Source organism: Mirounga leonina, unplaced genomic scaffold (assembly GCF_011800145.1).
Source record: "Mirounga leonina isolate KUSES-001 unplaced genomic scaffold, KU_Mleo_1.0 Mir_454, whole genome shotgun sequence".
In the NCBI taxonomy this organism is placed as follows: domain Eukaryota; kingdom Metazoa; phylum Chordata; class Mammalia; order Carnivora; family Phocidae; genus Mirounga; species Mirounga leonina.
The window spans coordinates 15,382,413-15,499,483 of record NW_023270763.1 but is presented as its reverse complement, the minus strand read 5'-3'; the positions used below and the strand labels follow the sequence as shown (position 1 = coordinate 15,499,483).

General features: G+C 42.7%; 2 protein-coding genes, 1 long non-coding RNA gene and 1 other non-coding gene across 5 annotated transcripts; 1 reads left to right on the top strand and 3 right to left on the bottom strand.

Moving 5' to 3' along the window:
• Nucleotides 1-1,189: 1,189 nt before the first annotated feature.
• Nucleotides 1,190-3,853, bottom strand: LOC117999539. Its single transcript, XR_004676285.1, has 3 exons — nucleotides 3,471-3,853; nucleotides 2,623-2,691; nucleotides 1,190-1,740 (listed from the first exon to the last, which is right to left on the bottom strand). It is a non-coding gene; the product is annotated as an uncharacterized LOC117999539 (long non-coding RNA).
• A 17,579-nt stretch (nucleotides 3,854-21,432) lies between these two features.
• Nucleotides 21,433-83,002, top strand: VKORC1L1 (vitamin K epoxide reductase complex subunit 1 like 1). Its single transcript, XM_034988746.1, has 3 exons — nucleotides 21,433-21,662; nucleotides 75,115-75,224; nucleotides 79,147-83,002. The coding sequence occupies exons 1-3, from the start codon at nucleotides 21,469-21,471 to the stop codon at nucleotides 79,371-79,373; spliced, it is 531 nt and encodes a 176-aa protein (XP_034844637.1). The 5' UTR covers nucleotides 21,433-21,468; the 3' UTR covers nucleotides 79,374-83,002.
• Nucleotides 83,003-84,606: 1,604 nt separating this feature from the next.
• GUSB (glucuronidase beta) lies at nucleotides 84,607-97,508 on the bottom strand. Of its 2 annotated transcripts, XM_034988744.1 has the most exons (12): nucleotides 97,245-97,508; nucleotides 95,568-95,753; nucleotides 95,072-95,253; nucleotides 94,749-94,891; nucleotides 94,137-94,324; nucleotides 93,608-93,760; nucleotides 93,295-93,473; nucleotides 93,049-93,195; nucleotides 90,872-90,956; nucleotides 89,118-89,294; nucleotides 86,683-86,818; nucleotides 84,607-85,044 (listed from the first exon to the last, which is right to left on the bottom strand). In XM_034988744.1, the coding sequence occupies exons 1-12, from the start codon at nucleotides 97,443-97,445 to the stop codon at nucleotides 84,875-84,877; spliced, it is 1,947 nt and encodes a 648-aa protein (XP_034844635.1). In that variant the 5' UTR covers nucleotides 97,446-97,508; the 3' UTR covers nucleotides 84,607-84,874. The 2 variants fall into 2 exon arrangements, with proteins under 2 accessions (XP_034844635.1, XP_034844636.1); XM_034988745.1 differs by lacking the exons at nucleotides 94,749-94,891; nucleotides 95,072-95,253; nucleotides 97,245-97,508 and having other exon boundaries at nucleotides 95,568-95,634.
• Nucleotides 97,509-112,754: 15,246 nt separating this feature from the next.
• Nucleotides 112,755-112,861, bottom strand: LOC117999691. The gene has a single exon (XR_004676305.1). It is a non-coding gene; the product is annotated as a U6 spliceosomal RNA (small nuclear RNA).
• Between the last annotated feature and the right edge of the window lie 4,210 nt (nucleotides 112,862-117,071).

The following is a 117,071-nucleotide window of genomic DNA, read 5'->3' as shown; positions in this document are numbered from 1 at the left end:
TTCCTTCCTTCCTTCCTTCCTTCCTTCCTTCCTTCCTTCCTTCCTTCCCTCCCTCCTTCCTTCCTTCCCTCCCCCTTCTTTCCCTCCCCCCAACGACTTCCTTCCCCCTTCCCTCCTTCCTTCCCCCCTCTTCCTTCCCTCCCTCCCTCCTTCCCTCCTTCCCCCCGACTTCCCTCCCTCCCTCCTTTCTTCCCTCCCTCCCATTTTCTTTCCATTCTAGCTTTATTGCTTTCTGATAACCTGAATTGTCTTTTGAGACTAGAGTTGACTTTTACAAATAGCCATTTGAGCTAGGTCTTGTGAATAAGTGAGTGGTCAAGCATGAGGCCACAACCTTGGCTACAGCAGTTTCCCAGAGAGCATGCCGTGAACTCTGAAGTGCTGCCTGCCAGTCATGAGGCCACAGTTCACATTTCTTGCCAAATTCAGAATTCCATATGAAAAATATCCCTAATGTCAAAAGAATAAAGCACTAGGGCCTTCTCTTTTGTTTGATCTGTTTATTTTCTTGGATCTGGAATTTTTATTTTTATTTTATTTATTTATTTATTTTAAAAGATTTTATTTATTTATTTGACAGAGAGAGACACAGTGAGAGAGGGAACACAACCAGGGGGAGTGGGAGAGGGAGAAGCAGGCTTACCACAGAGCAGGGAGCCCGATGTGGGGCTCGATCCCAGGACCTCGGGGACCATGACCCGAGCCGAAGACAGATGCTTAACGACTAAGCCACCCAGGCGCCCCGGATCTGGAATTTTTAACTGCTGACTTTCGTTTTGGTAATACTAGATACTCCTGCTACGTTTTTTCTTTAAAACTTGCTGATTCGCCCAGCTGCTTAGAGAGATCTTTTGTGTTTTATGTGTCAAAATATGTAAACTAATAGTTGCAGAAACATTCTACATGTTTCAGGTTACTTTAAAAATTAGACCCCCCCCAAAAAAAATTTTTTTTTTAAAGATTTTTATTTATTTATCTGACCGATAGAGAGACAGTGAGAGAGGAAACACAAGCAGGAGGAGTGGGAGAGGGAGAAGCAGGCTTTCCGCTGAGCAGGGAGCCCGACATGGGGCTCGATCCCAGGACCCTGGGACCATGACCTGAGCTGAAGGCAGACGCTTAACGACTGAGCCACCCAGGCGCCCCCCAAAAAAATTTTTTTAAGTAGGATCCACACCCAGTGTGGAGCCCAATGCAGGGTTTAAACTCACAACCCTGAGATCAAGACCTGAGCTGAGAGTGAGAATTGGACACTTCACTGTGAGCCACCCATGAACCCCTAGACCAAATCTTTAGTTACAATTTACTTTACAGCTTTCATCAAAGCAGTTGACCATCATTTAAAGAGAATTGAATCTTTTGACCTTTCCACCATTCTCACAGGTTATAGGGTGCCTGCATGGTCATGGATGAATGTTACAAGCAGGTGGTTTCTAGCCCAAGTATAACAAGGACACCATTTCTAACCATATCATTGTGCAGATGTAGAATGATAAGCTACATGGCAGGGAGCTATATCAGGAATTCAGGCAGCATGTGGATGGCTACTAGCGATTTACAGGGCCTTTTCATTTCAATCAGAAAATTTTACATTTCCGTGGTTCTGACCCTCTCCTTACCTTCAATATACATCTATTGCAGGCAGCTTCTGACAAGGTTCCCAGTAATTTTGCCTCTTGGTTTTCACTCCTTCACATAATGCCTTCCTCTTAAGTGTGGGTTGGACCTGGTGACTTGCTTCTAAGGAATGGAATGCACAAAGGTGATGGGCTATCACTTCCATGACTAGGTCACAAAAGATTGGGACTTCCATCTCACTAGCACGCTGACAGCCTCTCTTGATTTTTCTGCTTGCTCATTCTGATAAAGCAAGCTGCCATATGGATGGCAAGGAACTAAGGGTAGCCTCCTGAATAGAGGCCCTTAGTCCAACAACCAGTGAGGAAGTGAACCTGCCAAAACCGCGTAAGGGAGCTTTGAGGCAGATCCTTCTGTAGTCAAGCCTTCAGATAAGACTGCAGCCTCGCCTGACGACTAGATGCAGCCTCGTAAAAACCCTGAGAAAGGGACACAGCTAGGATGTGGATTTCTGGAAGCCTGGACTCCCAGCTGAGAGAAACTGGGAGGTGATAAGTATTGTCGCTTTAAGGCATGAAGATTCTAAGGTTGGGGGTAATTTGTTGTGTAGCAGTAAATAGCCAACACATCATCCAAGATGGTCAAGAATCCTCACTCTCTTAACATTGTTTCCTCTTCCACAACTCCTTCTTGCGTGTTGAGTGTTTCATTTACAGATTTAATTTTATGGAAATTTGCTATTAAAGGGGCTGGACTCAGTCATTTCATAAGTTCCCCTCAGCTGTAAATTTCAGAGTCAAATTCTTTGCTCCCCTCCAAAAAAGAATCATTCACTTTTTCATCCTCATGAAAGAAGAAGGGCGATTGGCCACAGTTGCGGGCATAAGAACTAACTGGCTGGGCAGAGGGCTGCTGGTGTGAGCTGTTTCGGGAGCAGGGCATGCTGCTTGACCCCTGCAAGCTCCTCTCCCCTCCCCCTCCGGGGAAGCTCAGGGTCCTCACCGCCAGCCTCCCACCTGGGCGGGCTCCCACTCAAACGCTTACCATTTGTTGTTATTGTGGTTCCTGTCTTGTAGCATTACTAGAGACGTATCTGTGATGCCTTTCTTGTTTCTTTTGAAAGAACATTTGAACTTAGAGTTAAAATGGGCCCGAATCCTCCCTTCTGTTCTTTTTTTTTTGAGGGCACTGAGACAGAGACAGGTTAAGTGGCGGCCAAACCCTGGATTTCCTTCCTTCAGATGAATGGTAGGGCATCCTTAACCCTGAAGTAGCTCCACTGGGGAATGAACTTTAGGCCTCCTAAGCTTAGGAAGATGGCATTGCCACCACACTCCCTGGATGGACCGACTTGGACATTTCCATGCTTCTGCCTAAATTCTCCTGGGGAGGGGCGCCTGGTGGCTCAGCCCTTAAGCATCTGCCTTCGGCTCAGGTCATGACCCCAGGGTCCTGGGATCGAGCCCCACATCGGGCTCCCTGCTCGGCGGGGAGCCTGCTTCTCCCTCTCCCACTCCCCCTGCTTGTGTTCCCTCTCTCGCTGTGTCTCTCTCTGTCAAATAAATAAAATCTTAAAAAAAAAAAAAAACAGAAAAGAGGCAGTAAAAATTCAAATATAAGTATATATATATTCAAATTTAGTATATATATATTCAAATTTATCAACTTAAACAATTATATACATAGGGTGTTACATGTAAACTTCATAGTAACCACAAAGCAAAAAGTTATGGTAAGTAAATACACAGAAGGAAATGAGAAAATAATCTAAATATAACACTAAAAAAAGTTATAAACCACAAGGGAAGAGAGCAAGAGAAAAAGAAAGGAATAGAGAGGAACTACAAAAAAATAGCCAGAAAACAATTAACAAAGTGAAAATAATTACATACTTGTTAATAATTACTTTAAATGTAAGTGAACTAAATTGTCCAATCAAACGACATCACGTGGGGTGCCTGGGTGGCTCAGTCGTTAAGCGTCTGCCTTCAGCTCAGGTCATGATCCCAGGGTCCCGGGATCGAGCCCCACATCGGGCTCCCTGCTCCACGGGAAGCCTGCTTCTCCCTCTCCTGCTCCCCCTGCTTGTGTTCCCTCTCTCGCTGTGTCTCTCTCGGTCAAAGAAATAGTGGAGTTCATTGGGGGTGAGGTGATGGCCGTGGGAAGCACTGGTAACTTGGCTTTGGGGAAATTAAAGAATTAGGGGGAGAGTGGGCAGTGAATGCCAAGTGTCTGGCTGCATAAGAATCCGAAGAAATAAACAAGTCAGGCAAGAAAAAAAAAAAATTCCAATGCCCTGGGGTGCCTGCGTAGCGCAATTGGTTAAGCGTTGGACTCTTGGTTTCGGCTCAGGTCATGATCTCAGGGTCATGAGATCGAGCCCCACGTGAGGCTCCATGCTCAGCACGGAATCTGCCTAAGACGGTTTCTCTCTCTCCCTCTCCCCCTCCTCACCCTCTAAAATAAATCTTAAAAAAAAAAAAAAAATTCCAGGGGCACCTGGGTGGCTCAGTTGTTAAGCATCTGTCTTCGGCTCGGGTCATGATACTAGGGTTCTGGGATCGAGCCCCACATTGGGCTCCCTGCTCAGTGGGAAGACTGCTTCTCCCTCTCCCACTCCCCCAGCTTGTGTTCCCTCTCTTGCTGTCTCTCTCTGTCAAATAAAGAAATAAAATCTTAAAAAAAAAAAAAATTCTCCAGGGGAGTTCCAAAGTGATGCTGTTGGCTTTAAACTCTTCCCTCTTTCCTTTTCTTCTTCTTTTTTTTTTATTCTTATGTTAATCCCCATACATTACATCTTTCCTTTTCTTCTATTTTCCTTCTTTTCTGTCCCTTTCTCCCTCTCTTCAAACCTTCCTATATCACCTGCTATAGGCAAAGGCATTAAAAGAGGTTTTTTTCTTTTTTCTTTTTTGCTTTTACAAAAACCAGATTGATATATCTCAATTAAAAATGTGAACAAACCACACATTCCAGAATTCTTTCTTTCTCAGCCCCAGGCATTCTAAGGAGGCTTGATCTGGAGGTTACAGTCCGTAGCCAGAGCCTGGTTGATGGGTTCTCTAGTGTATTGTGGAGGTTGTTGTGGAGTAACGGATTTCCTGGGGCTGCATCAGCCTGCGGATAGATGGAGGGTCACGTTGATAGTCATGAATATCCCAGCTGTCTCTGGGTCTTACCGTCACCTACTGTCATAGGATCATCCTTGCACCATTAAGGGGAGTCTCCTAGGGTGTCTTCCTGGTACTCCTGAGAATTGGCAGGTTTGCTACCCCAGGGCATCCCCCAGTGCCGCCCCCCCTCCTTGGCTGATGTCCACAGCCCCTTGGTAGGCCTGACCCCTGCTGGGCTAGCGGCATATCCTTGTAGACACTTGCGTCCCTGCTGAGAGCACAGTGCTCTGAAGCTTCTGGAGTTAAAAAATGTTTAAAAGTGCTAGTATTGGTCAAAGCCTTATGGGCAAGCAACACAATCAACTCAGGCTAATTAGTTTTTTTAAGACTTATTTTTATTTATTTGAGAGAGAGAAGAGAATTTTTATTTATCTGAGAAGAGCAGAGGGAGAGAGAATCCTCAGGCAGACTCCCAGCTAAGCGTGGAGCCCGACTTGGGGCTTGAGGCTGGATCCCAGGACCCTGAGATCATGACCTGAACTGAAATCAAGAGTCGGCCGCTTAACTGACTGTGCCACCCAGGCACCCCAACTTGGGCTAATTTAAAAAGAAAAGGAACTTCTTATTACAACAATATTGGATATTGGATAGTTTTCAAAATTCCTGAATGGCCAGGGAAAACATGATAGCAACAAAGGTCCAGGTCCTATCTGGGGGCTCTTACGGTGAAGAAAGCCGTCTCCATGATGCCCTGGCAGGACACCTGGCCTGTCCCCACTGACACTAGGACCCTGTCACTGTCCTCTCCAGAAGACACTAGATGGAGATGCGTCTACTCTCCCTGACACAGGCCGGTGGGTCTCCCCATACCCCACCTCCAGCAAAGCTGGGAAAAGCAAGTGTCTAGTGTTTTCAGCTCTTTCAGTGGGAGGTGAGCTCTGCCTCCTTAGGTGGGACATTGCCCAGGGTAGGAGCAGTTTAGATCCTGGGTACCTGGGATCTCCCACTGCCCCACCTGACACTCCAGCCTTCTCTGAGCCACAAGGCATTTGTGCACCAAGGTGCATGGTGTGGACCCCAGCGCCCATGGGAACATTTGTGAGAACTGCTCCTTCAGCCTGAGCTGCGGCCCCTCCTCACCTCCTCCAAAACCCCTGCTTAAATCTGTTCCTGGAGCAGCCTCCTCACCCAGCCAGGGTAACAGTTTGCCCACCGTACTGGATGTCAAGGAAATCATGGACACTCTTTCCTAGATACATGGAGCATTTCCGCTATTTTCTGCACAAGCAAGTGGTTGAGGGGGTCCCAGTTGGTCTGACAGAGTATCCTAAGAGGCAGTGGTGGTACTTAAACGTGTCCCGTGTCTGGGCCTAAATGGCTCCCTTCCTCCCAAGTATCCATCTGCATCTACTGACTTACATAGGGGGGGCCCTGGGGAAAAATCAACTTCAACCTTGTTCACAATTTAGAGCTCTATGAATTTGTAGGAAGGATTTGTTGGGACCAGTGGAAGCAGACCTACAGAAATTATCAAATTCCTAATGGCACTTGGTGTGATAGCCAGATGTTTAAGTGGGGCCAGGCTAAAGAGGAAAGAGCAGGTGGACCTAGGAAACAGCCTTGGGTCTGATGTCAGAAACCATCCGAGGAGTGTTTTTGTTCCAGGGAGAGCGACCATGTCTGTCAGTTAAGAAAACAGTTTTACTACTCTCCATCAGTTTGGGGCCCAAATAATAGTGTCCCAGCCTCCCCAGGTGAGCTTAGTACTGAGGGAGGGAGTTGTTTGTTTATTTGATTCTGTTATTTGCTTTTCATGGACATTCGTGGCTGGGGGAATCAGCAGGCATTTGCCCCTCAGGGAGAGGGAGAAGCAGACGCCCCGCCGAGCAGGGAGCCTGGCATGGGGCTCAGTCCCAGGACCCTGGGATCCTGACCTGAGCCGAAATCAAGAGTCTGTGGCTTAACTGACTGAGCCACCCAGGCGCCCCCTCACAACCCTATTAAGTAGATATTGTTATCATCTTCCTTCTACAACTCAGCCTTGGACAGGGCATGTGGCAGATTGCATTGTCCAAAGATGGCGACCACAGCAATATCTCCTAACCCACATGTTATTCTGCAATGTGACTTGGGTCCTCCTACCATTGAAACATGGGGTCTGTTCCCCTCCACCTGAATCCAAGCAGACTTCTGAATCTCTTGTAACCTATAGAATGCGGCAGAAATGAGGCAGTGTGACTTCCAAGGGTCAGAAAGGAGATGCACTTTCCACCTTGTTTACAGAGATACTTACCCTGCAGCTTTGAGCTGTCATGGGGCCACCATGCTATGAGGAAGCTCAAAGTAACCCACACGCAGTGACCACATAGAGAGGTCCCGAAACTACATGAAGAGGGAGGGAGAGACACCCACCCAGCGAGCCCCAGCTGCTCCATTCCCTGCTGTTCCAGTTCCAACCACTGTCTGATTGCAACCACATGAAAAAGCCCTTCTGAAACCACAGACACCATGAGAAATAATAAAATGATTATTGCTGGGGCGCCTGGGTGGCTCAGTCGGTTAAGCGACTGCCTTCGGCTCAGGTCATGATCCTGGAGTCCCAGGATCGAGTCCCGCATCGGGCTCCCTGCTCGGCAGGGAGTCTGCTTCTCCCTCTGACCCTCCTCCCTCTCGTGCTCTCTGTCTCTCATTCTCTCTGTCTCAAATAAATAAATAAAATCTTTTAAAAAAATGATTATTGCTGCTTTAAACCATTAAGTTTTGGGATAATTTGTAATACAGAACAGATAAGTAACAACTTGCCTGTGGCTTGTAAGTGGTGAGGCTGAAATTTGAGCTGTCAGTCTGGCGAACAAAAAGACAACACATACATACACGAAAGCACTTGTTTTTAGATCTCCAGATATACCTGGGGAGGGAAACTGATTCTTGCATAACCATCTGGTGTTCAAAATTCACAAGATCCAGTTATAACTTTATTGTGACCTTATTTGTACCTACAAGTTGATGAGGGCTGAGATATTCAAATTACATAGGAAAGTCAGAGCTTTTTTTAACAAAATACGATTGGCTTCTCTCTAGCATGTGAATGACAAGAGTCAAAACTGCTTCTCTGGGGCGCCTGAGTGGCTCAGTCGGTTGGATGCGGACTCTAAGGTCATGATCTCAGGGTCGTGGGATCCATGCTCAGCAGAGGAGTCTGGGGATTTTCTCTCTTTTCCTCTCCCTCTGCCCCTCCCCTCGCCCCCTCCTCCGCGTACTCGCTGGCGCCTGTGCGTGCTTTCTCTCTCAAATAAATAAATAAATCTTAAAAAAAAAAAACCAATGCTTCTCAAAGACTCACCCTAGAGGCGAGGGGCTGGTTAAAAAATGCAGATTCCCAAGTGCCACCTGAATCTCTGAATCTGAATCTCTTAAAGGTAGTACTCAGAATCTGAATTTTTAGCAACTCTCCAGGGATTGGTTTTTTTTTTTTTTTTTTAAGATTTTATTTATTTGACAGAGAGAGACACAGCGAGAGAGGGAACACAAGCAGGGGGAGCGGGAGAGGGAGAAGCAGGCTTCCCGCAGAGCAGGGAGCCCTATGCGGGGCTCGATCCCAGGACCCTGAGATCACGACCTGAGCTGAAGGCAGACGCTTAACGACTGAGTCACCCAGGCGCCCCTCTCCAGGGATTCTTAAGCAACATCAGAATTTGAAAACAACTGCTCTATGACCAATATCATTTAACCTAGAGAATATTCCAGGTGGGGCTTACTAATCACCCTCCCCAGGAAAATCAGGCACTCACCAACCCTTCAATCGATGTTATTGCCTGAATTTGCCTGATCATAAGGATCACCTGGAGGCTTGGCAAAAATACGCATTCCCAGGCTGCTGCTCTGCTGTGAATCCGGTAAGAAGCGACGCCCAGGAATCTGCATTTTACATTAGGTTGTTAAATGTTCTTTAAGTAACTACACAATTCGACGTGTTTCATGTAGTTATTGGAATACATATCCGTTCAATTTGGGATAGCATTTACCCAATATGATAATCTTCATCTTCAAATAGCAGTTTATTTTAAGCCATTGCTTTTGGAAAAACTTAAGTTCACAGAATGCTGCATTTTTCTTTTCTCCATAGAGACCAAGATAACAATAGTCAAAATTTATTGAGCACCTACGATGTGCCAGGCACCATGTATTTAACCCTCCTCAAACCCTCTGAGGCAGGTGCGCACGTCCCCATTTTACAGTGGAGGGAGGTTAAGTACCTTTTAAGATTTTATTTATTTATTCATAAGAGACAGAGAGAGAGAGAGGCAGACTCTCTGCTGAGCAGGGAGCCTGATGCGGGACTCGATCCCAGGACCCTGGGATCATGACCTGAGCCGAAGGCAGACGGTTAACCATCTGAGCCACCCAGGCACCTGAGATGTATTTCTAATATAAAAGAGGTTTATCTTGTGCTGTGTGTGACTCCTGGCCAAAAGGTTGTCGGAAGAGGCCTCGTTCCTTCTAAAAAACAAGGGAAGATCACCAACAAAATTATTAAAGACAATAAAGCCTTTTGTTAATGATTTTCGAGTTTTTATTCTTGGGCTACCTGTGAATTGTTGAGGAGGTCATAGGGTATCTTGGGAAGTCTCTAATTAGGAAGTTTTAAACAAAATGGTAAAATTTCATAGGAGTTGCGTTTGAAGACAACTGCTTTTTTTTTTTTTTAAGAAACTCTCCATGTTTTTTTTTTTTTAAGATTTTATTTACTTATTTGTCAGAGAGAGAGAGAGCACAAGCAGAGGGAGAAGCAGGCTTCCTGCTGAGCGGGGAGCCCGATGCGGGACTCGATCCCGGGACTCCAGGATCATGACCTGAGCCGAAGGCAGTCGTTTAACCAACTGAGCCACCCAGGCGCCCTGAAGACAACTGCTTTTAACACATGATGCCACTAGGAATTCAGCATCTTGGCAGGGGTTTATTTATTATGTGTTTTGCTTTAAACAGAAAGCATACACATTGATTAGCTTGAAAGTGTCCTTGTCCTCATAGAGTGAGGGAAGTGCATGCAAGAAAAGAAAGTGTGGGGTGCAGGGACAGCTGGGTACAGCCGTCATATGTCTTTGCTGCTGGCTGGGATATGGACTGTGGGCAAATTGACTCACCTCTTTAGGGCATATGAGCCTCCTCAGAGACTCTCAGAAATCCTTAGGGAGAGAACCCTATGAAACCAGGGCTTGCTGCCGTCACACAGATTGAATATTCTTGGTGATAGAATGTGGGAGAATGCAGAGACATTTAGGTAGCCCAGCAGGATGAAAAATGGTCTGGAAATGGCCATGAAGACAGAAAGATGCCCCAGCCAACCTCCCGCTGGGACTATGGGGAAAACATTGATTAGGTCACAGCAGGTCTCCAGCGAGAGACTAGGTTTGGTAAGTAAGAGAACTGGAGAACTAGAAGGAAAAGAGTGTGTTTCAGTTACTCTTGCTGCATAATGTATAACCCCTTAGCTTCAGAGGCTTAAAAAACAATCTTTTTTTTTTTTTCTTCTTCTTCTTTCATGGTTCTGGGAGTTGACGATTCAGCTAGGTGGTTTTCGCTTGGGTTCCTCATGCTGTTGCTGTGATTGGGGCTGGAGTTACCGCAAAGCCTTCTTCAGTCCCATGTCTGGTGACTAATGTTGGCTGCAGAGGAGACCTGGGGCTGTTGGCTGGGAGATCTAAACGCAGAGGCCTGGGCTTCCTCACAGCATGGCGGCTGGGTTCAGAGAGCAAACATCCCAAGAAGACCCTGAGGAAGGAGTATCACCTTTTATGATCTAGCCTCAGAAGGTACAGAGGGTCACTTCTGCCACAGTCACAGACCCTCTTGGACTCAAAGGAACATAGACCCCACCCTGACCAGAGCAGGGTCAACATCACCATGAAGAAGAACATGTGGCATGGGGGATCTCGTTGCAGCCATCTTAGAAAATGCAGTCTGGGGCGCCTGGGTGGCTCAGTTCGTTAAGCGACTGCCTTCGGCTCAGGTCATGATCCTGGAGTCCCGGGATCGAGTCCCGCATCGGGCTCCCTGCTCGGCGGGGAGCCTGCTTCTCCCTCTGACCCTCCCCCCTCTCATGTGCTCTCTGACTCTCTCAAATAAATAAATAAAATCTTTAAAAAAAAAAAAAAAAAAAGAAAATGCAGTCTGCCATAAAGCGTAAGTACAAAATGCAGAGTATTGGAACTTAAGAATTCAGAAATCTAACCATTCAAAAGGATCACAAGGGCCACTCCTATGGGCAGTTTACATGGAATCAAAGTAAAGGTCATCAGACATGAGGAAGATATGGGATGATGAGTCAGGGGAATTGCATGGCCATCACATGGCCACTGACATCCTCAGGAAAGCTGAGGACTTGAGAGAAGTATGGTGAAGGCAGAGAGGGCAAACACTATTGTAAAAGCTTCTGAGTTTTGCCTTTGGTTCTGGGGGTGGTAAAAAAAAGTAATCCCTGTGGGGAGGACTTCTCTTATTAGATCATAGCACAGGAGCTAAGAACATGGAAGCCAGACTGCTGGCACTTGAATCCCAGTTCTACAGCTTATTAGCTATGTGATGTTTGGCCTCTCTGAGCCTCGGTTTCCCAATCTGTAAACCATAGAAAACAATAGTTCCTACATCAACAGTTGTTGCCAGGATTAAATGAGTTAATACAGGTAAAGAACTTACAACAGGAGGACAGGGATATGAGGCCTGGTGGGGGAGGTCACAGGCTTCAGAGTTCCTATTGGAGCTCTGGGACCAAGCTTAGGCTATCAGTCAGGATACCTGTGCTGGAGTCGATGGATCTTGGGAGGAAGGGACCTCCATGAAGACCTATCCAAGGGTCCTCAGGCTGCCCCAGCGTGGTATGTAAGATGGCCGTGTGCAGATGAAATCTCAGCAGACTTCAGGATTTAACCCTGGGTTCAGCCTACTGCAGACCACAGGGAAATAACTCTTTTCACCTTGACGCAGACTCAGACACAAGACCTTGGAACTTAGTTAACTGATAGAGTAGAATAGAAGGGGAGAGGCAGTGAACAATCCACTAGGAACAAGCAGAGCATCCAGGTTAAATTGAGAGGTGGTTTCCCAGAGGGAAGCCACATAGGTGGAAAGAGGAAGGGCACTTGAATCAGACAGGCCTGGGTCCTAATTGAAGTTCTACCTCTTTTCTTTTTTTTTTTTTTCAACTCCAGTTAGATAGCATACAGTATAGTATGAGTTTCAGGTGTACAGCATAGTGATTCAACACTTCCATACAACACCTGGTGTGAAGCTCTACCTCTTAAGTAATTGGGCAACTTACTTAATCCTCTGAGACTTACTGGGGATAATGATACTTACCCTATACAGATCTTAGGAAGTTTAATTATGTCATATCAAGGGGCTGACACAGTGTCCAGCACTTAGATGTGTGCTCAGCCTCTTCACCTGGTGGGTCAGCAGGTCATCTGTATACATAGGATGTGTACTGGTCCACTCCTCATCAGTATTTAAAAATGAGCATTTCCTCTGTACTGATAGTTATGAAATGATATCAGAATCCACTATCCCTTGAGGAACTGGAGGGTGTTATGCTGAGCGAAATAAGTCAATCAGAGAAAGACATGTATCATATGACCTCACTGATATGAGGAATTCTTAATCTCAGGAAACAAACTGAGGGTTGCTGGAGTGGTGGGGGCTGGGAGGGATGGGGTGGCTGGGTGATAGACACTGGGGAGGGTATGTGCTATGGTGAGCACTGTGAATTGTGCAAGAACGTTGAATCACAGACCTGTACCTCTGAAACAAATAATGCAATATATATTAAAAAAAAAAAAAAAAGAAGATAGCAGGAGGGGAAGAATGAAGGGGGGGAAATCAGAGGGGGAGATAAACCATGAGAGACGATGGACTCTGAAAAACAAACTGAGGGTTCTAGAAGGGAGGTGGGTGGGAGGATGGATTAGCCTGGTGATGGGTATTAAAGAGGGCACGTTCTGCATGGAGCACGGGGTGTTATACGAAAACAATGGATCGTGGAACACCACATCAAAAACTAATGATGTAATGTATGGTGATTAACATAACAATTAAAAAAAGAAAAAAAAAGAATCCACTATCCCTTGAATGAGAAACTGACACGTCCATCCTCTCAATAGGACATTTACTTTGAGTGGTATTTTCCTGAAGGGCCCTGGGAGACCTGGGCTTTCACAGATTCTGCTGTAGAAAGATATCTGACCAGCTGCTTCCAATACTGACCTACTATATCCTTGCTGTGAACTTCCCCGAACAAAAAATGTAGAGTAGAGCATTCTAACTCAGCAAAGGAGGTTTGGGGTCATGAACGAGCTTATGGAAACATTTTTGGATGGTAGATTAAGCCAACACAGAAAATACAAAAATACTAATACGGAAATATTGGATAAAACGTTCTCAGAAGGGGCACCTGGGTGGCTCAGCCATTGGGCGTCTGCCTTTGGCTCAGGTCATGATCCCGGGGTCCTGGGATCGAGCCCCGCGTTGGGCTCCCCACTCGGAGGAGAGCCTGCTTCTCCCTCTCCTTCTGCTGCTCCCCGTGCTTGTGCTCACTCTCTCTCTCTCTCTGTCAAAGAAATTTTAAAAAAAAGTTCTCAGAAAAAAAACTTCATCACACAGCCAAGCTTAGCAGAAGAAAGGCACATCTCTAGGTGTTGATGAAAGATAGACCTTAAAACCAGCACAGGGAGTGGAGAGGCAGGGGATTGTAGTGGCAGTGGTCCGGGGGGGATGTCGCCGTGGATGTTGGCCCCAGAAGCCAAGGTGATGAGCTACAGCAGAGATCCCTGCCGGACCGAATGAAAGGGAATGGGGAGAGAGTCTTTGGGAGCACAGACTGGGAGGTTTCCTGAATGAGGTAGCATTCAAGCAGGTCTCATTCATTCATTCACCCATTCACCAAGTACTGCGCCAGGTACTTGGAATAGAGAAGACCCAGCCACTGGCCTCATGGAATTTGCAGTTAGTGGAGACAGGCGTTAAGTGAGCAATTTACAATGCAGAAGCTCTTTATGCACACTTTTTAAACAGCTTTATTGAGATATAATTCACATACCATAAAAAAACACCCTTGTAAAGTGGTTTTAGTATATTCATATAGGTATGCTTCCACCACTGCTATCGAATTCCAGAACATTAAAATACCCCGCAAAAGAAACTGAATGCCCATTAGCAGTCCCTCCACATTTTCCTTCACCCCAGCCCCTGGTTACCACAAACCTGCTTTCTCTCTCTAGGGGTTTGCCTATTCTGGACATTTCATTTAAAAGGAATCATACAATATAGTATAGCTTTTTATGTCTTCTTTACTAAGTATGTTTTCAAAGTCCATCCATGTTGTAGCATGTGTCAGTATTTAGTATTTCTGTGGCCGAATAGTAATATTCCATGGTAGGCATATACTACATTCTGTTTACTGAACATTCCTTGGCCATAGGAATAATGCTCCCGTGAACAGTCCTGTATAAGTTTGTGTGTGGACACATGTTTTCAGTTCTTTCAGATATATACCTGGAAGTGGAAATGCTGGGTCATATGGTAATTCTGTGCTTAACATTTTGAGGAATTGCCAAATTGTTTTCCAAGTGACTGCACCATTTTACATTCCCCACCAGCAATGTATGAAGTTTCCATCTGTGCATAAATTTTGACGTTTACATTCTTGAATTGGAAATCAATCTCCCAGAGTTGTGCCCACTAGCGGAAGACCTTGGTTCCCTGTTGGTACTGTAGAAAGGCTGATGAACAGCTTTGCCTGTCTGGGAGCAGAGGGGCTTCTTCTCTACAACAACAGGGGCTCTCCTCTATGAGCCCCCGACAGGGACACCCTCACCTAGCTTCTCCCACAATGTAAGCTCTGTGAGGCAAGGGCCGTTGCTTGTCTTCTCCACTATGGCTCCAACTCTTGCAGTTGTTCCTGCACATAGTAGGTGCTCAATAAATATTTGTGGAATAAATGAATGGATTAGCCTCCTCTTTTGTCTGTGCAGTCACCTCTTTCTGCTTCTGGGAATAGCACTTTTTTGTTCTTTGGGAGGACTGCTCCTTCGTAGAATCTTCTATGGGTGTGTGGGGCTGCCATCTTCAGCACTCTTTCTAGCTACAGGACCTAAGGCTGGTCAACCTGGAATTCTTCATCAGGATTTTAAAAATTGGTTGAAGGGATGATAGGCAGTTCCTTTCTGGTAGGAGAAAACAAAGATGCAAGATGGAGGAAGTACAGTGGTTACTTTTGCTTCTGAATGCACAAAGCTGTCCTGAGAGGACAAAATCAACACACAGAGGTGGGAGATGGGCAGAGAAAGTCCTGATGGGGTTTGAGTCCCTGGCCTGGTGAACTGGGTGTGTGTTACCAGACTCCTCACTATTACAGATTTTATTTATTTATTTGATAGAGAGATAGAGAGAACCAGAGAACACAAGGAGGGGTGGATGGCAAAGGGAGAGGGAGAAGTAGGCTCCTTGCTGAGTAGAGCCCCATGCAGGGCTTGACTCCAGGCCCCGGGGATCATGACCTGAGCAGAAGGCAGACGCTTAACTGACTGAGCCACCCAGGCGCCCCAGAGTTCTCACTATTACAACAGAGGTGGGAAAGCCTTCCAGAAGAAAGAGATATGTAAGCTGTGAATAGGTAGAAGTTTGAAATCTCCAAGGTGAGAGGTAGTGGAATGTATGTGAGGAATTCAAAGTCTCTTCTATTGTTCAGCAAAAAAAAACACCACCAAGAGAGGGAAAAGGAAAGACACAGTGTGGGAGAAGATATCTGCAATACACATATTGACAAAGGATTTGTATCCAGAATATATAAAGAACTTCTATAATCCAATAAGACAGTCTATATTGCCAAGGGTTGGTGAGGATGTAGAGTATAAGGAAATCTCATACACTGCTAATGGGAGTTTAAATTGGTATAACCACTTTGGAAAGCTGTGGGGTAGTATGGTGGCCCTGGTGGTACCATGCTTAGGTCTTCCTTCAAGACAGCCACCTGCAAGGGGGCCAGTCAGCCAATAGCCCCCAGCTGCCATGCCTTTGGATCCACCGCGGTGTTCATGCTGACGCCATGCCTTTTCCAGGCTGCCCCAAAGCAGTGACTGTGAGTGGCAGAGGTACTAGTTCCAGGCCATCCTGCCTTGCAGACAGCTCCTGTGATGGACGGTCTGTATGCTGGCTGAGACTGCAGGGCTTTCCCAGTGGTCAGACCTGCACTGTGGTCTGGAGGTCCCCCGTGGCCACTCTTGCTCCCTCTCTCCTTTATCCTTGGCAGACACTGCCCTCCCTTGCACATCTAATCCTACCTTGGCATCTGCTTTGTGGAAGACCTGAACTGACAGAGGCAGTATGTACTAACAGTGTCTGACTCTAATCCCACTCCTGGATGTATTCCCAGTAGAAATGAGTGCTTATGTCCACCAAAAGATGTTTGCAGGGTGTTCATAGCAACTTAATTCATAACAGCTAAAACAGGGTCAATGTCTATCAACAGTGGAGAGAATGGATAGATAAAATTGTGGTTATGGAGAGGAACAAGACAGGGATGCTCACCATTGTTATTTAACATAGTACTGGAAATCTTAGCCTAAGCAATCAGACAACAAAAAGAAATAAAAGGCATCTAAATCTGCAAGGGAGAAGTCAAACTTTCACTATTTGCAGACAACATGATACTCTATTTAGAAAACCCGAGGGACTCCACCAAAAAATTGCTAGAACTAATATATGAGTTCAGCAAAGTCGCAGGATATAAAATCAACATAACAGAAATCTGTTGCATTCCTGTACACGAACAATGAAGCAGCAGAAAAAGGAATCAAGGAATCAGGATTAATCCCATTTACAATTGCACCTAAAATAATAACATACCTAGGAATAAACCTAATCAAAGATGGTAAAAGAACTGTACTCTGAACATTTATGAAAGAAATTGAGGAAGACACAAAGAAATGGAAAAACGTTCATGCTCATGGATTGGAAGAACAAACATCGTTAAAATGTCTATACTACCCAAAGGAATCTACACATTTAATGCAATTCCTATCAAAATACCACCAGCATTTTTCACAGAGCTACAACAAACAATCCTAAAATTTGTATGGAACCAGAAAAGACCCCCAAATAGTCAAAGCAATCCTGAAAAAGAAAAGCAAGCTGGAAGCATCACAATTCCAGACTTCAAGCTATACTACAAAGCTGTAGTCATCAAGAGAGTATGGTACTGGCATAAAAACCGACACATAGAACGATGGAACAAAATAGAAAACCCCGAAATGGATCCATGGCTATATGGTGAATTAATCTTTGACAAAGCAGGAAGGAATACCCAATGGAAGAAAGACAGTCTTTTCAACAAATGATGCTGGGAAAACTGGACAGCAACGTGCAGAAGAATGAAACTGGACCATTTTCTTACACCATACACAAAAATAAATTCAAAATGGATTAAATACCTAAATGTGAGGCCTGAAACCATAAAATCCTAGAGAAGAACACAGGCAGCAACTTCTTTGATGTTGGCCCTAGCAACCTTTTACTAGACATGTCTGTAGAGGCAAAGGAAACAAAAGCAAAAATGAACTGTGGGGACTTCTTCAAGATAAAAAACTTCTGCACAGTGAAGGAAACAAACAAAACTAAAAGGCAGCCTCCAGAATGGGAGAAGATATTTGCAAATGACGTCTCTGATAAAGGGCTGATATCCAAAATCTAGAAAGAACTTAACCAAACTCAACACCCAAAAAACAAATAATCCCGTCAAGAAATGGGCAGAAGGGCGCCTGGGTGGCTCAGTTGGTTAAGCGACTGCCTTTGGCTCAGGTCATGATCCTGGAGTCCCTGGATCAAGTCCCGCATCGGGCTCCCTGCTCGGCAGGGAGTCTGCTTCTCCCTCTGACCCTTCCCCTCTCATGCTCTCTGTCTCTCATTCTCTCTCTCGCAAATAAAAAAAAAATAATAAAAAAATAAAAAAATAATAAATGGGCAGAAGACGTGAACAGATATTTTTTTCAAAGAAGACATACAGATGGCCAATAGACACGTGAAAAGATGCTCAATATCACTCATCATCAGGGAACTACAAATCAAAACCACAATGAGATACCACCTCACACCAGTCGGAATGGCTAAAATTAACAACTCAGGAAACAACAGATGTTGGCGAGGATGTGGAGAAAGGGGAACCCTCTTACACTGTTGGTGGGAATGCAAACTGGTTGTAGCCACTCTGGAGAACAGTATGGAGGTTCCTCAAAAAGTTAAAGATAGAACTACCGTATGATACAGCAATTGCATTACTAGGTATTTACCCAAAGGATACAAAAATACTGATTCAAAGGGACAGACACATGCACCCTGATGTTTATAGCAGCATTATCACAGTAGCCAAATTATGGGAAGAGCCCAAATGTTCATCAACTGATGAATGGATGAAGAAGATGTAGTGCGTACACACACACACACACACACACACACACACACACACAATGGAGTATTATTCAGCAATTAAGAAGAATGAAATATTGCCATTTGCAATGACGTGGATGGAATTAGAGTGTGTTATACTAAGCGAAATAAGTCAGTAAGAGACACCATATGATTTCACACTATGCGGAATTTAAGAAACAAAACAGATGAACATATGGGACGAGGTAAAAAAAAAAAAAAGAGGAGAGAGGGAGGCAAACCATACGAGACTCTTAACTACAGAGAACAAATTGAGGGTTGATGGAGGGAGGTGGTGCGGGGATGGGCTAATTGGATGACGGATATTAAGGAGGGTACTTGTTATGATGAACACTGGGTGTTATATATAAGTGATGAATCACTACATTCTATTCTTGAAACCAGTATTACACTATATGTTAACTAACTAGAATTTAAATAAAAATTTGAAACAAAAAAATAAGATATAAAGTAAAATAGGGGTTATTCATATAATGAACTATAACACAGCAATGAAAAATAACAATAGCTATGTACAATAGCATGGATAGACCTCACAGACATAATGATGAGTGAAAGAAGCCAGATGATCAATGGATCTCACCAAGTCAGGAAAGGAATATAGAAGGAGGGGGGTTGCAGGAGAATGACTTCACTCAGATTTATGGAAACCACTAGAGAGTTAAGAGTGGTGATCTTTCTGAGGACTGTGGTAGGCAGCCTGTAAGATAACTCCCAGTAATCCTCTCTCCTGGTTTCCGTGCTTTTGTGCAGTGCGGATTGGACCTAGAGACTAGCATCTTTTTTCCCCCTCCAGCTTTATTAAGAAATAATTGGCATATAACACTGTATAAGTTTAAAGTATACAACATGTGATTTGATATACATATGTATTGTTAGATGACTACCACAATAAGGTCCGTTAACACATTCATCACCTCATGTAATTACCTTTTGTATGTGTATGTGGTGAGAATGTTTAAGATTTATTCTCCTAGCAACTTTCAAGCATATAATACAGTATTATTAGCTACATTCACCATGCTGTAACTTCGACCCCCAGAACTTATTCATCTTATAATTGGACGTTTGTACCCTTTGACCAACATCTTCCCATTTCCCCCACCCTCCAGCCTCTGCCAGTCACCAATCTACTATCTGTTTCTGAGTTTGGCTTTTTTAGACTCCACATACAAGTGAGATTGTAGAGTATTTGTCTTTCTTGGTCTGACTTATTTCACTTACAGTAATGTCCTCAAGATTCATCAATGTTGTCTCAAATGATAGGATTTCCTTCAGTTTTATGGCTGAATAATATTCCATTGTATGTACAATACCACATTTTCTTTATCCATTCATCCTTTTTTTTTTTTTTAAAGATTTATTTATTTGAGAGAGAGAGAGCAGGGGCAGGGGCAGAGGGAGAGAAACTTCAAGCAGACTCCCCACTGAGCACAGAGCCTGCTGGGGGGCTCGATGGTCCCGGGGCTCTACCGTGCAGGGGCTCCACCATGGCCATATGATCCCCATTGAGTGGGACCCTGTCACATGGCTTGGTCCCACAGCCCATGAGATCATGACTTGAGCTGAAACCAAGAGCCACCCGGGTGCCCCTTTATCCATTCATCCTTGATGGACACTTAGGTGTGGACCAGCTTCTAAGTAATAGAGTAAGTAAAAGTGATTGGCTGTCTATTCTGAGATTAGATTACAACAAAAACTGTGACTTCTATTTCCCTTTCTTATTCCTTGCCCTAGGGGAAGATAGCAGTTTCTTATGGAGAGGTACAAGTGGCTGGAACTAATGAAGGACCTGAGGCCTGCCAATGGCGTTTGAGTGAGCTTGAAAGGATTCTCCTGCCTTGAGATGCTTGCAGCCCTGGCTGAGTTGAGTGCAGCTTTGTGAGAGACCCTGAGCCAGAGGACCCAGCAAAATGGCACCCACATCCCTGACACACAGAAATTGTGAGAAAATAAGGGATTTTTGTTTTAAGCTGCTAAAATTGGGGTATCTGTTACCCAACAATAGATAATACAAGGAGATTGCTTATTACTCAAAATCACTATATAAAGCTCCTGAAATCTGAGAGCTGCAACCAGGGAAAAGCTGGCCATCTCCAGGAATGGTGTGTTTCTTTCTTCTCAGAGATGGTGACAATCACACACCAGGAACCTCAGAGCCAAATTTATGGTTCAATTTTAATAATTATGCAAGACCCTATGACCTGCTTATCTGTGTTCTTACTCCTGTTGTTTCCTTTTATTCTGACTGGTCTTTTTCTTTGTCCTGGTTTTTCAGTTCATTTTTACATTTTTCTATATTACATTAATTATGTCAAGCCATCTCAAGTTCACCTTACAGAGAAGCAAGGCATTCATAAATATTTTTTGTTTTTTTCATAAATAATTTAAAAAATATATTTAAGTTCGCACTTGTTGAGCTCGGAGGTGCTTGGATGTTGTGCTGGGGAATATCAGGTAATGGAAACATGGTTCTGGAGCTCTGGGCATTGGCCAGGGTTAATTTGGATTGGGTCAAAAAATATCAAATGTTGGGCGCCTGGGTGGCTCAGTCGGTTAATGACTGCCTTCGGCTCAGGTCATGATCCTGGAGTCCCGGGATCGAGTCCCACATCGGGCTCCCTGCTCAGCAGGGAGTCTGCTCCTCCCTCTCATGCTCTCTGTCTCTCATTCTCTCTCTTGCAAATAAATAAAATCTTAAAAAAAAAAAAAATTAAAAAAAAATATCAAATGTTAATGACAAAAAAGTAAAGTACGATGGCAATTGATCACCATCTCCCAGGGGGAGGGGCCAAGGGCTTACTCGGTCACACGGGGTGGTATCTTTCAAATTTATTATTCATTGCACCCTATCCCCTAAGGCCCTCAGGCCCCGCCCCACCCGCCCCGCCCAGAGCCCCGCCCCTCTTTCCTATGACCACGCCCCTCCCCTCGGTCCCGCCCGCTGCGCGCGCCGCGCCGCCTCTGTCTCCGCCTGCCGGCCCGGCCTCCCGACGGTTGCGCGCTCCGCCCCCTCCCTCCGCGCCCGCGCGCGCCTTCCCCGCCCCGCCGGGCTCTCTCCTTTCGGGGCGGTTGGGCCGCGCGCCTGTGGGGGCGGGGCCCAGAGGAGGCGGTAGAACCAATGGGGCGCGGCGGCGGCGGCGGCGGTGGCGGCGGCGGCGGAGGCGGTGGCGGTGGCGGCGGCGGCTGGGTCGGGCCCCGACGGGCGGCGGCGGCTGAGGTGGAGGCGGAGGGAGGCGGCGGCGGCGGCGAAGGAGGCGGCGGCGGCGGCGGAGGGGGGAAGATGGCGGCGCCCGTCCTGTTGAGAGTGTCGGTGCCGCGGTGGGAGCGGGTGGCCCGGTATGCAGTGTGCGCCGCCGGGATCCTGCTCTCCATCTACGCCTACCACGTGGAGCGGGAGAAGGAGCGGGACCCCGAGCACCGGGCCCTCTGCGACCTGGGGCCCTGGGTGAAGTGCTCCGCCGCCCTTGCCTCCAGGTAGCCCGGCTGGGGGGAGCGGGCCGGGAGCGGCCGAGCTGGGTGAGGGCGGAGGCTGGGGGTGGGGAGCGCGCGGCGGGAGCTCGGGCCTGGGGGGTCGGCAGGGACCGGGCCGCGGAGGGACCGACGGCGCTGCGAGCCTGGCCGGGGCTGGGGGCGGCGGCCGGGGGGGCTCCGGCCCGAGTGCAGGCCGCCGGGGTGGAGGTGGCGGGGCCGCGAGACCGGCGAGGAGGGATGAGGTGGCAGAGTGCAGCCGGGAGGCCGGAGCGGACCGGCAGCAGTTGGGCAGGCTGGGGCCGGGCTGCGAAGGAGCGAGAGGGGCTCGCCGGTGGTGGGTCCCGGCCGACTTGACAGATTTCCTGGTTCTCGCCGGGGGAGGCGGGTCGGGAGTGTGGGACCCTGCCCCAGGGAGCGGTGAGGTCACTGCCCATCCCTCGTCCGGGCTCGCTGCAGCCGGAGGCTGTGCGGCCGGCGTGGACTCGGGGGTTTGCATTTCCCACTGTCTTCCCGGTGCTAGGACAGGTGTTTCTGTGGTCAGGCCTCTTTGTACTCTGTAGCGCTAATGAGAATTTGCAGACTTCTTGAGAGGGTGACATTTGCAGGCAAACACGAATTTGACCCTACTCTGGAAGAAGGTACCAGCACTTAATATATCTGATTTCTTGGATTTCCCCCTTGTATATTTCAGTGTGCCGGAGAGGGGGAATTGGCCAGACTTTGGGTCTAGTTTAAGCTTCATTTGCCTAAAATAGGAGTATGTCAAGTGTAGTGATAATGTTTGGGGCATTAGACTGACTTTTAAACCTTGTTGATTAGTATAATGGAGAGAAGATTAAAAATACACACCTAAGTGGAGGGATTGGTTTGTTTTACTGATAGCTTTAGGTTTTTAAAAATGTTGTAGTGATTTATCTGTTACATTCTATTTGCTGCACTAGGTTTTCCTAGGCAAGTTTCTTTGGGAAAAAAAAAAAGGAATTTATATCTTAAAGTGACTGCCTTTTTAAAAAAAATTATTGAGGAGAGTTCATTAAAAGTAGCAAAAGTGAAAGAAATGACTTCAAAATTGATAGGTTACAATTTTTATAGAGACATACTATGCTTAATATTTCACATTTCTTAACAGTGGTTATATTTGAGCAGTTTCTTCCCCTCCTGTTGATCTGTAAATTGCTAGGTAGACTGTAATGTATAGCTCACTAGTTTATTTTGACCTACATATTGGTGATTACATGAACAAGCAAGTATTGGAGTTTGTCTTGTTACTATTTACAAACTTCAGGCTGCCAATCTTTTCCACTTAGACAGCTCTATCTCATTTGCCCTTAAACCAAAATCCTGTTGCTTAAGTGGGAAAATAGTCATCATTATCGCTACATTAAACACAATATGTTTAAAATGTAGGTATTAGTTAACAGTTAAAATATATCAATGTGACAAAAAGCTCACATTTTTGGTTGAGCATATTTTGAACCAAGTCAATAGACTTTAATAGATTCAGCATCCCTTTGAGAACCAAAGTGTATTTTATGCAAACATTTTTATGTTTATTTCACTTCCATTGGAAAGGACTTTTATGCTTAAAAGTATCTTGTACCCGAAGTTAGTTTAATAAATACATAGTGAAAAGACTATCCAGCGGTATATTACAAGTAATTTTTTTAAAAAGGAAATAAAAAACTAAAAACAATTAAATAAAAAAGGAAATAAAAATAACTTTTGATACTAGATTAGTATGGAATTTAGGCAGAATTATTACAATTTTAGATTTGCAAACGTTATAGTCTATAATAAATTTAACTGGACCTTTTAACTTGTGGGCGTGGAAAGAATGCTTTATGTTATCCAAATTGTATGGTTATGTTTTTAAAATTGACTTGCCTTTAAAAAGGAGTGTTTTTGAACCATGCAATAAGTATAGACTATAAATATTTTCAGTTACATATCCTATAAGATCCAGGTTTTTGTGCTCTTTTTAAAATTTTTAATAAAGTACCATAAAATAATATAAATGACATCAAGTAGAATTAAAACTATATATAAGTGTACTAAGTATGTACTATGTAAGACTAAAAATAACTGGATCTCTTTATAGTTTTAAATGTGAATATAATATGTCGTGACGGGAACTAATGTTTAATTGTGTAGCTGTGTACATAAAATATTTTAAAATCGACGCTCGCTAAAGGAGGATAGGTAAGAAATAGGACATGGCTAACAAAAAGAGTAAATCGCTTATTTGCCATAAACAATAAAATTCTTCTCAAGAAATTTATTCAGTTTGATTAGCTTGTTTATAAACTACTTGCAAAGCTACGTGTGTATATACCATACATATGTCTATGTGTGTGTATATATATATATGAACGTATTTAACGGAAGTACATAAATTTGGAAATTAAAGTGGCTTCAGTCTGATTAAAAAATCAATTGTTTTTTAAGTATGTAGAATAAACATCATTAAAAGTTTTTATTTTGTCAGAGTGGCTTTAAATAAAATCAGATTATTGGAGACCTCAACTAATTCTTTTTATTTGACCTAAGTATTGATTGCTACTTAGCAGAAGTATTAAAAAATGTGACTATCTTAGGAAAAGAAAGTCTGAGCCCAGGTTAGAGTGAGTAGAATTGCAGATAAAGGATGAGAAAAGTTACTCAATGAAAAGAATCCTGAGGAAAGTCCCCCCAGAACCCACAGTTAACTCACATGACTTTGGATTGCTAAAACTCACTTTATTCTCATTTCTCAATCCTTAGTGTCTTGATCCAAATAGAATAGAGATTAATGAGAGAATCTTGAGGGTGTGTGTGTGTGTGAAGTCCTCTAGTATTTTGGGAGGCATCATTGTCTAAGGGAGTAGTTCCCAGACGTTGGATTTCTTTTCTTTTTAAAGATTTTATTTTTACGTAATCTCTACACCCAATGTGGGTCTTGAACTCACAACCCTGAAATGAAGAGTTGCATGCTCCACTGACTGAGCCAGCCAGGTGCCCCCAGACTTTGGATTTCAAAAATGATTCCCAAATTGGGAGGGTGCAGTGGAGTTGCCAGTTTTGTTTTGTTCTGTTTTGCCAGGTACAGCCAATAAAAACAGCAACAGTAACCCACATCACTTGCTACTTCCACCATCATTTCATTTATAAAAAGGATATTTTAACTCAAATAATTTGAAAGGAGAATTTCAGAGTAAAAGCCTTTAAATTGAATCTTTTAGCTTTATTAAAAGGTTTGCTTTCTTCTCCTTATTTTTCCTCATTTTTATATAAATCAGTAAATAGTCTGGTGCAAACCTGCACCAGCCTCCCAGCCAATAGTAAAAGGAGAAAGATTAAGTAACCCTGCCTGGTGCAGAGCTCAGATCCAAAGATTCTGGCAGGGGGACTCCTAGCTCTGCTACTTGTTAGACTCTGGCCTCAAGCTAGTCACTTATCTTCATGGAGCCTCAGTTGCTTCTTGTGTTAAATGGGGCTATTAAAGCCTACTTTGCCAGATGAATGGTGGGATTAGTGATGATATAAGGAATACATATCTGGTCAATTATAGCTATTATCATTGATTGGAGGTGTTACCTTTTTTTGCAGTATCTGATAATAAATGCCTTTAAGTCGTATAAGTTGTTTTAGGTATAGTCATTTATATGTATTTTAGATGTAAATTGTTTTAGCATGCTTTATTGCTCCTCCAGGTCGTAGTATGAAGACTTCAAATCCATTTAAAACAATTTCAGGGATGCCTGGGTGGCTCAGTTGGTTAAGCGACTACCTGCAGCTCAGGTCATGATCCCAAGGTCCTGGGATGGAGCCCCACATAGGGCTCCCTGCTCGGTGGGGAGCCTGCTTCTCCCTCTGCCTGTTCTGACTGCTCTGCCTGTCGCTCCCCCTGCATGGGCTCTCTCTCTCCCTCTCTCTCTTGACAAATAAATGAATAAATAAAATCTTTAAAAAAAATTTTCAGAAGTGTGGCGAGAGGGGCGCCTGGGTGGCTCAGTCGTTAGGCGTCTGCCTTTGGCTCAGGTCATGATCTCAGGGTCCTGGGATCGAGCCCCGCATCGGGCTCCCTGCTCCGCGGGAAGCCTGCTTCTCCCTCTCCCACTCCCCCTGCTTGTGTTCCCTCTCTCGCTGTCTCTCTCTCTCTGTTAAATAAATAAATAAAATCTTATAAATAAATAAATAAATTATGGTACTTAAAAAAAAAAGATGGCGAGAAAGCAGTATAATGTACAGAATATTCTTTATAGGTATTTTCTGCAAGTTACATTGGACCCCCTTCTAAAAGGGTTTTTATGTCAAGAATAGTACAAGTGATCTTTAAGGATTAATAGGCTTGACAATTCTACAGTTTTAAAACTGTAAAATAGTATTTGAAAACCATCAATTCCTCAAAAAATTGCCTTCTTTTGCAAAATGTTGAACTAGTACCTCTCTCACATCTTAAAAAAAGTAGTAGTGCCATCTGCTTACTACCCCTTTCGTTGAGATCTTTTTTTTTTTTTTTTAAGTAAGCTCTACTGCTCAGCATGGGGCTTGAACCTGAGATCAAGAGTCATATGCTTCATATGCTCTACTGAGTGAGCCATCCAGGCACCCTGAGATCTTACGTTTTTAGAATAGAACTTAGAAATCTTTGCTGCTCCTTGCTTTGTCCATCTAGACTCAGAGGTTAAACAACTTGCCCAAGGTAACACAGTTAGTGGCAGGCTGGGACTAGAAACCTGGCTTTGTTTAAGGACTGGCCCCCTACATTTTTTTCAGTTGAATTCTTATATAGATAATGCATTTGCCTGTTTCACATTTGAAGATACTAACGCATACATGGCGAATAATCTTTTTCATACCCCTTCACCCAGACATGCAGTTCTCCCTCTCCATAAGCAGCTGTGAAACTTTCCAGAGCTATTTTATGAGTATGCAAGCATAAATATGACCATATTATTCTTCCCATTTTTAAACATAAAATTATATTACGTATTCTGATCTATACCCTACTTTTTTTTTTTTTAAGGTTTTATTTATTTATTGGACAGAGAGAGCGAGCACAAGCAGGGGGAGCAGCAGGCAGAGGGAGAGGGAGAAGCAGGCTCCCCGCGGAGCAGGGAGCCCGATGTGGGGCTCGATCCCTGGACCCTGGGATCATGACCCGAGCCGAAGGCAGACACTTAACCAACTGAGCCACCCAAGTGCCCCTATACCCTACTTTTTGCTAGCAGTCTTTCATCACCACATATTTTTAAGCGCTTACATTCGTATTTGGTGCAATGTTAATAACTGCTAGTATGTAAAAGAAAATGTGTTCCAGTAGTTAGTTTTGACTAACAAATAAAATATTGGTTCTTATGTTGCTATTGTTTATTGGTATGGAAATTTCAGATGCAGTATGAACTTAGAGTATAAGAGGAAAGAAGATATCACAAAGAGTAACTGGACTGCTATAGTGTTAGAGATAACTGTTAATACTTAAGATAATGCTCACTGTGTGCAAAGCAGTGTTCTAAATGCTTATTTAATTCTCTTAACAGTCCTCTGAGGTGCTTTTATCACCATCTTACAGATGAGAAAACTGAGGCACACAGAATATAAATGAAACTTGATTTAGATAATACAGTGGCAGAGGCCTGATTCTAACCCAAGCAATCTGTCTCAAGAGTCCGAGTTCTTTACTACTACTTTGAATTCCATTTAGATCTAATATTGATCAAATGATACCCAAATCAGCCAAGTTTTTTAAAACTATGCAAACATTGGTGCCTTTTTTTTTTTACATCTGTATGCCATTTATTTTTTTTTTTTTACATCTGTATGCCAAAAAATGCCTAGAGTTTGCATTATAGCTTTTACTTGTTTGTAGCAATTTTGGGGGGAAAGCAAGGACACTACTATGAAGGCGCAGTATTCAAGAAATAAGTTTCTGGAATGTTTGCCTTGTAAACCTAAACTTATGACGATAAGGCATTTGTCACACCTAGTTAGTGAACAGGTATGCAGTGGGGTGAGCTATCAGGAAGACTTAACAGAATTGCCAAGGGAAGGAAGATAAAGGGCATCTAGGCACCTGGGGTGGGGAGGGGAAAAAGTTCGTTTGAATTTGTACTAGGGTGGGGAAGCTCTTTCTGAGAGAGGTGTTGAGTCATGGATCTACTGTACAAAGAATCAGGAGAACTGGGCCTGGGGTGTGGTGCTGGCTAAATCACCACACAGAAGTAGGAATTTAAGGGGCGCCTGGGTGGCTCAGTCGTTGGGCGTCTGCCTTCGGCTCAGGTCATGATCCCAGGGTCCTGGGATCGAGCCCCGCATCGGGCTCCCTGCTCTGTGGGAGGCCTGCTTCTCCCTCTCCCACTCCCCCTACTTGTGTTCCCTCTCTCACTGTGTGTGTCTCTTTCTGTCAAATAAATAAATAAAATCTTAAAAAAAAAAAAAAAGAAAGAAGTAGGAATTTAAAAGGGATTCATTTCCATGATGATTTGGAAGACTCCGGAACAGCATGAGGAAAGGCAGAAGACGGTGGCTATTTGGGGAGAATAGCAAGTGGTCATATTTGAATGCAACACAGACCCACCTGCATTGGGAAAGGACTGGAATCTAGAGCTTTTCCAGAAAAATGCAAAACCAGGCATTCTTGTAAACCACATGTTCTTGTAAACATGGACAAGACTTAAAAGCACTGAGCCTTGGGTTTCTCTTCTATATAGTATTTGTACTCAGATGCACTAGACTGGTATTAGATTATCAGTTTTCAAAATTTGTTCCCCCAATCCCTAGTTGTGTGGCAGTGCAGCAGGGATTTCATAAGCATTTGATTCACATTTTAACATGTTAAACTTTAAAACATTCATAAACATTTATATAAACTCAAATGCATAACATGCTAAATTTTAACACAGTAGAGACCACTGATTTACACTGCCAGGTTATCTCAAAGGAGTTATGCCAGGTGAAAAAAAAGTTCCAGTCTTAAAAGTTTATGTACTGTATGATTGCATTTATATAGCATTTTTGAATAACAAAATTATAGCGATGGAGAACAGATTAGTAGTTGCCAGGGAGTTCAGAATGGGGGAAAGGGTGGTTTGGTTAAGGAAGATAGCATGAAGGAGCCTTGTGGGGAAGGAACAGTTCTGTATTTCAGTTGGGGTTACAGGAAGCTACAAATGTGGTAAAATTGCATAGAAACATACATGTAAAACTGGTGAAATCTGGTAAACTCTAGATTGTACCAAGGTTAGTTTCCTGGTTGTGGTATTATACTATAGTTATGCGAGGTATTACCTTTTTTTTTTTTTTTTAAAGATTTTATTTATTTATTCATGAGAGACAGAGGCAGAGGGAGAAGCAGGCTCCCCATGGAGCAGGGAGCCCGATGCGGGACTCGATCCCAGGACCCTGGGATCATGACCTGAGCCGAAGGCAGACGCTTAACCGACTGAGCCACCCAGGCGTCCCGAGATACTACCTTTGAGGAGGTTTGGCGAAGTGTGCTAGGGACCATCCTGTGCATGTTTTGCAAATTCCTGTGATTTATAGTTATTTTAAGATAAAAAAGAAAAGGAAAAAAATCAATGTATTTAGAATATTTGAGGGAAAATAAGCAAAAGGAAAAAGTTAAAATTACCCATAATGCCAACACTCAGGATAAAAATCCTTATCATAGAGTTTCTTGCTTTCTTTGTGTTTATACTTGAATTTTTAATTCTGTTGATTAGGATTATAACTTTATCTTCGTATTTTAAAAATTCAGGCCAGTGCTTGTTTGCTCATGTAAAATTATGTCAGCAAACTCACTAATATAGAACTCTCATTGTATTATGCTATAACGTGACTGCCTTATGCATAATGTACTGATGTCATGATTATTATATATTTTAAGATTTATTATTAGAGATTTAACTTAGAAATGTTCTTCTACTTAGACTTTTGGACAGGTATAATAAAATCCTTAGATAGCATTTATTATTAGCATTATTTAGACCTTTATGAATTTGTATTATGAAACTGTCATCTCATTGTTTTGCTTCGCATTTTCCCCAAACATAAACAAGTTTTAGTGGTTTTTCACACTGCTATTAATTGTTTGCATTTCTTCTCTTGAGTCTTGCCTGTATACATCTTAGAATTTTTTATGTTGATTAGACAGATGCCTTACATATTTAAAGGCTATGGATATTTTATCATTTGTTATTAATATTTTTGCCGTTTTAGTTCACTTTCATTAATTTTTATAGTACATAGGTTTTTTGAAAATGTATGAAAAATTATTTTTCTTGGGGCGCCTGGGTGGCTCAGTCGTTAAGCGTCTGCCTTCGGCTCAGGTTATGATCTCAGGGTCCTGGGATCGAGCCCCGCATCGGGCTCCCTGCTCCGCGGGAAGCCTGCCTCTCCCTCTCCCACTCCGCCTGCTTGTGTTCCCTCTCTCGCCGTCTCTCTCTCTGTCAAATAAATAAAATCTAAAAAAAAAAAAAAAAAATTATTTTTCTTTGTAATTTTTTCCCATAGGTTTTGAGTTTAGAAGGGCATGTCTCATTCTGATATCAGATGAATGGGTATTTATGATTTCTTTTAGTTTTGAAAAAAAATTCCTTAATCATGTAGAGTGTAGCTTACAGGTTAGATGAATCTGTAACCTAATTTTTGTATAGACATATGTTAAATGTTCACTTAAATTTCTTCTGGTAATTGCCTGTTTATACCTTTGCCCATTTATTTCTCTTCTAGGATGTCTTTTTTTTTTCTTACTGGTTAGCGGAAGTTCTTCAGGTATCATAGTAATTTTTTGTTATATGTATTACATATATTTTCTCCTTGTTTCTCATTTATCTTTTAATTTCATTAATGGTATCTTTACTCAATAGAAGTTTAAACTTTTTTATGTGGTCCCATGTTTGATTTCTTGGTAGCTTTTGGGTTTTGTTTTTTTGTTTTTGTTTTTCTTTCTTTAATCTTGTTTAGCAAAATCGCGAGCATCCCAAGATTTGTTTTTTTTAACCTTCATGTATTTTGTTTGAATTTTTTTCCTATTTAGCTCCTTTAGTTTGAGTGGAATTTACTTTGTGTGGTGTGAGGGAGGGATCAAACTTTTTTCTAAATTGATAGGCTTTTGCCTAACTCCATGTATTAACTTGACCATATTTGAAATGCCACAAGAATTTCCTTATATACATAGGGCCTCTTTCTGGATTCTCACTTCGGGTCCAGTGATATGTTGTCTGTGCTTCCACTCATTTCCATTACTACAGTCCCTCTCTCCCCTATGGCTTTAAATAGTAAGTTTGATACCTGATAGGGCAGATATGCTCATTTTAAAACATTTCTTGGCTATTCTCATGCATTTACTGTTTCAGGTGAATTTTAGAATTTATTTTGATGAGCTCTAAAAAACAATCCCAATGAGACTTTGAATAGAATTGTACTGAATTTATAGATGAACTTGGGAAAGAGTCAACCTTTACTCAAATCTTCCCATCAAGGAACAAACATATCTATTTATTGTGGAGTTGCTAATCTGTTACGATTTTAACCTAGATGCCCATTGTAGTTTTGTTTTATATGTGATTAATGTGGTGCTAGAAATTGAGAAATGTTATGATGGTATTCTGGACAGGGATCCCAGTAACAGAATTCTCTCCAGTCTACAGCCACTATTTTCAAGTCTATAGGGCCCCTGAGGGGGAAAAAAAAAATTGTATTAGATATTTGTACTTGCAAATGAAAAACTAAGATACTTTGCTTTTTTTTTTTTTGTATTTTAATTCTATTTGGCTACTTTATTTATTTATTTATTTATTTATTTATTTTTATTCTTATGTTAATCCCCATACATTACATCATTAGTTTTAGATGTAGTGTTCCATGATTCATTGTTTGTGCATAACACCCAGTGCTCCATGCAGAATGTGCCCTCCTCAATACCCATTACCAGGCTAACCCATCCTCCCACCCCCCTCCCCTCTAGAACCCTCAGTTTGTTTTTCAGAGTCCATCGTCTCTCATGGTTCGGATACTTTGCATTTTATTCTTAACTAGGACTTGGGCACCAAACTTCCAAGACAAAAGACTGGAATAAGTCCAGCTGGATTCATGTGGAAATGCCTTTTTTTTCCAATCCAGTTGAGCTTAAATTGTTTCCAACTAAAACAGGCTGTGAGTTGGACCCCTTTCATCTCCTCAGTTCTCAAACAGCTAGATTTTTCCCATGTGGTGTGAGCAAAGCCTGCTCTATCTAACTCATTCCTATCAGTGCTCGGGGCCACGTAACCAGAGAGCACATTTGCTTTGGTTGACTGCTGATCTGGCCTTGGCCACATGCCTTAGGCCTTCTCTGCCCAAGTAGTAGGTTTGACCCTGGCTCTCACTGAAGAAGAGAAAGCCCTCTTGAGGGCCTCTCATACCACTTCAGTCACATGGAAGAAGCAGAAGAGTGAACCCGTATTCTTGTGCTGACCTTTTAATGGTGATTCTGTCCAGTAACTCACAGACCCACTCAGGGCTTGCAAATCTGTCCTCTTCCTGAGAGTCAGGGAGAAAGAACAGTGAGAGGGGCCTCAATTCCTCACTTCCAAAAGTAACACACAAACTTTCAGCCATTCTCAGAAGCATTGGTTTTTCTTTTGGGTTGTTGCTTGTCTCAAATCAACCAGAAAGAGGTGGAGTAAAAACTGGCTTGCTAAGTATTGCACATAACTCATATCCTTTCTTAACTATGCATCAACCTGCAGTGGGTGACATTACTCAGGAGATGTTCTCTTCCCATGCTTAATGGTTCATGACAGGTTCTTGATTTTCCTCCTACCACTTAGTTTCTTTTCAGCTTTCTTTACTGGTTTCTCCTGTACCTGCCCATTAAATGTGGACATACCAGGCATCAGCCCTGCACCCTCTTGTCAGTCTTCCTTCCCTAAACAGTCACGGCCATGTCCATGGCTTCACTCACGGATGAACCTAAAGTTTGTCTCTCTAGCCAGGAAATTTATGACACCAGCCTCAAAATTTCTCTCTCTCCTTTGAACTCTAAATCTGCCTATCTAATTGCCTGCTGGACATCTCTACTTGGATGTCTCCAAAGTACTATAAATTTAACATGTCCACGATTTAATTAATGTTCTTCCCCTGAAAATGCTCTCTTTCTGATCCCAGGGAAAGGCAGCACCACCCAAGCAGTTGTTGTGCAAGTCAGAAACCTGGGAGTTGTCTTTGGTTGTTTCTCTACCCTCCCCCTCCCCCACCAAATCAAATCAGCCACCAGGTCCAATTGCTTTTTTAACCTTTTTTGTTCTGATTTGTAGCATAGATATGGAAGAGTCATTGAGCTGTGCATCTTTTTTGATGTAATAATCACAAAGCATAAGCCTTGTAACCAACATTCAGGTCATTAGACGATTGCCAGCACTTCAGAAAGCCTTCCTTTAACTCCCTCCTTATAAAATATACTCTTCCTCCTTTTCAAAATTAACTAACTTCTGTCCTGACTTTTATGATAATCACTTTCTTACTTTTCTACCTAAGGTTGTATCTAAACTTGGTAGTTTAGTTTTCCCTGCTTTTTGAACTTTATAAACAGGACCATTTAGTTTGTATTCTTTATTCCAGCTGCTTTCATTCAACATTATCTTGCGAGATTCATCCATGTTTTATGGAGCTATAGCTTGCTTCATTGCTGAGTATTCTATTATACAAGTATGTCACAGTTAACTTACTCATTATTCATGCTTTTTTTGAATGGACATTTAAATTGTTTTCACTTTGCAGCAATTATGAATAATGCTGCTATGAACATTTTTGTGTATTTCAATTTTAATATATATATATTTTTAAAGATTCTGTTTATTTGAGAGAGTGAGAGAGAGGGCATGAGCAGGGGGGGAAGGGAGAAGCAGGCTCCCCAGTGAGCCGGGAGCCTGGGACATGGGGCTCAATCCCAGGACCCTGGGATCATGACCTGAGCTGAAGGCAAACACTTAACCGTCTGAGCCACCCAGGTGCACTTCTGTATTTTCAATATTAGTTGGTAATGCCAGACTGTTTTCCAGAGTGATTGCAATAATTTCGATCCCTGCCAACAATGTATGAGATTTCCTATTATTCTACCTGTTTGCCAAGCCTTGGGATTGTCAGTCTGTTAAATTTTATTAACCATTCTGGTATATATGTAATGGATTTTTGTGGGTAGTTGAGGTGTATTTCATATATAATAAAATGCAAAAATTTTAAATGTACAGCTTGAAAATATTTTCACATATATGCATGTGCCACTACTCAGATGAACATTCCCATCACCCCAGGAAGTTCTCTCGTGCTCATTTTCAGTCAGAAGCTGTTATTCTGACAATCCTGTTTTGACTTCTGTCACTATAAATTTGCTTTGCCTATTCTCGAACTTGATGTAAATGGACTCATAACAGTATGCACTCTCTTGTGTCTGGCTTCTTTTGCCCAGTGTAATAATGTTTTTTGCCGTTCATCCAAGTTGTTGGTTTTATCAGTTATTCTCTTTTTATCACTTCGTGCCATTGTATGATTTTACACGCACGCACACACACACATACACATGCTCATTTCTCTGGCGTATATATTGAAGAGTGGATTTTTGGGTCATAGGGTAGGTGTTTAATTTTATTAGAAACCATAGAACAGTTTCCCAAAGTGGTGGTTCTATTTAACACTCCTATTTGGTTTTAATTTGCATTTCCCTGATTACTAATGGGATTGAGCAGCCTTTTATATGTTTATTGACCATTTGGATTATCTTCTCTTTGAAAGGCTCATTAAAGTCTCATTGAAATCTTTTGCCCATTTTTCTGCCTGGTGTTCATCTTTTGTCTTACTCATTTTAAGATGTTTTGAGATACATCTGTATATGTGTATATATGTACATGTATATGTATGTATATATATGTATAAGATATGTATATACATGTATATGTTTTCAGATAATCTGTATTGCAGATATCCTCTTCCACTCTGTGGCTTGCCTTGCCTTTTCATTTTCTTAAAGGTGTCTTTTGATTAACAGAAGTTATTAATTTTAACATGGTCAACCTTTATAATCATAGCTTTTTGTATTCTGGTGTTGAAGATATTCTGCATGAAAATATTTTCTGTTTTTCACATTTAGATCAACAATCTAAGTGGAATTTTTTTTAATGGTCTGAGTTGGGGTCAATTTAATTTTTTTCCTATAGGACTATCCAGTTATTATTGTGGCACCAATTTAAGATCATTCTCCCTTGCTCTGTATGTAGAGTTATTTTTCCATAAATCAGCTGATTGTGTACAAGAGGATCTGTCTGGGCTCTTCTATTCCATTCTTTTATTTGTTTGTCTTTGTGCCAGGGTACCACTATCTTAACAGCAGTTCTCCTGGGACCAGGTGGGTCCCTTTCAGTTCTCCTGGGACCAGGTGGGTCCAGACCTTTTTAGAGGGTCATTGAGGTCAAAACTATTTTCATAGTAATAATAAGATGTTATTTGCCTTATTTACTCTCATTCCCTCACAGTTGTACAGTAGGTTTTCTAGAGGTTACATGACATGTGGTATTGAGACAGATTGAATACAAATGCAGGAATGAGAATCCAACCATCTCCTGTTAAGCCAGATATTAAGATTTACAGAAATGTAAAACACTGCCTTTCTTTTCACTAAATTTTTATGTTTTGGAGAACAGTTATTTTTCATAAGGAATTTCTGTTAATATATAATCAGTTTCTTGTTATTTTTTTCAAATTTTTATTTAAACTCTAGTTAACATACAGTGTTAATTTTAAGTGAACAAATATTTCACAATTATATTTTAACTTCAAATGTGATAAATAGATAAAAATCACAAAAGCTACAGCTCTTTGGAGTGTCAACTTTGAGAATTACTGCGTAGTTTTACAAATCCTGATAACCAGTAGATAATAAGTCTTGGTTATTTTTGGCCCCTTGCACTTGCATATATATTTTAGAATCAGCTTGTAAGGTTCCACAGGAATACTTGGTAGGATTTTGATTGGAATTGGCATTGAATAAGTTTAGCGAGAGGTTTTGCACAATTTCCTAACAATTTTTAAAGAAAAAAAAAAAAGTCTACATAGAAGTACATTAAAAAAAAACATTTAACAGGAAAACAAAGGATATCTCTGAAAAACGTGAAACTTTAACATGGGACATAAAATAATTGAATAAATGCTGAAACATAACTTGTTCCTGGATAGGATAACTCTCACATTGGAAAGATGTCAGTATCCCCTCTAAATTTTTGTATTGCATATTGCTAGATAAATTTTTGCATTTCGTCATTTGTAAAATTGAGATATGCCTTAAAATTGAGGATACCTTCCCGGGGTGCCTGGGTGGCTTAGTCGGTTAAACATCTGACTCTTGATTTTGGCTCAGGTTATGATCTCATGGTCTTGGGATAGAATCCCAAGTCTGTTTGGGATTCTCTCTCCTCTCCCTCGGCCCTTAGTCTGGCTTGCATGCATGCGCTCTCTCTCTGTCTCTCTCTCTCTCAAATAAATAAATATTTAAAACAACAACAAAAAATTGAAGATACCTTCCAGTCACTTCTGGCCATGTAGTAGTGGTGAAGAAGTTTTATTTATGAACATCTTAACAAATTTATTGTATTTATTTTACTTATTTTCCTTTCATTAAAAGCACAACTCGTATGTGATATAAAGACGAAACAGTCTGTAAGCCTAAGAGAGCTATTTTAATAGACCTAAAAGAAAAATCCTCAATCTCAAGGCAGCATTCTATCAGGGCTGCAGTGTCCCTTTTTTTAGTGCTACATAAAATTGTACAGCTTACATTGAAGGTATTTTGGAGTTGATAAAACATAATTTGTGAATTCAGTGCAGTCCCAGTTAATATTTCCACAGGCTTTTCAAAATGTGATTTTAAAGTTTATATGAAAGAACAAAAGTGGAATTTTTCATAAAAAATATGAAAATCAATATTCATGAAGGGAGGATTACTGCGGTTAAAGTCAGTGTTAAAGCTAAAGTAATTAAGAGCAGCAGAACAGACAGGTTATCCCTGGAACAGAGTGACATAACCTGATTTGTAGAAATGTCATAGGTAATAAAGATGAAAACAGTGAATTCTTCAGTAAGTAGTATTGGGTCAACTGAGTTAGCCATTTGAGAAAAAAAGAAAGGTAGCTTGTCATCTCACACACACACAAAAGAAAACTTTTACTGAGATACAATTCAGAGATAGGAAAATACACATTTTAAGGGACCAATAATGCATTTTTATATAAGTACCTAGATCAAGATAATAGACTATCTCTGGCACCCCCCAAATTTCCTTTATATGCCTCTCAGTCAGTACCAACCCCCTCACTGGTAGTCCCTTTTCTGACTTCTACCCATAGATTAGTTTTGCCTGTTTTTGATCTCCAAGTAAATCAAATCATATAGTAAGTCTTCTTTTGCTCAACATTATGTCTATGAGATTTATTTATGTTGCATGTAGCAGTTCTTTTTTTTATTGTTATGTAGTATTGTATTAATATGCCATGCTTTATTCAACTGCTAGAAATTTTGGTTGTTTACTTTTTTTTTGGCTAAAATGAATAAAACTGCTTAGAACATTCTTGTATGTGTTTGATGGGTGTTAAGTACTCATTTGTTATTGGGATTGAGTAGAACTACTGGGTCCTAGGATATATGCGTTTAATTTTAGTATATATTGCCAGACAGTTTTCCAGAGTAAGTGTACTGGGTTACACTCGTACCAGCAACATAAGAGAGTTCCGATTGCTCTAAGTTTTACAAAATCCCAGAAACCATAAAGAAATTTGATGAATTTGCATAAAGACAGAAAAAAACTATGCATTGCAAAAACTAGCGTAAACAAAGTTGGAACTCCAAAGATAAACTGGGAAAAAATATTTGCCATGCATCATGTTCAAGGAGCTAATTTCCTTAAAACAAACAAACAAAAAACCAGTAATCCTTTTAAATAAATACAGGAAAGACCAACATGTTGCTCAATAGATGAATAGGCACAGGACATTCAATGACAGTTGAAAATAAACACTAATAGTTCTTAAATAGGACCTTTCAGTCATAATAAGAGCAAATTGGAACTATATTGAAAGCGTTTTTAATATATTAGATTGGCAAAGATCAAAAGTTTTTATTAACTTGGCTAAGATGTAGAGAAATAATGACTTCCATAGAATAATGGTAGGATTCTAAACTCTGGAGAGCAGTTTGATAATATCCATTAAAATTAAGAATGTATGTACCTCAAGTGGTAAGGATAAATTGTGATGTGTTTATACAATCAGAGAAAAAGAATGAATGAATGAGAATTTACACACAAAATAAATGAAATCTTTAAAAAGGGGGGAGGGTGCCTGGGTGGCTCAGATGGTTAAGCGTCCAACTCTTGGTTTCAGCTCAGGTCTCATGAGACTGAGCCCTGTGTCGGGCTCTGCGCTGAGCATAGAGCTTGCTTGAGATTCTACCTCTCTCTCTCTCTCTCTGCAGCCCCCACATAATAAATTAATTAACTAATTAATTAAATCTTAAAAAAAAAAAGAATTTACACACAAAAATAAATGGATTCTTACAACCATAATGGTGAGTGAAAGAGCCGGCACAAAGATACAAAGTTTGAAAACACAAAATTAATCTATTAATCTATTGTGTTAGAGGTCAGGATAGTGTTACCTCACTGAAAAGGAGCACAAGATGAGCTTTTGGGGGCTTGTGGTGTTCTATATCTTAATGTGGGTCCTGGTTACACAGTTGTATTTATGTTGGGAAGATTCATTAAGCTGTAAACTGAGGATTTGTGTACTTTTCTGAATATATGCTATAATTCAATAAAAAATTTTAAATAAATAAAAATAGCGTGTATACACGTAGTCATAAGGAATGCACACACCCTTTGTTTAGCAGTTCTTTCCTATGCTTATAAACACACACAGACATGTACACACACTCTTATATGTAGGGGTTAAACAGTATGAAGTCATTCATTTCTGTCCTTGTAATAACAAAAGTTTGGACAAAACCTAATTACCTGTCAGTGGGAAACTGGTAAGATAACTAATGGTATTGTTATATAGTGAATTATTAGCAGCTCTTTAAAGGAAGAAGGGAGTTCTTTGTGAACTAATTTAGAAACATCTCTTAAGATATCTTAAATAAAAAGGGCAAGCAGGGTGCATGAATGATATATGTAGTATGCTCATACAGTTGACCCTTGAACAACATGGGGACTAGGGGCACTGACTACCTGTGTAGTCCAATCTGCATTTTTTAAAATTGAAGTATAGCTGACATGCAGTGTTATATTTCAGTTGTACAACATTATGAATCCACAGTCTGTCACCATACGTTACTGCAATATTATTGACTATATTCCTTATGCTATACTTTTCATCCCTGTGACTTACTTTATAACTGAAAGTTTGTAACCTCTTAATTCCCTTCACCTATTTCACCCATCCCCTCACCCCCCCCCCCGCCCCCCCGGCAACCACAAGTTTGTTCTCCATTTGTGAGAATTGTTCTGTTTTTGTTTGTTCATTTGTTTTGTTTTTTAGAGTCTACATATAAATGAAATCATTTGGTGTTTGTCTTTTTCTGACTGATTTCACTTGGCATGATACCCTCTAGCTCCATCCATGTTGTCGCTAATGGCAAGATTTCATTCTTTTTTATGGCCAAGTCATACTCCAATGTGTATGTTTACCACATCTTCTTTATCCATCCATCCATGGACATTTAAGTTGCTTCCATTTCTTGGGGATTGTAAATAATACTGCAGTAAATGGGGGTGCATATATCTTTGCAAATTAGTGTTTTCATTTGGGCAAATACCTAGCAGTGGAATGGAATTATTAGATCGTACATTATTTATAGTTTTTTGAGGAACTCCATACTGTTTTCTGTAGTGGCTGCACTAATTTACTTTCCCACCATCGGTGCATGAGGGTTCCCTTTTCTCCAAATCCTTGGCAGCACTTGTTATTCCTTGTCCTTTTGATACTAGCCATTCTGACTAGTATTGGATCATTGTGGTTTTGATTTGCATCCCCCCGTGTGTAACTCTTTACTCCCCCAAAACTTAGCTGCTAATAGCCTACATTGACTGGAAGCCTTACTGATAACAAAGTCATTTAACATATATTTTGTATATTATATGTGTTCTATACTGTATTCTTAGAATAAAGTAAGCTAGAGAGAGGATGTACAAAAGGAAGAGAAAATACATTTACAGTACTGTATTTGTCAAAAAAAATTTGCGTATAACTAGACCCACAAAGTTCAAACCTGTGTTGTTCAAGAATCAACTGTATTTCTGTGTGGGTATATTTTTAAAGTCATTTAAATAAAAAATATATAAATAGAGTATTTTTGGAATGATAGAAAAATATATTAAGGGGCGCCTAGATGGCTCAGTCCATTAAGCGTCTTCCTTTGGCTCAGGTGGATCCCAACATCTGGCTCCCTGCTTAGCAGGGAGTTGGCTTCTCCCTCTTTCTCTGCCCCTTCCCCCCTTTGTGCTCTCTATCTTGCTCTCATAAATAAATAAAATCTTTTTAAAAAAGGAAAAATATATTAATGCTGGCTCTCTCTGAGGAGAAATTGGTGGCTGAGGGACAAAATGAGAGATACTTTGGGGCGCCTGGGTGGCTCAGTCGTTAAGCGTCTGCCTTCGGCTCAGGTCATGATGCCAGGGTCCTGGGATCGAGCCCCGTGCCCCGCGGGAAGCCTGCTTCTCCCTCTCCCACTCCCCCTGCTTGTGTTCCCTCTCTCGCTGTCTCTCTGCCAGATAGATAAATAAAATCTTAAAAAAAAAAATGAGACATACTTTCTCTGTATACTATTACACACTCTTAAAAATCTTTTCATAGTGGCAAAAAGGACATAACAGAATTCACCATATTAAGCACTTTAAGTGTATAATTCAGTAATGTTAAGTTTATTCACATCATTGTGTAAACCAATGTCCAAAACTTTTTCATGCCCATTAAACAGCTCCTTATTTCTTCTTCCCCTTTACCCTGGCAGTCACCATTCTAAATTGTGTTTCTATGAATTTGACTACTCCAGATACCTCATAAAAGTGGAGTCATACGGGGGGGCCTGGGTGGCTCAGTCAGTTATGCATCTGCCTTCGGCTCAGGTCATGATCTCAGGGTCCTGGGATCGAGCCCCAAATTGAGCTCTCTACTCAGCGGTGAGTCTGCTTCTCCCTCTGTGATCTCTCTCTCTCTAAAATAAATAAATAAAATCTTAAAAAAAAAAAGTGGAGTCATACAATATTCATATGTATCATATGTATTTTTGTGACTGGCTTATTTCACTTAGCATAATGTCAAGGCTCATCCATAGTATTTTGTGATCTTTGAATTCTGTTCCTTGTTCATTTATTGCTTTTTTTTTTTTTAAGATTTTATTTATTTATTTGACAGAGAGAGACACAGTGAGAGAGGGAACACAAGCAGAGGGAGTGGAGGAGGAAGAAGCAGGCTCCCTGCTGAGCAGGGAGCCCGATGCGGGGCTCGATCCCAGGACCCTGGGATCATGACCTGAGTTGAAGGCAGACGCTTAATGACTGAGCCACCCAGGCGCCCCGATTTATTACTTTTTTTTTTATTCTTATGTTAATCCCCATACATTAACATCATTAGTTTTAGATGAAGTGTTCCATGATTCATTGTTTGTGCATAACACCCAGTGCTCCATGCAGAATGTGCCCCCCTCAATACCCACCACCAGGCTAACCCATCCTCCCACCCCCCTCCCCTCTAGAACCCTCAGTTTGTTTTTCGATTTATTACTTATTTTTAAAAGAGCATTAAAATAAAAAGGTTATAACCTTATCATTCGGAGCTGGTTAATTATACAGTAAAAAGTTGGTAGTGTGTATTATTCACGTCAACCAATATTTAATGCCAGTTTTAGCAGCAAAATGTCTTTATGCCAAAGTGCCATTTGAAGATTTATTTTACTACATGTTTCTCCTCGTTTTCACGTATAGGTGCCAGTCAGAATGGAGGGTCATTAAGTCCCCAGCTTCTTGACTCTCAGCCTGCTCAGTCGTTTTTCCCCTGGGCTTTCTGTCCGACTTTGGCCCTCCTCAAAGTCAGCCTCTTTACCCCATGCACAGTCTGGTTCTATGCCAAGGGCATTGCTTCCTCTTTGCAGATTTCTCCCATATGTCTGACCTGGGAGTGGGGGTTTCATTCTCTAGCTATTCAGTGCTGCTTGAGATCATTATTCTATAACTTTCTGCAGTAATATTGTTTCCCATGAATTGAAACTCATTGTTTCCATTAGGGTTGTTGACTGGACAGCGGAATAAGTTGATTGACTCTGAAATTTATGAGAGGACTTTGTACCATTAAATAGAATAGAACAGAGAGGGCAGGCAGGTCTAGGTTGAAAATATGTGACTGGTCTTTGAATATATTGGTTTGAGATGCTGGCCTATTCACTAGCTGAAGCTGTGAGCTGGAAGTGGGGATTTAGAAAAATTTCTCATTATAAATTAGTGTATGCCTGTATATGTGTAGAAAATACAGAAAAGTATATAGAAGGAAAAAATCCATAAAACAGATAACCATTCTTAACATTTTAATTGAGTTAACTTCTGGGTTTGTTTGTTTGTTTTGGTTATATGTTATGAAAGTACCTATATAAACTCACATTTTATTATTTATTTACTTATTTATTTTAAAGATTTTAATAATTTAGAGAGAGAGAGAGTGTGCAAGTGAGGGGAGGGGCATCTGGAGAGGGAAGCAGACTCTGTGCTGAGCATGGAGCCTGATGTGGGGCTTGATCTCATGACCCCGAGATCATGACCTGAGCCAAAATCAAGAGTTGGCCACTTAACCGGCTGAACCATCCAGGTTCCCTAAACTCTCACATTTTAAAATGGAGTTGAGATTTTACATTTTGTGTTCTCTTTTTTCTTTGTATTCTATTTATGAATGAAAAAGTCCAAGGCCGGTTACATATGATGCTTCTGTTGTGTTAAGAGTCAGTAGCAAAAGAGGTCATTAATGTAATTGTAGGGCTTGTTGAAATCACACATGGTGAAATCCTGCACAGATGGAGAAGAAAACGTGGCAAGGACAGTACTTTGAAAGCTTGCCTATATTTGAGGATTCAAGGCTAAGAAATCATAGAGAAATATGAGAATGAAGAGTTTAGTGTCAAACTAAGAGTGGAACAAATTCCAAGAGAATAAGGAGTAGTTAACATTGTTAGATATTAAAAAAGAGAGAACAAGATGAATACTTTGGATAGGAAATTGTGAAATCACTGGTTGACTTACAAAATATATTCTGTTGAACAATGATGGAATAACAGGGACTGAATTTACCTTGCTACCTTAAACAACTAGAAAATTAGTATATGAAATAACAATTTAGAGACATTGGATAATAGGCAACACAGGACTGTGATCAATGAAAGAAGAAAATGAACCTACAGAGCTCAGTGGTTACCCCAGTTTCTTGTCTGGAGGTGGTTTTCAGGCTGCAGAGCAAAGCGGGGAACCCAAATAGAGCCGAGTGGTTTCATTAAGAAGATAGAGATGGGGGCTTGAGGGGGCAAAGACAGCTATAATTTGTGGGGCACAATGTAAGAGAAGTTGCACAGAGAACTCGAGATATGCAGGTGTGTACCCTTGAGCCTGGTTGAGTACTGATCTTCACATGCATGAGAGGAAGAAACCACCTGAAGCCAGAGAAAGAACTCTACTGGAAAATAGGCTGGAACTCACACAAGGTTAGGAATCATCTGTGTTCTCCCTAGCCAGAGTATAGACAGGACATCAAAAAGGCATTGCCTTGGTAATAGAGCTAAGTTAGCCCTAATGTAAAGGCTACTCTGGATCTGACCTAAGAAAGCATAAAAGCAAACCTGATGATTCCAAGAAACTTAATTGTATGCCAGAACAAAATCATGCACTATTTAAGGGAATATAGCAAAATCCAGCACCCCAAACATAAAATTCACAATGTCTCTGGCATCCAGTTAAAAAATTACCAGGCATGCAAAGAACCAGGAAAATATGACCTATAATTAGAAAATAATCTGAAAAATAAAAAAAAGGAAATAGACCCAGAGATGATGGAATTAACAAATAAGTTCATTAAAGCAGCTCTTTTAATATGTTCAGGCAGGTAGAGGAAATGGTTAACATAATGGAGAGAGAAATGGAAGATATAAAAAAGACCTCGGGGTGCCTGGGTGACTCAGTCGGTTAAGCGTCTGCCTTCTGCTCAGGCCTGGGATTTGAGCCCCTCATCGGGTTCCCTGCTCAGTGGAGAGTCTGCTTCTCCTTCTCCCTCTGCCTCTCTGCTTGTGCCCTCTCTCAAATAAATAAATAAAATCTTAAAAAAAAAAGACCTCCATATAACTTTCAGAGATGGAAATGAAGTGAAAAATATACTCAAGGGATTAGCAGATGAGGCACAGCAAGCAGCTCAGTGAACTTGAAGATGTAACAATAGAAACTCCAAAATGCGAGAGAAGAGGTGAGGAAAATTAATAGATCATCAATGTCTAGAACAGAGACAGTAGTCAGGAACAAGAACAGTCGAACATATGTATTGGAACCCAGAAAAGAGGGAGAGAGGAGAACAAAAGACATTTTTAAGAATAATGACCAGAAAATTTCCAAATTTGATGAAAATTGCAAACCCACAGATTCAAGAAGCACAACAAATCCCAAGGAGAATTTACATATAAAGAAAACTGTATCAAGATACATCATAATCAAATTGCTGACCACCAGTGATAGAGCAAAATCTCAAAAGCAGGCAGAGAAAAAAGACACATGATGTAGAGTAACAAGAATGTCAGCAGATTTATCAGAAATACAGCAAATCAAAAGACAATGGAGAGACATCTTTAAAGTGCTTAAAAAAAAAAAAAACTGTCAGCCTAGTATTCTTTATCTTGGAAAATACTTTCCAGAAATGGGAGTGAAATAAAGACTTTTTGAACAAACTCATGCTGAGGGCATGAGTCGCCAGCAGACCTATACAACAAGAATTGTTAAAGGAAGTTATTCAGGCAAAAGGAAGATTATTTAAAATGGATATCTGGATCTTTACAAAGGATTGAAAAGTACTGGAAGTGGTAAATGTGGGGGTAGATATAAAGACATTTATATTTATTTCCAATCCATTATGGACTGATATGTTTACAAAATGAATTATTAAAAAATAAATGAAAACACATGCTAAATACAAGCTCAAGTAGTTTATTCAAATGACAAAAATCACATTTTAATATAATCAGTAAAATAATATGAAGAATTATAAAAACTATGCATGTATAGTCAATTACTATGGTAATTTCTCTATTACACTCTTAACTTTAGGTTATTTTGTAATCGTATCTAAGAAGTAGTGGGGCGCCTCACTCCCTCAGGCAGTGGAGCATGTGACTCTTGATCTCGGGTTTGTGAGTTCAAGCCTCACATTGGGTGTAGAGATTACTTTAAAAAAAAAAATAAAGTTATGAAATAGCAATTGGGTATTTTAAACACCTAACTTAACACCTTGACAAAACATTGTCTTATCAATATTTAGAGTTTTAATGTGACAAATGAGCTTACGTCTTGCTTATTAATTTATCTAGGTTGGATTGAAGACAGCACTACTTTCAGATGATGACATTATAGTTAAACTTGCTATGCTTTGATTTAATAATACTGTAGAGAAAATGTTGAGTTATATTGGTGGGATTCTAGAAGAGATTTTTTTTTTTAAATAGTAATCTTATTTATTTTTTAAAGATTTTATTTATTTTTGGGGGGGTGCTTAGCACTTTTTTTTTTTTAAGATTTTATTTATTTATTTGACAGAGACACAGCAAGAGAGGGAATACAAGGAGGGGGAGTGGGAGAGGGAGAAGCAGGCTTCCCATGGAGCAGGGAGCCCGATATGGGGCTCGATCCCAGGACCCTGAGATCATGACCTGAGCCAAAGGCAGACGCTTAACGACTGAGCCACCCAGGCGTCCCAAAGATTTTATTTATTTATTTGACAGAGAGAGAGATAGCGAGAGCAGGAACACAAGCAGGAGGAGTGGGAGAGGGAGAAGCAGGCTACCCGCCGGGCAGGGAGCCTGATGTGGGGCTCAATGTGGGGCTCGATCCCAGGACCCTGGGATCATGACCTGAGCCAAAGGCAGATGCCTAACGACTCAGCCACCCAAGCGCCCCTAGAAGAAGAGATCTTAAAAGCAGTTTCATCAAGCTCAGGATATTCATTTAGAATTTAACCAAAAAGAAGTGGTGCCATAGTCCCAAATGTATCCTTTATCTTTCAACGGTGGCCAATTCCAACAGTTTAAGCTGTAAGTGGTTAAGTTATCTTTAAATGAAAGAATTGGATTCAGTTCTATTACATTTCCTATCTGTGGATCTCATTTGGGTGGAAAATTAAATTTGAAGGAGTTCTTTTTTTTTTTTTTAATTTTTTTAAAGATTTTATTTATTTATTTGAGAGAGAGAGAATGAGAGACAGAGAGCATGAGAGGGAGGAGGGTCAGAGGGAGAAGCAGACTCCCTGCCGAGCAGGGAGCCCGAAGCCGGACTCGATCCCGGGACTCCAGGATCATGACCTGAGCCGAAGGCAGTCACTCAACCAACTGAGCCACCCAGGCGCCCAAAGGAGTTCTATTACATTTATAAATTATATGGTGATAACTGTAGAAACTGTTCTTCCAAGAGAACTTTTGTTTTCCCCCTTAATCTTACCTGCCATTGAAAAACATGTTGCATTTCCATTCTTAATGCCTTAAGAGCATTAAAAGTACTGAAGATAATACACAACTTGGTTATCTAATTCACATCTTTGAAAAGTTGGAACCAAACTTGTTTTTTATCTCACAGAAACACTAAGAGTTTGTTTGTAATTTCAGCTTCCCCTCAGGAGCCATTGTTTTAGCATTGACATTGTTTTAACATTAATCCATTAGTAATCATTTATAAGGTATGGCTTTATTGTTACATAATAAAGAGAATAACCTTTAATTCTTTAACATTTATATTTTCATGATTTTTATTAGGATACTAAACATGCTATTGAGTTCAACTGACTTTTTGAAACACGATTTTGTCAATGAAAGAAGCTATGTGTTGATTTACTTTCCGATGCTCCTTCATCTGGGAAATTACTCCAGAACGTTTTGTTGACAGTGTAATTCTTCATAGTTGTATCCAGTTCAGAGCTGATTGTGTTTGCTAGCTATAAAACTGAGAAGAATTCTTTGTTTATATCACTCTCATATTCAAATAACATATTTGCAATATCTGTGCACTTGTCCAGGTTCAATGAAAAATACTTTGCAAGTATGGTTTTGTAAATTGGTTCTTCCAGATCATGAGTTTCTAAATGTGGTCAGCTGTGCTAGCTTTGGAAAGTCCAGGTTTACCCAGTACTTCTAAGCAAGTATTTTTGATGTAGTTATTCTCTTGCTTCTTAACAATTGTATTTACCATTTTAGTATTAGCGGTACAAAATGCTAAGATCGGAAGCCTGTAAAACAAACATTTATGGATGAAATACTGCATATCTTTTTGTTAGCCGTTTAAATTCAGTGTTCTTTCAAATAATTCTTTTGGTTTTGAACTTATTTTTGTTTGCATTTTGTATATAAATACTCCTGAAATTTAGATGGTTTTGTTGCTCCATTAACCAGTATATTCTACAGTTAATATACTGTGATGTTAGCACTTCCCTATCAATTATGGCTACAAAAATGAACTCATTATTCAAGGGATCATACTCTTGAGTGAAAGTAGGCCTCTGTTAGTCTTCACCTGTTCAGAATCCATCACATCCTTCATCCTCATTTGGTTTACTCCTTCTGGTGCATTCAGAAAAGGTGTGTCTTCCCCGCTAAAAAGATGCTGAAAAATCCACTGAAGCTTGTTTGTCCACATGTAAATTAGGTTAAAATAATATAAATTTCATTTCTCTAATTTAGCGAATTATGTTAAGTTATAAAATAATAAGCAGGGTTGATTAAGATGAAAACGTTCATAAAACTAACTAGGTATAAAAATGAATAAGCCGGTGCGTTTCCTCAGCTTTTTGTACACCTTTAGGTAGCTGACACGATAACCTTAAAATACCACATGTAACTTGATTCTGTGCCATACGCAACTCAACACATGAGTTTGACAGCAGTTGGATCTATGTTCTGTTCAAAAAAGACAAATCCACTGATGCACTTTGATGTCATGGCGGTGTCACACTTCTGTGACAGTTTCTAAGTGCTTACCTTCAGTTTCTGAACTGATCTCAACATGGATCTATAGGAGAGCTCATAGACCGTGACTGGTTTGTGGTCCACGCTTTGAATGTCAGATGATTGTACCACCCCCAATAAAGCTGTAGGCTTTATATGCACTAGGACTTAAGTCTGTAGGAAATAACCAGTTTCACTGCATCTTTTAAAAGGATTTGATACCTATTATATGACACAACAGAGCACGTTACACACTGTTGAGTTATAATTACATAATAAGATAATACTAAGGTAAAAAATGCCTGTTAGAGACAAGAAATACCATAACTTATATTTAATCATCATTACATTTTACTTTTCAAATATTTGACAATGCATTCACGAAACAATGTGCAGGCGTTTAGTTTTAACTGAAATTTCAGAATATTTAAAGTGTTCTTAAATGTTTGTGAGGTGTGAATTTGCTGATGCAACTTACTAGTGATTGTGGAGGTGTAGAGCATTGTTTCTTCTTCAGGAAGCCATCAGAAGCCACATACCATGTGGTATAACTTGTGACTCTTTCCAGTCCACAAGTATCCCCGTGTTTCTGAACTGGCTCCACTGGGTACTTGATCTATGAGAATAGCCCAACATTTTATTATGAAAATTTTCAAACACACAGAAAAGTTCAAAAAATTTTATAGAGTGCCTGTATATCCACCACCGAGATTCTACCATTCACGTTTTACTTTACAGACATTATTACATGACTATACAAATATCCACCTCTCTATCCAGCCGTCACTGAAAAAAAACCCTGAGTACTTTAGCATGCGTATCATTAACTAGAGTTCATTATGTGTTTACAGTTTGTTTTCTTTTGAGCTAAAATACACATACGCTGCAACACACAGATAGTAAGAGTATGTTCTCTGATTTTGACAAATGCATACACCTTTGTAAGCCAAAACTCTGTGAAGATACAGGGGACATTTGACCATGTGGAGATATTTTTGGCTATCCCAACTGGGTTTGGTAAGGGTAGGGCAGTACTGACATCTAGTGGGTAGAGTCTGGTCACAATTCTTTGTCAGTAGTGCCGCTTCTGAGAAATCCTGATGTAGAACATTGCTATAACCTCAGGAAGCTCATGCTGCCTCTTGCCAGTCGATCCCCCAACCTTCCAGAGGGTATCCATTGCTGTGATTTTTTTTTCTACTATAGTTTTGCTTGTTCTACTGTATCATGTAAATTGGATCAAACATTATGTACTTCAAGGCAGTCTTGCCTAATAAAGGAAACATTACATATAACTCTTCAGGGAAGGCAAAATTTTTCCCATTAATTATAAAAGAAATCTCTTGTAAGGTGACACATAAAGGACACAGATATATAGACAATGTTTTCAGCAACATTACTATAGCAAACAAAGTAAAGGAGTTCATAGGACTGTTTCCTTTAGAAATTACCAAGATGTGGGGCACCTGGGTGGCTCAGTTGGTTAAGCGGCTGACTCTTGATTTTGGCTCAGGCCATGATCTCAGGGTCCTGGTATCGAGCCCCGAGTCAGGCTCCGTGCTCAACGTGGAGTCTGCTTGAGATTCTCTCTTCCACCACCCCTACCCCCACTTGCATGTGCTCTCTCTCTCAAATGAATAAATAAAAATCTTAAAAAAAAAAAAAGAAATTACCAAGATGTAATACCAACATGAAACTCAGTGCAAGCAATTCTACATACAAGAGATAATATTGTTCAAAGGCATAGATTTCTTATGGTCCAGGTTGATGTCCAGTTAATACCCATCAAAATGAATGGTTGGAATGATCTTCAAACACTCAACAAAGGGTACTTTTCTCCCCCAGGATTTGATAAGATATGTACAGCATCCATTTCAAGGTGTATATAGAGGGCAGGTAACATGGTGCCAACTAAGAAATCTACCAACTTTGGAGAACAAATAAGAGGAAACTGAGGAAACTTGCCTTCCCTTAATGTTGGCTATGCATTTTTTGCCGTTGGAGGTGCTATTTGAGAAGATTCTTCTTTAAAAACCAAAACGAACATAGTTGTGGTTTCACTCCAACTGAAGTTCAAGTCCCCAAAGTTCAACAACACTTTCTCATCTGTCATAGCTCGGATGGCTAACAGTTATATGTTTATTAGTCATTGATAGATGAATTGATGCATTTGTCAAAGGTCACTTGGTGATGTCATTCAATCTCATGATTTTAAATACCACCCATATGCTGACAACTCTCAAATTTTTATCTCTAGCTTAAACCGAAAACTCATAATCCAATTGCCTACCTGACATCTCCACTTGGGAGGTTTAAATGATGTGTCCAAAACTGAATGCCCCCTGAATTCTCTGTCTCCCTGAAGCCTTCTCTTTCCCAGCTCAGAAAATAACTTTTGGGGACGCCTGGGTGGCTCAGATGGTTAAGCATCTGCCTTCGGCTCAGGTCACGATCCCAGGGTCCTGGGATCGAGTCCCGCATCGGGCTCCCTGCTAGGCGGGAAGCCTGCTTCTCCCTCTGCCGCTGCCTCTCTCTATCTCTCTCTCTGACTCTCATGAATAAATAAATAAAATTAAAAAAAAGAAAAGAACTTTTGTTTTCAGCTGCTCAGGTTGAAACCTTGGCATCATCTTAGACTATTTTCTTGTCTCTCTTACAGCATCCAATTTGTGAGCAAGTCCTTCGTGGCTCTACCTTCAAAAAATTTATGCTGGGTCTAACCATTTCTCACCACCTCCACTTCTGTCATCTGGTCCAAGCCACCATAATCTTTTTCTGGGATTACTGCAGTAGTCTCATAACTGGACTCCTGATTTCCACCTTTCTCTCTCACAGACTGTTTTCAACACTACAGCCAGAGTGATCCTTTGTAAAATATAAACAGTGGCCACACCCACAAATTATCTCCCTATTTCGTTCCAAGTAAAAGCCAAAGTCCTAATAATGGCCTGAACACCCGGTATGATCTGCTGAGACCCTTGCCCTGATGTTTTTTGACTTTGTCTCCCATTGCTCTCCCCTTCCTGGATATGCTTACTTTGTTCCATCCATGCTTTCTGATTGTTCTTCAAACCTGGTTGGCTTTTCTTTTTTAAAGATTTTATTTATTTATTTGACAGAGAGATACACAGCGAGAGAAGGAATACAAGCAGGGGGAGTGGGAGAGGGAGAAGCAGGCTTCCCGCTGAGCAGGGAGCCCGATGGGGGCTCGATCCCAGGACCCTGGGATCACGACCTGAGCCGAAGGCAGATGCCTAATGACTGAGCCACCCAGGTGCCCCAAAACCTGGTTTGTTTTCTTACCTCAGTAAAGCCTTCCCTGACCACTTGACTTTAAATTTTAAATGTAAAGTTTAAGTTGCAGTTTTTCAGTTTTACACTCACCTTTCCCTGCTTCGTTTGTCCCCATCTGACATAGTATATATTTTGTTTGCTTGTCTCTCCTTCCATGAGAATGTAAACTCCATGAGGGTGTAGAATTTTGTCTGTTTTGCCTATTGTATTCTGAGCACCTAAAACCGGCACATGGTGGGCACTCAATATTTGTTGAATAAATGATTATCAAGTCCCTACCCTACCACATGCTGTGCACTGTACTAGCCTGTGGGTAGACACAGTGAGTGATCCCTCTCCTCATGGAACATAGACTTGTACGGGAGACACAGAAATAACACAGAAACAAAGAAAAGCTCTCAAGAAAGGAGCTTGGTTGTTTGAGAGTAAAAAATGTAGGAAGCTGACAGGAGCGGTGGGGAGGCTCTTCCTGGTCAAGGGTCAAAAGCTGGGCTCTGAAAAATGTTAAGTACCTTCTATGAGTGGTGTGCCATTTTTCATTGAAATTTTTTCTCTTATTTAAATTAAAGATGGGACTTTCTAGGAATTGATTCCATTTATGGATGTTTGATTTCTGCCATTATACTTGTTTCTATTTCATTGACTGTTTGTATTTATTTCTTTTACTTTGGGGAGGTAATTTAATTTGCTATTATTTCTCTAACTTGTTGAGATTGATACGTAGATCACTAATGCATGTGTTTATGGTTAGAAATTCCTTCTACACATAGTGTTAGCTAAATCCCACAAGTATTGATAGCAGTATTTTTAACAGATATCTTAATAGACCTTTCACATGGTTAGTTGTTTTTTTTTTTTTAAGATTTTGTTTATTTATTTGACACAGAGAGAGAGATAGCGAGAGCAGGAACACAAGCAGGGGGAGTGGGAGGGGGAGAAGCAGGCTTCCTGCTGAGCAGGGAGACCGATGCGGGGCTCGATCCCAGCACCCTGGGATCATGACCTGAGCCAAAGGCAGACGCTTAATGACTGAGCCACCCAGGCGCCCCACATGGTTAATTTAATTACTGATATATTTGGATTTAAAAATAACATCTCACAACTTCTGTTTCTCCCACTATTTCTGTGTTCATTTTTCTTTCTCTCCTTGGATTAATCAAACAATTGTGGTTTTTGGTTTGGGGAGGGGTTTTTTTTGGCTAGTCTGTGTATTGAAACCTCCATTAAAAACCCAGAAGGACTGGGTTTGGAGAGCTGTTGGGGCTTGCAACTGGCCTCAGAAGTTGGGGGTGGAGGTAGTCTTGTAGGCCTGAGCCCTTAACCTATGGAATCTGATGTTATCTCCAGGTAGATAGTGATGGTATTGAGTTGAATTCTGAGCTTGCTGGTGTCCAAGAATTGCTTGGTTTGGTGGGGGATGGGAAGCCCCCTGCCCCACATTGGAATTGGGAATACCAACATCAAAAAGAACTGCCCATTCTTTTAAGTCATGGTTCATCACTAGCTTAATTGCCAAATTTAGAAGGTACTTTTTACTTTGTATTTCACTAATCTTTTCCTCGGGATTTGATATTGAATACTGTTTTCTTTCTTAAATTCTCTCTCATTCACTCCTCTTCTGCTCCCTCCTGGTTCTCCTACTACTCTAGCCAGTTTTCAGTCACCCCCATGGATTCCTTCTCTATAAACTTTTTTTCTTAAAACTCTCCCTGAGCCATCTTATTCATGGCTGTGGTTTTTAGAACCACTCTGCTAAATCCACATTTTAGACCCGTTTATAAATTTTTAGATTTTTATTTTGGGCTGCTTATTAAAACATAACTATCTGTGTGGCTCAGAGATATGTGTAAACTCAGTATGTCAAAGCAACTCGGTCATCCACTGTTCTGCCTCTCGTGGGGCCTCATGAATGGCCTCCCCATTTACCTAGTCATTGTCCCTTCATAATTCAGGTACCAAATCTGTTGATTTTTCTTCCTGAATTTCTTTTGAATCCATCTTTTGTGCTCTTAGTCCTAGTTCAGCATTTCACCTGAACTATTGAGTATTCTCCTAACTGGTCTTACTCTTTCAGTTCTGACCTCCTTGAGCAATCTCTGATATTTACAAATACCACAGTTACTTGTCAACCCTCAGGCAGAAGTAAGCTCTCTCCACTTAGATACATACGTGCTTTACACTATTACTTAGTGTTTCTATTTTCCCTGTTCCTTAAAGAGGAAGTTTCTTGGCGGTAGACACTGATTCATGTATTCTTATGGCCAACTTCACAATTCCTATCCACTGCTTCAAACGCCACCAGCTTGGCGCATGGGTATTTGATAAAATTTGAGAAAGTGTATTTTAGATTTCCAGGCTTTTATGCATGTGTTTATCTCTACATCCTCAGGAAACCCTAAGGAAATTAAAATAAAGGAATAAAATAATTTTATAAAGCCACAAGGGCAGAAAGAACAGGAAAGTAGACACAGCTGTAAGAACACTAGCAGCTAAGCATCTTCCTCCCTGTCCTTACCTCTAGCAGTAGGGGACTGGTGGCTGTTTTCTTCTATAGATTTTTTTTGTTTTCCTAGAAAAAATATGTATAGATACTGACATTCAGGGACCCTTGATGATATGATTAGCTCTTTGCCTAATTGTCTACCTATGATAACATTTAATGTTGACAAAACCACATCTAGTAATCGAAAACCCATTCTGCTTTTTGAATTTAATTAATTTAAACTTACATACAGTGAAGTTCACTATTTGGTTTACAGATTGTTGAGTTTAAACAGATGTATACAGCCAGGTAGCCACCAATCCTATCAGCATCAGAAGAGTTCCCCTTTGTGATCAGCCTTCCTCCATCCCTAAAACCTGGCAGGCATTTATCTATTCTGTCTTCGTACTTTTGCCTTTTACAGAATATCATTTAAATGAATTTTATAGGATCCAGTCTTTGAGTCTGGCTTTGTTAACTTATTATAATGTATTTGCAGTTTCATCCATGTTGTTGCATATATCAATAGTCTTTTCATTTTACTATTGAGTGATATTCCATTGTATGTACCAGTTTGTTCATCCATTTACCTGTTGAAGGACAATTGAGTTGTTTCTAATTTCTGTCAATGACAAATAAAGTTACTGTAAACATTTGCAAACAGATTTTTGAGTGAGTGTAAGTGTTCATTTCTCATGGATAAACAGGTGGGATTGCTGGGTCATATAACACATGTATGTTTAACTCATAAGATACTGATCATTTGTTTTCCAAAATAGCTGTACCATTTTGCATGAGCATCAACAATGTATGAATTCCAGTTGCTTAGCATCCTCAGCAGCATTTAGATGTGTATGTTTGGTCTTGTTATATTATGTTTATTTGCCATTTTGGTAGGTATGTAGTTGTATGTCATTGGATTTTTAATTTGCATTTCTCTAATTACTGAGCATCTCTCCAGTTACTTATGTACCATCTCTATATATCTGGTGGTGTGCTCATTTAAATCATTTGCTTTGTCTTTTTTAATTGAGTTTTGTTTTCTTATGCTAGAGTTTTTAGTGATTTTATGTATTCTGGATAAAAGTTCTTTACCTGATATGTAATTTTCAAGTATTTTCTCCCAATCTCTAGCTTATCTTTTCATTTTCTTAACAATTTCTTCACATAGCAAATATTTTAAGTTTTGAAGTCCACTTCTCTATTGTGAATCGTGTTTGAGGTATGAGGTATGGGTCAAGTTCTTTCTTTTTTTTGCATACCCATGTTTAATTATTCCAACACCATTTGTTGAAGACGTTTTTCTTCATTAAGTTGTTTTTGTACTTTTGTTCAAAACATCACTTGTGTCTGAGCTCTGTATTCTACTCTGTTGATCTGTGGTCTGTCCTTTTGCAGTGAGTACTGTAGCTCTAGAATATCTCTTTTCCACCTATTTTATTGATTTAGTAAGATTTATTTATTTATCAGAGAGAGAGCAAGTGGAGAGGAGGGGCAGAAGAAGAGAGAAACTCAAGCGGACTCCACGCTGATCAGGGAGCCTGATGCAGGGCTCCATCTCATGACCCTGAAATCATGATGTGAGCCAAAACCAAGAGTCAGACGCTTAACCGACTGTGCCACCCAGGCGTCCCATAAAATATCTTGTAATTAGTGTGTATTTTGCAGCTATATTCTTTTTCAAAAATGCTTTGGCTTTTCTAGTTCCTTTACTTTTCTGTATAAATTTTTGTCACTATCTACGAAAATATCCTACTGGTATTTTGATTAGAATTGCATTGAATGAGGGACACTTGGGTGGCTCAGTTAAGCATCTGCCCTTGGCTCAGGTCATGATCCCAGGGTCCTGGGATCGAGTCTGGCATGGGGCTTCTTGCTCAGTGAGGAGCCTGCTTCTCCCTCTGCCTGCCGCTCTCCCTGCTTGTGCTCACTCTTCCTCTCTCTCTCTCTCTCTTTCTTTCTCCTTCTCTATGACAAATAAATAAATAAAATCTTTTTTTTAAAAAAAGAATTGCATTGAATGAATCTATAGATCAGTCTGAGGAGAATTAATATCGTATCCATATTGAATCTTCCAGTCTATGATCACAGTATCCTTCTCCATCTATGTAGGTCTTGACTAATTTTATCAGTGTTTCATAATTTTCAGCATACAGATACTACATTATTTTGTTATATTTATATCTATGTATTTTCTCTCTTTGTGTGTGTCTACATTATATAAATCATGCTCCAAAATTTTTATTTCCAATAACTCATTGTGAGTATATGGAAATACAGGTGATTTTTATGTATTGACCTTGTGTTGTGTGACCTTATAAATTCACTTACTTGTTAATTCTAGCTTTTTTTGTAGATTTCTTGTATGGAAATAAATGAAGACCACCTAAATGAGAATAAGTAGGGCATCAGCCACCATTACTTGCATTTGGCACAGACTCAAAAGGGAATCTAAAAGGAGACTATAAAAGCTTTTTAATGAAAAAAGGGAAGGCTTCAGGTTGTCCTAATTGGAAGTTGTTGGCATGGGGAAGCTGGAAGCTGGCCTGACTAGAAGTGGGGCATCCTATGTGAATGGTTAAGGGAGCTTATTTAGTTTTCTCTTGTTGGTCCTAAATTGGAATTGAGGGCAAAAATTAGGGAAGCTGGCAGTTATTGATCAAGTCCTGGCTGTTTGGAACCAATCGATCACTACAGAAGTTGTGGTTTGGCTTCCTGAGCTAGTTGCTACAGAGGTTGTAGGTCAGCTTTGTTTTTGTATATCAACTGGCTCTTGTCTCTTTGTATATCTATCCTCTCACTTAGGATTCTATGTAGAAAATCATGTGGCCTGCAGATAGAATTTTATGTCTTCTTTTCTAATCTGCATGACTTTGGTTGATTTTCTTCCCTTATTGTACTGGCTAGGACTTCTGTACAGTGTTGAATAGGAGTGGTGAGAGCAGACATCTTTGCTTTTGTTCCTGATTGAGAGAGAAAGAACTTAAGGTCTTTCCTTGTTGAATGTGATGTTAGCTGTAGGTTTTTTTGTAGATAACCTTTATCAGATCAAAGAAAATCCCTTCTCTAACTAGTTTGCTGAGCATTTCCAAAATCATCAATGGATGGTGTATTTTAGCAAATGCATTATCTGCATCTGTTGAGATCATCATGTAGTTTTTCTTCTTTTGTCTGTTAATATGATGAATCACATTGATAGATTTTTGAACCAGCCTTGCATTTTCAGAATTAATCCCATTTGGTCATGATACATTATCCCTTATATATATTGCTGGATTTGATTTATAATATTTTGTTGAGAATTTTTGTGTCTGTTTCCATGAGTGATTCTGGTCTGTGGTGTTTTTCTTGTTTCTTTTTGTTTTTGTTTGTCTTGTAATGTTTTTGTCTGGTTTTGATGTCAGGGTAATGCTTGCCTTAAAAATTAATTGAATTGAGAAGTGTTATTCTATTTTGTTTTCCAGAAGCGATTGTGTAGGATTGATATTATTCCTTCCTTCTATATTTGGTAGAATTTGCCAACGAAACCATCTAGACCTGGAGTTTTTGTTTGGGGGAAAGAAAGTTTTAGTATTTGTGAATTTCAAAGTATTGAACTATTTGTAAGTTGTCAAATTTATGTGCATAGAGTTGTTTGTAGTATTCTCTTATCCTTTTAATGTCTATACCTGTCTGTAATGATATCCTCTCTTCCATATCTGATATTGATACTTTGTGTATTCTCTCTCTCTTTTTCCCTTTGTCAACTGTAGCTAGTGGTTTATCAGGTTTTTTTAATCAGAGAATCAGCTTTTGATTTCATTTACTTTTCTTGTTTTTCTGTTTTCAATTTCATTGATTTTTTGCTCTAATCTTAGTTTTTTCCCTTTCTTCTTTTAATCCTATAAATTTCCCTCTAAGCACTACTTTAGCTGGATACCACTACTTTTGATATGTTCTATTTTCATTTGTTCCAAAGTATTTTCTAATTTCCTTGAGACTTCTTCAATCTGTGGATTTTTTTTTTTTTAGAAGTGTGTTAATTTCCAAATAATTGGGAGAATTTTTCAGGTATCTTTCTATACTGATTTCTACTCTAATTCCCGTTATGGTCAGAGGATATACTTTGTATGGATTCAATTATTTTAAATATGCTAAGGTTTGTTTATAACATATTTGTTTATAATTTGGTTATCTTGGTGAATGTTCTATGTGTATTTGAAAAGAACATGTATTCTGTTATTGTTGGGTGGAGTGTTCTGTAAATGTCAGATCAGGTTGCTTGATTGTTCTATTTAGATCGTCTATATCCTTTCTGATTTTCTGTTTGTTCAATCAATTACTGAGAGATTTGTTGAAGTCTCTAATTATGGATTTATTTATCTCATTATAATTCTGTCACTGTTTGCTTCATTTATTTTGGAGTTCTCTTATTAGATGCTTATACATTTAGGATTGTTTTGTCATCTTGGTTAAGTGACCCTTTTAACATTATATAATGTCTCTTTTTATATCCTGATAAATTCCCTTGTTCTGAAGACTACTTTTTCTTATGTTAATACAGCCGCTCTAGTTTTTTGGGGTTTTTTTTTTCCCTTATGGTAAAATATACATAACACAAACTTTAACATTTTAACCATTTTCTAGCTTTCTTTTGATTAGTGTTTGTATGGTGTATCTTTTTTCATCTCTTTAGTTTTAACCTGTGTTACATTTAAGTGGTTTTCATGTAGGCAGCATATACTTCATCCTTTTTTGTTCTTAAGTTCACTTTGACAATGTCTGTCTTTTAATTTGGGAGGGGATGATTTTTTATTGAGGTATAACTGACATATAATATATTAGTTTTGGGTGTACAACATAATGATCTGTCTTTTAATTGATGTGTTCAGACACTTTTAATACTTAAAATACTTAATACTTTTAATGGAATTATTGATATGTTTAAATTTAGGTCTACCATTTTTTTTGTTTTCTGTTTGTACTCTCTCCATTTTGCTCATCCATTCCCCATTTCATATCTTCTTTTGGATATCTGGATGATTTTGTATTTCATTTTAACTTATCTATAGACTCTGTTTATATCTCTTTGAATTTTTAAATTTGAATTTTTTTAGGGGTTCTAAAGATTATGATATACATACATAACCTTTCATATTCTATTTGGATTTTGTATTTAATAACTTCAAGGAGAATGTGGAAATTTTACTACTGTAAAGGTCACTTCATCCTCCCATTTCTGTTACAATTGTCATGTGTGTTTTAACTACATATGTTGAAAATCCCCACTCAACAATGTTATAACATTTGCTTTTAACAGTCTTACGTATTTTAAAGAACTGAAGAGGAGACAAATAGTCTATTATATTTACCCAGATATATACCATTTCTCCTCTCCCCTTCTTCATTTCTGAAGTACCATGTTTCGTTCTGGTATCATTGTCCTTCAGTGTAAAGAACTGTGTTCAGCATTTCTCTTACTACAAGTGTATGGTTAATAAGTTCTTCTAGTTTTCCTGCTTCTGAAATGTCTTTTAGTTATCCTTAATCCCTAAAAGATATTCTTGCTGCATATAGAATTTTTGGTTGATAGTTGTTTTTGTTTCAGCACCTTAAAGATGCTTCATTGTCAGGGGTGCCTGGCTGGGTCAGTTGGTGGAGTTTGTGACTCTTGATCTTGGGGTTGTGAGTTCAAGCCCCATGTTGGGTGTAGAGATTACTTAAAAATAAAATCTTTAGGGGCACCTGGGTGTCTCAGTTGCTTTTTTTTTTTTTTTTTAAGATCTTATTTATTTATTTGACAGAGACACAGCGAGACAGGGAACACAAACAGGGGGAGTGGGAGAGAGAGAAGCAGGCTTCCCGCAGAGCGGGGAGCCCGATGTGGGGCTCGATCCCAGAATCCTGGGATCATGACCTGAGCCGAAGGCAGATGCTTAACGACTGAGCCACCCAGGCACCCCAGTGTCTCAGTTGCTTAAGCATCCAACGCTTGGTCTCAGCTCAGGTCTTGATCTCTGGGTGTGAATTCAAGCCCTGCATTGGGCTCTGTACTGGGCATTGAGTCTACTTAGGGGAAAAACAAGAAATCTTAAAAAAAAATAAAAAGATGAAAGATGCTTCAGTGTCTTCTGACCTCCATGCTTGCTTGCTTGCTTGCTTGCTTCCTTCCTTTTTTTTTTTTTAAGATTTTTATTTATTTGTTTGTCAGAGAGAGAAAGCACAAGCAGGGGGAGCTGCAGGCAGAGGGAGAGTCCCGCTGAGCAAGGAGCCCAATGCGGGGCTTGATCCCAGAACCCTGGGATCATGACCTGAGCTGAAGGCAGACACTTAACATGGTACTTCAGAAATGAAGAAGGGGAGAAGAGAAATGGTATATATCTGGGTAAATATAAGAGACTATTTGTCTCCTCTTCAGTTCCTCTTCAGACTGAGCCCCCCAGGCATCCCCGGCCTCCATGGCTTCTAATGAAAAATCAGCTCCATATGAGTTATTGTTCCCTTATAGGTAATGTATTGTTTTTCTCTGCATGCTTTGAGGAGTTTTTTCCACCCATCTTTGGTTTTTAGCGTTTATGGTGTGTCTGGGTCTGATGTCCTTTGAATTTATCAACTCTTTCATGTTCACTGAGTTTTTCAAATATATAAATGTTCGTATTTGGCTAAATTTGTGGAGTTTTTACCATTATTTCTTTACTTTGTGTGTGTGTGTGTGTGTGTGCCTCAGTCTCTTCTAGACTCCCATGACATGAGTGTTAGACCCTTTAATACAAGTTCCTAAGTCTCTGTTCATTAAAAAAAATTTTTTTCTCCAATAAAAGGCTCTTCATATTGGATAATTTCTATTAATGAACTCTTTCATATTTTATTAGTTAACCTTTCATGTTCTATTTAGATCTTCAAAGAGAATGTGGAAATTTTACAACTATAAAGGTCCCTTTACCTTCCCATTTCTGTTAAAATTGTCACATGTTTTAACTACATATGTTGAAAATGTATAATATAATATATAATATATAGTATATATAATATACAATTCATATTTCATTGAGTCTTCCTTTGCCCCTCTGTTTTGCTGTTGACTTCATCTGGATTTTTAACATCAGGTATTGTAATGTCTTGTTCTGTAATTTCCATTTTGTTCCTTTTTTATGGTTATTCTTTCTCTGCTGAGAACTTTTATCTTTCCAGTCCTTTCTGATTACCTTCACCTTATGGAACATAGATGTAAATGTTTTAAATCTTATACTGGTAATATCTATGTCATTTTAGGATTGACATCTGTTAATTATTTTTTCCCCTTGAGAGTCACTTTCTTTGGTTCTTTGTATGTTATGTAATTTTGGAGTGTATTTTCAATGTATTTTGAATATTATGCTGTCAGAGTTTGGGTCCTGTTAAAAATCTTCTGGAGAATGTTCATTTTTGTTTTGGCAGTTAACTCAGAGTAAGACTGCAGGTTCTGTCTCTTCCATTATAGGTGATGGTTTGTTTCAGTGTCATCCTGTTTGAGTTTGCCTTCACATGCCACACTCGGTAGTTAGTCTGCAACTGGAGTGGTGGTTTATACTGTAGTTTAGTTCTCAAAGACTTTGCTATGCTTCTTTGAATCTCTTCCATGCATGTGCAGCTCAGGAATAAATTTGGGACTTGTGTTGGTTCCTACTCAGAATTAGGGGTTCCTTCTTTGGCTTGCTCCTTGCTGTGATTTTCTTCCTAATCTCTGGCTCCCAGTGGCCCCTTTCCCAGTTCCTCTTGATTAGAAGACAGGTTTTTCACAGAGTTTTAGCACCTCCTTACTGTCATATAGTTCCATGTGACTGAATTCACCCTCAGGGAAAAGCCATGAGAGAAGAGAGAAAAATTATAGGAGTCCTCCCACATGCTTAAGACCACAGGGGCCCCTTTTCTTACTTCTTCCACGTAAAGAGAGGTTTTCTCCCAGAGTTTGAGGTTACATTTAGGCAAGGCCAGGAGAGAAAAATTAAATGTGAAAACCACAACTATGGTAACTCCTACATTCTCCAGCTCACATGGGTCCCTTTTACTCATCTTCTGGCCAGAAAGTGGGGCTTTTTAGATTATCTCTTCCTACTGGGTAATTCCACAACTTAACAACACAACTCTTGGTTCAAAAGCAGAAGATAAAGGAGGAAAAAGGCTCAGAAAACTCCATTGTACTGGTTTTTATTCAAGTTTTGACCTTTCTCCCCTATCCAGCTGCTATTTTTATTTTTTGGGTCCTTCAGTGGTTGCTTTTTGTGTTCTGTTCAATTTTTAGTTGTAATCAGTGGGAGAGAGAGAGAGGGGCTGGAGTGGCCATATTCTATTTCGTCTAGGGCTAGAATTGGCATTCATATTTTCAGTGCCTTGGTCGTGCAAATAAATAGACAGTGAAGGATCCTCAGACATTTGAGAAAAGTTTCCAATATGAGAGACAAACAGATATAGATACACACCAGGGAACGCAGAAGAAACAAAATGAAGCTGCTAGAAGTAACCCTAAAATAAACATCGATGGTTGCATCTCCTTAGATCTAAGAAAAGAGTGGTTATCCTTAAAGTAAGATGTGTTTATGTAAAAGGAACAATCATAAGATAGGAGAGAATGCTTAGAAATTCAGTATATGGTAGCAGTAAGTTTAATAAATGAATTTAATAGAAGACTTGGAAGAGTACATCATGCTAATCTCCAAGAAAATGGAACAAAAGGTAAAAGAGATGGAAAATAGAAGAAAGAAGAAAAGGGTAAAAAAAAAAAAAAGGAAAGGTTCAGTTTAAGAGTTTAAGAAGTCCAACATTTGGCTAAGTCGTAATACATGAAAATTTTCTGGTATTGAAAAACATGAATTTCTACATTGAAAGGGCCCACTACGGACCCTTCACAACGAATAACTTAAGACCTATATACCAAGGCATCCTTTGTGAAATTTTAGACCACTAGGATTAAAAAGAATGGCTAAAATGAACAGCTCAGGAAACAACGGGTGTTGGCAAGGATGCAGAGAAAGGGGAACCCTCTTACACTGTTGGTGGGAATGGAAGCTGGTGCAGCCACTCGGGAAAACAGTATGGAGGTTCCTCAGAAAGTTAAAATTTGAACTACCCTATGACCCAGAAATTACACTACTAGGTATTTATCCTGTGGATACAAAAATAGTGATTGGAAGGGGTACATGCATCCTAATGCTTATAGCAGCAATGTCCACAATAGCCAAAATATGGAAGGAGCCCAGATGTCTATCGGTAGACGAATGGATAAAGAAGATGTGGTATACACACACACACACACACACACAGGAATATTACTCAGCCATCAAAAAGAATGAACTCTTGCCATTTGCAGTGATGTGGATGGAACTAGAGGGAATTATGCTAAGTGAAATAAGTCAGTCAGAGAAAAACAAATACCATCTGATTTCACTCATGTGGAATTTAAGAAACAAAGCTCATAAACATAAGGGAAGGAAAAAAATAAGATAAAAACAGAGAGGGAGGCAAACCATAAGAGACACTTAACTATAGGTAACAAAACTGAGGGTTGCGTGGTGGGTGGAGGGATGGGGTAATTGGGTGAGGGGCATAAGGAGGGCACCCGATGTAATGAGCACTGGGTGTTATATTCAACTAATAAATCACTAAATTCTACCCCTGAAACTAATAACACACTATATGTTGACTAACTTCAGTATAAATAAAATCTAAAAATATTTTTTTAAAAAGTTTCTTAAAGCCTCATAAAGGAACAAAAACAGGTCATATTCAAGGGTCAGAGTGGCATCAGATTTTTCAAGGACAATGACTTTAAAAATTCTGAGGGGAAATTATTTTTAATTTATAATTACATACCCCCAAAACTACCAACCCAGTGTGATGGTAGAAGAAAGATTTTTCGACTCAATATTCCTAGAAATGTTACCTCCAGTCTGTATTTTCTCAAGGAAGCTATTAGAAGATTGTTTCACCAAAACCAAGTGATTAACCAAGGGGAAAAGGAAGATACTAAATCTAAGAAACAACGTTTGGTATAGAGAAGAGATTGGAAATCAGGATGACAGCTGTGCAGTTGGCCCAGACCATGGTTTGGACTGTATTTCTCTGTGACCTGCTGCATCCAATGATCCAAACTGAAAATGGTAAAGAATTTGTGTAAAAAGAAATTTCTGGGTAAATACCAAAGAAACCACAAAAATGAGTTGAAAGTGCTTGCTTCTGAGGAAGATGACTCCAAGATCAGAGAACTGCGAGTTTTTGTCCTAAGTGTTGTAGTAATATCCGGCTTTGAAAAATGTATAACTTTGATACAATTTAGAATCATGAAAACAAAAAAATATTATTAAATTGAGTATACAGGTCTTAACACGAGGTTCCTCAGAAATTTTTATAATTGTAATCACAAGTATTTTTTTAACACACAGCATTACCAGATACCATGCTAGGCCCCAATACAAGTATTATTCCACTTATGTGCACTTTCCAGGATCCATTTTTCCCTTTTTTTTTTTTTTAAGATTTTATTTATTTATTTGACAGAGAGAGAGAGCGAGAGCAGGAACACAAGGAGGGGGAGTGGGAGAGGGAGAAGCAGGCTTTCCGCCAAGCAGGGAGCTGGATGCGGGGCTCGATCCCAGGACCCTGGGATCATGACCTGAGCCGAAGGCAGACGCTTAATGACTGAGCCACCCAGGCGCCCCCTCATTTTTCCTTTTAAGTGGTTATGACCCTTTGGGGTTCTTGAGCTGACGTGAAAAAATAGACCTTTCAGCATGAAAAATTTTTAAGTTTTATTTAACATCTACTGTCCACAGTGGCCTGAGAATGAGGCCCTTTCCTGGTACGAGCTGGTCATTTCCACAAAAGGAACTTTGACAAAGATTTTATAAATCCAAACATTAACTTCTTTGTTTCTATGATTTTTATGTCCATTGTTATTTAACTTTACCATCTGGATCAATGTACATATTTATATGGTAATTTTTTTCTCTGAAAAGTTCTTACTAAATTGATGATGTATCATAATCCATGAATTTAGAATGACCCATTCCTACACTTATCCCTTGTTAGGCAGGTAGCAAACTTACCTGATTGATCAGTTTACAAGAAGGAACTGAGCATCTGTGGATCAGACCCTTCTGGATTCCTTCTTTGGGATTTATCTACCTGAACAAAGATGCATACAAGACTAAATTTAAAAAAAAATCGTGGTTAAAAAAACCCTACATAATATAAAATTTACCATCTTAACCATTTTTAGTGTATAGTTCAGGACTGTTAAATGTTAAATATGTTAAATACCAAAGAAAAAAGCAATTGATTTCCAATATATAAATAAGCAAGTAAATAAAGGTAATGAGAAGTTTAAACTTGTGAACGTATTTTTCTATTTAAGTTTGTAAAAGTGTGTTTACCATATTTGTTCTGTTGTAGCTATTACTAAAGAAGACATTTCAGGGGCTGATGCTCGAGGTATAAATAAACATAAAATTGTGCACAACCTTTTGCACAACAATACAATAGTTTTTAAGATGCTTATGCTACTTACTCAAGTCACTTTTCTCTTTTTAGTTCATCCTATGGAAATAATGTAATTGCGGACCGGCGCTTTGCACAATATATTCATTTAGTGTTGTATAATCATGTGAAGTAGAAATAGCCTGATGTTCACCAACAGTGATATATGCCATTAATTATAGTATGTCTGTAAAATAGAAAACAAAATGTTTAAGATCAAATGTAAAATGTTTTAATAAAGCATGCCAATGTTTGTGGAAGAAAAAAGCAGCTTTATATAAAGGCATGCTATATCCAAACCATTGGGCCTAGTAGATACAATGCTAGAGAGCAGAATGTCTTGTGTATATGTGTCTACTTTTTTTTGACGTTAAGCCACTACATAATTTTTTCCTTTTCTTTCTTTTTAAAATTTAAATTCAATTAACCAACATACTGTACATCATTAGTTTCAGATGTAGTGTTCAATAATTCATCAGTTGCGTATAACACCCAGTGCTCATTACATCACGTGCCCTCCTGAATGCCCGTCACCCAGTTACCCCGCCCCTCACCCATCTCCCCTCCAACAACCCTCAGTTTGTTTCCTAGAGTTAAGAGTCTCTCATGGTTTGTCTCCCACTCTGATTTCTTCCCACTTAGTTTTTCCTCCTTTCCCCTGTGATCCTCCACACGATTTCTTATATTCCACATATGAGTGAAATTATATGGTAATTATCTTTCTCTGATTGACTTATTTTGCTCAGCATAATTCCCTCCAGTTCCATCCACATCAATGTGAATGGCAAGATTTCATCCTTTTTGATGGCTGAGTAATATCTCATTGTGTGTGTGTGTGTGTGTGTATACCACATCTTTTTTTTTTTTTTAAAGATTTTATTTATTTATTTGAGAGAGAATGAGAGACAGAGAGCACGAGAGGGAAGAGGGTCAGAGGGAGAAGCAGACCCCCTGCTGAGCAGGGAGCCCAATGCGGGACTCGATCCTGGGACTCCAGGATCACGACCTGAGCTGAAGGCAGTCGCTTAACCAACTGAGCCACCCAGCCCCTATGCCACATCTTCTTTATCCAGTCATCTGTTGATGGACATCTGAAGCCACTACATAGTTATTCTTAACAGAATTATTTCCCACAGCAGTGCTATGAATTGAGTACCTAATCATCTCCATTTTACAAATGAGGGGATTCAGAGTCCAAGGTTAAGTGACTTATCCAAAGTCACACAGCCTATTAATAACAGAACCAAGTTTGTCTGACTACAGAGCCCACACTCCTAGCACGGGGGCTCTGGGTATCTGTCAGGAAGCTGGTCCACAATGGGTAGACCTTTCCTTTGTGGAAATTACATACTTAGTATTTTTCTTGAACATGCCAAACATTTTGTCATATCTGGTTCATAATGCACCCAACCACCTTTGGAAACCAACTGAATTTTTATTTCTGTTTGTTGCAGCTTATTTAGATTGGTTTGTTTATTTGTTTTCGGTAAAATGAACTTCTCAGAGTTTTATAACAGTGTAGTTTAAAATGTTTAAATAGATTTTTTATCCCAATAGGCCATTACAAAATGCTCATACAATCTAAAATGAGAAAATTATTGAGGCTCCTGGGTGGCTTAGTCAGTTAAGCGTCTGACTTGATTTTGGCTCAGGTCATGATCTCAGGGTCCTGGGATTGAGCCCCCTGTTGGCCACTCTGCTCAGCGGGGAGTCTGCTTGTCTCCCACTCCCTCTGCCCCTCCCCCGGCTAGCATGTGCACTCTCTCCCCCTCTCTTTCAAATAAATAAATAAATCTTTAAAAGTTTTAAAAAAAATAAAATTAGAAAATTATAGGCAAAATATATGTCATAGATATTCCTTTCACTTACACTTGAATTAAAATTTTTTTTTTAAAGATCGTATTTATTTATTTGACAGAGACACAGCGAGAGAGGGAACACAAGCAGGGGGAGTGGGGGAGGGAGAAGCAGTTTCCGCGGAGCAGGGAGCCCAACACAGGGCTCGATCCCAGGACCCTGGGATCATGACCCGAGCCGAAGGCAGACGCTTAATGACTGGGCCACCCAGGCGCCCCTTGAATTTAAATTTTTTAAAAAAAGAAAAGGAAAGAATTGTATAGAAGCAAGTAGCCAGATCTTAAATATTTAACAGATCTTAAATATTTGTAAGTGAAAGGAATATCTGTAAGTGGTAGGTATAAGCCAGCATCTCAACAAATTCTCAGAGTAAGGAAAATATCAGGGAAGCTCATATTGTTATTTACTTCCTTTCTTTATTAATTTTGTATTCCTGAATGTTTTAGTCATTATATTAGGGCCTTGTAGATATTCCATGAGCAAAGAAATTGCAGTAAAATTTAAATCTGGTTGAGGGGGAGAGAGTGGAGTTGGAAAGACATTAAGGTTTGTCATTAATTTAAATGTGATTGATGAACTTGATATAGCATCTTTTTTTGCTGCTGTCATAAAAATAATATATTGGTCATTAAAGAAAATTTACAAAATACAACAACGTAGAAGGGGAAAAAAGTACCCTTATTAAACTCTTCCTCACCATTCAGAAACAGTTGATATTTGTGGTATTTATAGTCTTCCTTAAAACAATTTTTTTTTTTAAGATTTTATTTATTTGTCAGAGAGAGAGAGAGCACAAGCAGGGGGAGCAGCAGAGAGCACAGGCAGAGGGAGAAGCAGGCTCCCCGCTGAGCGAGGGGCCCAATGTGGGACTGGATCCCAGGACCTGGGATCATGACCTGAAGACAGACCCTTAACCGACTGAGCCACCCAGACGTCCCCACAAATCTTTAACTGAGGTGAAATTTGTTCAAAATTAGCCATTTTATTTTTATTTTTTTATTTATTTGAGAGAGAGAGAGAGCGAGCGAGTGAGCACATGAGAGAGGGGAGGGTCAGAGGGAGAGGCAGACTCCTTGCCAAGCAGGGAGCCCGATGCGGGACTCGATCCAGGGACTCCAGGATCATGACCTGAGCCGGAGGCAGTCGCTTAACCAACTGAGCCACCCAGGCACCCCAAAATTAGCCATTTTAAAGTGGACATTCAGCCTGTCGAGTACACTTAAAGTGTTGTGCAGCCATCACTTCCACCTAGTTCCAAAGCATTTTTAAAAAAATTTTTTTAAAGATTCATTTATTTATTTTTTAGAGAAAGCATGAGTGGGGGGAAGGGTCAAGGAAGAGGGAGAGAAGCAGACTCTCTACTGGGCATGGAGCCAGATGCGGGGCTCCATCCCAGGACCCTGAGGTCATGACCTGAGCCGAAATCAAGAGTTGGACGCTTAACTGACTGAGCCACCCAGGCGCCCCTCAAACCATTTTCATTACCCACAAAGGAGATACTGTACGCATTAAGCCGTCGCTCCTCACTGCTCCCTCCCTAATCCCTGGCAACCACTAACCGATTTTCTGTCCCTGTGGATTTGCCTATTCTGGACATGCCATGAAAGTGGACTGATACAACATGTGACTTTCTGTGTCTGGCTTATTCCACTTACTAGCATAATGTTTTTGAGGTTCAGCCACATTGTAGCATGTATCAGTGCTTCATTCCTTTTTATGGCTGAATAATATTCTACTGTACGAATATACCATGTTTGTCTATCCATCAGTTGATGGACATTGAATTGTCTCCACCTTTTGGCTGTTGTGACTAATGCTATGAACAAGTACTTGTACTTGCTTGAATACCTGTCTTCAGATCTTTGGAATGTATACCTAGGAATGGAATTGCTGGCTTATCTGGTAATTCTATGTTTAACTTTTTGAGGAACCGCCAAATTGCTTTCCACAGTGGCTGCACCATTTTACCCACCAGCAATGTACAAGGATTCCAATATCTCCATATCCTCACTGACATTTATTATTTTCCATTTTTTTAATGTTATGGCCATGAAATCTTTTAAACATATATAACTATAATGCATATTATTTGATTATTTCTTTTAAGGTTCCCCCTACTTTATCCCACCCCAATTTTTAAAAATTTTGTCTGAACTGTGATATATTTTATTGGGAAATTGGTCAAAAGCAGTGATTTTCAAACTACTTGATCTCAAGACTCCTTTATACTTCAATAATTATTGAGAACCCCAAGTTGATTTTATTTATGTGTGTTATATCTTTGGTATTTACTATATTAGAAATTAAAAACTGAGAAATTACTTAAATGTGTTCATTCATTTAAAAATAATAGTAAACCCCATTACATGTTAACAAAATATTTTTATAAAAAATAACTTTTCCCAAACACACACACATGCACACACACACACACGAGAGAAATGAATGGTCTTGTTTCTCTCACCACAAATCTCTTTAATGTCTGCTCAAATTGAAGACCGTTGGATTCTCATATCAACCCCTGCATTTCAGTCTATGGCACTATTACATGTCTCTCATGTAGCCAACTTCCTTACACACTTAGGAGGGAATGAGTGAAAGAGGCAAATAATGTCTTAGATTTATCCTCAGGGACCTAGGAGACCAGAGTTGGAACATTGTTGACTTTCACATTTGTTGTTTCTGGCAAAAATAGGAGTGTTTAGAAACCTTTGAATGATTTCTCATTCATAGCATAGGGAAGTGGTGCTGGTTGTTTATGCCCCCAAATACTAAATATTCAAGGAAGTTATTATTTGGGTCAAAGATGAACCAACCAAAGCAGTCTACACATTTAATGCAATCCCTATTAAAATACCCAGAGCATTTTTCACAGAAATAGAACAGACCATTCTAGGGGCGCCTGGGTGGCTCAGTCAGTTTAGTGCCCTGACTTTTGGTTTCAGCTTAGGTCATGATCTCAGGGTCATGAGAATCCACCTCCATGTTAGGCTCCGAGTTCAGCAGGGAATCTGCTTGGGATTCTCCCTCTCCCTCTCCCTCTGCCCTACCCCACCTCCCCTGTTTGCACTCTCTCTCAACTAAATAAATAAATCTTTTTAAAAAAAAATCCTAAAATTTGTATGGAACCACAGAAGACCCCGAATAGCCAAAGCAATCTTGAAAAAGAAAAAACTGGAGGCATCACAATTCCAGACTTCAAGTTATATTACAAAGCTGTAATAACCAAAACAGTATGGCACTAGATTAGACACATAGATCAATGGGACAGAATAGAAAACCCAGAAATAAGCCCACAATTACACGGTCAGTCTTCCACAAAGGAAGAAAGAATATAAAATGGGGAAAAGTTTCATCAAGAAATGGTGTTGGGAACACGGGACAGCTACCTGCAAAAGAATGAAACTGGACCACTTTCTAACACCATACACAAAAGTCCATTCAAAATGGGTTAAAGACCCAAATGTGACACCTGAAACCAAAACCTTAGAAGAGAACACAGGCAATAATTTCTCTGACATTGGCTGTGGCAACGTTTTTCTAGATATGTTTTCTGAGGCAAGGGAAATAAAAGCAAAAAATAAACTATTGGGACTTCATCAAAATAAAAAGCTTCTGCACAGCAAAGGAGTCAACAAAACTAAAAGGCAACCTACAGAATGAGAAGATATTTGCAAGTTATCTATCCAATAAATAGTTAGTATCCAAAATATATAAAGAACTTGGAAAATTCAACACCCAAGGAACAAATAATCCAATTAAAAACTGGGCATGAAGAGACATTTCTCCAAAGAAGACATACAGATGGCCAACAGGTACATGAGGATGCTCATCATCAGTCATCAGGGGAATGCAAATCAAAACTACAACGAGAGATCACCTCACACCTGTCAGAATGGCTAAAACAAAAAACAAGAAACAACAACTTTGGGTGAGGGTGTGGGGGAAAAGGAACCTCTTGCACTGTTGGTGGGAATGCAAACTGGTGCAGCCACTCTGGAAAACAGTATGGAGGTTCCTCAAAAAGTTAAAAATAGAACTACCCTGGGGCACGTGGGTGGCTCAGTAGGTTGAGCATCCGACTCTTGGTTTCAGCTCAGGTTATGATCCCGGGGTCCTGGGATCAAGCCTTGCATCAGGCTCCACGCTCAGGACAGAGTCTGCGTTCTCTGCTTCTCCCCCCACTCACGCAAGTGTGCACTCTGTCTCTCTCTCAAATTTTAAAATTTATTTTGAGAGAGAGCATGAGCAGGGTTGGGGCAGAGAGAGAAGCAGACTCCCCGCTGAGCATGGAGCCTGATGCAGGGCTTAATCCCAGGACCCCAGGATCATGACCTGACCAAAGGCAGATGCTTTACTGACTGAGCCACTCAGGCACCCCTAAAAATCTTTTTAAAAAGATTAAAAAAAAAAAAAAAAGAACTACCCTATGATCCAGCAGTCGCACTACTGGGTATTTACCCAAAGAATACAAAAATACAAAAACTTTGGGTAAATACCCAGTAGTGGGATTGCTGAATCATAGTACCTCGCTAGCCAGGTACTTGATGCTTGTGGTGAAGGAGAGTGTGGACTGATGAGAAGGAGCTAACAATTTAACTGGGGAGATGGAAGCACTCTATATGGAGTGTTTGTTTGATTGTTTATGAAAGTTACTTAAACTCTCCTTTCACACTATTGGGTAAGTATCCCAGAATTAGTGTCCCAGGACTACTCAGATGGATCCAGGATTACTCAGGTGTTCCATTCACCAAAATTACAGAAAAGTTAAGATTTGTGCATTAAATGTGTGTAAATTTTGCCTTAAAAAATAACAAAATAGGGGCACCTGGGTGGCTCAGTCGCTAAGTGTCTGCCTTTGGCTCAGGTCATGATCCCAGGGTCCTGGGATCGAGCCCCACATCGGGCTCCCTGCTCTGCGGGGAAGCCTGCCTCTCCCTCTCCCACTCCCCCTGCTTGTGTTCCCTCTCTCACTGTGTTTCTCTCTGTCAAATAAATAAAATCTTTAAAAAAAAAAAGTAACAAAATAATCCTTGAGTGGTGAGTGGGTAGAGGTGGAAATGAAGCAAGAAAGTTGCGATTTCGAAGCTGGGTGATAGTACATGAGGTTATTACACTGTTCTGTTAACTTTGTGTATATACATTTAAAGCTCTCCACAATGTTTTTTGTTGTTATTGTTTTTTGTTTGTTTGTTTGTTTGTTTTTTGGGCAGCAAAGCAAGGTTTATTGACCGCTAGCAAAGTGATAGTACAAAGCTCCCAAGGACGGAGGGGTCCCAAAGGGGTTGCCTCACGTTTTTTTAAAGCAACATTCTAGTGTACCATACTAGAAAGTCATAAGATACTAGTATTCAGAAATCACCCCTGAAACTAATAATACACTATATGTTAAGAAATCAAGAAATAGCCAAGTAAGCATATTATTTAAAAATGTGGAATTAATGGGCACCAGGGTGGCTCAGTCGGTTAAGTGTCTGCCTTCAGCTCAGGTCATGATCCCAGGGTCCTGGGATCGAGCCCCGCGTCGGGCTCCCTGCTCCGCGGGGAGCCTGCTTCTCCCTCTCCCACTCCCCCTGTTTGTGTTTCCTCTCTCGCTGTGTCTCTCTCTGTCAAATAAATAAATAAAATCTTTAAAAATATAAAAAAATAAAATGTGGAATTAAATAGGGAAAAAAGGTTAAAAGATAGCATAATGGTTGTCTCTGGGGGGTCAGAACTGTGTGTGGAGAGGGCTGAAGCACGGGACGTCTATTTTGTAAGACTGTCGATATTATTTGATTTTTAAACCTTATGCATGTATTACTTAGATAAAACGGTATTTTCTGTGGATTTCTGCATTGTTTTCAAGGAAAATATCAACATAATCCTGTGTGAATAATTAGACACAGACTAGTGCTTGGAATATATAAAAATTCTTTTTGCCCATGATGATTTTGGCAGTATGCCCAATTACTTCCATTGCCAAAGGTGGTGATTTACATTTGAATTCCTACTTCAGATGAGCAGGGCTAAGAAGTTTGATTGCATATAGTTTCTTCCTGTGTGCTCCTGCCCTCCTGCAGTTTGTTTTTTACACAATAGTTAAGAGTGATCATAAATAAGCTTATATTACTCGCCTATTTAAAAGCCACTGAATGTCTTCCCATTGCCATTAGAATAAAATTCAAGCTCTTTATCATGGCCTACAAAAGGCCATAAATGCTATAAACGACTGGGTGTTTGCCATTCTTCCCTAATCACTGTGTCAGCCTTGATGGCCTTCTTGCACACTCATCGCTCATTCCTGCCTCAGGGCCTTTGTACTTGCAATTCCTCAAGAGATTGGCTGCTTTTCATCATTCAGGATTTAATTCAAAATGTCGTTCCTGAAAAAGGCCATCTCTGACCATCTAGCTAGACTAGCTCCCTCCACCCCTTCTCCTTCTAGAGCAATAGTAAAGTGTGGTCCTCAGACCAGAAGCATGAGCTGGGAGCATTTGGTTTGGTTTGGCTTGGTTTGGAAATGCAGAGTCTTAGGTCCTACCACAGACCTGCTAAAGGAAAACCTGGATTTTAATGAGACCCCAAGATGATTGTGTGCATTTTTAAATTTTCAGAAGCTCTGGTCTAGAATGACTCTGCCCTCACCTTTCCTGCTTATCTGTTAATAGTTTCATCCATTTCTGAAAGTAACTTTGTCATTTGTTTACATGTTCACTGCTTCTCCTCCCTAAATTGAATAAAATCTCCACAAGGGGCACCACATTTTCCGATTTGTTCACTCCTGTATCCCAGCACTTGACCCATTATCTGCACTTAGAACGTGCACAATTATTTGATGTGTAAAAGAATGCACAAATCTGATGGAGATTATTTTGTGTTCCTCAAAGTGTATAACTCTGTACAATAAAAATCTTCAGGACTCTCACTCGCTTGTAAAATCGGGGTTACTCTTCCCTCTCAATATCATTATGAAGAGGTTTCACTCTTTCTTGGACACTGCTATTAAACTCGTGTGACAAATAAAGAATCACTTATTTATCCTTGTTTTCAAGTAGTTTGTTTTCCAAACCAAAGTTTAGGTTTTATTGAGTGCTTCACTACGGACTTAAAACCATGACTGGTGTTTTCTTTCTTATTTTTGAAAAGCATTCTCATTCAGAGTTAAAGTTATTTTCAAAGGTTTTCATCCAAAGTAAATGTTAGTTTGATATTTGAGTCAAATTTTATTAAATCTGAAATAATCTTTTTTAAAAATAGGAAAATAAGATCCTGAAAATGTTAAGTGCAGAATTTGAAGTTAAACTGCAAATAAAAACTGATGGAGCAAATTGTGTATCAGTTTTTTACTCTTGAGGTATGATTCTAGGAAGGACCTATAGTTTCTGATATTGTTCTGTGTTTAAAAATATGTTCCTAAGATATGTTTCCTATTGCATATCCTGGTGAAATTTGTCAGGAAGCAACATTTCAGTCCACATACTTTGTGATTTTATTTATTTACTTACTTAGTTACTTATTTGTGTGTGTGAGAGAGCGTGAGCAGGCGGAGGCGACTCTGTGCTGAGTGGGGAGCAGGACGCAGGGCTTGATCCCATGACCCATGAGATCATGACCTGAGCCGAAACCAGGAGTCATATGCTTCACCGACTGAGCCACCCAGGTGCCCCTCACTCCACACACTCTGAATGAAGAAATAAGGCAGCTTAAGTCAGTGGCTTTCAGCTGGGGGAGATTTTGCCCCCTGGGGACATTTGGCAATGGCTGGAGACATTCTCGCTTGTCACAACTGGTTGGGGAATACCACTCGCATCTAGTGGGTAGAGCCCAGGGATACTGCTAACACCCTGTAATGCACTGAACAGCCCCCAACTCAAAGAATTCTTTAGCTCAAAATGTCAGTGGTGCTCCTGGGAAGGGACTGACTTAAGTTGAGAGAGCCCTTCCTCTGCAAATACTAATGCCATCAGAAAAAGAATACTTTGATCCTATCTTTTGGACAAGAGAATATATAGAAACAGGCAACTTGGAGATTTAGCTGGGTATATTGGCATGGCATTCTCAGACAATTTTACATTTTTAAAAATAGAAAGACTCAAAATGGGGTTACTGGTTTTCCTTATTTTACAGATGGGGTCGAGGATTTGGTCTTTTGGGTTCCATTTTTGGAAAGGATGGTGTATTAAACCAGCCAAACAGTGTCTTTGGACTTATATTTTATATACTACAGTTATTACTTGGTAAGTATTTATACGGCAATACCAAAATAAGTTTGTTTTGTTATATTCCCTTTAGTACTTTGTGTCTTTGCCCTGAAATGTCTTTATAGTAAATAAAAGCATGTTAATGATAGAACCACTAGTTTGTGGCACATTTTTCTGTTGTGAAAATTTGGTTCACTGAGATTTTGATGATGCTAATGCTGAATTTGGTATCTGTTGGTGTTTAATCAGGGATAGCAGCGTCCCATAGTGTCCAGAAAAACCAGTCCTGTTCAGGGAACTTACTATTCCAGTCTTCCCCAGAAAAATTTTTTCCTTATTAATTTATATACTCTAGGGTTACTTAAACGTATTATGCCCTGAGAGACTATTAACAGCAAGCAGTGCGTGTAATTCCATCACCTTTACACACCTGTGTCCATTTTCTTCTGCTCTTTTCACTTAACTTTATGTGAATTCTTTCATGTTGTTTCCTCTTGTCGGTGTTCTGTTATTGTTGATATCAAGGTTTCAAGTTTTTGTGTTCTAAATAACACTGCAGTGATCAATTTTGTTTACAGTGCCCTTCACACACACCTCCCTCTTTGGATTAGTTCTGCAAAATAAATTTCCAAACACTGGGTGAATGAGCCAAAACACATAAATTTTTTTAATGGACTTTAATACGTATTACCAAACTACTTTCCCCTCAATCGTCCGGCTTCCCTAAAGCTTCACCCATCTTCATACTTTAAAAGTGTTTTCTGTAAAATTTCTAATTTAATAGTTACAAATCCCCATCATTTTATTTTAATTTTCCTGCGTTGTCCCTTTTGTCGTTGGGATCCTGATAATAGTCCATTTTCGTATTTGTTACATTTTACCCATTCTTTATCCTTTTTTATGTTAGTTTGGTGAATTTTGATTGTACAGAAGTTTTTTTATACTTTATTAGAGTTAAATCCAGCCATTTCTGACCTTTGGTTTCCATTGTTAATATTTTACCCCATTACCTACCAGCTCTTCTGTGCTCTTCTGCCTAGCTGAAGTTGATTTGTTATGAGGTAAATTGTGAATCTAAATTTTTCTAAATACTCCTATCAGGTGTACCCAGTTCCATATCCTGTAGAAATACAAAAATATGCACCAGGATATTCATAGCAGTATAGTTTAAAATAGCAAAAAATTGGAAGTAGCTTAGCAAAACATAATGGTTGAATAAATTAGGTTACATCCATATTAGAAGATCTTCTGGAAAGATCAAGACGTAATTTGGTGAAAAAAGCAAATTGTAGTATAATAGGTATTAGAGAAGTATTTAAATACAAATATGCATTTACGTATATATGTATGCATGTATATGTATGTATGTATGTATATGTATATTATGTAGTACATATATGTATACATACATATACATGTGTGTGTGTGTATATATGTAAATGCATAGAAAAGGGTCCAGTGGTTGGGGGCCAGGGGGTCAGACTTTTATTTTTTATTCCATTTATTTGTTCTGTTTGGATTTCTAAAGAAGAATATAATGTATTAGCCGCAATTAAAATAGCCTAAGAAACGCTTTTGACTATGTTAATTTTTAGAGATAGAGATGGAACAGATTTCCATTTATAATATTTAATTTGTGAATTTCCTTATATAGAGATTTTAAATGGTGTGTATCCTGTGTATTTTTTCTGTGCACATTTTGTGTGTCCACATGAGGCATTTTCAATGTCGGGAGGCACATGGAAGGCGGCACACGTGAACTCATCTCACACAGTTTGCCAGAGCACATCGCTTCACTGCCTTATAAGTAGTTTGAGATGCAGCACTTTTAATTTTTCCATAGGTAATGCTTTCACGAGTTCAAGAGTAACAAAATATAAAATGCTATCCAGCAGAAAGCCTGCCCTGCCCTTTGCCCCCCTCTGCCCACTTCCTGCTGCCGTTCGTCCCCAGCTGGTAGCTGTGTGTTGCAGGACTTTCCTTAGGCAAGTACAAGAAAGTCCAAGCCTGTCCTCTTCATCGTCCTCCTTTTTAAAATACAAAAGGCAGATGCTGTACACACTGTCCTACATACTCTTTTTTCTTTTTTGCTCCACTAACTCATCGTGGGGATATTTCCATAGCAGTCCATTGTCTTCATTCTTCTTCACAGCTGCAGAATGTTCCACTGCTTGATCGAACCCTCGTTTATTTAGTCACAGCACCTTGTAAATCCCACTGGGAATTGCACCCCCAGCCACCAGCCCCATTACATCAGGACAGGTTGGGTGCAAGAGTAATAGCCGGGATTTATGGAGCATTCGAAGGGCTTTATACCTATTAGCTCACTCACTCATTCATTCATTCATTCATTTATTAAGTAAGCTCTAGGCCCGACGTGGGGCTTGAACTCACGACCCTGAGATCCAGAGTCACGCGTTGTGCTGGCTGAGCCAGCCGGGTGCCCCACCTGGTAGCTCTTTTAATTCACACATCAGTATTAGGAGGGAAAAATGATTATAATCTCAAGGAAAAGAGTGGCATGGAGAAAGTAAATAACTTGTCCATATCATTTTTTTTTTAAGATTTTTTATTTATTTATTTGAGAGAGAGAATGAGATAGCATGAGAGGGGGGAGGGTCAGAGAGAGAGGCAGACTCCCCGCCGAGCAGGGAGCCCGATGTGGGACTCGATCCCGGGACTCCAGGATCATGACCTAAGCCGAAGGCAGTCGCTTAACCAACTGAGCCACCCAGGCGCCCTGTCCATATCATTTTGAAACCAACTCTCTTAGTCAAATTCACGTGACAGCATTAATTTTTGAAGGCGTAGATATTTAGGACAGGGCCAGCCAGAAGACCGTTCAGGATGTTACCTACGAGTGAGCGCGGCTGGTCCAGTCTTCATGCGCACGAGCAGGTGGCCGGTCGGATTTGCCCGTCCCCGGCACAAGGAATTCAGCGGTATGGCAGCCTTGAGGAGCCTTAGGAACGGTCATACGCTAGAATGACCGGTCCTGGGAGCAAGTCCGGCCTTTGTGGCCCGACTGTAGCCCACAGGCAGCTTCTTGTCAACAGGCAGTGGGGATTTCAGCTCCTTAATTAACGTCTTCAAACCTCCCGCCACCGATTATTTTTTCCTGTTTCTGTTCTCCTTGTCCATTAGTTGTTGGAAGGGAGGGTAGTTTAACAGGCTCTGCTGTCTCCTCTGTCCTTGAGAGTAAGAGCACGTGTTCTCCCGACTGTCGGCTGCAGGAAATTACATAACCGTACATGTGACAATGTCAGCATCCCAGAGCCCCGGTGTAGCGCACAGAACGGCCTCTCTTCTTGACCTGCTTTGACCCACATGGGGCCCAACTGGCCAAACGTGGTTTCCGTTACCTTCCCGGGTGAGCCCTTCCTGAAATGTTTATTGCAAGTTTTTTCCTTCTTCAGCAGCATATTGGTACAATCATCTTTGTATGATTTTTGGAAAGTTTGACCTAAGCATTGTGGATTTTTGAAAAATCTGACTAAACAAAAGGCAGATTTTACTGCCCACAGATGGGGAGCCTGCGGTGAAAAGGCCAGGGGAAGTGCGGCCTGCTTGGGAGAGAAGGCTCTGGGCCTCACGTTCCTTTCTCCATTGGGAGCGATGAGGCTGTCGATTTTCCAGATGAGCTTCACGCAGGATGTGGTTGTAAGACTGCGTATTTTCTTTGCGTGACTTAACTAAGTAAGGCTAGTTTATGGTGTAAGTAATATTTCACCTAGAGTACTGACAAATCAAAAACACTGCAGCTGGTATTCTGTGTGCAAAGTCAACCTGCATAATCTTAACAAAACAGGCCAGTCGTTTTTGGTCCCAGATTTCATCCCGTGTGTCAGCACAGTCAGCGGTCCAGCACCGCGCCGAATCACAGAATGCTAGCGTTTCCCTCAGAGACTCTGTCTCCGTTGTCGAGGCCTGACTGAGCCGGTGTCTCTTTCTCTTGCAGGCATGACAGCAAGCGCAGTTGCAGCTTTAATCCTCATGACATCCTCCATCGTGTCTGTGGTCGGGTCTCTGTACCTGGCCTACATTCTGTACTTTGTGCTGAAGGAGTTTTGCATCATCTGCGTCATCACATATGTGCTGAACTTCATTCTTCTTATCATCAACTACAAACGACTAGTTTACTTGAATGAGGCCTGGAAACGGCAGCTGCAGCCTAAGCAGGACTGACAGCCGGACGAACTCTGAACTGACAGTCGGAAAGTCCCCTTTTCCATTAAGTTTATTTTGCAGCAGTTTTTTGTTTGTTTGTTTGTTTTTTAATTCTTTACAACAGACACTTTCCCTAAGAATCTTAAACTGATTTTTTAAAATCCTGTAAATTAGAAGGGGCCCTAGCTATTTTCTGTGTCAATCTTCATTTTAAATATGGCTACAAAAAAAAAAAAAAGAAAAAAGGATATGCCGAGCCAATCAAAGACAAGCTTTAACTTTACTTTGAAGATGTTTCTGAAATAATAAAATGTAGCCCTAGCCCCCTGCCCTTGATTGTAAAGTGAGCAACCATTGCTAGTAATTCTCTAATGTGTATAAATTCAATTTCAGGTATAACAAATGTGATCATGACATGAAAATATTTTAGAATAGATACTGTATTAAATATTGCCATGTTTACAATATGTAATATGTTTTTAGCCGATGGATTTAAACATATAGATTCAACTAGAATCCATTTATGTGATATTTGTAAATAAAGGTAGACCTATTGGATCCATCCCTGCAGAACTTACTGTACAGTTTAGTTCAAGTGTAGCAATGAAGAATTGTCAGCCCAATGTTGACTGAGGAAATAGTGAAAGTAGTAAGTACAGAGCATCTTGTGAAAAGAACTGACAGCTGTGGGTTCAATACTGACAGCAAAAATAATAGGGTAGTTGGTTCCCTTTCATCTCCTTCCTCGGAAAGGAAGAAACTAAATTTGGACATTCAAGTCAAGCTTGCGTCTAGTCATAAAACTGGATCGATTACAACCTTACAAAATGTGTCATGTGACCAGACCTTCACGTCCAATGCCTTCAGGACACCAAAGATGGGGAAATGGCTTAGATTTCTTTGGAGAAAAGCTGGAAACATTAATATGGCATTTTTAGGTAAAGTCTCTTACAGTAGCTGAATTTTCATGCAGATATTTTTCCTTAACATGGGTGCCAGTCAGACCAAACAGTATGAGGACCTTGAAATAACCAGTATAAGCCCAGTTGCTCCAGAGTAGGATTGCTCTTGGGTAGCTCCGTAGTATCTCCTGTTTCATTCTGCACTAATTGGATGTCTAGTTTAATTGCTGTAGAGTCAGTATGAGATTTGTAAATTTTAGGGCTGACACGCTGCTCAGCTTGCTCCATCAGGAGTGGTGCAGGTAGAAATATCTGAAGGTGAAGTACTCTAACGGTGTCGCTGCTCTTTCTAGAAAACTACGCAAATGCCCAGGTTTTAAAGGTGATGTGAATAAACCCAAATGAAATTGCGACAGTATGTTTCCATGGTTAATACCTTCTATCAGAATGTTAAAAGTGCCTTCTGTCTTAAACCTCAAACCAAATATTTTGTGTGTTGAACTTGGGCAGAAGTGTCCTTCCTTCCTCTTACCATGAAGTAGAAAACCTGCATTATTCTCTGGAAGGGTTCTGTATGATCATTTTACTGCTTACACTGAGAAGTAGTAGCAATGTTTTTGCTTCCAGTTAGAGTCATCGTTGTGTTCAAGAGAGACCGGGAACTTTTGAGGGCTTCCCAAGCCTTCTTTCTGAAGGGAGGGGACAGGCTCTGCTCTGTAAGCCATGATGTGTAGAGTCAGCAGCTTTCAGCAGCGTCCAACTAACTGTCCTAACTGATGCAATGTATTTTTTTGGCCCAAGGCAGGTGTAACATCTGAACTGTAATGAACTTTCAACCAGTTTTACCCAGTTTCGTAAAAGTCGAATTCGGATTTCCAGGCTTATGTTTTCCCATGAATGTGAATAGTCCAATGCCTGTTTTATTATGTATGTACTGTTCTTGTTTCTGTAGTGAATGAACTACAGAAAGCATTGGATTGGATGTCTGGTGTTGGTGGAGAAACAAGTCCCAACGTGGAAGAACTTGTCCAGTGAGGTCATCTCGTAGCAGCGCTTCCAGTCCTGCCAAGCAGCTTCCGGTTCTTTCTTCTAAGCTAGAGTGGAAATGGTTAACAGTGAAGACTTCTGGGGTATATATAACACCGGCTGTGCTAAATAAGTTCCTCATGTCCCAATTTAAAAGGGTTTTCATCATATTTTGTATCAATCGCAGAGGATAGTTAAAGCTTGTCTTGATGTTGCATCCTTGGAAATGTCTTCAACTCTTATAGGATAAAACGTGAAAAACGTTCAGCCAGACCCTTCCAGGTTTTCCTTTGCTTTCCTAATAAGCCTTGGGGAGAACACCACTGTTTCAGTCGTACAAAATTTTTTGCCACGTTCCCGTGACCCCGGTAGAATTCGTACCTTTTTTCTCACTGAGCGATGAAGGCGTGCTGCCTGAAGTAACAGCATCGTGCTGCTGGTATCTCAGTAGGCAACAGGACCCCGGGGGAAGATTTTAGTCTCCCCTCTCCATCCTGTCTTCCGCCCCAAGAAGGAGAAGACACCGTGCTGTAGAATTTGAGGACTGTTATGACTACGTTAGACTCAGTATTTAAAACACTGCAACATCACTAGCCACCAACACGGAAGAACAAAGTGGGGGAGGGGGAGACTGGATGTCTGTTTCGTGCAGTAATTCCATGCTTCTCGGTTTGGGGAACGAGTCCCTTATTTACTTGGCAGTCGTATCATTTGAAGAAATAAGCTGTGGTTCGATGACAAATTCTAGGTGGCTTGGTGGATTTCATTCGGTTTTTCATTGCAGCTAGGTGCTTTCCACGAAGGTAAACTGGTGAATAACTCAGGTTTAACTAGCTGTGTGCCAGGAATTACTTCTACTTGATGTATGTCACCTCTCTTTAAATCCGTTACTTTTAAAGATGTTGAAAGCATTGACTATTTTCATACAGAGACAGAGATCTGTCGTTTGGTACAAGAGATCTTTGGACCCTACTCGGTAGGATATAGGACCAAGACTCCAGTGAAATTAAAACTATTTGTTGGCTTTAGTTTGCTTGCATTTCATTTATAAGATTAGCAGCAAAAGTGCGAAGTCCTCTTCAGCGACTACTTCGTATCTGAGATTGGAACCACCGCTTGACATGAGTGAAAGCTGGCAAATCTTGTCTTGAAAGTTCGTGTTAGACAAATGCCAACAAGAAATCCACTTAGCATTTTTGGTAACCTATTTGGGAAGGAATACCTAACATGCAACCTTTGTCCTCGTGTGTTTTCCCCCAACACGCAAGCATTGGTGGAACATTTCTATTCAGACATTTTAGGCAGCACTTATGATTCCTAATCTGTGAGAACTCTCCCCTTCGATAAAACAGGAGGGGCAGGGGTGGGAATCCAGGCTACTTAGTTTTTTTGTTGTTTTTTTTTAACAAATGAGCCCAGAAAAGGTGAAATGTTTTGTTATAAAACTGTATTAAGCATGGCCTAAGTATTAGGTGTATGATCTGTATAGTATGTTCCATCAGAAATATTTATTACTAGTGCTTTAAGCTCCAGAGCAAACATTCATTTAAAGTGGAGTTCACTGGGCAGACTTCCCCCTTTACTATAGATAGAAATATTCTTTATCCGAGACTTAGGACCGTTTTGCTAACTGGTAAAAACAAATGTAAATATGTAAGAATGTTTATTTGTTGCACATAACTTTTTTGGTATAAAATAAATGTAGCCGTAATTACCGTGGAAGCTGTGCTGCTATTCTTCTTACGCTGAAGTGTCCCAGTCCAGACAAGGTGCTGGGGTCAGTCCAGTCTTCCCATCAGCTACTCTGGAGGCTGACGCTGTAACTTCCTTCCTACAGGTATACTGAGCTGCCTCTTTTTCCCTTCCATATTTGTAATTTATAGAAGACACATGCAGAATTCTTAGGAGATTGTAGTTCCTGGAATTTGCGTGCGCTTGCGATGTATGTGGTTGTCAGGACCGAATGAAAGAGGAGTTCCTGCTCGGGGGTGTGTAAGCACACGGGACGGGGCCGCTGAGCTTGCCGCTGAGCTTTACTCTAGCTGACCTTGCCGCTGAGCTTGCCCACAGCTTTACTCTAGCTCCCCCTGAAGATTCCCCTCAGTCTCCTCAAAGGTAACATCTGCAAGGAGGATGAATCCCTTTAAAATGCGGTTCAGCCAGATTTTACTGAAGACAACACATGTATTCTGTGCTAGAACCTTACGACTTAGGAAGTGGAACTTACCGCTAACTTGGAAAACATTTAAGCGTGTGTATTACGTTTAATTTTTTTTAATGTTTCAAGTAGAGAATTATCTATCATTCCCAGACATTAAATGTAACCCAAAACTTGAAGCCTTCAAGGACCTGAAGTTCACTGGTCCCAAGAAACATGGACCCCCTAGAATCCCTCACCAACTACACTCAAATTTCTTAGAAGTGGTCTAAAGATGGCCACTAAAAGGAGGTTAAATTATCTTTACTGTTCCTTTCCCGGAGCTTGGAAAGGAAGGATCAAAATGGGTACGTGTTGAGACGTGCGGTAGCAACCACAAGTGAAGTGAATCGAGTTCTGTATTAAGAACCACATTGGTTCATGGTCCTCCATTTGACTGGACACCAACAGGAGTCTTCTTCCAAAGCAGTGAGCTTTAAACCAGGACTGATACTGAAATCTTAGGAATAGTGTACCTGACTCAGCTGAATGGAGGCTGTGGAAGAGGAGGAGGAATGGTTCCACAGGGAAAGACCAAAGACCGTCCCCCAGGAGCAGGGCAGGTGGCCTCACCCAGAGGTACAAAGGCCCAGAGTACTGGTCTGTAGGCCCAGCCTGTTTAAAAAGGTCCCGTCACATTCAGTGGAGTCGGATGTCATGGGACCAGTGGGCCTTTAATACCCATCTGTCCACTTCTGTCGAGACTAGACTATGGCTGAGGTTGGAATCATGTCCTGGAAGAGTCGGCAACCTCTGAGCTCCCTTCTGATTCAGACACTCCTCAGCTCTTACCTTTCTTACGCTTACTTGTTAGCTTACAACTTTGTGGAAATTGGTACACAGACCTTGCTCATTATTCCAGCAATAATCACTTTCTGTAAATTCCCTGGGCCTGGAGCTCCTCTGCGGAGCTGAAGAGCAGCCGTCTGTTCCTCACGCGCCTGGTCTGTGGCTCAAGCACGTGGGTGGCCCGAGGGCCGCGGGGCTGGTCCTGTGGAAGCAGAGTCGGTAAGCAGCACCTCTGACGGGCGTGAGTGGAAGCACGGCTTTCTCAAGACTCGAACACAGTGCAGTTTGGGAAAACAGCCTGACACATAAAAAGAATTTCAGATGCTTTCCAGCAGTATAGATCATTCAATTTATAGATTTATTCAATCTAATTTATGTCTTTATGGCCACTTGCATAAAGACAGCTCTTGATTCACATACAACAAAAGCCTTTATCTTCACCTCTCACATTCCCTTCTGGTGACTTAGTACAAACGCCGGGCCAGAAGCTTCCCAGTCTGCCCCGCACGCTCCAGAAAGTGCTCGACGTCTTCCCCGTGGCGGCGGCCCCTTGCCTGGGGAGGGGGCGCTGAGAGCCGCCCGCGGCAGGAGAGGTGCTTCGTGGTTTAAAAACTAAACGGGCTGTTTTCCAGACACTGTGACTTCGCTGCTGACAGGTGGTACATGGTTTCATTGGCAAGTTTCCAGTACCTCTCTCGCAAAAGGAATGCCGCCGCTTTTGGCTGTCTCTGCCGGGTGAAGATCCCCTTTTTATTCCCCAACACTCTCTGCGGTGCTAAAAACAAGGCAGAAGGAGTTTCAGATGCCTCCTGATGGGCCAAATGGGGACCAGGCTGGAGCCTCGCTGGGCACTAAACAGCACCGCCCTTTCACAGTTTCGGCCTGCTCGGTCGGAAGAGGCGTCCGAAGCCCACTTCCCATACTGCTGCTCCCCCAAACCACCTCAGCGCCCTGGGGTGCTGTTTCTTTTGTCTGTTAGGGGCAGAACACCCAAAATTACATATTCTCTTCTCTGCGAAACATGCGTACCCGGCTGCCCAGTAGCTGGTGCGGGGGGCCGAGGGCAAGTTAGCCTCGGAAAGGCCGGGGAGGCCCTGAAGAGACAATCTGGTGGGAGCCGGAGCCGGAGCCGGCGAGGCCGGGCTCTCACTGCTGCAGGCCGCTCGGCTGCCCTGCCGGGGCTGAAGCTGGGAGGGCGGCAAAGCCGGCCCCGGGCTCCCGGGACACCTGCCGCCTACCCCCTCGTGAAACTGCAGCCTCCGTTAAATGGGAAGCTCTCTCCGTGATAAGCCAATGCCAGGCACCATGCCAAGCCCCTTATCAAATGAACTCCTACATCAGCTTGCAAGGTGGTTTATCCCCACGTGCAGGCTTATGGAAGAGCTGGGTGATCTGTCCACAGTCACAGCTGATTTCTTATTGCACAAAGCCAATGTGCCCACTCACGAAACTAGGCTGCAGAAGCCATTGATCTCATTTGCCAAACACGGGGAGGCTTGTGTTCTCATTCCTTTTTCTCTTTACCTCCCTCTCCATTCTAATTTTTTTTTAAAGATTTTATTTATTAGAGAGAGAGAAAGAGAGAGAGCATGGGGGGGGGAGGGTCAGAGGAAGAAGCAGACTCCCCGCCGAGCAGGGAGCCCGATGCGGGACTCGATCCCGGGGCTCCAGGATCTTGACCTGAGCCGAAAGCAGTCGCTTAACCAACTGAGCCACCCAGGCGCCCTCCATTCTAATTCTTAATTAAATTTTCACCTTCCAAAGGCCCTGTCTTTCCCTCTAATAATTCCCACTACTACCAAATCCTTCCTCACCTCCCCAAATTGCTATGCTAAATTTATGGTCTGTCAGGAAACTAGTAATACCTAGAGGAATGGAAAGAAATGGGATATATTCATTTGGAACTTAACTGAAGGGACCCTCATCTCTCCCCACCTCAGAAAGCATGCAGACTTACAGAGCCTCCCACATCCAAAACACTATGACACTTACTCATATTTGGTAAACCTGCCTTTCACAAGTGAATCACGTAAAACACACTGACATATCCTAAGTTTCCCGGGCTTTGTACCCTACTCTGGAATAATGAGCATATCCCACAAGTAAATCCAATACAGGGTCCACTTTTTCCTCACCCTGTTGTGAAACGGACAAAGGTTAAGTTGGTCATTTTTGCCTCAAGATAATAGGTTCTCCTGTTTGCTTGTTTTTAACCATAAAATGATGTGGGAAGTAGGCAAGTGCGGGCTGCTTCCTAAACGTGACTTGCTTCTCCTAGAAAAGTCTCGTCGCCCACACTGATTAGAGCTTTCCCCCTCGTTTCCACTGTCCTTACAACCGAATGTCCTGAACTAACAGGCCACCCTGAAAAAATGAGCAACAAAATACATCCGTAACCCAAACTTCCACTTACACTGGTCAGTCATAAAATCGGCAAAATTCCAGATGAGCTCTCCAACCACATAGTCTTTGCGTTTTTGATCCAGAACCAAATGATACTGCTCCAGCAGACCTTTCTGGTACTCCTCACTGAACATCAGAGGTGGGTCCTGGAATTCAAAGCCAGGGAGAATTGAAAAGGCAGAACCGTTAGATAAAAACAAAGACCCATGTGCTGGTGACCAAAATACCCATCTCCAAAGAAGAGAGATTTTTGGTAAAGAACCTGAATTAGTAACTGCTCCATTTAGCAACAGAATTCGATGTTTTCTTGATCTTACTCTTCCATCTCTATTCACCAGTGCAGTGAATAGCTGAGCTACACGGGAAGTAAAAATAAGTCTTCGAATAATAAACTGAAACCTCAAGTTTTAAGAAGGTGCCAGTGCGTAACTGGAGAACTACGGTGACTCACTGCACTCCCCTCACGTTCATCTTGCCTGCTCTGGGGAAGCAGCTGCTATCCAGCAATTCCACCCATCCCACAAATAACCATAGTACCTGCTTCCGAGGCGGCTTTGGCCACGAAGCCACGAGCAGGAAAGGCAAGCGGCCCTGCCCCGGCCGGCTCTACTCTGAAGCAAGACAGACTCGAGCTGTAAGTGTAACGAGCGTGAATGGGAGAGTGCGAAGCCGGAGCCGGGGGATGGTTAGCAGGGGGGCTGAGAGGCGCCCCACAGGGCTCCCCGGGAGACAGGCAAGCTCCCACCGCGCAGGTGAGAAAGGTTCTAACAAAGCCAGAGGCCACTGTTGTGGACTCATTCAGTGTTTGGTGAAGAGCACCTACACGTGGTGAACTAATGAGCCTAACGATCGTTCAGATGTTCCTGGAACACAGAGCCCGAGTTTTCATCGCATGGGAATTTGGGGGGCACTCCATCTTAAATGTTCAAGGATGTAGCATCTCAGTCATTTTACAGGAGAACAAATCCCTGCAGGCTTTGAACTTCTGTCCCAACGAGAAGGATTAAAATGCTACATGGGAGGCCCTGATGATGTCATGGTGCCTCTGCGCCATGTTTTGTTCTGGTTCCAGAGTGAAGCTGAAGGCAGGGCGATATGTAGATTTTCTTACCAACCCTGCCTCGCCTAACACTCACCACACTTCACCCTTTAAAGTTAAGACTGAATTAAACTAAATCGATTCGGTCATACTAGTCACATTTCAAGTCCTCAGTAGCCACACGGGGCTAGTGGCTACCCTTTTGGGCACTGCAGAAAAATGCCATCACAGCAAACGGTTCTATCAGTGCCAGATCCAGACTGAGCTGCTTAAACATTCAGAGTTCGTGACCTTTTCAAAGATGAAGAGCTGGTACGTACATACACCATTCTCATAAGCTATTTCCCCCTATTCTACCAGTTTATACAAGTGGCATTCTGTGTCAGCAAGATGGATTTAAGGGTATGAACAGAAAAATATAGTCCATAGGGGTAGCTGTTCAACATAGGAAGGATAAGCATGTTGTGCGTCAACAAGGAATCTGATACTCGTGACAGGTGAGTCTGGGATGGCTGGGGCGGGGACGAGAGGCTGGCCGTGGTTCAAGAATCCACATGAAAAAATCCCCACAAGAGAACGCGTCATATCTTTGATGAGGAAATTTAAAAAAAGGGAGAGAGAGGGAAAATGCTAGTGATGAAACCTTGCTCCAAGATTTCATTCATTTCCTTAACGGGTATTATTTAGCACCTACTGAGTGCCGGACCCTGCTGAGGGCTTGGGAAGCAATGATAAATAGGATTCAGTCGCTCCCCAAGTCCGGTCAAGGACAGAGGCAGAGAAATAATGATGGTACCCGGTGAGAAACGCTGAGACAGAGACTGAGCACAGAGAACAGCTTCCTCTGCTTGCGGCAGGCGGGGTAAACCTCACCAAAGAGGGGACCTCAGAGCTGAGACCTGAACACTGAATAAGAACCCAGGCGTCAGCAACTGTGGTGCTAACATGGGCGTTCCAGGCAGAAGGAACAGCCCACATCCGAGCAGGAGCCAACGAGCACCATGAGAACAGTCCAGTGACCTGGAGTGAAGGCAGAGGAGGACGACGACCTGGGGGAGGGCGGAGAGCAAAGCACACCGACTGCCCTGGCCAGGCACTGTGGCTTTAACGGGGGGGGGGGGGGGGCCGGGGGACGCCAGTGACGGGACTCCCAAGGTTTGGATTTGCTCAGGAGACCACTCGGGCAGCCAGCGGGAAGCTCTCTGGAGACAAGGCCAGAAGGACCAGGCGAGCGAGGCAGAGGCCTGAGCCCTGGAGGACAGGCTGGTGTGAGCCCGAACAACCGCGGGGACATGGTCAGCACAAGTGAGGGATGGGACAGGAGCACCTTTCTAGCCTCTGGGGGAATGAGTGACACCCCTGTCCTGGAGAGTGAACAAATAAACAGAACACTCTACACGACTTACCTGGTGAAACCCTGCAATGGACCCTGCTCCGTACTCGCTCTGGATGATTGGCTTCTGATAGGTCCTGTACCAGTTCTCAAACTCGGTGGCCAGGTGCAGCTGAATCACCTCCAGGTGCCCGTAGTCATGATACCAAGAGTAGTAACTATTCACACAGATGACGTCCACATACGGCGCCTAGGAGGAGAGTGTTAAACTTGTTCATGAACCAGAAGGTAAAAGAGCTTTAGGGCTCCCAAACTCAGGGGCTCTTCCAGCAGAGGAGGTAGGAGGGGGACGCAGACAACGACTTGGGTGCGCCCGTGTGTGGCAAGCGTAGGCAGAAGTGACCTGAGTCGGGCAAGGCTCTAATTCCGGACTGATGCTCGTGACCCGGCTGCAGCCGGACTCCGGGAGGCTGAGCGGCACAGAGGCGCCCCCCGAGCCGGCCTCGGCGCAGCCCGGGGCCCGAGACACAGGATTTGGTTCTCCGCAGCACTCCTGTCACACCGGCCTTCCCTTCCCTGGTCCTGGAGAAAGGTTCCCAACTGAAGGACAGATGCAGTTTTTCTCCTCACAAAGGTCTTGGTTAACCATGCTGTTTGTGAGCTGGTGCCGCGGGCCGCAGAGTGGCTGGAAAATTCCCTCCTGGCGCGTAGCAGAGAGGATGCGCAGGGCTGCCTTGCGTCTACACAGTGCGGGGCTCAGCACAGAGCCGCAAACGCTAGGCAGCCAAGGGTCCGGTCCCTCCCAGCACCTGAACCAATGCCAATCTCCAGAGCCTGCCCTGGGACTGATGTGGTCCGACTTTCCCAGGCGACCGAGCCCCTTCCCAAAGGGCGGTGGCAGACCAGGAGGCAGGACGAGGCCGCCTGTGGGGGACATGTGTGCCTGGATGGCACATCCCACCAGGAGTGTGGCGACCCTCTGAGGCTCAGGCACTGGCTGCCCCGTCCACACAGGAGGCCAGGACAAGAAGAGACGCCACTTGGGCTCTGAGAACGTCCACGCCCGCCTGGGCCAAGCTGGAGTTTTGCCAGTCTCTGTGCTTCCTTGAAGGGGGTGTTCTCGAGAGACAGCAAGGGAAACACCTGGGATACAAACCTTTTCCCATCCATGTTAAAATGAGAGTTCCCAACTGATATTTGTCTCTTGCATTTTCTCCTCCATTCTTTCCACAAGATGTTTGCTCCTTCTGTAGCACTTTCCTCTTCAGTACTGGCCTTGAGTTCTCTCGTGAAGAAGCATTTTCTTGCTCCCATGTCTTCTAGCTTCAGTGCAACACAACACATCGTTCCCAAGGGGCTGCTCTCCAGCCATGGGTGAGCCTGGCTGTCCCTTCGATCCCCGCCCGTGGTTCCCAAAGCCAGGTGATGACTGGAATCGCTGAGGAGCTTTTTAAAAACTCAGACTGCCACCCTGGACTTACTAAATCTCAGAATCCAGGCATCTGTACTTACAAAGAGCTTCCCTTGGTGGTTCTGACAACCGGCCAGGTTTGAGAAACACTGGCCAGTGACAGCCGTAATTCTCTTCAGCTGAGGCGCATCACATGCTGAGTCTGAACTGAGAGTGAAACCTCCCTGTGCCCAGCCTCCCTGGATTAAGAAGTCACACTGCCTGGCAACTAAGCAGCTAGTTCTCTTTAACCTGAAGACCATCTAGGAAAGCGTTTGGACCAGCTGCTCAAGGCTCTTCCCAGCAGCCCATGTTAGCAAGCATCAGGGAAGGTGAGAGGACAGGCAGGGAAGTGGTGCAGAGACCCCCAGGCTCACCCCCAGGTCTGCTTCGTAGTTGGAGTTGGTCACAAAGGTCACGGGCCGGGAGGGGTCCAAGGCTTTGGTGTGAGCAATCAGCGTCCTGTCCACGGAGGGCAGAAGACACGGGCTGGTCAGTCCAGGAAGGGCCCTGGTACAGCCGTCTCTCCCTCTCCATCCCATCTCCCAGCCAAACCCCTGCTCTCCTCCCCACCCTGAAGAGTACTTTAGGGGAGCAAACATGTTCTTCTAGCCTTAGATCATGTTCCCCAGCATCTTTCTTTCCCCCTCCCCAACTCCCCCCACCCGCCCCACCCCAGAGAGAGGGCCACCCTCACAGGGCTGTGCAGGCACCCGAAGCTGGGGGCCTTGGGCTCGGTGTGGCTAAAAGCTGCGTTCTGAATCTCTGAAAAAGCTCCGGAAAACAAGAATGCGTGGGGTATGGACCAGGACAGATCCAAATTTAACAAGTAAGTCGGGGGGGTGTGCGAGGAGGCGGGCTGTGCACGGGGCACTCGCGGGAGCCTGAAACAGCCTCGCCCGTCCGCAGCCTGGTGGGGCAGTGTGGCCAAGGGAAATGCCACAGATGTTACAAGTGGCAGGAGGACCACGAAGGGGAGGCCCAGAGCTCGGGGAGGCAGTAACAGGGCACTTAATGGACACTGGCGAGTCGGCCCAGACTCGGGAGAAACGGCATTTATGAGTCATCAAGGAGGGACCTTGAGAAGAGGCTTCCCAACGGAGGGCCCAGCCTGTGGTCGGGGCTCAGCCCGGGGACCTGTCAGAGGCCACCCAGTGCAGGTCACCCCATTCACAGTTAAGCCTGCTTCTCTCTTCCCACAGCCAGCTTTCTTCTCCTTGACGCCCTCCCCACACTGCCCTTCTCTTTCGAGGGCTGCGGTTTCCTCGAGCCAGAACGGTATCCCTCACCTCGAGTCCCAAAGCCACACCCTGAAGCAGCCTGGGTGTCCCTGGGAAGCTCCTCCGGCCCAGGCGGCTTTAGCCACGGCCTGCCTGCCTCGCCGCCGCCCCGCTGATCACGCACCTCCCTCTCGGCACCCCCCAGAACAGCCTGTAAGAACCGCAGGCACCTGCACTCCTTTCCGCCCCACGACAAACTTCTGTCCCCCAACCCTGGCTCAGCACGGCCCTAGGCTCTGGGCTGTGTGTCCAGAGCTGTCCTTTGCCCAGAGCCCCGCACCTTCTACCCGAGCTCAGCTCACAGCGCCCTGCGGCACTGGGACAGCCTCAGCTGCCCCCACAGCAAGTGACCCCCCTCTGCAAACTAAGTTACAACCGCGTGACCGTGATCGTAAGGAACACATGGCACCAAGGACCCCCCACCCCCACCCCCGCCGGCCCCGTTGTCGGGATGCCCCTAAGTGGGATTCTGTGCGCTGCGATGCTGGTGGGGGAGGGAGGGGCTACTGGCATTTGGTGAGCGGGGCGTGAGCTTGAGCTGGACTGAGCCTGCCCAACAATGTCACTTTAGAATAGTTAGAACATGTATGTCATCGAAAGACCCGCGTAGGGTTATCTGCCCGGAAAATCCAGTTTTATAAAGCCTCACTCCTCTTTACAAACGAACCCAAAGCATCACGAAGTGGTTTTTTGTAGCTTTAACATACACTAAATTTCCCAGGAATGGAGATAACCTAACGACTGAGAGACGATGGTAACAGGTGTTGTTGGGAACTTTGGCCTCGAGTGGCTCACCCCTTCAGAAACGCACAGTGAGGGCGGTGCGGACCTGGTAGCAGGTGCCCAGACACTGCCCCCACCGCCAGCACCCCAGGCCTTGTTCAAGGTGATTCCACACCCAGCTGCGCGCACCTGACCCCTTCACCGGGCTTTCTGGAGCGCCAGGCCCAGGCTTCACATAGGCTTTTATAAAGGACCCTCCCCCGTATCACCGGCCAGGCTGCTATTCTCTTCATAACCCGAAGTTTCGGGTATAAGTGAACTCCGGACTTCATTTCAGGTGTGAAGAGGGGACCGTGGGTCTCCGTGGGTTGACACCCCAACGTGGCGGGTGGCACTAGGTCCCCCAAACTGACCGCGTGCGGAGGCCTGCCCCGGCCAACCCCCGGCCGCCGGCTGACCTGAGCGCTCCCACGGCGGCTAACCAAGTTGGAGCCAGGCCACAGGCCTCGCCTCGCACCCCCGACCCGGCCCAGGGCGGTGGGAGCACTCACTTGAAGTAGTAACCCGCAGGCTTCAGGAAGGAAGCGGGCTCATTGGCCACCGACCACATCACAACAGCCGGGTGATTCTTGTCCCTACGCACCAGCTCCTCCATCACCTGCAGGTGGTGCTGCAGGGACTCGTTGCTGTAGCTCTGGCTGCCGCAGGGGGAGGGAAGGGAGCGGGTCAGCAGGGCCTGCCACGGGGTGGGGGTGGGGGGGGCAGGCTGAGCCGTGCGGGCAGCGGGGGGCACTCACGCCAGCACGATGCCCACGCCCGGACTCTCATCGATGACCACAATCCCGTAGCGGTCGCAGAGCTGCATCACCTCCTCGGCGTACGGGTAGTGGCTGGTGCGGAAGGCGTTGGCCCCCAGCCAGCGCAGCAGGTTGAAGTCCTTCACCAGCAGGGGCCAGTCAAAGCCCCTCCCCCGGATCTGGGCCAGAGCACAGTAGTGACCCCCTGCCCCCTGTCCCGATGCACTTCGTGCTAAAGCCAGGCCCCTCAGGGGTCGTGGGGAAGGTGAGGCTAGGAAATAGACCCCATAGGGACCTGGAGGCCGCAACTCACATCCGCATCCTCGTGTTTGTTGACCCCGTGGAAATAGAAGGGTTTCCCATTGATGAGGAAGCGATGCTCTGTGACGGCTACGGTGCGGATCCCCACGGGGAGGGAGTAGAAGTCGGACACAGCCCCAGCGGCTGTCTGTGCAGTCAACCTCACCTGTGAAAGCAGAGCACCGCACCGGGTGTGAGCCCCACACAGCCCACCCTTCAGCGGGAAGCCCCCCCACCCCCACCCCACAGCGGCCCACGTCTGGGCCCGCAAGCAGAGAGATGCAGAAATCCCTGGCTTCTGCCATTAGCAAGGAGGAACCTTCCCCCACCCTGCCCCCGGAGCCTGCTCTTCAAAACTGGGCCTCCCCACCAAGCACTGAGAAGACCAGGCTGGGAACACTGCAATCCAATTGACTAGGAAGCTCAGAGGACCACGTGTGCCTATCTGTCCTGTACCCTCCCCCAACCCCGACCCACTGGAAGCCAAGGCTGCCAGGTGGGGGCAAAAGGCCTGCTGCAGCCCCAGGCCTAACCACCATTACCTCCAATGAGTACAGGTAGGCGGGGTGCTCATGCATCAGGTAGGGCCACCAGAGGTGGGCGTTGGGCACCTGCAGCTGGCCGCGGCCCCCTGTCCCCTGGGCCACGACTTTGCCTTCCTGGTCCAGAAGACGCACTTCCAGCTGGAAGTATTCACTGCCCTGGACAGAGACCTGGTAATCCACCAGCCCTGCAAGGGACAAGGAAGATCAGACAAAAGAGGCAAGGACACAACCTGGGTCCCACAGAGGAGAGCTCCCTGCGGCCACCACTCTGGATCTCAGTCTGCAGTCAGGGGAGATTAAGTGAGGGCGGCCCGGTGGGAAGAGACACGGATTCTCATGAATCCTGAGCTGTTCACCCAGAGCTATGATTTTAGGCAAGCCCCACTTCTCTTTGGACTTCACTTCCTCACAAAATGTGGTCAGACCAGATGGGGGATTTCTGCTGCCCATGCCTGTTCAGACAGGCTGAATTTCAGTTGTTCTTAGGTAGATGAGAAGCCTGAGGATGAAGAGATTCTGGGAGAGCCTTTCTCCTAGCAGATCTTTCTAAACAGGGAGCAGAGCCACTTGGGGCCTGGCTGAGGGAAGTTCTTGCCAGGAGCCCCTTACCAGTGTCCTGGTCCACGCCGGTGGTGACAGTGATGTCATCAATGTAGGTGGTAGGTGTGGTGTAGAGGAGCACGGGCCGATGCAGCCCCGCGTAGTTGAAGAAGTCAAAGTTTGTGTTCTGGACAAAGTAACCCTTGGGGTACCTAGGATGGGAGGAAAACGCCCAGCTGGAGCCTTGCTCTGGTCCTTCAACCTCAGCTCACATGTCTCCCTGGCCTCCCAGAGCCAGGGCCTCACCTCTGCTAAGGCCACCCAGCCCCTAGTGGGAAGACCAGTGGGCAGGGTGGGGAGTGGGGTTGAGGGAGGAGCAGGGTGCTGCTCACTTGGAGATATCCGTCTTGTAGAGGATGGTCCCTGGCGGCAGAGTGTGGGGAGTGAGAGTGTTGTTGATGGCAATGGTAATGCGGCAGGAGGACAGGGGCCCACTCTGGACCAGCTTGCTGATGTCAGCTTCGAAGGGGAGATGACCCCCCTCATGCTCCGCCACATGCACCCCATTCACCCACTGCAGACACAGGGAGATATGGGGAGGGAAGAGCAAGTCAGTGCCGGCCGTCTCAGGCACTCCCTCACACGAAGTCCGGTATGTGGGGGCTGAGGGCCCCGCCAGCTGCCACCTGGCTCACAAATGGAGGAATAAAGCTCCAGAACAGATCAGGCAAACCTCCCCTGACCCAGGGCACTAATCCCAGTGTGGGGTCTCAGCATGCCCCCAACCACCCCAGCAGGCAGGCTGTCAGGGGACCCCTGTGAACCAGGCAGCCCCAACTGCTCAGCAACTGTACATGACCACTCGCCCTGCTTGATGCTTGTACTGACCACAATGGCATGGTAGTGGGCACTGCCAATCCTCAGCACCACCCTCGTGCCCAGGTCCTGGGTCCATCGCTGTGGCAGGGTCACCTCCCGCTCATACCACACCCAGCCGACAAAGCTGCGCAGCTGCCTATCCTGGCCCACATCGTTGAAGCTGGAGGGAACGGGCATGTCCAGGGTGGGGCCTGACTGCGGAGAGAAGGGCTGGGATCAGGTCCAGGACACCCAGGACCCAGACAGCCCCCTTCCCCGGGGGCCAGGTCCCTTCCGCAACCCTGCCTGCAGGAAGAAAGGTGGACAAGATGACTTCTCCCAGGCCCTGGGATTCCAGGCCGTCCCACTATTGTCACTTTTTTTTTTTAAAGATTTTATTTATTTATTTGAGAGAAAGAGTGAGAGAGAGAGATCACGAGCAGGGGGGAGGGGTAGAGGGAGAAGCAGACTCCCCGCTGAGCAGGGAGCCCCATGTGAGACTCGATCCCTGGACTCCGGGATCATGACCTGAGCCGAAGGCAGGCGCTTAACCGACTGAGCCACCCAGCCGGCTCACCATTGTCATTCTTTGCCAGCAACTGACTGATACCTTTCATGGGGCTCATTTAATTCTCACAACTCCATGAAGTAGATGCTGGTCACTCAGACATTTAATGGACTGTGTGCAGTGAGCCCCTACAATGCTGTTCTAGGTGCTAGGAATAAAACCGTGAACAAGGCCCCCGCTGTCAGATGATCAGCTCTATGAAGAGTCTGGAGGGTGGCAGGGAACTATTGCAGGGGTCAGGGAAGGCCTTTCGGGGCCCATGGGATACTGCCTCAGGACCAGCTGGCCGAACCGGGTGAACCCGAGCCTGGCAGGGAATCCTTTGGTCACCTCAGGTGGAAGGCTAGGCATGAAGAGGACAGATAGCTCAGTGTGCCTGGAAGCAGCCTGGAGAAGAGCTTCCTGACATCTTCAAGTGGGATTTCCAGAGACTCAAATATTGGCTGAATGGATGCATATTGATAAGAAATCCACTGCTAGGATGCTTTGTGTCCAGGGCTGGGAGGGGGTGCAGTGCTTTCTCATGGCAGTCCGCAGACAGGGGTGAGCCCAGGGCCACAACCCTGCCGGAGGCAAGAGGACCCGAGGAGACCAGACGCTAAGGGGAAGATGATCAACGGACTGGCCCAGAGAGGAAGGCGGTGGGGGCAGGGGCTGCTCTGCTGAGGAAACTGTGAGGCACAGACCCGGCAGCCAGCCTCCCATTCTTCCTCCCCTGGTGAACGGATGGCAAACACTGAGAAAAGCGGATCTAGGAGAGGCGAGGGCCAGTGGACACACAGGCCGACGCCAAGCCAGACGGGAGACCCGGGGAGGGATCCTTGGCTAGCTGGCTGCCAAGCCCCGTCCTCTCTCTGCACCTTGGCATGTCCTGGTCCTTCGAGCCAGGGCAGAGCTGGTGCCAAAGATGTCGAGCTCCCCTCCTCCCGCCCCCAGCTCGGTGCCCGCGCCGCGGGTGCCTGTCCCACGGGGCCGGGGTCGAGCAGGGGCCGGCCCTCCGCCCATTTCCTCCTTCCCAGTCCCTCTCCCTGCCGGCCGACCCCCACGCCTCCGAGCCCGTCCTTCTGCAAGCTCCTCCGGGCCGGCCGCTGCGAGGGCCCAGGGGAAGGCTCCCTGCCCCCTCCCCACGGGGCCCGCACCTCGCGCAGCGGGGTCCGGTACCACTGCCGCTCGAAGCCCTGGCGCCGGTCCTCGGAGAAGTCGGCGCGGAAGCTCCAGAGGCCGTCCAGCTCCTTGCGCTCCCGCGACGGGCTCTCCTGCGGGTACAGCATCCCGCCCTGCAGCGCCAGCCCGCAGGCCCAAAGCAGCGGGCCGAGCGCGGCCCACAGTCCCGCGTGCATGCTTCCCTCGTGGCGGCCCGCTAACAACCCACGGCCGCCGGCCGGACCCGGAGCTGCGCTGGAGGCCGGCGGGGCGGGGCGCGGCGGGGCGGGGCGGGGCGCGCGAGGTCACGTGCCCGCCTGAAGCCTCCCGCGCCATCTTGGTTGAAGGCGAATGCCAGGTCCCGGGGAACCCGGAGCCCGGAGGGTCCTGTGGAGGGACCCACTGCCTGCTGGCCCCGTGGCGACGACGGGGGAGGGCCGGCGGGAGCCCGAAGCTGGGCCTGTAGGAGAGGGACCCCCCCCGCTGCAGCCCCAGCCCACAAAGGCAGAGATCCCCGGCTCTGCGCCTGTCCCGCCGCCCTGCCCTGGCCAATGGGACCGCTAGCCCGTCCCGGGGTCGCGGGTCCGGGGCCACAGGGCAGCGAGGGACCCAGGGAATTGGCCGGACACCTAGTGAGCCCAGGCGGAGCCATGCGTAGTGGTGTCCGCAGTGCGGCCATAACCTTGACCCCAGGCCTCCACCTATGGTCACTTTGATGTGGTTTTGGAATATAGGTGGGGTGAGGTCCGGACCGGCATGGCCATCTTGAAGTGGTTTTGGTGCAGATATGGTGTTTGACGCTCATCAAACTGAGCCCCAAACCTCTAACCAGGGGCTCCACGCTACCTCTTGGCATTGCAGGGTCGTAAAGAAAGAAGCAAGTGGCTTCTGAGCAGAAAGAGCAGAAGGCTATCTGAGAACAGGCGGAAGCTGACACCCCACAAACCGCCACCACCAACAACAACCCCCCCCCCGCCCCCGCCATGGGTTATATGTGACATTCCTCAGGCACTCCTGGCTGCCCTAAAGGAAAAACAGCTTCTAGAGATTACAATCCTGTAAGACATGAGTCTCCCTCAGTTTATAAGTTTTAGCAATTTACAAGTACAAAGCATTTCTATCAATGGCCTAGCTTCCAGAAGGGAATGTAGATACAATTAAATGTCCTTATAATCTGTAGCCCATTGACAGATACGTGAAGCTGAGGGGGTTTTGGAATATAGGTGAGGTTCAGTGGGGTGGAGTCCAGAGCCCACAACCAAGAGAATTCTGGAGATGTCTTTGGTGAACAATGGTGGTTTATTAAAGCACAGGGACAGGACCCGTGGGCAGAAAGAGCTGCTGCACCGGGCTTGTGAGGGGTGGCTGATTATATACTATGGGGTTGGGGGAGGTAAGGAAAAGGGAGGTTTCAAAAGGATTTTCATATGTTAAAGAAGACGCTCAGGATACTGGAGGCCTTGCCATTGTCAAGTTAAGGTTGTTTTTCCCTCTAGCAAGGCATTAACATGAAGACAGTTGGGAGCTTCCTGGAGGAACATTACACTCTGCCCGCTTCAAGTATCTGTCAATGGTCTGCAGGTTATAAAGGCATTTAATTGTATCTACATTTCCTTCTGGAAGCAGGTTATTGATAGAAATGCCTTGTTCTGATAAATTGCGAAGATTTTTTTTTTTTTTAAGATTTTATTTATTTATTTGAGACAGAGAGAATGAGAGAGAGAGAGCACATGAGAGCGGGGAGGGTCAGAGGCAGAAGCAGGCTCCCTGCCGAGCAGGGAGCGCGATGCGGGACTCGATCCAGGGACTCCAGGATCATGACCTGAGCCGAAGGCAGTCGCTTAACCAACTGAGCCACCCAGGCGCCCCAAATTGCTAAGATTTTTATAAACTGAGGGAGACTCATGTCTTGCAGGATTGTGATCCCTATAAGTTAACGTTTTGTTTTTCCTTTAGGGCAGCCAGGAGAGCTGTCACATATGTCCCACGGGAGGGGGTGTTGTGGGGTGTCAACTCCTGCCTGTCCTCAGCCTTCTGGTCCCTCATCAACGATCTGCCCTGTTCCTGGCCCTTGGGTCCTGAACACACTATGTTGCTTCATGCCTCTGTGCCATGCTCAAGTCTTTCCCTCTGCCCGGAAGCCCTTCATTCTTATCCTTTAATACTCCATTCAAACACCTTTATCCTTGAGAATGCAAGCTGGTGCAGCCACTCTGGAAAACAGTATGGAGGTTCCTCAAAAAGTTGAAAATAGAGCTACCCTATGACCCAGCAATTGCACTACTGGGTATTTACCCCAAAGATACAAACGTAGTGATCTGAAGGGGCACCTGGACCCCAATGTTTATAGAAGCAATGTCCACAATAACCAAACTATGGAAAGAGCCCAGACGTCCGTTGACAGATGAGTGGATAATGAAGATGTGGTATATATGCACAATGGAATATTACACAGCCATAAAAAATGAAATCTTGCCATTTGCAATGATGTGGATGGAACTAGAGGGGTATTATGCCAAGCGAAATAAGTCAGTCAGAGAAATACAATTATCATATGATCTCACTGATACGCAGAATTTAAGAAATAAGGCAGAGGATTATAGGGGAAGAGAGGAAAAAATGAAACAAGACAAAATCAGAGAGGGAGACAAACCATAAGGGACTCTTAATCTTAGGATACAAACTGAGGGTTGTTGGAGGGGAGGGAATGGGGTGGCTGGGTGATGGACATTGGGGAGGGTATGTGTTGTGGTAAGTGCTGTGTGTTGTGTAAGACTGATGAATCACAGACCTATACCCCTGGAAAAATAATATATGTTAGTAATTTAAAAAATTTAAAAACAAACAGCTTTATCCTCACATCCCTTTGGCCTCCAAGTCTCTCCTCCCACACACAGATTCACTGAGGAATTTGGCCCTTGGCTCAGGCCCCTTCTCCATCCCACTTCTTGTCCCTGTGAATAGCATCCCCATCCTGGGCCTCAGTTCTGTGACCGCTAGTCCTTTTTCTTCCCATGGTTGCTTATTTACTGGATCACACTCTAGATTCTTTATTTTCTGAAACCACGCTACCTCTGAGATTCCTCCCAGACGACAATCTCCTCCTACTTTCCCTGTCCCTATTTATTATAAACTTGATCCCTTACTACCCTGAAGCTCCATTTCCTCTTCTCTCCCCATTTTTCTGAATCTAGCAGTCCTCATCTCATTTTTCAGGAAACCATTCTTCCACCAATGCCCTGCCTCTCCCTGGGGTCACCCACCACCCCATAGCTTTTCTTCTGGGGCATCTCCACTCCTGCCTCCCCTTTTGTCTTCTTCACTTCTGCCACACCACCTCTCCCTCGGGAAATCTCCCCCTCTGAAGCCCCCAAACCTGACCTGGGAATGAGACCAGCTCCCTCTCTGCTGTTCCCAAACACAGGGAACAAACTGGAAAGTTTGTTGGCTCCAAACAAAACAGGGAGCAAAACTGCCATCAGGGCAACAAAGTGGCCTGAAGAAACGAATGTTCTAGTGATGGAACTCCCACACATATATACCGATAAATCAACGAGTGTTGGAAAAAGAGTAATTTTTTTTTTAAAGATTTTATTTATTTATTTGAGAGAGAGAGAATGAGAGACAGAGAGCATGAGAGGGGGTAGGGTCAGAAGGAGAAGCAGGCTCCCCGCTGAGCAGGGAGCCCGATGCGGGACTTGATCCCGGGACTCCGGGATCATGACCTGAGCCGAAGGCAGTCGTTTAACCAACTGAGCCACCCAGGCGCCCCGGAAAAAGAGTAATTCGATTACATAATTATGTGGCTCAGTACCAATGTAGCAACTATTATTTTTTTTATTTTATTCTTATGTTAATCCCCATACATTACATCATTAGTCTTAGATGAAGTGTTCCATGATTCATTGTTTGTGCACAACACCCAGTGCTCCATGCAGAACGTGCCCTCCTCAATACCCACCACCAGGCTAACCCATCCTCCCACCCCCCTTCCCTCTAGAACCCTGTTTCTTTTTCAGAGTCCATCCTCTCTCATGGTTCGTCTACCCCTCCGATTTCCCCCCCTTCATTCTTCCCCTCCCGTGTAGCAACTATTATTAAATGCATTTGAATTGCTCTTGTGCGCATGCCTTAATTTCAGATTGATTTTGTATTCTTTCTCTGTATTAACCATATCACTTTTCAAATATGATGGTATCTTAGTCTGCTCAGGCCGCCATAATAAAATACCCCCAGACTGGTGCCTTAAACCACGGAAGTTTATTTTCTCACAGTTCTGGAAGCGAGAAGTCCAAGATCAAGGCTTTGGCTGATTTGGTTTCTGGTGAGAGCCCTCTTCCTGGATTGCAGACCGCCAGCTTTCCGCTGTGTTCTCGCATGGCCTTTCCTCAGTGGGTGCACACACAGAGAGACAGAGAGCTTTCTGGTGTCTCCTCTTTAAGGACATCATCCTATCAGATCAGGACCCCACCCTTATGGCCTCATTTAACTTTTATTACTTCCTGACTCCAGATTAGACACAATGGGGATTACAGCCCCAACATATGAGCTTTGGGGAGACACAGACATTCAGTCCATAACAGAAGGGAATAAAGCTGGGGAAAAAAAAAGAAAAAGAAAAGGGCGCCTGGGTGGCTCAGTTGGTTAAGCGACTGCCTTCGGCTCAGGTCATGATCCTGGAGTCCTGGGATCGAGTCCCGCATCGGGCTCCCCGCTCAGCGGGGAGTCTGCCTCTCTCTCTGACCCTCCCCCGTCTCATGCTCTCTATCTCATTCTCTCTCTCAAATAAATAAATAAAATCTTTAAAAAAAAAAAAAAGAAATAGGAAAAGATTGGCAGAAGCTTCAAAATGTCAAAACTCTCATTATATCACAATGTAAATTAAAAATCTAATGATCCATATGTTTATTGTAAACCTTCATCTTATATTTCATTAAGAAAACGGGAGAAGCAGAGATTGGAGTAACGAATCTAGAAGCCAACGAATGCCAAGGATTGCTGGCGGCTGCCAGAAGCTAAGCGAGAAGTACGGAATGGATGTTTCCTCAGAGCCTCCAGAAGGAACCAACTCTGCCAACACCTTGATTTCAGACTTCTGGCCTCCAGATCTGTGAGGTAATAAATTTTTGTTGTTTTAAGTCAAGGAAGGAAGGAAGGGAGAGAAGGAAGGGAAGGAAAAGGAAGAAATAATAAAATAAAATAAAATAAAATAAATAAAAAATAAAATAAAATAAAATAAAACCTTTCTAAGATGGGAAGCCCTCACCTTCCTTCCACCACCAAATCTACCCACCCCCTTACAGCTGCCACCACATTCTCTGCCTGCATTCCTACTACCCTGGATGAATTGCGCCTGTTCCCATCACAGTCCAGCCCCTCCGTGTAGGCTCAGAATCCCATCTCTTCATGCCTTCTCAAGGACTTCCTCTCAGTGACCCCTCCTTCTCAGGCATTGACAGTGTTTGTCCTGCTTTTGGATCATTTCTGTGTAGCACTCAAGCATGTTCTAGATATCTTATCATGAAAAGTGTTCTCCCTTGATCCCGAGTTCCTCTCCATAGCAAAACTTATCAGAAGGATTTTCTGTGCTCAATGTTGCCAGATTTTTCCATTATTTTTACTCTCAACCTACTCCAGTCAGGGTTAACACTCCACGGAAACTGCTCTTGGCATGATCACCAATTATTTTTGTGTTGTTAGATCCATACTACTTTGCAGTCTTCTTACTCTCCGTAACCTTTGACTTGGTTATTCAAGTCAACACTCCCCTAGGTTTCTGTGAAGCTCCATGTTCTTGCTTTGCCTCCTGCCTCACTAACCAGTTCTTCTTAGCCTCCTCTACTGGCTCCTTCTCTCCTGACTGATCTTTAAACGTTGGAGTGTCCTAGGGTTCTTTATCTATATTCTCCCCCCACCAAATTATCCCATCTATTCTCATGGCTTTATATACTATTTATATAATGATAAAATTTCCTGAGATTCACGTCCTTGTGTAATCTCCTCCCATATCATATCAGGGTTAGTCTGTGAGATCAAGAAAAGATGACAGAGGGCGCCTGGGTGGCTCAGTCGTTAAGCGTCTGCCTTTGACTCAGGTCATGATCCCAGGGTCCTGGGATCGAGTCCCACATCGGGCTCCCTGCTCGGCAAGAAGCCTGCTTCTCCCTCTCCCATTCCCCCTGCTTGTGTTCCTGCTCACGCTGCCTCTCTCTCTGTCAAATAAATAAATAAAATCTTTAAAAAAAAAAAAGAAAAGATGACAGAAATGATGATATGTTGCTACTAAGACTAGGTCATAGTGTGGTTTCGGCCTCTTGCTCCCTCTTGGATCTCTTGCTGGAGAAGCTAGCTGCCAAGTCCTGAAGGACATTGAAGTACCCTATGGTGTTGCATGTGCCTCTTGCCAATAGCCAGCAAGGAACTCAGGCCTCCTGCCAATAGCCTTCTGTGTTCGCCATCTTGGAAAGGGATCCTCCAGCCCCATCAAGCTTTCGAGTGACTGCGGCGCCAGCTAACACCTTGACTGCAACTTTATGAGAGCCCCAAAACCAGAATTACCCAACTAAGCCACTCCCAAATTCCTGACCAACAGAAACTGTGAGATATAAAATGTTTGTTGCTTTAGGCTACTAGGTTTGGGGTAATTTGATATGCAACAATAGACAACTAATACAGCCCCTAAGCTTACATCTCCAGCCTTGTCCACTCCACATTGCTCCAAATTCATATATCAAAGTACTGCCTGATATCAACCCTTAAATATCCAAAAGCATCTCAAAATGAACAGGGGAAAACCAAAAGTCTTGATTTGGAAAACCCCACTCCCACTCAGTTTCTACTTCGGGAAAATTCTCCATCTTAGTAACTGTGAGCAGAAGGAGTTAGAGGTCTCTGGAAAAATAAAGACAAGACATAGTTTTCTTGACATAAGAAAAGTCTTTTTAGGCCCCCAGCCATCTTGAGATCTATGCTTCACAAGCACTACTTGCCCACAGCACATTTCTTGCAGAGCTTCCTGGCATATGTTGAAATTGCAGAAGAATAGACCCCAGGAGAAGATTTTAAGGGAACAAAAAATGTAAGAACGAATAGCCACTGTTGGGGACAGTGTGATCATATCAGGCACAATAAATCCATGATAAAACTCCCAGCTCTGATTCAAAGGTGTGAAGACAGACCCGATAAACATTCTTGAGTTATCTTTGCAGGATCTGAACCCTTTTGAGCACTCAGATACCGGACCAGCTAGAGCCAGAGAATTGATGATGGTGACCCTTGCTGGCCCTGTGACTTCAACCTGGACTCTGTCACCTAAACATGACTTTTGCCCCAACTCCATGCTGAATCCCCCATGGCACAAGCCTCTTCATAAATATGTATGTGCCCTTGACCTAAAAATGCCCCAGTTTTGTTCAAGGAGTCACTGCTTTGGGAAATATCCCTGATGTTCTCCTTTAATTGTTGCAGGTAAAAACTCTGCTTTTTCCTATTCTTTGGCTTCGTTGTGTCTTTTGACTCAACACCCACCAAGAGATGAACCCAGTTTCGGGTAACATAACCACTCAGTTTCTGAGGCCAGAAACCTAGGAGTTACTGATTCCTTCTTTTCCCTCACCTTCCACATCCAATCTATCAGCTCTACTTCCAAAATTAATCTTGCCTATGCTTACTTGTTTCCAACTATATTGCTACAGCCTTGTCCAGACAACCAGCATCTTCACCTGGACTGATCTCCCTTTTTCCATACGTACCCATCCCACAAGAGCAACCACAGTGAATGGTCTTTATTAAGATTATACCATGTCACCTGGCTAAAACCTTCCAGTGGTTTCCCATTACACTTTGGAATAAAACTCAAACTCCTTACCACGACCTACAAGGCCTTGTGTGACCCAGCCCGGCTAGCTCTCATTCATTCATTCTCCAAACATTGAACCATTTTTCTGTTTCTCAAATACTTCAAGCCCATTCCTGCCTTACAGACTTTACACATATTTCTTCCATAGTTTCGCCTTTCTCATTCGGACCTCAGCAAAAATGTCACCTCCTCATTAAGTCCTCCTCTACCTACTTCAAAATGCAATGATAATAACTAACCATGGTAGTCATTAGTGCTGGTCACCAAATATTTCCAGTTCTCCCCCTTTCTTTTTTTTTTTTTTTTTTAAGATTTTATTTTATTTATTTGAGAGAGAATGAGATAGAGAGAGAGCATGAGACAGGGGAGGGTCAGAGGGAGAAGCAGACTCCCTGCTGAGCAGGGAGCCCGATGCGGGACTTGATCCTGGGACTCCAGGATCATGACCTGAGCCGAAGGCAGTCGCTTAACCAACTGAGCCACCCAGGCACCCCTGGGTCTCCCGATTTCTAGACACACGGTCTTGCCCTTCCAAAGTTAGGTATGACAATGTAACTATTTTTACTAAATGGAATGTAAATAGCAGAAATTTTAAGAGCCAGTGTCTAATTTGCCACATCCCTTTTTCCTGACTTGGTCAGATCATGGAAACATGAGTCAAAATTAAGTTTCCATCAGCCTGAGTTGCTGAGTGACTTAGGGTGATCAGTGTTCCCCTTCTAACCTGTGGTGGATGTGTGGCAGGAGTGAGAAATAAACCTTTATTGTTTCAAACAACTGAGCTTTTGGAGCTGTTTGTTACCACAGCATAACTAACCTAACCTGACTGATACACTATGTGCCACATGCTGGGTGCTTTACATGTATTAACTTATTTACTTCTCACAATGACCCTATGAAGTAGATGCTATTATTATTCCCATGTTATTAACGCAGTGACTGAGGCACAGCCAAGTTAAGAAACTTTTCTAATACCATAGAGCTAATAACAGGCAGAGGTGGAATTTAAACTTAACCAATCTGGTTCCAGATTTATACTTGTAGTCACTCTGTAGTACCACTTCTCAAAGACTTTCAAACTCATGTTTGAACACGAATTGACAGAGTTATGGGTTTTATTATACATTCATACATATATAGAGAAAAAGGGAACTGTCAGTTTTTATCCTCAGGGTTGACAAATATATATATGAATACAAGTATTTACATCTTTTAGGAATACAGAGATGTTACTTGATATTTCAATTATTTTCTTTTAGTTTTTTAAAAGATTTTATTTTTTATTTTTTGAAAGATTTTATTTATTTATTTATTTATTGGGAGGGGACAAAGGGGAAGGGAGAGGGAGAGAATCTCAAGCAGATTCCCCACTGAGCACAGAGCCCCACGTGGGGCTCAATCTCGTGACCCTGAGATCATGACCTGAGCCAAAACCAGGAGTTGCTCCTTAACTGACTGAGCCACCCAGGCTTCCCAAAAGATTTTATTTGTAAGTAATCTCTACACCCAAGGTGGGGCTCGAACTTACAACCCCAAGATCAAGAGTTTCATGATCTACTGACTGAGCCAGCCAGGAGCCCCTGCTATTTTTAATATCAACATCAGGGCAGCAGTTATGAAATACAACAACCAATTAAAGTAACAGGTATTTTAGAGATTAGAGATTATTTCTACAAGATCTAAAAATAGTCTCTAAAGTTCGACTGTCTTAAAAAGTTCTTCCCCCACCTTTCAGAAATACTTCCAAGGACAGTTTTTGTTGTTGTTGTTTGTTTGTTTTTTTATTATTTAAGACAGGGGCGCCTGGGTGGCTCAGTCGTTAAGCGTCTGCCTTCGGCTCAGGTCATGATCTCGGGGTCCTGGGATCGAGCTCCGCATCGGGCTCCCTGCTCAGTGGGAAGCCTGCTTCTCCCTCTCCCCCTCCCCCTGCTTGTGTTCCCTCTCTCGCTGTGTCTCTCTCTGTCAAATAAATAAAATCTTAAAAAAAATTATTTAAAACAAATTCTGGAGGTATAGTTTACTGTAATAAAATGCACACCCATTCTAAGTGTACAGTTCATAAGACTTGGCAAATGTACAAACCTGAGTACCCACCACCACTATCAAAATATAGAACTTTCCCACTACTCCAGGCAGGTCCCTCTGACCCTTCCCAGTCAATCCTACCCTCACCCCTGGCCCCAAGCAACCACTGATCTGCTTTGTGTCCCTATAGGTTAGATTTGGCTTCTCTAGAGTTTCACACAAATAGAATTATACAGGATGATTTTTGTGTCTAGCTCCTTTCACTCAGCATAATGTTTTTGAGATTCCTCATGTTACTTTATAAATCAGTGTCTCCTTTCCAAGCACAGCTTTTAGTAACAGAAAACAGAACAAGTTTCAGTTCTGGATGGAACTTTCATACATATTCTCAATTCCCACACTTCATTTAGGTAAGATTCTTTGAACCAATTTTATGACATGGAGTGGCGTCTCCGCATCTGCAGTTGCTGGAAAGAGGAGACATACTCTTCCTGAAACCCCTTTTCTCCTGCAGCATTCTCAAGACCCAATATCAGCTTTCCACCACCACCTAAAGAAAAGAGCTCAAAACCGACCATACGGGAAGGAGAAAAGCAGAAGATGATTTTAAACGAGAGGTATAAGGGGCATGGAATATTCTTCTCTAATACACCTAATATAAATTAGCACCCTCTCTACGTCTCCCTGATTTATCCCTGACACTGGCCGCAGTCTGAAGTGACCCCGCTCATTTCTTTCCCTGAATACCTGTGGTGGACCGGATAACCATTCACTGACAGCAACATCCGTCCCTGGGAGAGGAGTCTACTCTGGCAGCCCCAGGAAACCACACGTAGCCATGTGAGGCGCTTTGGCCAGATCTGTCCACACTGGTACATATAGCTCTAGCTCATGCATTTAATTGCTGGAGAGGATTCTACCGTGCGAATTCACCACCGCTGATTTTGCCCTTACCCTATTCAGCACTTAGGCTGTTTCCATTCTTCACGTTCACCATCAACACCGCAACATACGTTCCTCAGATGACTCCTGACGTTGTGCTCACATGTGAGACTGTGCCTAGGCGTGTTCTAGGCCTGGAGCTGCAGGGTGGAGGGTCTGTTCATCTCCCCCTTCACTGGGCATCTTGAGGGCTCTCCAGGGGGGTTGTACCCATGGGCGCTTGTACTTCCTGCTACCCCAGGGAAGGGAAAATGGAAGCCCTCAGCCGCTAGCTCTGCCCTTGAGCCAGGGGCAGGCCCTGGGGCTCCCCATCCACCCCTTCCGCTTGTGTCTGGTCCGCAAAGAGGTCTCACTTACTTTAATCTTGACGAGATCTTTCGGGGTCTTTCTCTTTTTGTGTTTTACTCACCGTTCTTGTACATCTGAAGCACAGAGTCACTTTGCTATGTGACTGTCAGTCTGTCTGTCTTAAGCTACTTTTCTGGGTGTCTCTCCCATCCCTCCGTGCGCTCCAACTTGTACACCTGCCTCTTGGGCCCAGAAGTACTTTCCCAGGCTTGTCTTGGAGGCTTAGCATTCTTTGTCCTGTTCTCCGGGTCATCTTTCTAAGCTTGGTTTGGATGCCAGCTCTTTTGTTTCCTCCCAGTCAGAAGGAACCTCTCCCTTGTCCTTCTTCTGGGACAGCTACTGTGACTACGTTTGTACTCGGGGGCCTGCACTGGAGTCCTGGCTGTCTTGGTTTAGCCGGACTATGGCTTTCTGGCAACTGATCCCTCTCTTTGCTCCATGATCTCCATCCCATGGGTCCTGCCCCCCAGATGAGAACATACAGAGCATCACTGGGGCACCTGGGGTGTGTGGGGGTGCCCGCTGTATTCCTATTGCTCGATGACAATAGTGATATAGCAATCCCTGTGATCAGGCACTCTGTGAAGGGAGCCTTACAGCTCTGAAAGACTGTAAAATGGCTCTGTCTCTGTTACAGATGTGGAAATTAAGGTTCAGAGAGGTAAAATGACTTACTCAAGGTAATACACCCAAGACTGCATTTACCATTGTTGATGGCACATTCACTTCTTTTCCCAAATGACCCTACATCCAAAGGACTTTCTGATGTCTAGGACAGAAAGTACTAATAGAGTATGCTTCCCCCTGTGGTGGGGTGCAGCAACACCAAATGTCCCTGCAAAGATTGTATGGTCACAGCCTTGAGCTTAACTAGCAAGTCACAGGATACTCAGCTGATCAGAACACAAGTTTGAGACTTCCTATTTTTTTTTTAAAGATTTTATTTATTTATTTGAGAGAGTGAGCAAGTGAGAGAGCATGAGCAGGGGAAGGAGCAGAGGGAGAGGGAGAAGCAGACTCTCCACTGAGCAGGGAGCCCAACACGGGGCCCGATCATGACCCAAGTCAAAGGCAAACACTCAACTGACTGAGCCACCCAGGTGCCCGAGACTTCCTGTTTTGTTTTTGTTTTTTTTCCAATAGATAAATTTTATTGCATTTAAACAATACCTCAAATAGGTCTTGGGACTCATTTGGCATCTTCTTGTTTCTCTAGATGACAACCTCAGACCTTTTTCACTAGCCCACTGATCGGTTCCTTTCTGAGAGACAGATAGCATCTAAAAATTTTCTGATGTCCTGGTGATTAACTGTTGTAGCTTGCTGAATCAAAGAAGGTGAATTTGTACAAGTTCAATGCCAGTAACTTTCTGGGCTTGAGATACTGACCAAGCAATACCTGGCCTCATTTGAACCAGCAGATAGATTTTTTTCATCCAAGAATTTTCAGATTTTTAAAAAGATTTTATTTATTTATTTATCAGAGAGAGAACACAAGCCAGGTAAGGGGCAGAGGGAGAAGCAGACTCCTCGCCAAGCAGGGAGCCCGATGTGGGACTCGATCCCAGGACCCCGGGACCACTACCCAAGCTGAAGGCAGATGCTCACCCAACTGAGCCACCCAGGTGTCCCAAATTTTCAGATTTTAACAAGAGACCTGCTCTCCTGAATAAAGACATAAATGGGGAAGTGAGCACACACAGACCTCATCTTAATGGAAACCCAGTGGAACACCCTTGTTCATGTGCTATATTTGACTACAGACTGCCTGAACCCCCGCCAGTTCCTCTTTGTTTGTCAGGCCAGAGCCTCTCAATTTTCTTTCCAAGGAGGCTGATTTCTACACTGATGACATCCGTCCACAGGATTCTGCTGGGCTTTTTACAGTAACTGTCCCTTCAGGGTGATGACATTTTCTGGAATGTAGATAGTCTAGTTACTGAAAATGGTCTTCATTCTCACAGTGCGTTCAGCAAAGAGAGCACCCTAATGTTTATTTTTTTAAACAGTTTTGTTGAGATATAATTCAAATACCACATAATTCATCCACTTACAGTGTACAACACAATAGTTTTAGTATATTACCAGATGTGCGTGACCATCATTGCAATTAAGTTTGGAATATTTTCATTACCTCAAAAGGAAACTCTGTGCTCTTTGCTTTCTATACTTCTGTCCCGCCCATCTAGTGCTAAGCAGCCACTAATCTATTTTTTGTCTCCATAAATTTGGCTATTCCAGGTGTTTTATGTAAATGGAATTATATATGTGGTCTTTTGCCTCTTAATGTTTTAAAATAAATGTGTTTATACTGTAATTCTGCTCTGTGAAATTCAAAATTTAAAATCAGCGTTTTTAGCTCTCTGACTTCATACATTTTTTTCAAGATTAGAACATTACAGCAAATACAGAATTAAATTTTCTCCTCCCATCCCTGAAAAAAATGCCCAGAAGCTTTTTTTTTTTTCTTTAAGAGTTCACTCCGTGGGTGGGGGAGGGTGGGAGGTGGTGCCTGGGTGGCTCAGTTGGTTAAGCCCTGGCCTTTGGTTCAGGTCATGATCTCGAGGTCTTGGGATCGAGCCCCACATCCGGCTCCCTGTGTCAGCAGGGAGTCTGCTTCTCCCTCTCCCTCTGCTCCTCCCCCCTGCTCGGTGCTTGCTCACTCTCCCTCTCTCTCAAATAAATAAATCATTCTTTAAAAAAAGAAGGAAAAAATAACCCAGGGAATTAGGATGTCTTGAACTTTTTTTTTTTTAAGATTTTATTTATTTATTTGACAGAGAGAGACAGCGAGAAAGGGAACACAAGCAGGGGGAATGGGAGAGGGAGAAGCAGGCTTCCTGCGGAGGAGGGAGCCCGATGCGGGCTCAACTAGGTCCCTGCTCCCACAATACACCCTTTCCTTAGCAAAAATGACAACCTTGTGTCTCAAATATTGGGCAGGAATTATACAATTCTAGGACATGACCCAGAAGTGAGCTGCTGTTGGAATGTAAACTCAGGGAGTTCAGATGGTCTAAGGAGGAAGGTGGCTCTGGAGACCTCAGTATGAATTCTACTGGGGGAATCTCAAATGAGTGGGAGGGGGGTCGTTTTGGCTGAGCTGGAGTAGACGCGAAGCAGAAAAAAAGGTCCAGTGCCAAAGAGAGACCCGATTTACAATAAAAGAGCAAGGTGGGGGGGGAACACAAAAACAGGCTGAAATGGTAATAAGAGGCTTTGAAGTGTGTTTGGAACAAGAACACAGTGACCAGCTGCCTGCAGCTTCCTATTTCCATCTCACCTGTCTGGGAGGATGATCTTCAGATCAGAAATGGAAGAATGAATGTTGGTAAAGGAATCTGAACGCCCAGGGTAGTGGGTTGAATAGTGTCTCCTCCGAACCCCAATTCACGTCTACCCACGACTTCAGAATGTGACTGTATTAGTTTTCTAGGATTGCTGTAACAAAGTATCACTCTAGCAGCTTTCTGGTGGATTCTTTGGGATTTTCTTTTTTTTTTAAGATTTTATTTATTTGAGAGAGAATGAGAGACAGATAGCAAGAGAGGGAAGAGGGTCAGAGGGAGAAGCAGACCCCCCGCTGAGCAGGGAGCCCAATGTGGGACTCGATCCCAGGACTCCAGGATCATGACCTGAGCCGAAGGCAGTCGCTTAACCAACTGAGCCACCCAGGCGCCCGGGATTTTCTAAATATAGAATCCCACCATCCATGAACAGACATAGTTCTACCTCTTTCCAATTTGGGTGTCTTTTATTTCTTTCTCTTGTCTAATTGCTCTGGCTAGAACTTTCTGTACAATATTGAATAACAGCAGTAAAAGCAGTCATCCTTGTCTTGTTCCTTATCTTAGGGGGATGGCTTTCAGTCTATGAATATGATGTTAACTGTGGATTTCTCATCGATGCCCTTTATCTAGCAAATAATCAATATTTAAATTTTTTTGTCCACATTGAGATACGGTGTATTCAGAATGCCTTAATTATTAATAAGGCAATGTGTTACAATACCAATAAAAAAGATTATTGTAATTATGTAATTAAATAAATGCCCTTTATCATGTTGAGGAAATTTCCCTTTATTCCTACCTTTCTGAGAGTTTTTTATTTTTTTAAAGATTTTATTTATTTATTTGACAGAGAGAGACAGCGAGAGAGGGAACACAAGCAGGGGGAATGGGAGAGGGAGAAGCAGGCTTCCCGTGGAGCAGGGAGCCCGATGCGGGACTCGATCCCAGGACCCTGGGATCATGACCTGAGTAGAAGGCAGACGCTTAACGACTGATCCACCTAGGCGCCCTGAGAGTTTTTTAAAAATTGAAGTATAGTTGGCAAAAATATGGAATCCTTCACAAATGTGCATGTCATCCTTGCACAGGGGTCATGCTCATTTTCCCCATATCATTCCAATTTTAGTATATGTGCTGTTAAAGTGAATATAATGTTTCTGAGAGTTTTTATCATAAAACGGTGTTGGATTTATCAAATGCCTTTTCTGCTCCAATCAAGATGAAGATATGCTTTTGTTTTCTTCATTCTATTAAAGTATTACATTGATTGATTTTCTTATGATGAATCACACCCTTGCATTCCTGGGATAAATTCCATTTGGTCATGGTGAATAATTCTTTTAATGTGTTGTTAGATTCAATTTGCTAACATCTTGTCAAGGGTTTTTGCATCTATATTCAAAAGGGATACTAATCTATAATCTTCTTTTCTTGTGATGTCTTTATCTGGCTTTGGTATCAGGGTAATGCTGGCCTCCTAGGATGAGTTAGGAAGTGCCCCCTCCTCTTCAAGTTTCCAGAAGAGTTTGAGAAGGATTGATGCTAATTCTTTTAAATGTTTGGTAGAATTCACCTGTGAAGCCATCTGGTCTAGGACTTGTTGGGAGATTTTTGATGACTGATTCAATCTCTTGTTAGAGGTGTGTTCAGATTTTCTTCTTGAGCCAGTTATGTAATTTGTGTGTTTCAAAGAATTTCTCCATGTCTTCTAGGTTATTTCATTTGTAGGTGCACAACTACATATGGTATTCTCTTATAATCCCTTTTATCTCTATAAGCTCAGTAATAATGTTCCCATTTTCACTTCTGATTTTCATTATTTGTATCTTCTTTTTCTGTGTAAGTCTATGCTGTGGTCTAAAGATTTGTGTTCCCTCAAAATTCAAATGGCAAATCCTAATGCCCAATGTGATGGTATTAAGAGGTGGGGCATTGGGGGGTGATTAGGTCATGAGGGCAGAGTCCTCATTCATGGGAGTAGAGCCCTTATAGAAGAAGAGGCTTCAGGGCGCCTGGGTGGCTCAGTCGGTTAAGCGACTGCCTTCGGCTCGGGTCGTGATCCTGGAGTCCCGGGATCGAGTCCCGCATCGGGCTCCCTGCTCGGCAGGGAGTCTGCTTCTCCCTCTGACCCTCCCCCCTCTCATGTTCTCTCTCTCAAATAAATAAATAAAATCTTTAAAAAAAAAAAAAAAAAAGAAGAAGAAGAGGCTTCAGAGAGCAACCTCACCCCTAACAGCATGCGAGGATACAACGACAAGTCTGTGAACCGGAAGAAGGCCCTCATCCAACCATGCTGGCACCCTGATCTTGAACTTCCAATCTCTAGGGCTATAAGAAACTTCCAATCTCTAGGGCTGTTGTATATAAGCTATCCAGTCTGTGGCATTTTGGTATAGCAACCTAAACAGACTAGGATAGTCTTGCTAAAAGTTTATCAATATTGTCAACCTTCACAAAGAACAAACTTTTTGTTTCTATGATTTTTCCTTTCAAAAATTTTTTTGGGGAGGTGACACAATTTAACCCGTAACAGTGGGTTTATTTGAACATAGGGCCTTTGCAGATATAATTAGTTAAGATGAGGTCATATTAGATTAGGATGAGCCCTAAATCCAGTGACTGATGTCCTTCTACATTGCCTCCAACAGTGCACAACTGCTCTAACTTCTCCACATCACTGTCAACACTTGCCATTTTCTGGTTGTTGATAGTAGCCATCCTACTGGGTGTAGTTTTGATCTGCATTTCCCTATTGATTAGTGATATTAAGTATCTTTTTATGTGCTTATTGGCGTTTTGTATATCTTCTTTGGAGAAATGTCTGTTCAAGGCCTTTCCCCATTTTTGAATCAGGTTGTTTGTTTTTTTGTGGTTGAGTTAGAGTTAGCTATAGGTTCTGGATATTATTTCCTTAACAGATATATGATTTACAACTATTTTCTCCCATTCTGTGGGTTGCCTTTTTACTCTGTCACTAGTGTCTTTTGATACACAAAATTCTTAAATTTTCATCAGGTCAATCTATTTTTTTCCTTTGTTGCCTATGCCTTTGGGTCATATCCAAGAAATCATTGCCAAATTCAATGTCCTGTAGCTTTTTTGCTGTGGTTTCCTCCAAGGGTTTTATAGTTCTAGGTCTTATATTTAGGTCATAGATCCATTTTAACATGGTGTTCAGTAAGGGTCCAACTTCATTTTTTGTACATGTATATTCAGTTTTCTCAACACCATTTATTGAAGACTACCTTTCCCCACTGAATGGTTTTAGCACCTTGTTGAAAATTGTTGGACCATGTATGTGAGGATTTGTTTCTAAACTCTATTCTATTAGTCCATATGTCTGTCTTTATGCCAGTACCACACTGTTTTGATTACTGTAACTTTGTGGTAGGTATTGAAATCAGGAAGTTTGAGATCCCCAACTTTTTTCTTTCTTTTTTTCCCCCACTATTGTCTTGGTCCCTTGGGACTCCATGTGAATTTTAGTATGGGCTTTGCTATTTTTCTAAAAACATCATTTGGATTTTGATTTTAAAAACTGCATTAAACCTATAGATTACTCAGCATCCATGAACATGGGATATCTTACTTTTTTCTTTTAATGTTTTCTTCAATTTCTTTTCAGCAGTGTTTTCTAGTTTTTAATTGTACAAATCTTTCACCTTTTTGGTTAAGTAATCCTATGTATTTTATTCTTTTTGATGCTATTGTAAATAAATGTTCCTCCTTTTTTGGATTGTTCAGTGTTAGTGTGTAGAAATGCAACTGATATTTGTGTGATGCCTTGTATCTTGCTATTTTGCTGCATTTATTACTTCTAACAGTTTTTTGGTGAAATCTTTAGGATTTTCTGCATACAAGGTCATATTGTCTGTGAACAGAAATAATTTTTTCAAATTGGATGCTCTTTATTTCTTTTTCTTGCCTGATGGCTCTGGTTAGGACTTCCAGGACTATGTTGAAGGGCATCCTTATCTTGTTCCTGATCTTAGAGGAAAAGCTTTCCATCTTTCACCCTTGAGTATGATGTTTATATAGGTATTATGTTGAGTTAGTTTCCTTTTATTTCTAGTTTATTGAGTGTTTTAATCATGAATGGGTGTTGAATTTTGTCAAGTGCTTTTTCTGCATCTATTGAAATGATCATATGGGGTTTCTTTCCTTCATTCAGTTAGTGTGTTATATTACATTGATTGATTTTTATATGTTGAACAATCCTTGCACTCTAGGGGGAAATCTCACTTGGTCATGGTGTATAATCCTTTTAATATGTTACTATTACTGGGGCACCTGAGTGGCTCAGTTGGTTAAGTGTCTGCCTTTGGCTCAGGTCATGATCTCAGGGTCCAGGAATCAAGCCCTGTGTTGGGCTTCATGCTCAGTGGAAAGTCTGCTTCTCCCTCTCCCTCTGCCCTTTCCTTTGCTTGTGCTCTCATGCTCTCTCTCTCATATAAATGAAATCTTTTTAAAATATGCTACTATTACTTTTAAAACTGTGGCATATTGTATTTAGTTTTTAAAAAAGGATTTCTTGAAGGAATGGTCAGCACTGTCTAGAAGGTCAGAGAGGTCAAGTAGGACTGAAGGGAATTTCGTTATTAAGAGGTTTTTGTTAAACTCATACATTCTTAGTGACACCATTCATAATCCAAAAAGTGGAAACAATCCAAATATCTATCATTAATGGTTAAACAAAATATGGTATGTGCATATAATTGAGTATTATTCAGCCATAAAAAGGAAAGAAATTCTGATACATGCTACAATGTGGATGAACCTTGAAAACATTATGCTGAGTGAAAGAAGCCAGGCACAAAAGGCCACATATTACATGATTCCATGTATATGAAATATCAAGTAAACAAGCCTATAGAGACAGAAAGTAGATTAGTGTTTTCCAGGGTCTTGGGGGAGATGTTCAGATCAGGTTGGGAGGTTGAAGAAGACATGAAAGCTTCAGTTTAGCTGCCATGGGGGAGATAAGGGAAAGCTGAGCAAGAATAAGCAAAAAACTGAATGTTTGGCTAAGGTTATAGGCCCAGTCTTGCACATTCAGATGACCACAGGAGTTGGTAAGAGATTGGAGTTACTGAGAACAAGGTGATAAGTTTGTAGAATTTCTGTATGTAATGTGGTGGCTGATGATGAACAGGATGCTAGTGAGCCTACTGGTGAGGCTGAAAGAACGAGAAAGTTCTCAAGAAAGGGAAGAAGATGAATCCCACAAAATCTAAGTAAACTTAAAGCATTCAGCATGACATCTGGCCCATGCAGAAAATTCTTTTTAAAAATAGTAGTCAATGTTGTAAGTGATGAATCACTGAATTCCACTCTTGAAACCAAGATTGCACTGTATGTTA

Bases quoted from the DNA above. Each gene is read 5' to 3' on its own strand.
- GUSB (XM_034988744.1), bottom strand. From the start codon at position 97,445: ATGCACGCGGGACTGTGGGCCGCGCTCGGCCCGCTGCTTTGGGCCTGC. The intron at 93,761-94,136 runs GTAATGGTGGTT...CTGCTTTCACAG, and splicing joins CCTACCTGTACTCATTGGAG to GTGAGGTTGACTGCACAGAC. The intron at 89,295-90,871 runs GTGAGCCTGGGG...CTCTCCTCCTAG, and splicing joins ACTACGAAGCAGACCTGGGG to GCGCCGTATGTGGACGTCAT.
- VKORC1L1 (XM_034988746.1), top strand. From the start codon at position 21,469: ATGGCGGCGCCCGTCCTGTTGAGAGTGTCGGTGCCGCGGTGGGAGCGG. The intron at 21,663-75,114 runs GTAGCCCGGCTG...CTTATTTTACAG, and splicing joins TCCGCCGCCCTTGCCTCCAG to ATGGGGTCGAGGATTTGGTC. The intron at 75,225-79,146 runs GTAAGTATTTAT...TTTCTCTTGCAG, and splicing joins TATACTACAGTTATTACTTG to GCATGACAGCAAGCGCAGTT.